This window comes from Medicago truncatula, chromosome 4 (assembly GCF_003473485.1).
Source record: "Medicago truncatula cultivar Jemalong A17 chromosome 4, MtrunA17r5.0-ANR, whole genome shotgun sequence".
NCBI classification, from domain to species: domain Eukaryota; kingdom Viridiplantae; phylum Streptophyta; class Magnoliopsida; order Fabales; family Fabaceae; genus Medicago; species Medicago truncatula.
This window is the reverse complement of record NC_053045.1, coordinates 6,560,318-6,704,496: the sequence shown is the minus strand read 5'-3', so window position 1 is coordinate 6,704,496 and position 144,179 is coordinate 6,560,318. Positions and strand designations below refer to the sequence as shown.

At 31.2% G+C, this 144,179-nt stretch overlaps 13 protein-coding genes and 2 long non-coding RNA genes across 18 annotated transcripts; 5 read left to right on the top strand and 10 right to left on the bottom strand.

Annotated features, from left to right (window-relative positions):
- Nucleotides 1-9,437: 9,437 nt before the first annotated feature.
- On the bottom strand, nt 9,438-13,856 carry LOC25491530 (uncharacterized). Of its 3 annotated transcripts, XR_005645690.1 has the most exons (8): nt 13,647-13,856; nt 13,374-13,449; nt 13,116-13,237; nt 12,823-12,902; nt 12,683-12,741; nt 11,573-12,408; nt 9,968-10,067; nt 9,438-9,748 (listed from the first exon to the last, which is right to left on the bottom strand). It is a non-coding gene; the product is annotated as an uncharacterized lncRNA (long non-coding RNA). The 3 variants fall into 3 exon arrangements; XR_003011379.2 differs by having other exon boundaries at nt 11,573-12,741; XR_005645689.1 differs by having other exon boundaries at nt 11,573-12,902.
- A 5,538-nt stretch (nt 13,857-19,394) lies between these two features.
- On the bottom strand, nt 19,395-22,270 carry LOC25491528 (uncharacterized). Its single transcript, XM_013599471.3, has 6 exons — nt 22,031-22,270; nt 21,506-21,587; nt 20,902-21,077; nt 20,237-20,297; nt 20,066-20,119; nt 19,395-19,764 (listed from the first exon to the last, which is right to left on the bottom strand). The coding sequence occupies exons 1-5, from the start codon at nt 22,163-22,165 to the stop codon at nt 20,103-20,105; spliced, it is 471 nt and encodes a 156-aa protein (XP_013454925.1). The 5' UTR covers nt 22,166-22,270; the 3' UTR covers nt 19,395-19,764; nt 20,066-20,102.
- Nucleotides 22,271-28,823: 6,553 nt separating this feature from the next.
- LOC25491527 (uncharacterized) lies at nt 28,824-31,727 on the bottom strand. Its single transcript, XM_013599470.3, has 6 exons — nt 31,427-31,727; nt 30,973-31,060; nt 30,431-30,594; nt 30,111-30,171; nt 29,953-30,006; nt 28,824-29,085 (listed from the first exon to the last, which is right to left on the bottom strand). Exons 1-5 carry the CDS (start codon nt 31,550-31,552, stop codon nt 29,990-29,992), a joined length of 456 nt encoding a protein of 151 aa, XP_013454924.1. The 5' UTR covers nt 31,553-31,727; the 3' UTR covers nt 28,824-29,085; nt 29,953-29,989.
- Nucleotides 31,728-35,604: 3,877 nt separating this feature from the next.
- On the top strand, nt 35,605-36,196 carry LOC25491526 (uncharacterized). The gene is made up of 2 exons (XM_013599469.3): nt 35,605-35,767; nt 35,869-36,196. The coding sequence occupies exons 1-2, from the start codon at nt 35,618-35,620 to the stop codon at nt 36,160-36,162; spliced, it is 444 nt and encodes a 147-aa protein (XP_013454923.1). The 5' UTR covers nt 35,605-35,617; the 3' UTR covers nt 36,163-36,196.
- Nucleotides 36,197-38,080: 1,884 nt separating this feature from the next.
- On the bottom strand, nt 38,081-39,640 carry LOC25491525 (uncharacterized). The gene has a single exon (XM_013599468.1). It carries the CDS (start codon nt 39,638-39,640, stop codon nt 38,081-38,083), a length of 1,560 nt encoding a protein of 519 aa, XP_013454922.1.
- An 11,006-nt stretch (nt 39,641-50,646) lies between these two features.
- On the bottom strand, nt 50,647-51,254 carry LOC25491522 (uncharacterized). The gene is made up of 2 exons (XM_013599465.3): nt 51,000-51,254; nt 50,647-50,883 (listed from the first exon to the last, which is right to left on the bottom strand). The coding sequence occupies exons 1-2, from the start codon at nt 51,112-51,114 to the stop codon at nt 50,753-50,755; spliced, it is 246 nt and encodes an 81-aa protein (XP_013454919.1). The 5' UTR covers nt 51,115-51,254; the 3' UTR covers nt 50,647-50,752.
- An 8,966-nt stretch (nt 51,255-60,220) lies between these two features.
- Nucleotides 60,221-60,581, bottom strand: LOC120580274 (uncharacterized). The gene is made up of 2 exons (XR_005645973.1): nt 60,524-60,581; nt 60,221-60,319 (listed from the first exon to the last, which is right to left on the bottom strand). It is a non-coding gene; the product is annotated as an uncharacterized lncRNA (long non-coding RNA).
- Nucleotides 60,582-60,846: 265 nt separating this feature from the next.
- Nucleotides 60,847-63,181, top strand: LOC25491521 (elongation factor 1-delta). The gene is made up of 7 exons (XM_024783123.2): nt 60,847-61,001; nt 61,406-61,506; nt 61,595-61,711; nt 61,851-62,065; nt 62,155-62,268; nt 62,708-62,869; nt 62,962-63,181. Coding segments are annotated over exons 2-7 (696 nt in total). The 5' UTR covers nt 60,847-61,001; nt 61,406-61,420; the 3' UTR covers nt 62,964-63,181.
- A 1,358-nt stretch (nt 63,182-64,539) lies between these two features.
- Nucleotides 64,540-65,322, bottom strand: LOC25491520 (uncharacterized). The gene has a single exon (XM_013599462.3). It carries the CDS (start codon nt 65,271-65,273, stop codon nt 64,815-64,817), a length of 459 nt encoding a protein of 152 aa, XP_013454916.1. The 5' UTR covers nt 65,274-65,322; the 3' UTR covers nt 64,540-64,814.
- A 20,866-nt stretch (nt 65,323-86,188) lies between these two features.
- On the top strand, nt 86,189-91,279 carry LOC25491519 (protein NRT1/ PTR FAMILY 5.6). The gene is made up of 4 exons (XM_013599461.3): nt 86,189-86,471; nt 88,469-88,686; nt 89,321-89,868; nt 90,140-91,279. Exons 1-4 carry the CDS (start codon nt 86,330-86,332, stop codon nt 91,011-91,013), a joined length of 1,782 nt encoding a protein of 593 aa, XP_013454915.1. The 5' UTR covers nt 86,189-86,329; the 3' UTR covers nt 91,014-91,279.
- Nucleotides 91,280-101,704: 10,425 nt separating this feature from the next.
- LOC25491518 (putative F-box protein At1g23770) lies at nt 101,705-102,969 on the bottom strand. Its single transcript, XM_013599460.3, has one exon. It carries the CDS (start codon nt 102,778-102,780, stop codon nt 101,965-101,967), a length of 816 nt encoding a protein of 271 aa, XP_013454914.1. The 5' UTR covers nt 102,781-102,969; the 3' UTR covers nt 101,705-101,964.
- Nucleotides 102,970-103,977: 1,008 nt separating this feature from the next.
- On the bottom strand, nt 103,978-108,339 carry LOC25491517 ((-)-germacrene D synthase). The gene is made up of 7 exons (XM_039832580.1): nt 108,211-108,339; nt 107,593-107,878; nt 106,684-107,059; nt 105,850-106,068; nt 105,377-105,502; nt 105,021-105,267; nt 103,978-104,271 (listed from the first exon to the last, which is right to left on the bottom strand). Exons 1-7 carry the CDS (start codon nt 108,337-108,339, stop codon nt 103,978-103,980), a joined length of 1,677 nt encoding a protein of 558 aa, XP_039688514.1.
- A 2,996-nt stretch (nt 108,340-111,335) lies between these two features.
- LOC112420744 (uncharacterized) lies at nt 111,336-113,512 on the bottom strand. The gene is made up of 3 exons (XM_024780380.2): nt 113,257-113,512; nt 113,078-113,167; nt 111,336-112,654 (listed from the first exon to the last, which is right to left on the bottom strand). Exons 1-3 carry the CDS (start codon nt 113,510-113,512, stop codon nt 111,336-111,338), a joined length of 1,665 nt encoding a protein of 554 aa, XP_024636148.2.
- Nucleotides 113,513-116,494: 2,982 nt separating this feature from the next.
- On the top strand, nt 116,495-118,412 carry LOC25491515 (aldehyde oxidase GLOX). Its single transcript, XM_013599457.3, has one exon. The coding sequence runs from the start codon at nt 116,612-116,614 to the stop codon at nt 118,208-118,210; it is 1,599 nt and encodes a 532-aa protein (XP_013454911.1). The 5' UTR covers nt 116,495-116,611; the 3' UTR covers nt 118,211-118,412.
- An 8,382-nt stretch (nt 118,413-126,794) lies between these two features.
- LOC25491513 (uncharacterized) lies at nt 126,795-132,792 on the top strand. Of its 2 annotated transcripts, XM_024782511.2 has the most exons (8): nt 126,795-126,941; nt 127,979-128,020; nt 128,160-128,244; nt 128,314-130,625; nt 130,700-130,775; nt 131,288-131,664; nt 132,098-132,196; nt 132,433-132,792. In XM_024782511.2, exons 3-8 carry the CDS (start codon nt 128,175-128,177, stop codon nt 132,595-132,597), a joined length of 3,099 nt encoding a protein of 1,032 aa, XP_024638279.1. In that variant the 5' UTR covers nt 126,795-126,941; nt 127,979-128,020; nt 128,160-128,174; the 3' UTR covers nt 132,598-132,792. The 2 variants fall into 2 exon arrangements, with proteins under 2 accessions (XP_024638279.1, XP_013454909.1); XM_013599455.3 differs by having other exon boundaries at nt 128,160-130,625.
- Nucleotides 132,793-144,179: the final 11,387 nt, after the last annotated feature.

The following is a 144,179-nucleotide window of genomic DNA, read 5'->3' as shown; positions in this document are numbered from 1 at the left end:
GGTAAATTCCCGGGATTAACGATTACAAGACTAAATTTTAAATGACGTCTAATTGCAAGGACTAAAGACATCAATAAACCTAATAGAAAGGACATGTCGATTATCGTGTATATATAGAGCCAAAGAAAGGATAAATAGAGCCAAAGAATTTGACCAAAAAATAAAGCGAAATGCTTAATAGCACAACATAAACCGTCGTGTGCCAAACAAAGGATTTGTCTTACCTGACAAAGCTAAAAGTAAGGACAAAAAGACTTCGTCCATCTTCCGGGCACAAAATTAATCGTAAATTCATATGTGACATAATATATAAACAGTCATAAATCGAAATATTTTTTATTTTTATTTTTTTTCCTAAAAAAATCGAAATAAAAGAGGTTTATCATTTTATCAACAAAAATACAATTTAAAATACGGTTATTAATTGAATAACATGTACTTTGACTATGTAATTCGAGATTTTTATTATTTATAACCTGTAATATACGCGAAGTTTAAAAAAGCAACCGAGAGATTGAATTTTTTCATGATTTCCTAGAGGCGAGTTAAGAATGTTAAAATATGGCTTTAACAAAAAAATTATAAATTTTCGACAAACGAAAAATTAATTGTGAATTTTTAAAGTGTTAAAAGCTCAAAAAACTAAACAACGGAAATCTCGATCTATAAATCGAATTTTGAGCTCATTATTTGCAGAGATATCTATAAAAATACATAAAAAGGATCTGTAAAGTTTCATAGCATTTCGAAGTGGTTTAAATTTATTTTGATTTTTCAACTGAAACGTGCAAAATTGAAATTTTGTTCCGCGTAAGCGTATACTCACAAGTCAAATTTAGTTCCCTAATTTTGTAGGCATGACTAGAACATGATAAGAACCTTCACAATGAAATTTTGTAATTTTTAAACGAGATACAAATTAATTATAAATTGTTTAAGAAATTCATAATTATGAAGGAATAAAAATTCATAATTAATTTATCCCTGGTCGAAGAAATTTAATTTTGTGTAAAGCTATTTTTTAATGTGCTAAACATGTATGAAAAAATTCAACATGTAGGTCACATTTTTAGACCACACGTATATTATAGGATGATCAAAATTAAATAAGAAGAAATTCAAGTTACAATGCTAGAATATATGTTTTATATTTTATTGGGTCATTTTTCAAACATAAAGTATATTACAGGGTCAATTTGAACAATTAACCCGTTAAAATAAGAGAGATGAACCCGTCAATAGTGTGCTAAATAAAATTCCAAGACCTATTTGCGTGTGACAATTTTCAAATTGCCCAAATTTTTCTTTTTGTAAATGTGTTAATGGACTTTTGGGTGCAAAAATTATCGGTCGAGCCCGAGCGACCGCCCAGAATCGCCATACGGTAGAACCGCCCTTGGCTAAAATTGTCGGACCAAACTATTTAGTTTCTCTCTCCCCTGTTTCTTTCATGTACCAAACACGATGGTTTTAGAATTTTCAACTTATTTATTTCTTTTTTTGAGCAAATAGGTGCATGCATGGTACACAGGAGAAATCAAATCAGTGTTGAATTAGTGCTTTTATTAGGCAAAGAAAACGATAAACATCCGTTATTGCTTCATGCGCGAAATTTCGTATGCGCGTTACGGTTATCCATCCCCATTCAGTATTATTCCTTTTAGAATCTTCAACCCGAGTTGACTGAAACACAAAGACACGCATGAGAGAAGTAGACAAACTTATTCATTTTCTTGATATTATAGTTGTGGTGTGGGTTGACATAGGCATATACAATGGCGTTGCCAGGACCCCGAGTCAGCGTTCAAACTTTAATTATCAATTGAAATAATCATAAAAATTATTTATTGAAAATTATATTGTAATGATTGTAAAAGAAAAAAAATATAGCAGACTCAAATTGTATATTAAAAAAATTATACCAATGCATATTTTTTATCTTTAATATCTTAAATTATCTATTAAAAGAATTATGAAAATTTTACATTTTGAAAATATTCATCTAGACAAATACAACAACAACTTATATGATATTATTTATCTTTGTATATTAAAATGATCAAAATATGTAAGGTCAATAATGCACAATGTCAAACATGTCATCTAATACAGGATAATGGGAGTATGACTTTTAGTTTCGACCAATTTTTTAAAAGATCGCTTATTTGTTTTTTATGAACAAGTATCACCAATTTAGTTGGACAAAATTCATTTGGATAAAATTTTACAAATATAATCGATAAAGAGAGTTGAACCTACACAATTATGTTGTATGAATAGAAATTTTATCGATTGAATCAACACATACTGACTTGTCAATTTTAATATTTACCGTTAAAAGTTTAGAAGAGTAATATATAAAAAGAAAAGAAAAAACTTTATCAAAACAAAAGGAAAAAAAGAAGAGATTGAATAAAATATAAAAGAAGAGAAATCAAAGATCTTTTGACACAGTATTACTCTAAGAAAAAAGTTATGAATTACTGTACACTTTTCTTTCAGAAGGGTAATTAATGAATGAATTACTAGAAAGTAATATGTATATGGCATTTGCCGTTAATTGATTTAATTAATTAATAATAAGCAAAGTCAACATATGTTACTGCACCGCTTGATCCTTTATGGTTTTATCTTTGAGTCAGGTGGTGCAGATCTCAAATATGAGGGGTTTCATAATCACATGAGATAGAAAATTTGATGCAAATCTCACAATTTCAGGGGATGCAGCTGCATCCTCTCGGCTGTACGTGGCTCCGTCACTGGGCATATACTACAAGGTTAAATTATTTTTCATTAACCAGCTGCTACTTCAATTTTCTTTTTACCCTTTTTATAGCATTTTATATTTGTTTTAAATAAAACCAATATCTTCTTGAAAGTTAACTAAATCTCAAATGGTGGTTGTAGAGTAGTACTATTCCAGCATACACATTTTACGCATTTACACATTTATTAATTACTAGTAGCATGTTGACGTGTGCCTGTTTGTCTGTCTGCATTTTTTTTCTTTCGTTATTGCGCTAACTTGTGAATAATAATACTTTGAATAAATTACACTCTCCTCCCCTCAAAGATGTTTGAATTACACTCCCATTCCTTTCTATGTTAAAATATACACTCCCCTCCCCTCTTATTCAAAATTTATTTGAATTTTTTCACTCCCCTTCCCTAAGAGAAGCTTGAATTACATTCTCTTCCCCTCTTATGTTAAAATCTACACTTTACTCCATCAATATTAATTTTTATTTTATTTTTAATAATCTAGCAAAACAATAATAATCTAACACACTTCGAAAAAAAATAGTATTGTGGATCTATTTTAATATAATAAAAATTGAATACATATTTTTTGCTATTTTTTATTTACAATTTCATTAACATGTAGTTTTAAACCCTATTATAAAATATAAACAACCAAAACTAAAATTAAAATATGTGAAAAATTACTAAAGACAGTTTAAAAGTTAATTTTATACACTAAATTTTAAAATCAGTAGCAAAATGTTTAAATTTAATTATCATTGACATTTAAATTATAAAGAAATGAATTAATTTTTCTTAAATGGTGGTTTAAAATTGAAATATATCATAAAAATATTTATTTATGTTTAAATAGATTAAAGTGTATTACATAGTTAATTATTAAGGGAGAGTGTTGTAATTCAAGCATCTTATAAGGGAAGGGATTATAAATTTTATTTTTCAAGGGAGGGGAGTGTATATTTTAGAGTAAATTACACTCCCCTCCCCTCAAAGATACTTGAATTACACTCCCCTCCCCTCTTAAGTTAAAATATACACTCCCCTCCCCTCTTATTCAAAACATATTAGAAAAAATTTCACTCCCCTCCCCTAAGAGAAGCTTGAATTACATCTCCATCCCCTCTTATGTTAAAATCTACACTTTACTCCCTCAATATTCTTTTTTATTATTTCTAATAATCTAGCAAAAAATAATAATTTAACACACTTAAAAAAAAATAGTATTGCGGGTCTATTTTAATATAATAAAAAATTGAATACATATTTTTCGCTATTTTTTATTCACAATTTCATTAACATGTAGTTTTAAACTCTATTATAAAATATGAAACAACCCAAAACAAAATTAAAATATGTGAAAAATTACTAAAATCATTAAAGCATGATTATTTAAAAGTTAATTTTATACTCTAATTTATAAAATCAATAGCGATATATTTAAATTTAATTATCATTGACATTTAAACTTTAAATAAATGAATTAATTTTTCTTAAATGGTGATTCAAAATTAATATATATTATAAGAATATTTATTTATGTTCAAATAGATTAAAGTGTAGTGCATATTTAATTATTAAGGGAGAGGTTTGTAATTCAAGTATCTTATAAGGGAGGGGAGTATAATTTTAACATAAAAAAAAAATATTGAGGGAGTAAAGTGTATATTTTAACTTAAGAGGAGAGGGGAGTGTAATTCAAGCATCTTTGAGGGGAGGAGAGTGTAATTTACTCTATATTTTAACATAAGAGGGGAGGGGAGTGTAATTCAAGCATCTTTGAAGGGAGGGGAGTGTAATTCAAGCATCTTTGAAGGGAGGGGAGTGTAATTTACTCTAATACTTTCTTTAAAAAAAAAACTTTGGTCAAGCGTGTGAATAAATTTTTCTATGTTCTTTCTATAAATTTACAAATTGCTCCCTCCGTTTCATAACGAGTGTCATTTAGTAAAAAAAAATTTGTTTCAAAATAAATGTCAATTTACATTTTCAATACAACTTTAATTTTTTTTCTCCTAACTTTAGCCTCAATAAAATCTTGAAACAATCACCATTTGATTTTATTGAGGCTAAAGTTAGGAGAAAAAATGTCTACCATAATAACTGGAAACTGAAAGATATAACACCCCTAATGAACCTAAAAGAGTGAAAGAAGCCCAGAAGAAATTGATTGGTTTTCGGGACACCGGTACAATGTCAAGCCATGCGTCTTGTAAACGACAACCATGTTTTTCTGATCCCCAACTAATTAATTTTGGAACATTAAGTAATAAAGCAGGCATTACAATTAAGGCAAGGCCCACTAAAAACACATAAACGTTTATCATAAAATGGGTACCTCAATTTCATATTTGTACCTGTTTTTTTTTTTTTTAGTGTTATATTAATATTTTTGTAGTACTTTTGCCCGTATCTAATAAATCTTGTTTTTTTAAACATGAAGAAAAAAAATTAAAGTTGTACTATAAATATAAAGTGACATTCATTTTGAAACAATTTTTTTTAACTAAAGCGACACTCATTTCCAAATGGATGAAGTATTATACAGTAGCTTATACGAAAGTTCATTTCTACAATAATATAAAATAATAAAATGGTAAACGGAAGCAAAACGGCATTCATGCTACAATAACTCTTGTTTACCTTTGGAATTTTGTTTACATTGAATTACGTATTTTATAAAAAATTGTTCTAAAAGGAAAAATTTATATTCCAAAAAAAAAAATTGTGATATATTTTACGGTCTACAAATATTTCCCTAATGCAAAATATTTTTGAGGTTCTCATAATCAAACAATATTAAATTCCGTATGGAGTCGCTTACATATAATTAAGAAACAAATGTTATTGATTTAGATATTGCATCATACGAACATAGGAACAATAGGAATTAGGAGTATCATGGGGCTAAGGCTACGGTACATGACCTCAATGGGTCTTCTACCGTAGGTGACCTGACTTTTTTTTTTTTTTTTTTTTTTTTATTTACAAAATTGATGTCAACCATTGGATGTGCTTGAAAACTTTTGAAGACCATAGTATTATCATACTCTTTAAACATTAGATTATTTTCACACTATGTTCCATCATCTTTCTCTTTCCCTCTCCATATCTCTTACTCGCCCAACAACGTGATGCACCGCCGCCGGGAAATCACAACGACAATGCGCCGGAAAATCACAACAACAACGACGAAATTTTGGAAATCTTAATTCAATCCATTCAACCCAAAGTTGCAGACAACAACATTCATTAAACTCAAATTTCCTTTAATCTAATTCACCTGAAAACAAAATTGCAGAAAATATTGATTTCTCAATTATTCAATTCATTCTACCCAAAGTTCACATATTCATCACTAAACTCAGATGAAAGTGATTAAATCTGTCGCCAGACCAAATGTTACACAACAAAACAATCAAAATCGGAATGGAAAATCTCACAGGACTCAGATCTGGAGAGGGATGGTGTTTAAGTTCAGATGTGAACACAAACTGGTCAATGGAAAATTACGAATGAAAATAGAATAAAAAGAACAAAAAAAGATGTGTTGGTGTTGAAAAAAAAACGACGATTTGTGTTGGAGGTATAGCAATCAACCAAATGGAGTTGCTACAGTACACGTCTCTCTCTTATATCTACCAAATGAAAAAAAAAAAAAGTGTAGAAAGATTATGGTAAGATCAGTGTTCTTCGTAAATCTAACCGACACATGTAATTTTTGTTATAAAAAAAAATAAAAAATCAGTCTTTTTTAATGTCTCCTCCCGTGGGAGACTTATTCAAGTTTCCTACCATAAACGACGCCGAGATTATATCTCTAAGTCTAACCATGATGATGTTATGGACGACGATGATAATGATGGAGACATGACTGTTTTTTTTTTTTTTTTTTTTTTTTTTAGAATAAAAGAGAAGAGTAATTTAGAATAAAAGAAAGTAATTCGGTGTGGGAGGTATATAGTAAGCATTTTGATCCAAATTTAATTTACTTTTATCCAATGGTTCATATTTATTTTGCCAAAAAAAAAAAAATAGCCATGTCTTCTACGGTAGGTGACCTATTCAGATCTCCTACCGGAAACGGAGCCGTATCATGGTAGCAAAACTCAAAACACAATGCCATGAGTTTCCCTAAAAAAAAAAATCCTTCCAAAAACGCCACAATAACTCAAAAGACAAAACCATGACTATCAAATATGGCTCTTGAACGTAAATTTGCTTTTAAATCATCATGTTGCATGGATAGATTTGGTGATATAGTGATAGCATCACCTAGAGTTAAATTCAAATAACGTTTAGCGAAAAATGCTCAAAAGAGGCTTATTTAATTCATTTGGTTCAAAACAAACCTAAATTTTCAATTCAAGCATGTAGTTGACCTTCCAGCCCCTTGTTAATTTGATTTGACAGCTCTATGCAATTGTATAGGTAAACTGACGTCAATGGTTGCACATTTGAATGATTCACAAGCCTCTTTTTTAAGAGATTGCTGTCGTTTATAAATGTGAAAATCAAGTAAGCATATTGTACAAACATTAGAAATTCATATCTTTCTAAAATATTTATCAAAGTATTACAAAATCTTAGATTCATGAAAAGAACATGTATTTTGTTCATGAGAAATGTGCAAATTACATAAAATTGATGTCCTTTCTATATGTGGAAATCAAAACCACATTTCAAACACATTGTCATTGAAATATACAAAATATACAATAACCAATAAAAGTAAAAAAATTATGTTTTGTTGAAATTCGAGAAATTTGTCTGAACTTTTCCGTCAGATGATCAAAGTTTCAGGACAAAACTTTTTGTAAGGTTCAATCCCTTCAGAATTTGGTAACATCAGAGAGCTTAATTTGCTTCTGTTTCAAGAGAGAAAGCTGAATTCTTCTATTCATGGTTCACTTTCGTATTTTGAGCCACTCAACCTTTATGATATTTCCAATAATCCCTTCATTATTCCTCCTGGTTTGTGTGATGCTAGTATATGTCAATTCATATGATCAAGTGATAAGTGAAAGTCCACATGGAATAAAATTAGATTATTACTTTTCCCATTCTATAGGATTCTCGCGCGCCCTGTGTTTTTTTTCAAAAATGTCCTTGAGGTTTCAGGATTTCATAATCCGGAATGGTGTTTTCCTTTGTTATAGGGTGAAAAATGGAGCTACGGATTTTTCCGGATTTTGTAACCCGGAAACTTCAAAAAATAGGGCGCGTTACATGATGTTTCCGGATTAAATTCGGAAACCCCTAAACACCCCTTTTTTTAAGGTAAAATAGTTCGGATTATATAATCCGAACTGTATCAACTCAAATCCTAAAGATATTAGTAACATGTATAGCCATTTTAGGGACAATATTAATCTTCCTAACTCTTATCCTTTTGTTTTGGGTCATTGTTACCTGTTCTTAGTCAAAAATTGGGTTTTCGGGCTATTTGATCGGATTGCTCTAAAACTTCCCAAAAAAATCAGAAAAAATTCAAGAACCATGACTCCCGTAGAAGGAACTTCTTACAGGACTCCTCCCCTCAAAATCCAAAATTCCATTGTTTAGACCCATTTATCTTTTTTTTAATTATTCATATTCTCAGAAAAATCAGAAAATTTTTGCACTAGTTTTATTTGATTTTTAGAATTTTTTGGTGGTATTTTTATGATTTTATCTGACAGGTTTTTAACATTTTTTAGTTAATTTTTTTGTTGTTTTTAAAAGCAAAACTCAAAACTGCTGAAATGTGAGAGATTATGATGGCTGATTATACATAAGAATTGTCCGGATTATAAAATCCGAGATAGTAAACATGATTATGGATTATGAAATCCGGAAACCTCAAGGGCATTTTTGGAAGAAAAAAAACGCAGGGCGCGCGAGAATCCTATAGGAGGGAAAGTAATACTCATAAAATTATTTAAACTTTGTGGTAAGAAAAACCAAAAAACAAATGCAAAACTTCATTTCCAACTTTTATTACTAAATTACATAATACTGCTGAAATTAATTTTCAGTTCATAGCAATTTTACTGCAAATTTTCATGAACCATTGTGTACTTCAAAAAAGGGTTCATATAGTTATACAGAAGAGTCATATTTTATATTTTCAAGTGAGCCAATGAGTAAAAAAAAAAAAGGAGCCTAAGAAGGAATATAAATATAAGCAACATTAAAAGATTCTTAAAATTACATAGACATGCTTATAATTTCTATTGAAAGTACCTCTCATTGAATGAGATATGTGTTTATACGTAGTGGTCATCCATCGCCTTACATGCTAATTTTATAGAAATAAGATTCAATCTAAATTTTAAGCTGTGTTAGATCCTCAAATTATTAGAACTTTCAAAATTAAAATGACCTGTTTAGAATCTCGAGATTTAAGAAATTACAAATAAATCTAATAGACTTTAAAAGTTAAATGAGAAGTTTTTAAAAATAAAAAGTAGAGAAAGAATGAGATTGTATATTGAATAAAAAATATTGCCACTCGAGCTTTAAATTCAATATATTATTCAAGGAGTTGAGATTGTCACTTGATTGAAACGACCCTGGTTCTTAATTAAAATCTAAGAAACATGTAATGGTGTAACATGATTCAAAGAACTGCACCATAAATTGTCTATGACTAATTTCAAAACAAAAGAATTTTAATTATATTGATAAATGATCGTGTTTACAATTTTGGCGATGCCATTAGGCCGCACACAAGTCTCAGTCTTACTTCTACAATTGCAACAGCCTATCAAACCAAGAACCCTAGAGGAATTTGCAGCTCATAATAGATTGCACCAAGCACATGTGACCTAATGTAGTAATGTGTTCAGATTGTTTCCTGAATCGAAACATGTCTATTTATCTTTTGACAGTGGTAAATTTAAGCCAGCAATGCTCAGGTCTTTGCAGAAGATACGGTAATCTTCTGGCTAGCAGAATTTAAAATTCTTCTAATAAGAATCTTCAAATATCCAGACTTTAATGCAATCTGCAAAATGTTTTGAAAGATCGTGAAAATAGGCGGATTATAGGCTAATCAACAAGCAACATGCTAGATGAATAATTCCAAGTCTTTAGGGGTAAAACAATGAATGGTAACTTTATATAAATTGTAATGCACAGAAAAGCATAGGATTATATTTAGCACATTCTTGTCGTTTATTATTATCATCGCTGTAAATATTGCAGTATAGCACCGGGAACTGACCTGTTTATCATGGCTCATGTGTGCATGTGATGATCCAGTGTGTAGGCATGACTATCAGAAGGACTTGTACCAGGTCTAACAACAAATGCCAATACAAAACCTAACAAAATGAGCAAGAACATAAGTCTAGGTAGCGAAGTACCAGAAATATTCATCGAAACTACTAAAAACTATCTTTGGGAGTCAAATAGCATTTCTAAATACATGATTATACTCACAAGATAACACATTGATTTTATCATTCTGCATTTGTGAAAAAGTTGTGAAAGCTGCTAGCCCAAACACACCAAAACAGTATTTTTTTGCCTAACTAACTTATATAGTATGCGCATTTTGCTAACATTTATACCAGGACAAATTAGCTCTCAAACAGTCATGACTCGAGAATAAGCTACCTACACGAAAATTATTGAATCCTTCTTTGAAAGTTCATTCACTTAGTGTAAAAGCACATTTTTTTACTATATGAATGAATGAAAGAAAGCTTAACATAATGTCAGAAATGTGTGAACCAAATTCAGAGAAAGTTGGTGAAATTAGTGCTGAGCCAATCCAAAAATTCCCAACCCCAAACATGAAATTCCTCCTAAACATAAACAGATTTTCAATACCATTACTAAAATTCATCTTTGTTCATGGTAAGTTGAAAACAATTACCAACAAACCTTTTAAACCAAAAAGTGCACTTGCTGCCTCTCAAGTGTTGCAAGAACAAAATTCCGAAGGTGCAACATTCTAATATAGAGTAGAATTTAGTAGTATAGAAGTAGTAATAGAATAACGGTGAGAATCATTTAATTAGACATTATACCTATCCAATGAGATATGCAACACCGGTTAAAAGAGCAGTCGCTACTACTTGCAGCAAAAATTAACACAGGATTCAATAATGCAACAACGGTCTTATATGCCAGACCACAATAGCCAAAATCTAAACCAAAACCACAAAGTCCGTATTGACTCTCAACTTTTAAACTCTACCATTGTTACTTAAGGAGTATATGTATATGTATATGTAATCTGTTTAAATTGACTAATTTGAGTTTCTAGACAATCAATTTAAAAGTACTTGAAACTGATTTTCAATCCTAAAAATCTACAAAACCTATCTGGCTGATGGTTGAGTGAACGGTCGGCTACTGAATATCAAGTAAGTCAGGTCCTGGCATGGCGGTGGAAGCAGTGGAGAGATGAGGTCTGCCGCAAGAAAAGTGAGCAGTGAACACTACATTTTGAGAACCGTATTTTGAAATAGAAATCCTAAATTTTATTGAATATAAAAAAAACCTTTTACAAATCCAACCACAATCACACTCTTACAGACACAGTAAAATACGGCCATAGATTGAAAGAAACAACCAAAATGTTCCATCTCAAATACTTAAAAATCTCTCTTGGATAGGCAAAAAATAAAATAAAATAGAAAACACAGAAATTGCCACCTTAAAGGATAAACCAATTCAATGCCATGTAATTTGATAGGGATTCTATAAATTAACTTAAAATTGAAATTAACTTGATAGTTGAAGAGTTTCTTCAATCAAACATATGACCAAAAATGATACACACTAATGACCAAACACATACAGACAGAGAGAGACATACCAGGTTCTCTAGGAAGTGGCGATCTCTGGAAAACGTTCGCATTTCATATTGCTCAACGCCAAACTTTTTCGCTTGCACACGTCCTTCAGTTTTTATTGAATGAATACCAATCTGAAATAAATTAACAAATTAAAACATGAAAGATAAATGACATATCTTATAAACCATGGGTGAAAACTGACATTGATAACCAGAGGAAAAAACTTGCAGCAATTTATGTAACAAAACAAATTAAAAACAAAATTCATCTGATTAAGAAAAAAGTCAAAAAGAAACTAAAGAAACATTACATCTATCTAAACAAAAAGCGGTTTAATTCAACACTAAATTTATCAACTACAGTTCTCTACTCCCATAACTTAATGACATAATATTAAGAATAAAGATAAACCTGGTTGCTGCAAACATATCATGTCCCCTGCATCAAGCAACATTTATCTTATATTTAACTGAAGAATAAACACAACTTTCATTTTCCTTGGTAAATGAAAAAGAAATTTTAGATACAAAAAAAAGTGTTGAGAAAAAGAGTACTATATTGTAAAGTGTCCAAATAGACATTCTCTCAAACATGTTATTTTTTCTTACCTTACTTTCCCAGGAAGATTCTCTGGCAAAACCTCGGCGTGATTTCCAGCTTTGGCAAGTTTCCTTATCAAAGTCTCAAGAGCAACAATTCACAATTTCCGGCAAAACACTTATATTTGAACTGTGGCATAATTACTTATCATAGATAAAGAATCACAGATGTGCAAAAACAACAAACATGTGTGTATGCAACAGATTAATGATTGATGTAGTCTTTCCCCTGGCTCTCATAGGATATCTCGTGACCTCTGCAAACCAGACTCACGTGCACAACAAAACATCAATTAACACAACCCTTAAAACCAACAAAAATACAGGGGAACAAACTATAAATTGTGCATTAACATGCAGAAGCATAAGAGAAAGTGCACGACAGACACTTTTAACAAACATTCAATATAACAAATCTACACGAATTTGACACATAAGTTTCCAAAGATGAATTCAAAGATTTCATAAGTAGCACGGATTTTACAAAATTTGTTCAAATAAAATGATATGAGAAGGTAATTTTTATCAAACCTTGAACAAACATTGTCAAATAATCACTTCCCCTCCGCAAAGGAATGACAAAATATTGGCTGTCAAGGAGAAATAGAAGTAAGAACATGAAATCTAAAAGAGCACAAATTCATAGTATAAGTATTGATCAAATCAATTACCATTCCTTAGCTCTATGCTCTAGCAAGTGATAAAATTTTGCTTACATAGTCACTCCAATATGACCGCTACCTATGTGTTACTGAAATAAAACCAGCCAAATCATATATCAAAAACCAAAATAACATAGAAAGTAGAAATCATAAATTAACATATAATTGCTACACTAAAACATAGAGAAATAACAATGTGGCAAGTTGGCAACAAGGGAAAAAGCTCTTCTAAAACATGCATGTTGATTGCACAATTAAGGATGGACTTCGAATTTTAAAAAATAAATAAACAGTACACATACCCTCATCTGCCCTCTGATCAAAGGTTGGCTTTCCAATCCAAAGTAGCGACGATTCTCACCACCATCCAGCAAATGGCGTCCCGTCCAAGCGGGCATATCTTTGATCAGTTCAATCACCACATCTGTAAATTCAAAACATAAAGGGAATGGAATTAAAGAAAAACCCTTTTGATCTTGCCTTTCACAAAACCAACCTCTAAATCTGTTGTTTAAAAATTAAGAAACTATAGAGCAAGACAAAAGTTATTGAAAACTTACTCCTTTTCTTTTTCTTAATGGTCCCAGCAACGTGTGTACTCTTCATTTTTAGAAAAGGGAAGATAATAAAGAGAGCCTAGAAAGTGACCATGAATTTACTTGGATCAAAAGACATTGTATGCAAGGTATATTGTAAAAAATAACAGGTTGTTTAAATTTTAAATTAGAAAATAAAGGGTATGTATGTAACGTATGTATGAAATGATAAGAAAAAAGTAGATGTTACTGAATGAATGAATGAAATAGAATGATGCTAGTGTAATAGAATTATACCTGCACAAGACTTGATTATATACCAGTACTAAGAAATGACCAAAATCATTAGATTGACAAAAATGATCCCAATCAAGTCCTATAAGAGTTGTATATTTATCATTGTTCCGAATAAGAACTTTAAAGTCTTTGTAGCATTCATTATCACTGCAACATGACAACTTCTCATAGAAATTATGCTTCAAAAAGCCACCAAATTTAGATGGCAACACCTGAAAATAGAATAATTGAAAAGTATAGTTCATTATCACTGTCACAATGTTCTGGACTAAAGAATTTTAAGAATAAATCATGATTGTTTATTTTAAATTCTTCAATGAATTCTTTTATTTTCTTTGTGATTTAGGCATTGAAGTAATATACAGATTGCAACAGAAACTGTCATAGAGTGATTGTCTGTTACAAGGATGTTCTTCTTTTGCGGCAGAAATTCACGTTCCAGTTTATTCTTCTTTTGTTCCATTTTTAGCAGCAGTAGTGGAAAAGAAACTGGCAGAGGAGGGATACATAACATAGTAGTAAATTGCTTTTGCCATTAATTTCTCTAACACATGTAGCATGTAGCTGTATTGAAATTTGACAACTTTGAACCAGGTCTTTCAAAATATTTCAAGTTACATGTGATTATATTTCACACAAAATAGTATAGTTTAACAACTCGGAGATAGTCCTTAGAAAGCAGGAGATATTTATTGTTGTTAGACACTTTAATGGCAAAATAAAATAGTTTCTCTCAATAATTAATTTTATTCCCACTGTTGAGATGCTTTTCTTAATTTTTTCTCTCTTTATCAACATAAAGAATTCAAAGCTACTCATCAAGTTAGTTTTGTATTTTCCTCTCCTTATTCTTTCAATCTTTGTGTGGAATAGATTATGAAATTCAATTACTTACTCTTGCAGGATTCAATTGCAAGAACTAAAGAGTGAAGCAAAACAGCCATTGTAAAGAATACTTCTCATATGCCATCAATTACTAAATGACGCGGTCTATACAAAGAAGAGGACAACTCACATTCTTAAACACAAATTCTGAAGGTAAAGTAAAAATGAAGATTTTTGTGGGTAGTTATTATTGACATTTTTATTATTCAGATTTTTGTGTTTGTGACATTGCTCGCTGAGGTGCCATTTAGAAAGTAGCTAAGAGCACATGTACATACCAATGAAAATGCATTTTTTTTTGTCTCAATTTGACTTTAGGATAAGTTTGATAGATTTCATGGGAATTGGCTATGTGAGCTTGATGACAGCAAGAGGGAATTTGATACAAACATTAACTTTTGTAATTACTAAAACATTAACCAACTATATTTTTAGATGATTGACATTCCCTTAAAAATAGCAGGCTTCGTATTGTTCCGTATGGCGTATGGCATAAGTTGTTTGATTGTTGAAACATTGGAACTGTTTTGGTTTGTTGTATGTTGAAGGCTTGGATTTCTTCTTTATTGATTGTAAGGGATGTTGATGGTCATTTAGTTAGTTGTACAACATAAGTGGAAAGGAATTTCGAGAACCTTAGATATTTGAGTTCTGTTGTAAAACTTAATGGAATAGAAGTTGAACTAACTCAAGCATTGAGCCAAATGAATTGTCCTTTGATGATATCTGAATATGATTTTTTTTTTTTTTGAACAAACCAAGATAATATCTGTGTATGATGGTTATTTTCAGACAAAAAATGATCACTAAAGACTTTATACAATCTCTTCATGTGAATTTTCAATAGACTATGAAGTATATGTTTCTATTTAAACATGTGAATTTGAGTAGTTAGGTAAGTTGTCAATCTACTAATAATTGTGTTGCTTAACAAATAGACGCCTCTGCAATGTAAAATAAAAATAAAATTCTGAAAAATTATTTTTTAAAATTTATAAAATCTTGAAATAAATTTAAAAATCATAAAATATTTCCGAAAAAAATTTGAAAATTAAAATTTTCGAAAACTTTTTGACATAAAAGCTGTTAAAATTAAAATTTTTTAAAAAAAAGTGTGAAAATTAAATTTTAGAAAAATAGATTTTTTTTTTAATTTGAAAATTATATATTAAATTTTTTTCGAAAATATTGACAATTATATTTTCAAAAGTTCTAAATTTAAAATTTTCGAAAATAAATTATAATTTAAAAAAAAATCTAATCTAATTTCTTGTTCTTTTACGAAAATTTTAATTTAAAAAAAATCAGAAATTTTTGAATATATAATATTAAAAAAAAATAATTTTATTTTGAAAATTATACAAAAAAAATAAATCAGAAAATTATTTTAAAATTTATTTTTGATTTTTTAAACTGTTTTTAAATTTATTTTCATATTTTTTTAATTTTAAAAACAATTTTCAGAATTTTAATTTTTTTAAAAAATTTAATATTATGTGGCACGCCACGTCATCGTCATGTGGTAAAAGTTGTACAGTCAGAAACTGTCACGTGGCCAAAACCATGTCAAATCAGCTGAATAGTGGAGCCAGTGACCCTTTTCAAACAATTTTTGTTTACAGGGATATATTTTAAAGTTTTTTTACGGGGACGAAATTAAAACTGGCCCAAATTACATTATCATATTTAAGCTCAAATATATAAATATAAATTGAATAAAAAGATAAAAAAATCATGAACAACGACCAAACAGAAAAAGGAAAGACAAAAACCAGAAACAACTGCCTATAGGACCAGCAGCTTTTGTTTTGTTCCAATTGATGGATAAGGATAAGGATGGGTGACGGTTGGGTTTTGGATTGAGGAATAAAGACTCAATCTTTTTTGAACTTGGATAAGCAACTGAAAAGACTTGTTAGTTACTGGGTGTTGGACAGGTTATCATTTTATATCATTCTTTTTGAGCCACATGAAACACACCCATCTTTGAAAGGTCTTTTAAGAGTATGACATTTCTTCATTTTCATGGTTTCATATTGGATTTGAATCTCTTCGAATGTTTCAGAGTGTGGTAGATATACAGTTGTTGGGTCAAAGTAAATAGCTGTTGCACTGCACTGTGTGTATATATACACACATAAGAATCTTAATTATCAAGTCCTTAGTGTCTTGACTAAGTCGGCGGTGTCATAGACATTATAGTTGTTGGGTCATTTGTCTTACTTATTTCATTCCATGAACAAGTATACATAAGAGTCTTGACTATCAAGTCATTACTGTTAACTTGATTATCAAGATATTATGAAATATAAAAAATATTTACCTCCATAGTTGCAAACAATTGTAACGATGTTAGTGACTACCCCTAATTAGTGACGTGTAAATACATATTCAACCACAATACATTTTCAACAAAAGTTAACCACACAAAATCAAATTCATAAAATTAAAGAATATTAATACATAATCAATTACAATACATGAAACAATTTTTTTATTTGTTGTTCTAAAAAGATGTTTGCATATAAATTGTGTCTAGAAAGGTTGATGTTAATTACCAATGTTTGATGAAAAGGACAATTTGGATCCTCTCCTTTGGTGGTAGATACTACAATAAAGGTGACCAGAGAAAGAAGATATCGATAAAAAAAAAGGTAGATGACAAATAAAGAGAGAAATATTGAGAAAATGCAAAAATGATAAAAAAATATTTTATCCTTATTCCACTTTGGTTTAGCTATTAACTACCGATTAAACTTATTATAAACATATTTTGAAATAGCTACTTTTAACTATAAATTGGTTCATCTTAATCCCTTTCAACCATAAATCACTTGAGATCAAACTCATAAAAAGTCATGGATTATAAATATTTATTCGTACACATTAGTAAATGGTTCACTTAAGTTTTATACATATGCAAATTTTGTATATGTCAGTGTTATTAGTATTTGCACATCTTTGATGAATAATATAAGTGAAATGTTAACGAGTGCTTTCAGAACACTCTTTAAGAATTTTTAACGAGTGATCCCATTACATAATATTAGATTACCTTCTACCCTCAACTCAAAGTATGGAGAGAGAAGGCAGTGAGAAATAATAATTTGCCTAACAAGATTTGTATAATTGTTTTCCTAACGTGATGACTTACAAGCAATATAAATATACTTTAGTGTAAAAGTTAATGCTCCGAAGATTGCAAACAATATCTAAATTATAATTATCACTTTGTTGACAAGAATCTTAATGAAACATTTAGGTCATTGGCATTTAGATGAGTGTTATAAACACTCTAAAAATCACTCTCTTATTGTATAATACTAATGTAGGTTTTACACTTTAAAAATAAAATATATATAAAGCGGTGAGACTCACATAAATTTTAGTCAATAAAGAAAAGAGTGTTAGAAACGGTGTTAAAAAGATAGTGTTTATATCATTTCTCTAACATGTATATATGTTGATTAAATAGGGTGGATCTCAACTGTAATATGAGTGGGAAAAACGAGATAGGCCGTAGCGATTTTTGGTTGATGTTAATTAGTTCATCAGGTTTCTTTTTTCTAGAACAAATGCTTATCGTCGCAATAATGTATTCATCAATATGCAACACCATTAAAGTTAACATCATCTTCACTTCTCAAATAAATAGAATTCTCCATTATCAAGAATATGTATGAGTATGAAGACAATTATCATATCATCACTTTTATAATGTGAGCTTTTATGCACATTTATAAACTCAAAATGTTTATAATGAAACTGTGTAAAAAAATGAGAAATTGAGAGGATCCAATTCTATAACGTTTTTCTAAGTTATAGTTTTAGAGAGAGAGAAAAAAACTCTAAAAGTGTTATGTGAGTGTCTTAGAAATCGTGGTTGAGCCTAACACAATTCCATAAAACCGGCTTGTGAGGTGATGATTGCCCCCACTTATAAACACATTGTTAGGTCATCTCCTATCTGATGTGAGACTCTTAACACACCCCCTCACGACCAGCACTATTGGGCTTGGTTCTTGTACATAAATGATGGGTGACCTGATAGCGGAAACCTGATAGTAGGTGATCCAATGGATCTTGGAGAGGCTCTGATACCATCTTAGAAATCGTGGTTGTGTCTAACACAACTCCACAAAACCGTCTTGTGAGGTGAAGATTGCCCCCACTTATAAACATATTGTGAAGCCATCTCCTATCCGATGTGAGACTCTTCACCAGTAACCCATTTTTACCCTTGTTGTTTGTCAGAAACTTGAACAAAAGATGTGTATTATGTTGCTAAACAAGACCTACTTGTTGTGAGTGACTCATTTCTCACTATCTCAGCAAGTACATACACTTCTTGTTGTTATGTTGCTAAGATAAATACAAAGGTGCAAATGAGGCTTCTATTTATAAGAATGAAAATCCATTGCCTCAACAACTTTAAGGCACAATAGAAATAGAAAATAAACACGATTGCCAACAACTTTGTTTAACCACATGCACCAAAAATCTTCATCATTTACTACACAAAAAGTCAACAAAATTGGCTCTACACATTTCTTGTGTTCACACTACTATCTTACCTAAGGTTTTTGTAATTTGTCTAAAAAATAAGATATTATAATGACCTCTTTGGTTTGGCGGTGGAAAAGCCAAACTATCGTCTTAAAGAGCAACTTTCGTGAAAATGAAGAAGCTTAGTTTCCTAGCTTTCACGGTAACGTGGTTTCTTGCCGCAGTTTTGAAAAATACAATGCTATTCCAAACACACGCTAAGAGAAAATCTTGATGTGGCAAATTAAATAGAGTAAAACAATTTATTCTTTTAAATTTTCAACATGAATAAAAATGCTCAAATCACACAAATCTATATGAGAGAAAGAACACTAAGATGCATTTTTTCAGGGGAAAAGGTACAAGCTTAGGAAACTAGTGAAGATGATTTCCCCAATCTCCAATTATGGTGAATGAATTTGATTTGGCCACATAAGAGCAATTAATGTAGAAATTTATATGAGTAATCATTGTTGAAACACAAAGTAAAGGGAAAACTAGTACTACATCAAATTCTTATTGGATCACCAAATTATTAATTGTAAATGAAAAAGTTGCAAATGAAGAATATAAATTCATATTATAGATGATTCATATGTTTGGCTTGCAAACACATCTAACCGTCCATAATGTTCTAACCCCTCTTTAGGTTCATCCATATAACTAGATTGACTATAATGCCATGTACCTGCAACAACCATTAAGGTAATGACTACTATATACCATAATCAAAATATGAAGATGTAGAAGATCCAATGTAACTAGAATTCCATTAACATGGTAAAAATTATACTTAATTATAAAAGATAAAATCTCAAAAAAAAAAAAGCTTAGTATGATACATCATGCGAAGACATTTTACTTTTCAAACTATGTTAAATTTAGAGATTAAAAAAGAGAAAATTATGTGACTATAATTGCACTCTTAAAATAATTATGCATGAAATATATGTGTCACTTGGATATAGGTTTCATAATATGATATATACCTGATGAAGCATATGCCTAGAGTTGACAAGGATGATTTCAATAATAGAGACTTCCTGTGAATCAAAAGATAACAAGATAGTAAAAGAATGAGAATATTATCACATATAGGCAAACATTTTTATACCACAAAAATCTAATTAGACAAGTATTTGTCATAACTCATAACATACCCTGCCACCAGTCCCCTCTTGTAGCCATATGAGAATCATCTTCTCCTCCAGGATTCTTGTGCTATAAGTTAAATATAATATTAAGCATATACTTGATGTAAACAATAATTATAATCCATGTAAGTATAATACTCCTTTTGGTCTCAAATATAAACAAAAAAAAAAGGTTTAACTGCAATTTTGGTCCTCCTATTTTTATCATTTTGCAAAATTGTTCCCCTATTTTAAAATTTGACAACTTTGGTCCCTCTATCAAATATTTTGTCTATATGATATGTTTTTAAATGAAGTTTTTAAAGAAATTTTGTTGCAACAATTTCATCGATGTTGATCTTTTTCCATCTTCAGATCATATTCCACGACATTGAAAATTTATCACATCACCTTTTTATAGTTCAAAAATATGATGGAGGGACCAAAACTATCGAATTTTAAAATAGGGGGACCAATTCTGCAAAGTGGTGAAAATAGGGGACCAAAATTGCAATTAAGAAAAAAAAAATCAAACAAAGTAGATGAGGTATTTGGTTCAATATTTTTTTAACCATATTCATCAACTTTATTTAATTTTTTTTCTTCTTATATTTGAGACCAAAGTAGTATATAAAAAAATAATGATTTAATGATTACAATTAATTGAGAATGTAATATTTTTTTACACTGACTTTGGAGTTGAATGCAGCATTTTGAGTACTTTGAGGAATAGGATATATGTCTTGGCCACCATAATAGATTGATGAACTAAGGTGACATGGGTGAGCTCTTTGACCCTTATAGAGCCAACTCATATCAGTCTTTTTTGTTTTGTGAGCTTCACCACCATTGTCTTTAAAGATGCTTTCTGTATTTACAGGAGAAAAAGGAAATTTAAAAGAAATATTATATCTAATATTAAGGAATTAATTTTTAAGCAAATTAAAGAATTTTTTCTTTAGGTCACAGATACAGTACTGTACATTGCACCTAGAAATTTAGGAAAAACAATACACTGTACATTTTTCTGAAAGCTAGATACATTGTGCATATTGTTCCATATATGGAAAAGCTTAACCAATTATATTTAATGGGTCAAAAGTCAAAACAAAAAAATAAACAACTTTTTTACAAACATAAAAGTTATTAATTATTATTTGGAAAAATTGACCAAAATAAAATATGCTATTAGATAATTTTGACCATATTATATTTTAATATATTGCCAAAAAAACACATATAGCATAATTTAACAAAAAAAAAAAAAAAAACAGAGGCTAAAACAGAACATAGTACCTTGAGTAACAGTTTTGGTGTTCAATGTATCATTTGTTGTTTTGCTACTCACTTCAGATCGCACAGATTGTCTCCCTAAAATCTGAATCAACACAAAAAAATGTAGAAAATGAACTCAGCTATATCCATGTTCAATGAATTTGTTACATGATACAAAATGGATTCAAACAAGAACTTCAACATTTAGATAAATTCAATAACCAGAAGCATGAAATAAGTTTGAAATATAAAGCATTAACAAAGCCACTTACACGAGACTAACACGTTGAAACTCATAATAATTTGAGAAAATGAATTAACTAAATATCGTGTCAGACACCAACACATGTTAAAGAGCAAACTCACTTTTGGACATGAATGTTGGTGCTAATATTAGTATTAGTGTATTAACTTTGAAGATGAAATATATTGATCAACAAAACATAAAGAGATCTTATAAAAACAAAATCATGAAATGGAGTTGAATAAAATTAAACAAAAGCATAAAAAAATGAAGATATGATATGCAAGAAAAAGCATTATTACCTTAGGTGATTGAGTAGAAAAAATGGAACCATAAATTCCAGGAGAAGAAGAAGACGATGAGTGACATTGTTTAGACCCAAAGAGCTCAGAACAAGGTGAAGAAGAAATACCCTTTTGCTTATTTTTTCCTTCCATTCTTTCTCCTTTGAAAATATTTCAACAAAACTGAGAAGTTTTTTTTAAAATATTTATAGACAATAAAACAACCCCAAAAAGTGCATTAACCACCGTCTAAAAAGACCATAAAATGAGAAAAAAACAAAAAACCCAATTACGTTTTAATTTTGAAAAGAAACAATATGAGAAGGAAAGTAGAGAAACGTAAAAGCTTGCGTCAGTGAGTGTATTTTTCAAACTATTTTAAGGCAGAAAATAGGGTAAGTAAGTGATGTATGAAATAATTTTTTCCTTTTTCTTTTTTCCTTTTTTTCTTACTTGGAATTTGAATTTTTTTTCCTCTATCTTTAAATATTAATAGAGAGAAAAATTATAAACTTCATCTAGTCTTATTTATAAAAGAATTTTAAGTCAACAAAAGTTTAATATATCTAATCCAAAATTTGAATCAGATATATCAACTTTTGTTGATTTAGATATTTCTAATAAATATAACCGAAGTATGTATATATATATAGATTTGCTAGAACACACCCACTAGTTTTTAGTTTTTATGTGAGAGTGTTTTAGCAAGTTATAACTAAAAAGTTAATAAATACACCTTAAGGTGTATGTTGCTATAACACACCCTCTAACAAAAACAAGTGGGTGTGTTCTAGCAAATCCTATAGGCATTTGCTAGGATACACCCACTTAGTTTTTAGAAGAAGTATTTTAGCAAGTGAATAACTAAAAAGTGGTTAAATACACCTTAAAGTGTAGCTTTGCTAAAACACTCTCACATAAAAACTAGTGGATGTGTTCTAGCAAACTCCATATATATATATATATATATATATATATATATTAAATATTAAAATAAAAGGCAGTATTTTTCCTTTCTTTTCTCTTTTTCATTTTCACTTCTTTTGTTTTGTCTTCTTGTGTTGTAAATAGATAAACTCAACTTTGAATGAATTTGTGTCACATGTGCTATTTTGTTTTAGTCCTTTGGGTGGGGCCTAAAAGAAGGATTACAATTGCATGCGGTCAAGTTGACGCAATTACATACAGTAGTAAAATCCTAATCATTGATTTGAGATTAGCGGTCTAAACTATAAAGTCAGTTTTATTACTTTAAATTATGCCAATCGTCAATTTGAATCACATGACATAGAGTTATAACTATGTCACGCAGTTACATTAAGGAGTCTCATTTCTTAGAAGCAAGTACAATACTTCACTTTTTAAGTTAGAAGTATCTCGCTGGATCAACCCACTCGATCCAACCAACCCACGCTATTTGGGATCAAGTTTGGATGCAACCACAAATCAGTGACTGCATGTGGTCAAGAACCTCGTGGTCGTCCGATCTTGATCAAACAATCTTGATCTTAACATCATAATTTTATATTAAATAAAAATTAAAGGGTTAAATATGTTTTTAGTCCCCATAAATATGTCAACTTTTCGTTTTAGCTCCTCTAAAATTTTCCTTCAACTTTTAGTTCCTATAAAATTTTCAATTTTCACTTTTGGTCCCTCTTTTAAAGTAAACTCATATGTAGAATTCATATTTTTTAATAAAATTTTCCAGAAAAATTCAAAATATTATAAGAATCACTGCAAAAAAAAAAATTAGAATTTTTTAACAAAACATGAATTTAATATGAATTTTTATATTTTTTACGGTTAAAAATTCATATTTAATTTGTACTTTGTTAAAAAATTCTAATTTTTTTTTAGGAATTTTTTTTAGAATATTTTACACATCTCTGCACAATTTTATTAAAAAATACAAAAATTAAATTAAAAATAGGGACCAAAAGTAGTGATTGAAAATTTTATAGGGACTAAAAATTGAAGGAAAATTTTAGAGGGACTAAAATGAAAAGCTGACATATTTATAGGGACCAAAAACACATTTTAATAAATTTTAAACCATCTCATTAAGGTCTTATGGTGTGTTGACTGCACTTGATTGCATGCAAATAGAATCATTTGTAAGTGGTGGACATACATTAATTTCATCGAATAAAATAGTAAGTGATAAAAACAGTGTTGAAAAATGATCATTGCTAGTATTCTTTTATATGATACTCCAATAAAACTAGTAAGAAAACATGTTTTTATTAGAGTAAATAGTAAGATCACATAGTATATTTTTGTAATAGCTTTATTTTTTTGCAAATAAAAGAGATCACATGTTTTTATCGGAAAAGAAATATAATTTGAACAAAAAGAATAGGTTTAATAGGTTTTTACCCCCTGTCATTTGGGGGTCTTTTGGTTTATCCTCTATTAATTTTTTTTTTTGAGATTCCCCCTATAAAATAAAGATTCTTTGGTTTACCCCCCACATCCAATAGTCAGCATCTGACTGGATAAATTTGATGATTTGACATGCGGTAACGATGGGTGACATGACACTGACACGTCATATTTTTTTATTTTTTAAAAAATGTTAAAAAAATAAAATAAAATACCAAAAATACCCTGAATGATTTTTAAATTTTTTTATTTACAATTAAAAAAAACTTCAAAAAAAATAAAATAATAAACCCTTCTTCTTCTCTCTTCTCTCCACCGTATCCTTCTTTTCCTTTTCTTCTTCTTGCTGTTCTTCTTCTTCAACAACTTCCCTTTACCTTCATCTTCTCATCAATTTCTATCATCTCTCATCATCAACACAACACAACACAACACAGCATACAGGGGCGGTTTCACCGTCCGGCGACCTCGGGCGGTCGCCCGAGCTCGATCGATAATCAATGGCGGATCTTCCTTGGGACCCACGGTACCACAATGTTTCTATATATATTATATCAGACATATTATTTCCATATTTTCTAGGTAGCACAGTGGAAAGAAGTTGTTTTTACTCCCAGATGTCGTGAGTTCGATTCTTCCTTCTTCTCCCTTTTTTATATTTTTGTCAAAAAATATCCATGGAGGGATTCGAACACACACCTCTGCGCCATATTCAAGTAAATTAATCATTACAACAGTTAACATTTATGATAAATCTTTCAAACAGCTTAATATATATTTCAAAGAAGTTTTGTACCCCCGAGAAAATAACTCAAGATCCGCCACTGTCGATAAATCCTTCAAACAACTTAACATGACGATCCTTTTTTATTTTTATAAATGACTATTTATATATATATATATATTGTGAAGGAATGAATTTATATATATTATGTCACATGTGAATTTGCGATAAATTTTTCGCTCAGGCTCTATGTAATTCCTGACTCCGCCACTAACAGCACATCAGCAGCAGCAACAACAACAAATCACAACAATAACAACAAGAACACAACAACACATCTAGGATTAAACAGATCCAATGAAGATTTCAAACTCAAAAAACTCATTATTTCTCTTCCCCTTCATCACCAAATTCGATTTTGAGAAATTTGAGAAAGGGAAAATTTGATTTCTCTCCCTCAGATTCGATTTCTTGTTTTTAAATCCATCAGCAATCCAACAACAATTACAAAACCAAGAAACATAGCAACCTTTGTCATTGATTTTCTTGTTTCTAAATCCAGCAACAATATATATTTTTTCAAACCCATAATTCTTTCAAACCCTCCAACAGCAACAACAATTTTCAACAGTTTCTCTCTTCCCCTTCATCACCAATGAACAAATCACAACCGCCGCAGCACCACGGTCACAATCACAACCGCCGCCGTCACAGAACCATCACATGAAATCAAAACCTAATCTCTCCCCTAAACCACCGCAAAACAAATGAAAAAGGGCCAGGTTTGAGTTTGGGTTTGAAGGTGATATCAGTGAAAACATAAGCAAACTTGAGAGTTTTGTAGATAAGATAATGGTGGAAGAATTCATGATGAGAAGGGAAAGCGGTGGACAAGAGGAAGGAAGGATCCCATGAAGAAGATGAAGTTTATGCTCTTTTATTTTTTGTCAAGTTTATGTTTTTTTTAACGCTAAAAAAAAGTTTATGCTCTTTTTATTCCTTTTAATAAAAGAATTCCACATGTAATAAAAAAAATTTAACTGAGCGTGCCAAATCATCCAAAATACACAATCAGATGTCTTTGGGGTCCAAAATCAAAGAATCTTCTAATGGCAAGGGGGAATCTCCAAGTTTTTTTTTGTTAGGGGGGTAAACCAAAAGACGCTCATATGGTAGGGGGTAAAAGTAACCCAAAAGAATAAAAAGTGTAATTGGAGGAGGAGAAAAAAATAGAGAGCATGTGAGTAAGTGAGTGTTGCATAACCGTGGCCGCTTGTACAGGTGTCCCCTCCCCGTTCCACGGGCAACATGACTCCTTCCATGGATTTCGGCGAGTTCTTTGCGAAGAAGACACTTTCTTCAACCCTCATTAATGTGAGATTCTCTATCTTTTTCAAGATAATCTCTTTACCGAACAAATCAATATCAAATTTAATTAGATCCAATAAAGTTGATAAAAGTGACCATAAAACCATCAGGCCAAGGTGCACCATCACCATTAAGATAAAAAATTGCATTTTTGACATCACTTTCATATGGAAGTTTGGTCAGAATAATGTTATCCTCCAAAGTCACACAAGCCGATATGCTATTGTAAATCATATTATTTGGACAAGCAAAAATAAGCATGAAGTAGTCTAAAATATTATTTTCAATAGCCAATGGTTCACTATTATAATATCCTCACCATTTGGTAAAATAGCAATTTGTTTGGTAACTGTTTTGATTCTTGTGATCACGTGGAAGAAATAAGTATTCCTATCGCCATCAATGAACTTTTGAGTTTTAGTATTTTCTCTCGAAAAGATTTCTTGATGAAGAAATGCTTAGTTGGGAACAATATGAGCTTTGCAAACTCTTTGCACTCCCCATTCACATCGATCTCTTGTTGAACTTTGTTGATCTCGTCAATTGCTACATTAATACTATTGTTGATGTTTCCAAACATGTGCTTGTTTCAAAGTTTTAGAGTCGGTTTAAGAAGTGTGAATTTTTGCTGAAGACAATACATACTGCTTCCTCCCAATTTTAGAGACCATCCTAAAACAATCATCATGTAACGATCAAACTTTTTTTTTTTTTGAAAGGAATGGTGTGTGATAAACAATTCATCTCTTGAGTTACAAAAATGGAATGGTGATTAGAGTAATGATGAATTAAAAAAACAACAATTAACATAAAGTTTATTTCAAAGCACGCGACATTCTCCTCACTTAAATTGTAATGATGCGTTGATAGATACCACACATAATATTAAGGTTAAATTGCACTTTTAGACCCCTAAGTTTTAAAATGTTGCGATTTTGGTCCCCTATTAAAAAAAATTACAAAAGTGACCCCACATGTTTAGGGAATTATGCATTTTTGACCCCTAACATAAGGGAAAAATGATCTTATGACCCCTTATCTTCTCAAAAAGTTGCAACTATGGCCACCTTTTTTTGGGACACGTGGTGTCTTCTCAGCAATTTTGGAACGAAAGGGGCCAAAATTGTAAAAAAAAAATTAAAACTATGGGGTGAAAATAAGTATTCGCAACTTTTTAAAACTTATGGGATGAAAAATACACTTTAGCCTAATATTAAATGTGTGATTTGATATTATTGTCAACGTTAAGAAATCTTATGATATAACACCTCAAATTACTAAATACACTTTCTTCTTCATCCTCTTCATCTTCTTCTTCACATGCCCAGAGGTCACTAGTGCTCCGGATGTGTTTTAGACACAGCTCAATGTCTAGTGTTCTGTTGTTTTCATCGAGTTCAAGTCATACAATTGAAATTGTATCATCTAAGTTTATATGATTTCACTATTTTGAAAATAACTCGCAATAATAATAATAATTAAAATTAAGCAAATATTTTTTTTGATTCAAACAATCATGATTGAATCACGAAAAAAAGTTTATTATTATTATTTTAGACTAGATTAAACCATTATTAAATCACTATATTTTTACTTTTCAATATTTAGACCCAAACTATCGTAATAAAAAAAAACCGAACCAAACCAATTTCATCGACAATGTTAAAAAATAGTATATATCAAATAAATTCATAAATTAATTCAATCAAATTCTTTCAATACAGTGACCAATTATTCCTCTAAAATTCTTGTTCATTGAAAGAATTAACATATGGTAAAAAGGAATAAACAGCTCATTTAGAATAAAAGAAAATAGGATGAAAACAAGAGACAATAGTAAAAGAAAATTAAAAAGGCCAAGCAATGACAAATATAGCATGCAGAGACAGTTCCAACTTGGTACGTTACGGCATCCATATATTAACATTACATATAAGGAAAGCCAATTCAAATTCAGCTACAACGATACGATATAAACCATCACTTTCATGTCTAATTTTCTGTTCCTTTTATACATAATTTACAGTTAAAACTCTAATCAAAACTGAAAATGCATCGAACTTGAACAATGAACATGCAATTGTCGAGTCTCTATTAAAGGACCGTAGTATTCTGCGACATACAAGTAAATGTTCTTAGTCGTAATTTTTGTATGGGACATGCTAACTTGCGTTTAAAGATATATGTTCTTCGTCGGCATTTTGAGATCTAACTTGTACTTGTAGGACCAGACATATATAGAGGTCTAATATTAGAGAGACCAAAAACATTTTTTTTGGTCAAGTACCAAAAACATGTTTTATTAGCATACACAAACAAAATAATCTTATACCATGTACAAATATCTTTTCTATCATTGGATAAAAAATCACGATATATTTTTATTTGTGCTCCATAGAATTGGTCCCAAAAACATACTTGAAATTATATTGTGACTAATAAATAGAGTTTTCACCATAAAATATAAATAATCTTAATATTTTGATTACTCAATTGACGACAATGTATATAAAGACACGAATGATAAATTTTCTGATTGCTGCATATTCTTCCACATAACTTGATTGATAATATTGATGCACTATCCAGCTATGTCCTGCAGTATTAATTCAAGTAATGAATATCATACTCAAATCAAACTTTGAACATATATAACAAAAAATGTAACTAGAATTAAATAAAGATGATAAGATATTGTAGACATTCCCTAAAAAAAAAAAGATATAGACATAATCATACGTATGAATTCAAAGAATATAAGTTCCTCAACTCATGCTTGTGATCAATTTACTTGAAATTTTTCGTTTTGTTGTGAAATAAAGTATAGGAAAAGGTGTTAATGTGAACGTCATCATTTTCTTTATTTTACTTCTTGGACAAAATTTATGTATAATTTCATAGACACCGTTATTACAAACTTACAGTTCTCTACTAAAATAAAATAGGCTTAATAGCAGTTTTAGCCCCCTAATTTTCCTAAAGTTGTGATTTTGGCCCCTAAGAAGAAAAAAAACTACAAAACCGCCCCCTAAGTTTTGCATTTGTGGCAATTTTGGCCCCCAAGGTCAATTTTGACTTGGTCTACGCTAATGTGGCACTCTAAGTGAGATGTCACATCTTTTTTTCTTCCAAAAATTGGTCTTGGGGAGCCAAAACTGCTACAGTTGTAAAACTTATGGGGCAGTTTTGTAGTTTTTTTTCTTAGGAGTCCAAAATCACAACTTCGCTAAAGTTAGGGAGCGAAAACTGCTATTAAGCCAATAAAATAAAACTAAACTGTCACCAATGATTTTGAACCCTTGACACCGTTGTCACCAAAGATTTTTAACTTTTAGTTTTAAAGATTAAAATTGTGAAGACCTCAAAATCTCTATCCACAATTGTGGTGAGATGTCATTTTCTAAAACTATAAGAATTAATTAACTATACAATCTGACTATAGGTTTCAGAAGATTATATATACCTTGTAAAGCATGCATATAATGCTGACAAGGATGATTTTAATAATGGAGACCTCCTGTCCAATGAAAAGTACATTAAAATAATGAAAACATTAGGTCAGATAATACAAGCCCTTTAAATAAAAAATATATTGGAAAAGTATATGTCATAATAACATACCTTTCCACCAATCTCCTCTTGTAGCAATCCCTAAATCATCTTCTTCTCCATCCTTCTTGGACTGTAAGACAATAAAGTTAGATATTGATAATACTAGAAAATGATTATATGCCTAATACAATAGAAACCCTAAATTCTTGACAATTGAGTAAAATTGAATTGGATTGTCCTAAAGATTTTACGGCATCATTTCACTTTAATAAACAAAGGAGCATTATAATTTAGAAAAATTAATAAATATATTATATTAAAAAAATTAGATAATTTATTACAATTAATTTTTTTGTAAAAGCAAAGTTAATAAATATATTGACACTCACCAATGACTTTTTCTTCCTTTCATTCTGTGAACTCTGAGCAGGATAAATTATGTCTTGGCCACCATAAAATATTGATGAGCTGAGATTACATGGTCCAATTCTTTGATCCTGGTAGTAGATTGAACTCTTCTGAGATTCACCACCATAGACCTTGGAGAAGTCATCTTTATTCATATGAAGCAAATAAAAGTTAAAAAGGAATACTATATCAAAGAAATTACAATAGATATTATTTCATATATGCAAAATTTTGACAAGTTGAATTGAATGATTTCAAATTCATTGTTAAAGGCTACAAAATGAATTATGATTTTTTAAAAATGTAAAAATAATAATGATTAGCAGTCAAAAAGGAATAAAATACTATCAAAAGTGCAAGTAAAGAAAAGTTGAAATATGAAAAGTGTGATTAAAAATATGCTATAGTTATTACGTCAACATCATATCTTAAAATATTATAAACAATTAAGCATACATAGATCTATACATATATGGATCATATAAACAGACCAAGTCTAAAGTGTGTATATATATATACTAACCATGTGTTCGAACTCCAAGTATAGAGTCCCATTGCTCCTTGATAGATTTTTCACTCACTTCAGTGCGGATAGAATCTTTTCCTAACACCTATAAGTCAACACAACCCAAAAAATTTCAAAGTCATATCAACAGCCTTCCATGTTCAATGAACTTGTCACATGATATATTCCAAGAACTTAATGATTAAAAAAAAAAAAACTTCCATTGCTATATATATATATATTCAATATAATTCAACATTTAGAGAGTTAGAGAGATGACATCTCTAATACTTGGACAGAGTTAGAGAGAGATTTCACATTTTTCTATCTCAAAATTTTCGTCGTTAATTCAACATTTTCTAGTCGTTGTAAGGGAAATTATTTATCACCGTACAAAACCATAAAATGGGGTTACATAAATTAAGCATAAAATTAAAAACATGAAGATATAGAGAGAAAAAAAAAACATTACATTAGGGGATTGAGAAGAAACCAAAGAGCCAAAAACTCCAGAAGAAGAAGATGGGTGTGTCTTTTTGGAGCCAAAGAGCTCAGAAACAAATGAAGAAGAATCATTTTGGTTATTTTTTCCTTCCATTTCCTCACTAATCTTGTATTCCTAAACACCACTCTAATATCAAAATGACTACCTCAACTCTTGAAATAACTAAAGTGAGAGAGTGTTTCTTATATATAGACAATTCTCTCAACCAATGCTTTAGAAAAGGCCTTAAGATGAGAAAAGGACAATTGTGTTTTTATTGGCAAAGAAACATAACTTGAAGAAAAGAAGAGAAAAGAGAAGAGTATATAATGCTAGAACTAGAAATGTCTAGTCAACAATAAAAGATTTTTTTTTAAAGATAGTCAACAATAATTTTATTTTTTTAAAGATAGTCAACAATTACAAATGTCTTTGTCATTTAGTTTTTATTTTATTTTAAAGAGTCTTTGTCTTTTAGTTATATATGCACATATTATTGATAAAAGAAATTAAATATAAATATATTATCACTAAAGATAATTACAAAAGATACTTATGAATAATTTAATTAATAGACTTTGAATTACTTTTTTTTTTTAGGGGAGACTTTGAATAACTTAATTATAAATACTTTTATATTTGCATCTTTATATTATTAGTCACTAAAGATAATTGTTAAAAAAACAACTAAAATTAATTATAAATAATTTAATTAATTGAATTTAATTATATATTATAACATTTTATTTTAATTGTAATTTAAAATAATATAAAATTAATAAGTTATTAAATATAAATAGCGTTTTTATTTTATTTTATAGTATACGAAGGAAAGAAAAAACATATTTTTCAGAGAACATGAGTGAATATGATGACAAATGGTTTAAAATCAAAGAATAAAATCTTACTTTATCGTTACCATTAGTGGAGTGTAACATTCATCTCATATTATAAGTCATTTTCCGACTTCATACAAATTATAAAATATAATTAATTATATTTGAGAATGAGAAATTAAGAGTTACTTATCTAGAAAAGTCATCCCTCATTTGTACAAAAAAAATCCCTCGTTAATGGTATGAAAAATACAAATAAATACAATTGCAAGAAGAGTGTGTAATAAAAAGAAATGAAATGTCTGACCAAAAAAAAATTGATGAAATGATTTAATAATAATAATAATAATAATAACAACAACAACAACAACAATAATAATAATAATGAAAAACCCATTTGGGGTTGGCCTAATGCTCTGGCTTTAAACCTCCTCGGATTAGTCGATTCTTGAATCGGATACTGAGTTTTAAAAAAAAATTAATGATAATGAAAAAAAGGAACAAACAACTCATTTAGGATAAAAGAAACTCATTTAAAGGAGAAAATTAGTTTAAAAAAAAAAAAAAACTCATTTAGAATAAAAGAAAAGGTGGAAAAAAAAAACGTGACAGTGGGGTAATAGGAAAGAAGAGCAAGCAATGACCAATATGGAATGAACAAGACAGTAGACGCCACGGCATCTATATATCTACACTACATATAAGGCAAGCCAATTTAAACTATACAACAACACCATCACTTTCATGTCAAATTTGTTAAAAAAATATGGAATTGATATTATATTTGATTAATTAAATAAAGGGTTAATTAAGTTTTTGATCCCTATAAATATCTGCAGTTTTGTTTTTAGTCCCTATTAAAATAAATCACACTTTTTAGTCCCTACAAAATTTTTTGTTAGTGTTTTTAGTCCCTGTTAAATTAAAATTTGTTTAATTATGCTTAAAATTCTAAATTTTTGAAAGATTTTTTAGATACATGTTCATAACATCGTAAGACACTCTTTTATAAAAAATTTTAGTTTTTTAACATGTAATGAATTAAATATGAATTTTTCTAAAAGCCAAATTTTGAAGATTATATTAATGAAAATTTGGATCTAATAATAAAATTTTAAGTTACTTTTTTGCGGAAGAACTTTGTATAATAATCTAAGTAAGTATGTGAAAAATATGTTACAAATTTAAAAGTTTAAGCACAATTAAGAAAATTTTAATTTTACAAGGACTAAAAGTATGTGTTGGTCCCTATTAAATTGAAATTTGTTTTTGACCAAAAAAAAAATTGAAATTTGTTTAATTATACTTAAAATTTTATATTTTTAAATAATTTTTAACAGACATGTTAAGAACATTATAATAATCTCTTTTATAAAAAATTAGAATTTTTTAACATGTAATGAATTAAATATAATTTTTTTAAAACGCCAAAATTTCAAGATAAAACTAACGAAAATTTGGACCTAAAAATAAAATTTTGAGCTAATTTATTGTGGCGGAACATTTTATAATGTTTTAAACAAGTATGTAAAAAATCATTAAAAAATTTAAATTTTAAGCATAATTAAACAAAATTTTATTTAACAGGGACTAAAAACACTAACGGAAAATTTTGCAAGGACTAAAAAGTGTGATTTATTTTTATAGGGATTAAAAACAAAACTGTAGATATTTATAAGGACCAAAAACTTAATTAACAAATATGTTAGACCCTCTTATATTTAGTCCAAATTTTGTATATCAAATTTCAAGACACATTTAATATGTGATTTTTATTATGTTAAACAAAATAATTTCTGCTTTTTTACAAAATCTCTATAAAATAATCCCTAATTTTTGCAAAAGCTCTATAAAATAATCCCTAAATTATCAAATATAAAAATTAATTATTTTTTAATTAGTAATAATTGGGCTCCTTTTTTTTTTTGTCAAGTAGCTTAGTGACTAGAATTCACCTTTTTCAAGATGAATAAGTAGGGTGTCCGGGGTTCGAACCCTAGCCCCTACATAAAACAAAGCATGTCGCTGCCAACTGAGTTAAGCTCACGAGAACATTAATTGGACTCTTAATTTATCGGATACAACTATGTAAAAATGATTTTTTATTAAAAGATACCATGAAGGACATTGAAAAAGGATAAGATTGAAATTTTAGTTTATTTTGAAGATAACTTTATCTCAAAATATATCTATCTTATTATCTCACCTCTAAAAAAAAAACTCATTTGAAGTTGTTTTCTGGGATTTTTCCTCACCAAATTACATACGATACCTTTCGACTAGAAATCATCAATTAATCAAACAATAGTATATCAATAGTATATATATAAAGTAAGGTTTTTTTTATGTCACGTGTCACTTCCACGTTTATTCGCAATATTTTTTATTATTTTTCTAATTTTTCAAAACCAATATTTAATTTGACATAAATATCTCAATAATATTTTGATCTTATCTATTAAATATTTTACTTGACTTTTTTATTGAATTCCTAATATTTTATGTAACAGAAATAGCTCAAAAAATTACATACGATATCCTTCAACTATAAATCATCAATCAATCAATCAATAGAATCAATATAAATTAAGGTTTTTTATGTCACGTGTCACTTTCACTTTTATTTGCAATATTTTTCTTATTTTTCTATTTTTTAAAACCAATATTTAATTTGACATAAATATCTCAACAAACTTTTGATCTTATCTATTAAATATTTTAATTAACTTTTTCTTTAAATTCCTAATAGTTTATGTAACAGAAATATCTTAACAGAAATAACACAAATTTCTAAAAGTTAATTTTATTCTATATGTGTAAATATTTTTACTAAATCCAATTAATTTTATCTGAATGTGCATCTATAAATTTACGAGTATTTATAATATGGTATATTTTATTATATTTGTGTGTATTTATTAAGATATTCATCTTATACCAATCCGTGATAAATTTTATTTGCGGATATCATACATATAATTTTTTTATCTTATTGAATATGTCTAACCCGAGCAACGCTGGGTAAATACACTAGTTATTTTATAAAAAAAATGAATGAAAGATAACAAACATGCCCTAAATTCCCTTAAAAAACAAACAGCCCTAAATTGAAGTATTGAATTGGTTTTGAGTAAATTTTAAAACGAATTTATTGGAAGATATAAAAGAACAAAATTTAAGAAAAGATTGTAACAATAAATAATTTAAGAAAAGATTGCATAATTTTCCACTTAAATCGATCCAATCCAACAAACACTTCAACACTATAAATAGTGTAGAAACATATGGGAGTGGATACAAATTTATTTGCACGGTAGAGTAATTAGAAACACAGAGGCACACAATGATGCAAGATCAAAGCATGAAGTCTCTCTTGTTACGTATTGCATCATTAGAACCCAGCTCCACGATCCACTGTCCATTCCTCTCTTCCCTCCTTAACAAATGTCTTCTACGAGTTTTCAAATTCCCTACCCACCCTCCTTATGACTCGGTTAGAAATAACTCTTTCTTTATTTACTTTTGTTTATGTCAATATATTTGAATCTATTAATAAAACCTAACAAGTTTTTATTATTTTAATTTTGTATGTAGATGATAAAGAGAGCAGTGAAGGAATTGAATGAGAAAAGTGGCTCAACCGAGGAAGATATCTCCAAGTTCATCAGAAGGGAATATGATAATGATTTGCCATTTGATCACGCGTTTATTCTTCATAGTCGTCTTAAGAAGTTTTGCATGAGTGGAGAACTTTTGTGTACCGAGAATGGCAAATATGTGTTTGTTGATTGTGAAAGTGAAGTGGAAGAAGAAGAAGACGACGATGAAGAAGATGAAGAGGAGGAGGATACTAACAATGTAAATTATTTTCACACTATCATCAAATAAAAAGCCATGTATCCGTTGTGTCATTTTAAATCAATTTAAGTTAATTAAAATAACAAATAACTGTCTAATATCACTCACAATTTGTTTGTTTTCTTCCTCACATTTATATATGCATCTATCCTCCACATTGTGTGTGGATTCTACGGAATTTTCTCTCTGCCATCATGCAATAACGGTTCCTTCATGTGTTACGTTGAAATGATCAATAATAACGGTTCCTTCATGTGTTACGTTGAAAAAACATGACACGGTTTTGGATCAGGTTGAGTATTGTACTGGTGTACGAGTGCAAATCATGGCATGATCCAAGGAATTATGGCACATATTTCTTGGAACTGAAATATTATAAAATTACTATTTGACCCATTTGTTGAGGTAGCTTGAGAATTTCATGCAAACCAAAGGAAACGTTTATGGAACTTAGAGGCTAATAGTTGAGTTGAGTTTCTTTGGGTGCAATTCAAATGTTGAAGATGTGTATCTTGGAGAACTAAAAGATGGAGCTCTTGGGACAGAGTTGGGTTCCTTTTGGGGAGAGATATGTGGGGTTGAGAAACACATGAGATGAGAGTCCTTATGAGCAATTTGGATGAATCTTGAGATACCAAAAGAGAAGATCCTTATAAAGTCAAATGATAAGGGTTGATTTTTTTTTTGGGCATTAGATTCTAGAATTGGAAAACATCTTGGGTAGAGAATCATTGAGTCTCTTGGTCACTTGAAGAGATTCAGGAAAATGGCAGAAATTAGGTTTGTTCTTAGACACTTTGTTGAAACTAATTTATTGTAACTCTTTTGTATCTATATTTGTAAATAACTCATTGATAGTGAAGTGGAGAGACCCCTCTCCTCCATATGTGTTGGTCATTGTTGGGTCAAACTAGGTGAACAAATTCTTGGTGAGTTGTTCTCTATCCTTTACTCTCTTTATCTTGTTTGTTCTTTGGTTCGATTGTGGTTTGTGCTTTGCAATTAGTTGTTAGATTAGATCTAGATTTGTTGTTGTTGTTGCTGCTTGTAGTCATTTTAGTTATGAGTTGTGCTATTTACAACGAATTGCTTTTCCACGGGATTCACAAACCTTTGCAATTTAATCATAATAAACCTATTTTAATATTAAAAAAAACATAGAAAGATGTTTTTGGCGGAAAAAACGGCAGTTGGTAGTACTATTCTTGTTTTTCGTTGTTAAAGTATTCGTGGTAAAAGGCATTCTCCTTTAGTTATTGGTTGTCATTGATGCTTGCCCCACACATCTAAATTTATTGATGTGATTTTGAGTTGCCGAATTCACAAAAATATTTAATATAATTTATAATATTACATATAAGTACGTCAGTTATTGATTTATATCAAAATGTTAAAGCATAGAAAATTTTAGAAAGTATATTATTTTTTTTAAGGAAGGAAGAAAGTATATTATTTAACAATCAATACAAAATAAAATTTAAAATTAATAAAAAATTAATTTATATTTACTCAAGTGTGTAGACATGTAGTTCTAAACAATTTTTTTAAAATAAAGTATGATATTGGTTGGGTCATATGTTTTTATCGGTCGGTTTGAAATATTTTTGTCCCTACTTAAAGGATTTTTGCCTTGGTAAAGAACAAAATATTAAAACAAAAATAATACTTATATCAATATTTGTTTTTATCAAAATGATGCATGCATCGGAGATAGTCGCTCTTCCAAAAACGAGTTGCATATATTGTTGAAATAGGAAGTCATTGTAAAAAGAAAAAGATGAAACATGTCACAAATTTCTAACAAACAAGAAAGAAATAACTGTTAAAAACAATAAGCAATTCAAGGTAACAACACTTTAGATAATTCATAAATATCTAACTCTGGAAAAATTTCTAGTAAATGATAAGACACTTCAACATCAATCCTAATACAGTTTACAACAAAATTTTATTCGGAAGGAAATCCAGGGTTGAAGTTGCTCCCGTAATTATTGTCAACAATGTTTGCATTGAAACTCCACATCCCATCTCCATTAATATTGCCACCAAAGTTGTTTTGATGAAGAGTCATCATATCAACACCACTGTTGCTTGGATTTTCATGTGGAGGTTTCCACATGTTGCTACATGTATTATCATCAAAACCTCCAAAGTTTTCTTGAACTCCGAAATTTCCTCGATGAGACAACACATCAACATCACCAACATCAGGATTTGTATGTGGTGGTATCAACATGTTGCTACATGTGTTGTTATCAAAATCTTCAAAGTTAAATTGACCTCCAAAATTTTCTTGAGGAAGCAATGCATCACCACCACTCGAATTTGAATGTGGTATCCACATGCCGCTACCTGTGTTGTCAAAACCTCCAAAGTTTTCTTCCCCTTCAAAATTTTCTTGAGGAGGCAACGAATCAACATTCCCATTCAGATTTGCATGTGGTAGTATCCCTGAAGTGCTACCTGTAATGTCATCAAAACCTTGAAAGTTGCTTTGACCTCCAAAATATCCTTGAGGAGGCAACATACCTACACCACCACTAGGATTTTCATGTGATTGTTTCCCAATGTTGGTACCTATATTGTTAATAAAATGCCCCAAATTTCCTCGAGGAAGAAACATATCATGAACATTACCACTATGATTTTCATGTGATGGTATCTTCATGATACTATCGAAATCTTCAAAATCGTCTTGAAAAAATGTTGTATCAAAACCACTACTAGAATATTCAGGTGATGATATCCCCATTCCGTTATCAAAACCAACAAAATCAGCTTGATTAGCCAATTTATCACAAGCACCACCACTAAGATCTGCAAGTGGAGGTATCCCCATGCTACTTCCAGGGTTGTTATTGAAACCACTACTCATTTGATCAACTTTCTCGACCAAATCTGACAAGGGTTGTTGGTTCAAAACATGTCCATACATGTTAACCCCATAATCCACCCCATCACCATTGTCTAAAGTAAAAGATATTGGTGCCAACGGTGGAGGAGGATTATTAAGAGGCAAGATCTCCTTTTCTAAATGCCTAGTTATCTTTCTAGTGATCTTAATTTTTTCAAGAGTAAAAGCAATCAAGCGATTCTGCACATCATGATCAAAATCATCTAAAGACTTACCTTCGTTTTCAATTTGATGCATATAAGCTCCCATTAAAGTCTCTTCATTTTCTTTGTTGATCTTTTCAAGGCTTGCTTCAAGTTTTTTGCCCTTATCCTTCAAAAAAGTCAATTGATCAGTCTTATTTTTCGATTGTACATCCAATGACAGTGACTCAAACTTGGTTATTAGCTCTTCAGCCACCGTAGGAGATGGCCATATTGATGGTTTTGTATCACTTGGACCAAACACAATCGCACATGCCTCAATGCCACATAAGATTGTCATATGCTCTATTTTGGTGAACAACCCTTTCAATCTTCTCTTATAGCACGCCTTTCTTCGAGTCTTATTCTCAATCAATTTGGATATGATCTTCTTTTTTCTGATTCTAGTCATGACTTCTCTCAAGAGAGTATTTTCTTTTCTCTTTTTTTTTTCTTCTTCCTCTCACTCTATATCACAATATTCTCAACATAAAATAAGACATGTATATATAAATAAGATTTGTAACCAAAGTAAATGAAATAAATTGAAGAAAAAATATTATAAAAAAGAAATTAATGGTCTGTAAATGGAATGATTTAATCATTCTCTGTGCATTTAATACATATTTTGCTTGCTTTGAACTAAACATTAAAAAGAATTGAATAAAAAAATAAAAGTAAACTATTATTAATTTCCTTGGTCAACTTATATATAATAAAAAAAACATAAAAATAAAGTAATATTAGTTTTTCAAATATTTTGACATATTTTAATATAACTTCCTTTATTATTACTAGCGAAAAGACGGACACGTGAATGCCCGTCTTTCTGCTCTTTTTCTTGCATTAACATTTGAAAATTATGAACGGATTTTTTTTTTTTTGTGAAATGTTGATTAAAACCAAAAATATAAATATTTGTTGTTTTCAAATTGTAACAAATCTATTTCAATGACACCAACAATATAACAAAAACATATATAATTTAAATTCTTACTTTTTTAATGACACCAACAACAATCTTTATTATACAAAAAGTTGTTTAAGGGTATAATTGGAATAATAAAAAAGTAAGTATAAATACATTCATCTAGTTTGTTATACTTTTTAAAGGATAAAGGAAAAAAATTGGACATATATATATCATGTTTGTTACACTTTCATTTTAATATTTGAATTTATTATTATTTATTTGCTATTTGTATTGAAATTTGAGGGCATTTTTGAAAAGAGAAAAAGTCAACCCAAGAGTTGAAAGGGGTTGTTTTCTTTATATATAGTGTATATATTAAATATTAACCCCAACATTAAATTTTTTAAATAAAATATTTAATAAGAGTTGAATAAAATATATTTTCTTTTAACTTTAATAATGTATCATATTAAATGTAAAAAAGATATCCCTTTTTGTAATTATTAATAATTATTTTATTTTTAAATATTTTAAGTTGGGTTAATTAATTAAATAGTCTCGATAAATATTCAAAATTTTGTTTTTAGCCCCTTCAAAATAAAATCACACTTTCAGCTCCTGTGACATTTTGCTTTAGCATTTTAGGGACCAAAAATATTGACAGAATTTTTTATAGAGATTAAAAATGGCGGTGGAAAATTTTACAGGGATGAAAAACACTGATGGAAAATTATACATGAACTAAAATGTGCAATTTTATTTTGTAAGGACCGAAAATGAAATTCTAAATTTTTAATAGGGACCATTTACTTAATTAACCCTTTTAAGTTTAATAAGATTTTGATTTTTCTTTTGGCCTTTGGCCCTCTTTTGTACCAAATTTTTTTATTTTTTTTATTTTTTAAGTTATTTAGAAATCATACATATCTTTTAAAAATTAACTATTAATATTTTATATTTTTTTAAAACTCTATGCTAGAGTTTAATCGGAGGTAAGCAAATAGGTTCGTTCATGCCTTAGCGCATGATGCCCCATTGTACTTTAGCTCCCACTTGTTCATTGATGTTCTACCATGTATCTGTGAATTGTTATCGAATGAAATCTAATGACTTTATTCACCTAAACAAATATATTATATCCTTTTCAATTTAATATCAAACTATTTAAATTTTTATTTTATATGAGTAATTTATTATCTTATACTATCCCGCTGGTTTCTGATTCAACTCACATTCAAGATAATCATTTTAATTAGGGATGTTGAATATAATAAGTTTCAGAATTAACTTAACATTTCTTGTTGTTTCATCAAACACTAGATTGAGGCATGGTACAATACAATTATCCTATCATAACCATCGAATGATCATTTGTATTTTATGTCAGTCTTAAAACTTAGCATTTCTTTTACCAAACAAAGATAAAATTAATGATTTTTTCCTTTTGTATCCGTCAAAAAAAAAAAAACATGCATTGAATGAATTAAATATATTAAACTACTACCTCTGTTCCTTTTTAATTGTCACTTTTTGACATTTTTCACAAACCAAGACAATCCATAATTGCTACTACTTTTGATGCAATAAGTTATACTTTTACTATGATGACCTTGTTTATTTAACATCTCATTTCATATATTTATCTCTCCGCAATAAATAACTAAGGATAATATTGGTAAAACAACATTTAATGTTGCATTGAACTTTGAATGTGACAGTTAAATAGGAACAAAAAATTTCTCCAAAAGAGACACTTAATATTGGTAAAACAACATTTAGTAAATTTAGGGTAAATAGGCAATTACCCCCCTGAAATTGTAAGTTTCGTCAATTACCCCCCTGAAATTAACAAAACTTCAATTACCCCCTGAAATTTCACAACGTTGATCAATTTACCCTCTCTGTCAAATTTTTCTGTTAGTGAACATGACGTTTTGCAAATAGCCCCTAAAGTTTTTCACTTATGTGCAAAATGCCCCACAAACTTAAAAATTTATATTATTTTTTTCTTAAAAACAAACAATTAATAGTTAAATATTAAAACTAACTATTAATTTTGGAATTTGGGAAAACTATATGCATATATACATCAAAATAGGCTTCAAAATGGGGGAAAATGTGTATTTTTTAAAGTGACAATAATGGGATGATTTGTGGATTAATTTCAAAGGTAAAGAAATATATGTCTAAGTGTTTGACATTTCTCAAAGTTGGAGGAGTTAAAAGACTAAGATGGTGAAGGAGAAAATATAAATTTAAAACTGATTGTTAATTTGTTTATAAACCCCTAAAAATAATAATTTATCTATTAGAAATAACCATTATTGTCACTTTAAAATACACATTTTCTCCTATTTTGATGTATATATGCATGTAGTTTTTCCAAACTCCAAAATTAATAGTTAGCTTTAATATTTAATCGTTAATTGTTTGTCTTTAAGAAAAAAATAATATAAATTTTTAAGTTTGGGGGGCATTTTGCACATAAGTGCAAAACTTCGGGGGGTATTTGCAAAATGTCATGTTCACTAACAGAAAAATTTGACGGAGGGGGTAAATTGATTAACGTTGTGAAATTTCAGGGGGGTAATTGAAGTTTTGTTAATTTCAGGGTGGTAATTGATGAAACTTACAATTTCAGAGGGTAATTGCCTATTTACTCGTAAATTTATTATGGTTGCTGCCAACCGATATCCCCGGTACGGGTTAAGAAACAATAAATTCATAGATCCCACTTATTTTATCTTAATTAAAGTCAACAATAAGGCAACTAATTAATTAAAATAAAAAAACATCATTCAATACTATTTAAAATACACAGCTAAATGCAGCACGCGTCCTTTCCTTTCTTTTTTCTTGTGAACATTTTTTTAATCCACTTGTATCTTTCATTCTTAACAAAAAAAAATTCTTGCTGTGAATTTCACTCAAACCAAATTTTTTCCTGTAATTTTTTTTTAGTTTTTTTTTTTTTTTTTCTTTCAACCCAATTCACGGGAAAGCATGTACTCAAGACAAACTTTTTTTCGTGAATTTTTTCTTCCGATGAAAAAGCCTACTATTTTCTTTCAATTTTTTTATCAAAAGCTGTAGAATTTTTTTCGATTAAAAGCCTAGTGAAAAACTAGAATGAGAAGAAGATTAAACGGCAGAGTAAACATGTGCATATTGATGTGGATAGCCATATATGTTGTGTGTTTTAAAGAGCATTGAATACAACCTTTTTTATTTTAATTAGTTGACTAATTTATATATTTGACTATGATAAAACAAATGGAATCCATTAATTCATTATTCCTTAACCAGTGTATCCGGGACACTGAATAGCATTACCCGTTTATTATATATATATTTCTTCCTTGCATCTCTTATCCTGACCATTAAATAATCTTTAATGTTTTATTCTTATCTTAAAACTTAGCATTTTCTTACCAAACAAAGATACAATTAATGCAAATTTTTATCATTCAGAAATAATAAACATGTATTAAATGAATTAAAGATAAAATAACCCTTTCGGTAACTTTATTATTATTATTATTATTATTATTATTATTATTATATATGTATATATGAGATTTGCTAGAACACACATACTAGTTTTTATGTTGGAGTGTTTTAGCAAGCTACACCTTAGGGTGTATTTAACTACTTTTTTGTTATAACTTGCTAAAACACACCTTCTAAAAAATAAGTGAGTGTATTCTAGCAAATGCTTATAGGTGTTGCTAACATACACCCACTCATTTTTTTAAAATGAGTGTTTTAGCAACATTCACATTAAGGTGTATTTAACAACTTTTTAGTTATATCTTTGCTAAAACACACCTAAATAAAAACTAGTATGTGTGTCCTAGCAAACCCCTATATTATATATATACAGGCATATCAGTGAGAATAATTAACATTTGTATGTGAGAATGATAGGAATAAATGATACCCATCAGATTAAAAAGGAAGGGTTGAGATTCTCTTCCCATTCATGCGTTAGTTCTCACTCTTCCCTGTAATCTTCAAATCCTTCCCGGGACACTCACCTTCATCCTCTTGCCCTTCCTTTTTAATATGATGGTTATCATTAAAGGACCAATGATTTTTTTTATAAGCAGGGAGAGATGACAAGCATCAGCAAACATCATCGACATCCCAACTAGGTTGGCACCTCGAGATACCTCCATCTTATGCCGCCAAACTCGAAAATTTATTAAAAAAGGGGAAAAGATATTTACAAAGGGAGGGGGGACTAAGCCAAAACCCTCAAAAAACAGCTAAAAAACAGAAAAAGGAAACAGAAGAAACAACAAAACAGCCCAAAAATAGATTAAGGGAACCTATAGTTAGGTAACCCATATATGTCCCTAAAAAAATCAATCTTCACCTCATTTGGGAGAGTGTCAAGCCAAATCTCTCCAACTATGAATGACCCAAAGCAGCTAACTTGTCTGCGCAACAGTTTCCTTCACGGAAGATATGAGAAGAAATAATTTGAATTCCAAGATTGCGAGCATTATGCCATCTATTACGTAACATAATTGGAACCAAAGAAGAGTTCGAGAAGATCATTAGAGCACTGGTAGAATCGCTCTCAAGCCAAATGTTTCTCCAACCATTTCGAGCAGCAAATTCAATAGCAAAAATAATACCAAGGACTTCCGCATAAAAAATAGATTATGCACCAACGTTACAATAAAAAGCACCACGGAAAGAGCCTGAATTATCACGAAACAGCCCCCCGCAAGCTGCATAGCCACCAATCACCGAGCCATCTGTTTATAACATATCATCGGCAGTTAACTGTCGAGGTTTTCTGTAACGCCCTCTTTAATTATTTGATTATTTTAATGAGTTTAGAATATACTTATATGATTTGTATGATTTATATGATTTATTTTGATGAGTGGTATTTTGTTATGTTATATGTTGGTATTTATTAGTGTAATATATATATATATATATATATATATATATATATATATAATTTGTTGTAGAAATATATATGATTTGTTATAGAAATATATATAATTTGTTATAGAAATATATATGATTTGTTGTAGAAATATATATGATTTGTTGTAGAAATATATGTTATTTAGTGTGGAAATATATATATGTTATAGAGATATATTTGTTATTTGTTATAGAAATATTATATATATTAGAATGGAATATTAAGATTTGGATATAAGAGAAAAATAAGTAGGTTAAGGATTTTTATAAATAGGAGAGACCTAGTTTAGAAAAAATAACGTACGGTCAATTTTGGAGAAAAGAGAGAAAAAACCAAGAGAAGGGAGAAGCACCTAGAGAGCTGCGATTTTCATTGTTAAGGTAAGGGTGAGACTAACTTTGCAATTCTGTTAAGTATGTGAATCAATGGTTAGGTTTAACATGAAGTAGAATGAGTTTAGAGAAATTGAAAAGTAGGTTAAAATTGATGGAATTGATGATTAAATGGTGAAAAGTTGTTAGAATGATGTAGAGATTGTCCCTAGACCTTAGATAATGTTTATGATGAATTTTGGAATCAAGATTAGGCTTTCAATCATGAGAATTGATGATGTTTAGGTGAAATTGCACTTCTGCCCGTAGCGACATTCATCGCTCGCCTCCCGAGCCATGATCCTCGCCACGGCGAGTGATGAACTTCATCGCTCGCCACGCGAGCAACCTTACCCGCCTCGCGAGTTGCACGTCGCAGCTCGTCATAGCGAGCTGATGAACTCACCATAGCGAGCATGACCAGAGAGCTATCCAAATTTCATGATTTTGACTTTTGAGTTGATCCTTAGATGCTTTTGAGTGCCTGAACATGTTTAATAATGATTAGGAGAGAATGTAGGATGAGATTGAACCTGGAAAGATTGTAGAATGAAACTTGTGGGATTTTGACCTGATCGCGAGTGACCCAAAAATAGAGTGACTTGTTAGATTTTGCGACCTTTGTTGCACGAGCTGTCGAGAGTTGAACCTTGGCGTAGCATTAAGACTTGAATATGATATTAATTACAATTCGTGAAGCTGTTATGAGATGTTAATGTTGATGTATGATGTGATCTAATGTATACGCATTACTTGAAGTTTAAATGAATAATTGAGATGATTGTTCGCTTACATTGATATTGTTATGTCATGCTATTTTTGAATGCTGCCTATGTTGCTGTTTGATGTTTAACTAAGCTGCATGAGTCGGTCTAAGATAAAAGATGATGTTCCAATTTATTGGATTTGTATTAAGAAGTCGATGTTCTAAAATGTTAAGGAGTTGAGTCCATTGCATACGCATAATACGAGATGGTAGAGAGCTTGATGCTCTGTAATGTATATTTATACATAATACACGATGGTAGAGGGCTTGATGCTCTGAGAGCCTATTTACGCTCAATACGATGGGGGCTTGATGTCCTAAATGGTACCACATGCATGATTAAGAGGTCGTAGTCGCATTTTGTCTAGATGGTTCAAGAGGTATAAGATGTCTAAGTTGCATTGTCGAGTTGAAGTCGTGTCGTTGTTGTTTAAGTTATTATGAGATGATAAATATGTGTTGTTATATTATGATGAGATGATGAATGTGTTGTGGTTATATTATTATAAGATGATGAATATGTATTGTTGTTTTTATTATAAGATTGATGAATATGTGTTGTTTATATCATTATAAGATGATGATTATGTTATGTTGTATATGATTATTATTATTAAGTGATTATTATGTTGTATTGTATATGATTATTATCATTAAGTGATGATTAAGTTGTGTTGTTATGTAATTATGAAATGATGATTATGTTGTGTGTTAAAGATGATATTTATGATGTGATGATCTATGTTGGTTATGATTTGATTATTATGTGCTGAATGATGATGTTTATAACGTGCTGAACATGAAGTTAATGCTGATTAGGAGTTGGTTGAATTATTAAGAATTACTTCATGAGAAATTATTAATACTAATAGATGAAGTTATTTATGTTGTTAAATATAATTAATGAATTATATGCTTGATATTATTGTTTTGTGAAATCTCACCCCTTCTGCTTGGAAATGTTGCTCTTCGTATGAGTAACTTGCATGTTTTAGGTGCTCTGATACGTAACGGGATGGGAACTTTGTTATTGCTTTTCTATTCCTTACGTATTGTTTTTGAAGATTTATGACTATGTTTTAGATTGGATTTTTATAAGACATTTATGAAGAGGCCTTCGTGCCAAAGACTGTTTTAGTTATTGAATAAATTCCGCTTCGAAGTATTAAAGATTTTGTTATTGAATTTTAAAGGATAAATAGTTATTTATTCAGTTTATGATTTTAAGAAAAGAATGTGACTTTCCGTTTATACGAATACTCTGATTATTTTTATGAAATTTTTATGTTGGGAAAACGGGGTGTTACATTTTCCTCGGTAGTTAATTGCTGCCGATTTCTTCATAATTCGGCAGTTAACTGCCGAGGGGGCTTTTCGTCTTTTACATGTGTGAATAACAATTTTCAAATAATTATCATCCCTAAATAATTACTCCAACTCACTAGTAACTTAGTAAAAATAACTATTATTAATAAAACACAAAAAATAACCTTCTTAATAAAATGGCTAATTTACCTTTACTCGTCAAATGACCAAAGTACCCCTTTGTTTAAAAATGATTAAAATACTCTTCTAGGCCAAAAATTCACTAATCCCAAATCAAATACACACAAAAGCAAATATTCACACAAAAATACATATAAACACAAACAATAAATAATTAAAATAATTCTAACTAAAAACAGGTTGTTACATAATACAAGAGCGTTTAGATGAGATTGCATGAGTCTTTTCTATAGTTTAACCAAAGCCCTGAGTTTGAATCTAGTCTTTGGCATTCAACAATGTTAAAACTCTTAGAGAAAGAAGTTATCATACATTTGAATCACATAATGCTCGAACGATTAGTCTCCGCAATTATGCATGGAGGATACTTAATTTACGCAAAAAAAAAAAATGTAATATAACAATGTGTGTGTATGTTGTGTTATTAAATTAATTAGTTCATAAGAAAATATAATTTATTGATATCAACAAAAATTATTTAAACTAACTACATGAAAACAATCACATTATGTGATAATCACAAAATCTATATCAATATGAACATTATTATAATTAACGATATGCTTTTTTGTCCTAATGTGTATAAACTACAAACAATAGTTTTTTTTATAAAAATTTGATTAAAATTATTTTGATTTTGATTAAAATTATAGATATGGATAAAATATATTTTGCACTTTCATATTGTAAAAGTTCATGGTTCCATTTATTGAAAAAGTAGCGGATGTTATAGGCGATGAACATTGTGGATTTCAGACTATAGCTGAGTTCATGGGATTTACCGAAGAAAGTCATATCATGATTCATAGACATCTTATTCAAGAGTTGAAAGATCATAGAGATGATTATGTGGAAGTATATGCGGGTGAGGATTGTTATACTACATTTTAAATGGCTTACATCCCACGCAAATATGAGTGGTATTGCACATGTTGATAAGTGGTTGACGTTTTCGGACATGGGACATATTGTTGCTAATTATTACAAGAGGTGTGTGGTCTTTTTGACAACTCATGAAATTGGAATATCGAAATCTTTTTTCCCATTAAGAGGGCCACCATCGGCCAAGCAAAAAAGTTCCATCATGTGCCTTGACTTAATTCCGAATCATTTCGTGCTTATTTTTTTGAAGGATGGTTGTCCACTACCTCCATCATCTACAAAGTGGCACAATCACAATAATGAAGATGCAATGACTTGGGAAGATGAGTATTTGGATCAACATGATTTGTTCCGAGATCTCATGATTTTTGAAAAGGGAGAGAAACCGCCCCAACCAAAAAAGGAGTCAAACAAAGCGGAACCTATTTTATGCGACACTCCCGAAAAAGCAATGCAACAATTTGAAGTTATTGGGGGAAGATGAAGAAGATTATATTTCACTTGATCTTCCCCAATCACTTGGGAATTAATGAGTGATTTTTTCGGTGTTAATCCGTTTTTTTTTTTTTTTTGTATAAATTACACCGATATTTTTTTGGGCTCGATATTGTAACGCCAATTTTTTGTGGTCAATATATAACTAACGTTATGTAATTTATATAAATATATGAAAATATACTTTTTATGTGGTGAAACTAGTGCAATACTTATTTATTTGTTATTAATGTTTACGCATTTGATTTATTCGTTATTCTTTATTGGTTATTACGTTTCATTTAATTTCATTATAATGAATGATTTTATTTCATAAAGCTTTTGTGAAATGAAATATGTCTGAGGTTGCAAAAATTAAAGACCGTGTTAGGTACTCCGCTTTTAAAAAGACAATTAAGGTTATGATAACGCCGACCGACTCTCTTGATGATTTAAAGGCACACATTAACGCTTATTTTGAGCATCTTGGTGAAACTCAATATACACGTCCCTTATTTGCTCAGATGCCTTGCATTGACCACCTAGGAGTAGATAAACATAAAGACGAAGACATGTTCAAAACAACGTGCTATGTGTCTTGGCTTATTCACGACGATAGCGACATTGGATTTATGTTTAGCAATATGGTGGAAGATAATATATTATATATGTATGTTCGTTCCATATGCAAATGCGTAGAATGTCAGTAGAGATTTAATTTAATGATATGTAATATGTTGTAATGTGTTGTTTAATTATGGACACCCTTTAATGTTTTGATGAATTTCAAACATACGTGTAATTTTAACGAAATGTCGGATTGATTTAATTATTGACTACTATAAAAGATAATGTATTTTTCTTGTTTATATGACTGAGTATAAATGTTGTACGACTAGTATTGCCTTCGGAAATGCTTTGGTTGAATTACAGGTAAAAACTGATTGAAAAATGGTTTGGTTCAATTATGTAGAACCCATTGTCTGCATAATTACTTTCCTCGGCAGTTAACTGCCAATGGAACCGGTGACAGTTTACTGTCGAAAAATCGTCGGCATTTAACTGCCGAGGAATAGTGAATCCGGCGGCAGTTAACTACCGAGAGGTATTACGGTCTTTTATATGCGTGTTTCAGCCTTCTTATGAACATCAATTTTCGTATTATTTTATCACTCTCTTCCGCTTTTCGACCCACTTATGTTTGAAAATGACACAGTTTATTGAACTCAAATTTGTTTTATTTTTTTTTCTGATTATTTTAATTTATAGTATGAGACATCTCTCTCACACACACACTCTCACTCACGTCTCTTTGAAATATTCATATGTCCGAATCTACAACATTGATGACGTCAAAGTTATTGATTGAATCTGTAAGACACCAAATTCATATCATATGCTTTAAATGGGCTCTTAATCTTAAAACCGAAAGTCGCTTAGCCTTTTTTTTTAAAAAAAAAGTAAGGCTATGGAAGTACCCTACTCTTGACTTCTCTCACCAAGGTGCGCCCCAGCCCAAAATTTACCATAATATTCAAAGAAGTTACACTACAGAGAATAAGCAATTCGAATCATATAATTAAGTTCCATACCATTTCTCAAAATTCATGTACATCTCAAATAAGTCATAAAAAAATGCTACACGAGATTAACTTTGTCCATAACTAGTGTGTTTTCCAAGGCAAACACTGTATGTTAGAGCAAGAATCTGTCCATGTTTCTTTGCAGGCACCTTCGATTCCATCATCACAACACTTGCAAACAACCCCAAGCGTCGCAAAAATCTTTGAGTACCCTGCAATTGAATCACACACAACAATCAACAACCATATATATATATACTATATAGTATAACATCAAAAGGTACAAGAACGAAATATCTAGTATAATAAAGAAATTAATGCTACAAACCTTGATGAGATATTAAGGAAAGAACTCTTCCTTCTATAACTAAAGGCTTCTCCCCAATTGAAATGATCAAAACTATTAACACAACTAGCATGGGATGAACTTTATTGAAAACCATATTATATACCTAGGTTTTTTTTGTGGCAAGCTACGAAAACACGAGTGGTTTAGCAGTGAAGGAAGTATTGAAAGAATTTTAATATATAGTTGGAAAATTACAAGGTTCCCTAGTGATATATAATGTTGAAATTGTACATAAATTTTCTGAAACGAGAAAAACTAACAAAAGTGAAAGTGACATGTTTGGTTTTGTGAAATTTCTAATTATTAATTAATGTATTTTCTAGAAGAAATGAGGTGGTTAGTAATATTATATGGTCATGGTTGTTTGTTTGTTTTTTTCCCATTAGGAATATGCGGTAGCTTGAGATGATGGGTTGTGTCTTGTCTTTGTGTGGGCTTCTGGAAGAGAGGCAGATATGTTGCCACACGTTTCCTACTCCATTACGTATCCATTGGTATGACTTTGGGACGTTTTTATCTAGAAAGTGGAGGTCCATTTCTTTTTTAACTATATATTTCCACGTATAATTACGGAGATTAATTTTTTGAGTTTTATATAATTTAAATGAAGAGTAAATTTACTTTAAGAGTTTTAATGTTATTGTATCTTTAAGACTGAAAGCGGTTCAGAATCTTAGTTAAATTAGAAGAGACGATAATATCTCATTTAAGCTTTTTTGGATGGAAGGCTTGTTTCTTTAAAGAAAATTATTTTAATGATTATTTAATTTTTAGATTTCATGTTTGCTTTTTATGTTAATTTTTAAGTTTGGAAGTTTGTTGAAATTTTAACATGATAGGCAATAATGATAAAATTACATAATATTTGTAGATTAAAAGATAATCAAGACTTTGGGAGAACTCGGATTTGATTTCTAAGAAAACCATTCTTAACTATATTTTATTTATATCTTTAGGGTTTATCAGAGATTCATATGACCATCTTTCCCTAAGAATCGAAGAGTTGACACGATAAAAAAAAAAAGATAGATCAAAACTTATGCACCTTCTTAATATGATCCGCAATAATCAATGAGAGATAATGATTAATTATGATGGATAGTGTTTGAGAAGAGATTTATGGTGTCTAGATTTTAGGGTTTAGATTTTTAGAGTATGTTAACCGTCTAATAAAACGATAACTCAATAGTCTAGAGGAAAGTGTGAAAAGAATCTTGAGTTTGGTTCGATGTTTCCACACTAGTATAAACTTTCAATTACACGAAAAATTGACAATAATAACCTTCGTATCATTTCCTTTTTGAGTAACTCATCCACGTAGTCTATGTCATTGTTAGCTTGCATCAACCATTTTTTGAACAAATCCGACGGTTTATTTGGATTGCTTCTCGGCATCATCAATGAGCTCTTGAACGCTATTGCTTGTTTCAACAAATCTATCTTTTTTATTTTGGAGGTCTTTAACTAGATTGTTGGATATGAGATTGATTAAATTAAATGAGTTAGACTCCTACCTACTCTAAAGAAATAATCTAAGGGATTATCTCAAGTGGCATTAGGGTCTAGGGTGTTGAAATTCAAAACGATTTAAAATAAAATTGTAAATTGATCTAAAAAAAACTGTAAAAAATATATGAATATTTTTGGATGTTGTTTTGTAAAAATCGTTAGGATCGGATCGGATTTCGGATCACTTTTTCAAAACTAAACCGCAAAAATAAATATTAATACTTATTTTATTAGTATTATATATTGCATTATAATGTTAATTGTTGATCTTAAATATTGCACTAATTTAATTTATATTATTATTACTTCATATGTTTCAAATATAATCGACAATTTTCATTCTGTAATTTTCAACATATTAGGAGAAAGGGGAGCATGTCTTTTTTTATAAATTGATACAGATTTTTAACAATGTGTTTGAATATAAATTGATACAAATTTTAAGTATTATGAATTAAGAATGTCTTTTTATTTAATTTTACATTTATCAGTTAGTTGAACCACTAATTTTATTAAATACTTCAATTAGTTTGTTAGTTATCAGTCATCAATATATCATGTATTTTCTCCCAACAAGCATCCAAATCACCAGCACTATTGCTCAAATATTTCTTCACTATACCATGAGCCTTTCAACTCTGTTAGTGGTTCTGTAACCAAGATGCAAGACACAGTTTGTTCATGCCGTCACTATTTTCTCCTCAACAACATCTAATACAGTGCTCTCGACATAGCTAAGAAACTTTGGAAAATCTTTACAAACATTTTGGAACTTCATTAATGCACTTGCATATAATGCTTGTGTTGGTGATTCAACAATAACATCTCATGCTCTCATTATCTTCTTCACTACGTCACTTTGCTTCACCTCTTTACCATCCTTTTTTATATCATTCTATTTCACTCTACATTCAGTGATGCACTTGGCTCTAACATTTTTACCAACATGAAAATAACAAAGTATTACACTACTTTTAGAAAGAACAGTTATTGTCGCATTCATCAAAGTTGCATCCCTGTCAGTCACAACCACCTTAGACATATTACTCTTTGAGTTAAGAAGTTTAAGCATTGTTTCTAAAACCCAAACAAAATTATCCTCTTTCCCAGCTGTCAAAAATCCAAAACCAACTAAATTTGTCAAATCGGTCGAGATGACCCCAACTATCTCAAACATTGGCATCATGTACATGTTGGTTTTGTAGATGGAGTTCATAATCAAAACTGTTGGAAAATTGTTAAACAACTTAACAGATGTTGGATGAGCCCAAAATATGTCTTGAATAGTAGTACTTTCAATTTGTGTTATGGTGAAATAAACATAGTTGTGTTCCTCCAATTTTGAGATTAGATATTGCATCACCGTCTTGTCACCTCTGTTTGACTTGAATATTTTTTGATGTTCATTGTATATTTGTTTTTGATGTTTGTCATGCACTCTTGTCTTTTTCTCTTAAAATTTAACAAAATATTTTTTGAAAGCACCAAACTCTTGGTCAAGTCATGTACAATTTTCTTGTCACCATCCCTTAATATACTTGCAAGCATATGTCCTTCTAAACTTGGCTTCATCTCATGGTTGTGAACTCCATCAAGAATATTCAATCTCCAATCGTTTGTTTCCCTACTAAGACACCCGCAAAACTTGAATATACACCCACATTTTCTTGAGCTTGTTGCTTAATGCTTCAATATTTTTTCGGCACTTTGTGATCACCACTCCTTTCACACAATAGTTGCAACATTGGATTGATCAAATTGGATCTACTTATAACAATTTTAAATCCCGCAATATTTGCTTGACGACGTACCCCATTAAGCAAGTCATCCCTATCTTTCCATTTAACTTGTTCAGAAAAAATTGTGCCGTGTCAACTTCGTTGGTATCAAGTGGGACGGCATCGGAGTTAACATATAATGAAGCTTCTACATGGACGGAAACTCCATCAATATTTGACTTGACTTCAACCTTAGGCGGTGTGACATCTCCGAAATTATCAACAAAAATAGGTTTTGTCTCAACCATCATCCGCGTTTTCAATCATAACTATAAATAAACAACTAACTAATGCAATAACATCAATTGCATAATGAATTAAAAAAACCAAAAAATTAGGTAATAGCTGGGTTTTTTACACTACCGAAATCTCATTGGCAGTTAACTGCTGATGCTCCCATGCTTTGACACCTAACTGTCGATACGTGCATGTCATTCAAAACTACGATAGTTAATTACCGGCGACAATTAACTGGCGTAGATCATTTCATGATGTGTTTTAACTCTCTTTCAAGTGTGAACATCAACTTTCTATAGATCGTAGCACTGAGAGGATTATCAAACCCGTTTCTTTAAATGAGAATTGTTGTTCCCACATATAGTATGGCTGTGCCACACGAGTAAAATACCAAAATGCCCTTCGGCAGTTAACTGCCGAAGTTTTGAGTGAACCGGCGGCAGCAAACTACCGAGGATTTCCTCGGCAGTTAACTGCCGAGGAAAACTGAACATAACCAGAACGCAGAAACTCAGTTTTCCAGTATTGCTTGCTTCTTCAAAACTTCTTCCAAACCATCCAACTTCTCCAAATTCGATTTTTCAGCAAAATCAAGTGCATCATCTCCATTTAATCACAAGTAAGTATCTTGACTCATTTTTAATCATAATGTTAGTTTGGGTAGGTTTTTTTAAAAAAAAAATGGTAGTTTTCATGTGGTTAGGGTTAATGTATGAATTGAATTTTTTATGAGTGCATGTAGTTTATAATTGAATGTAGTTGGTTTAATTGATGATTGAATGATGTTAGGGTATAATGTGGTTTTGATTGGTGGCAAAATAACACATTTTGAGTATGTTTGATACTTTGCACACAAAGTGTTTGATAAAATGTGTCAATGACAATTTTATTGATTATTTAGTTAGTTTAGGTATTGGATACGATCTTGATTGTAATTCGAAAACGTGTATGTTGAATTAAGTTGAATGCATATTGAAAAAGTGTATATTGAATTAGGTTGAATGTGTATATTGAATTATGTTTAGTGTAGGTTGAATGTGTATGATAATGCATTTGATTTTTTGCGTTTGAATGTTAATGATAATGTGTATGATAATGTTTAGGTTCAATCAATGTCTTTATTTTGGTAAAGTGGTTTAATGTGAAAGCGGTTATGTTTAGGTTATGTTTAGGTTGAATGTGAAAGTGTAGGTTTTGTTTAGGTTTACTGTTTGTTGATAAAGTGGTTGAATGATATTAATTTTTATTTTTTATTTTTTGTAGATATGGCCGATCAGGACCCCATTGATCCATCGAGGATGATTGGTGGTAGGCGTGCCATGACTCAGAGCCACCGCAGGGAGAGACAGAGTGCCCACATCCCAAAGAGGGGTAGAGGTCGGAGGGGAGATGGCTCAGGAAGCTCTCAGGCTACACAGCCTGAGGAGTCACAGGTTGTTGACCCGTCACAGCCTGTTGACCAGACTGGGGTGGAGTACCTGAACTATCAGGATCAGGTACATCATGATGTGACGGACGGTGGATATGACCAGGATCATATACCACATGAGCAGGATGCAGGAGACGAGGATGACATTGCAGCAGCTGCTGCACCGGAGGTGTTACCTACGGACCCTCCCTTTCCTGGTGGACCGGCTGACTTGTCCTTGCTCCACTCTTATGCCGGTCATGTGGCGTTGCCACTCTGGTATAATTCAAATAATGTAAGTGTATTTTTTTTAATTTTTTTTTCTTTATGTTAAAATATTTTCTTTAATTTAAATGTGTGTTTGTTTAATTATTATATCCACTTTTATATGTGTTTTTTTTAATTGGTTTTTCTTTATGTTAAAATATTTTCTTTAAATGTGTGTTTGTTTTTATTATTATATCCACCTCTATATTTGTTTTTTTTAATTCTTTTTCTTTATGTTTAATTATTTTCTTTAAATGTGTGTTTGTTTTAATTATTATATACACTGTTATATGTTTATTTTTTTTAATTCTATTTTTTATGTTTAATTGTTTTGTTTATATGTGTTTTTGTTTAAACCAAATTTATTTTTCTATTATTTCAGGTTCGTAAGACCCGCGTGCTTAAACCGATTAATCATGGGGCGAAGATTCTCACTCTCGGACGCCCTAACGGGAATGAGAATTGGTTTTGGGATGCGCTTCAGCAGAGCGGGCTACATGACTTGGTCTACTTGGGGTACTCCACCGTGCCTCATGCCCTGCTGCTTACTTTATGCGAGAGGTGGCATCCGGAGACCAGCACCTTCCACATGCCGATGGGGGAGATGACTGTGACATTGGATGATGTCGCATGTCTCATGCATCTTCCTATTGAGGGGCGGATGTTGGCCCATGGGAAGAAGATGCCCAAGCATGAGGGAGCGGCACTGCTGATGACGTATCTTGGTGTGGCCCAGCATGAGGCTGAGAAGATCTGCAACCAGGAGTACGGTGGGTACATTAGCTACCCCAGGCTGAGGGACTTCTATACCTCGTACCTTGGTAGGGCCAACGTATTGGCGGGTACGGAGGATCCTGAGGAGGTTGAGGAGCTGGAGAGGGTCAGGACATACTGCGTCCGGTGTTACCTTCTGTACTTGGTCGGATGCTTGTTGTTTGGCGATAGAAGCAACAAGCGCATCGAGCTGATATATTTGACGACCATGGCGGACGGCTACGCAGGGATGCGTAATTATTCCTGGGGAGCTATAACCCTCGCTTACCTATAAGGCGAGTTGGCGGATGCATGTAGGCCTGGACACAGAGCGCTTGGGGGGAGCGTGACACTGCTCACTGTAAGAAAACTGAAATTTTATATTTATGTTAACTTTATTTTTTTGTGAACTTTTAATTTTTTGTTATATTTTTCCATGCGTAATAATTTATAAATGTTATTTGTTTGGTTTGTGCAGGCATGGTTTTTGGCGCATTTTCCAGGGTTTTTCAGTGTTGATCTCAACACTGACTACCTGGAAAACTATCCGGTTGCAGCGAGGTGGAAGCTCCAGAAGGGTCATGGGGAGGGGATCACGTATCGGTCACTGCTCGATCGTATACAGTTAGATGATGTATGCTGGAGGCCGTACGAGGAGCACAGAGAGATCCAAGACTTCGAGGAGGTTTTCTGGTATTCTGGATGGATTATGTGTGGCGTCCGTAGGGTGTACCGTCACTTGCCCGAGAGGGTTTTGAGGCAGTACGGATACGTGCAGACCATCCCCAGACATCCGACTGATGTTAGGGACCTCCCCCCGCCTTCCATTGTGCAGATGTTCATTGACTTCCGCACTCACACGCTTAAGGCGGACGCTCGGGGTGAGCAGGCAGGAGAGGATACATGGCGGGTGGCGGATGGCTATGTCCTGTGGTACACTAGGGTGTCTCACCCTCAGATCTTGCCACCTATTCCAGGAGATCTTCCGAGGCCTGCAAATGAAGAGCAGATCATTGCAGAGCAGTGGCAGCGGTATGAGGCGAGAAGCTCGCCTGACACCTATGACATGGTTAGTGGCGCTGTTGCCTACACTGATGCGCAGTTAGGCCAGGAGGAGGTCATGAGCATGACCCCTCAGCAGTGGTATGAGGCCATGACCCATATGAGGGAGCAGATCGCACCGATTTTGACCAGGAGGAGAGCCCAGAGGCCGAGGAGGAGGCACCATCATCAGGATCAGGACCAGTAGTACTATTTTCCTTTTTTATGACTTATTTTTTAGTTTTAGTCTTTTGATGACATTGAATTATGTATATTTGTATATTTCTACTTTTATGACATTATTTTTAATTTCATGGGTTTTTTTTACTTTGTTTAATGTGCAAAAATAGGTTGCTTTAATGTGCAAATATAGGTTGCTTTATGAACATAAAACATAAAAATAAGTTGAGAGTAGGAAAAATAGGGACGAGAGAGAACTTGAGAGAACTTGACAGAATATAATATAAGTGTCCCGTTGATTTGCTCGCAATTCGTGAAAGAAGAATTGGCGAAGATTTGAGAGAACTTGAGAACTTTGTGAAGGTTTTCCTCGGCAGTTAACTACCGACGTTTTCTACGACAGTTTTCTTCGGCAGTTAACTGCCGAAATTTTCTCAAATCCGGCTGCAGTTAACTGCCGAGGAAAACCTCGGTAGTTAACTGCCGAGGAACTTCTGCACTACAAAATCTGGAGAATCTCCTCTCATCCATTATTGATCTTATCTTCCAAAATTTCTTCAAATGTCTCTCAAATTCTCTCTAACAAACACAACCAAATCCAACAAACTTTATTCAACAAAATCACAAGTAAGTAATTATAATGCTATTAACTTACATTTTAGTTGTTATAAATGTTATTATTTTTTAGTTTTTGAGTACATTTATTATTTTTTAGTAGATTTACATGTTATAATTAAATTTTAGGGTATATGTTAGTTGATTAATGTTGTTAAAATATTTGCATGATGTTTATGTTATATGATATAAATTTTTTTATTTTAGTAAGAGTATATGATTTATAATTTTAGGGTTATTTTTATGAATTTTAGAGTGTATGTATAATGTGTTTTTGATTGATTGTTTTTAGTTTCTTATTGTGTAGATTTAAAACAATGGCGGGGTGGATCGACGTTCATGTGCAATTCAACGAAAACGTGACGACCATGTTTTGGGAGCACAACATGTTCCAGTGGATCGATATGCGGGTGAAGTTGCTTAGATCAACTGAAGATATCATCAAAAGTTTGATTCCGCCACAAGATCGTCATTAGTTAGGGTAAGGTGCATTCCAACTACAACAATTGTATTCCTTTGAATGAGGTAATTCAAACTTGTCAAACAACAGGACTCAAGCATTTCGCAAGCACCTCATGTTTCTCCTTTGAAAATATTAAATTTTTGTTATGCTGGTTTAGATGAAGGTATTAAGTGTCAAGGATTGAACCTCAATTCGGTGGCACTTGAATACCATCATCTAAAGCAAGCCTCACAAAAATTTATTATTTTCAAAGGGAAAACATGAGGTGTTTGGCGAAATGCTTGAGTCCTGTTGTTTTGCAGGTTTGAATTTATCCCATTCAAAGGTAACACAATTGTTGTGGTTGGAATGCACATTCCAACTGCAACAATTGTCTTACCCTGGATGGGGCAATTCAAACTTGTTAATCGGCAGGACTCCAGTATTCGATGAGCATCTTGGACAATGGTATTCAAGTGTCAAGGAATGCACCTCATTCTTTTGACACTTGAATACCATCGTTCAAGATGCTTATCGAATACTGGAGTCCTGCTGCTTAGCAAGTTTGAATTTGCCCCATTCAGTGGTAAGATGATTGTTGCAGCTGGAAGGTAAATTTCGGAATGTAATGTAAAATGCAATGTAATGTGATAACATATATTTTGTTTTGAATGGAACAATAATTATCTTATTTTGTTTTCAAATTTATTTATTCCAAATGCAATTTTATTCTAAATACCATAATGTCAAACAAAATGTGCGCGACACAAAAATAAAACATAAAAAAATCCAAAACAATTAGGCATTAAAAGCCATTACATTCATTCTTCCTCGTCACACAAATCAATCGGCTTGTCCGCTACAGTCCTTGCGGTACCTTGTTTTGGTTGAGGACCGAAATAGCATGTCCTCCCGCTCCTCCTCAACCTCGAGTGATTGTACACCGGCACCTTCGAACCCTTCTTTTTTTCGGAACCATCGCAAACAATTCCATGCCATGTCATAGGTGACTTTTCTTTTTTCGTCTCATCATCGTGAACGTTACCCTGATTCTGATTCTGAGACATATCTACATTTAAAAAAATATGGCGATCAATTCAACCTACACTAACCTAAACTATCCTAACAATTCTAACCATTCTAACCTAAACTATCCTAACATATCATAAAATCAACAAATCAATATAATCGAACCTATATAATCGAAATTTAACAAAAAATAACATACAATTCGACCACAAAGCAACTATTGCATAGGATTCAAAAAACTTACTTGTTTTTGTGATTAAAATTGGCTTCTAATGGCTTCAAATGACTCAAAATCGCACCTTCAAAAATTAAAAACGCAACAATGGAGTTTTGGAAACTCCTATGAAGTTCTGATCTTATAACATTCTCCTCGGCAGTTAACTACCGAGGTTTTCCTTGGCACTTAACTGCCGCCGGTGTCCTAAAAACTTCGGCAGTTAACTGCCGGTTCCCAAAAACCTCGGTAGCAAACTGCCGAGGGGCATTTTGGTATTTTACTCGTGTGGCACAGCCAAACTATATGTGGGAACAACAATACTCTCTTTAAATTAAGAAAAACATGGGCCAAGTAATTAACGTGTTTGATCCAATTGGGCCACCAAAACACCCAATTTCAAAACCGGGTTAGGGTTCCTATACAATCAAAACCCGTCTCATCAATTCACTCTCACTGTCGTTACATCTCGTTGCTCTTGCCTTCAATCTCGCCTCTCTCAACACAGGTAAACCTTCTTCCTCTATCCAAATTCTCAAAACCCTAATTTCGATCTTAACCTAAATCAGTAATCTACCTTCCTGAATTTGTGTTTATGTTTATAGTAATTGATCTCAATGTAAAAAACTGATATTTTTGGTGATTTATCTTGTTGGGTTTTTCATTATTTATTTTATAGTAATTGATTTCAATTGAAAAGGTTGAATTTTTTGTTGATTCATGTTAATGGGTTGTTGCTATTGTAGTCATTGTTATAGTTTATTTCCCTGAATTGAGTGTATTTTTTATGGGTTTTTTCATTTTTTGTTTTTGGTAATTGATTTTAATTAACAAAATTGAATTTTGTAGTGATTTATATTGTTGGGTTGTTGATAATTGTAATAATTTGTTATTGTTATGAATGTTTTGTAGAACTTGAAGAAAAAAATGGCAGTCACATTCTATAACCTTAAAGCTGAATCTGGCTTGAAGAAGCTTGACGAGTACCTTCTCTCACGCAGTTACATCACTGGGTAGGTTATGTTTTTTGGTTCTTCATAGGTTGTTTATTTGTTTGATATTTTGTTTCTTATGAATTGTGTTTTTATTTGATCTGTTTAGGTACCAAGCTTCAAAGGATGACATCACTGTCTATTCAGCTTTGCCATCAGTTCCATCATATGAATATGGGAATGTTGCTAGGTGGTACAAGCACATTGATGCTTTGTTGAGAATTTCGTGAGTTCCCCTTCCAATCTTTGTCAATTACACGGAAACATTGAAAATTAATTGTATTATGCATTATTTGTGTAGCTTTTTCAAATTTTATTCTACATTTGTGTAGTTTTTTCAAATTAATCGGGTATATTGTCTGTAGTGGTGTTTCTGGTGAGGGATCTGGTGTCACCGTGGAATCTTCTCTTGTGGCTGAAGATGCTGTTGCCACTCCTCCAGTTTCTGACACAAAGGCTGCTGAAGCCGAGGACGATGATGATGACGATGTTGATTTGTTTGGCGAAGAGACTGAGGAAGAGAAGAAGGCAGCTGAGGAACGGGCAGCAGCTGTGAAGGCATCTGGCAAAAAGAAAGAAAGTAAGTTTATCGTATCATGTACTCATAATTTGTTGAAATCCGGCTGGACATCAATTTATTGTGTTGGTTTTCTGCTGATTCCATTCCAGGTGGAAAATCATCTGTACTGTTGGATGTGAAGCCATGGGATGATGAAACCGACATGAAGAAGCTCGAAGAAGCAGTGAGATCTGTTCAGATGGAAGGGTTGTTCTGGGGTGCATGTATGTTATTTTTCTCTTTACAGTTCTTATTTTTTTGTCTATCTATATTTGCACATTTCAAATTTGTTGATTGTTTTTATTCTGATTGTATAATATATGATATGATTCTGGATAACAAGTTTCAGTTACGATGCACAAGTTTGTTTTCCACTATTGGGTCAATAAGTCCCATCATATCTCACTCGATCCAATAGTCTAATTATTTATCCAAAATAGTGAAAACAAACTTGTCCGGGCTACAACACTCATCTCACTTGTGCACCATCAAACTTACTGTTTTTCAATTGTAAAAGAGAAACTATTTTCAGATGTGTAAAAGTATACCTTAGTCTTCGTTTTGCAGAGAAGTTGTAGTCATTTTACTATTAATTTTATTTGTTTGTTTTATTTATCTAGACTAGCTATCTCTGATTCTGATATTAGTTTATTACTATCACAGCCAAACTTGTTCCTGTTGGGTACGGTATCAAGAAACTTCAAATTATGCTTACTATTGTGGATGATCTTGTTTCCGTCGACGATATGGTTGAGGATCGTCTTACTGCTGAGCCAATCAATGAGTATGTCCAGAGCTGTGACATTGTTGCCTTCAATAAAATCTGTAAGTAATTTTCAGATGTTATTTGTCTGTTGGTTTTATATTTTTTCTCATAAGCTGCATATCTTAATGCTATATCAAATTCTTTGGTGCAGAATCTGCCATTCGTATGGCATGGAGATCATGGTAGTGGGCAGACATTGCAATTATTAGAAATGAGAATCAAGTGATAATATTATCCTGAGATGAGATTTTTGTTTTTGGGAACTTACTTGTTGTTGCTGTCATTTGATGATATTTTTGTCTCTGTGATTTGATCACCATTATCTGGATTGTGTTATAATTATTTAAGGTGCCGTGTTTTTTAAGCTATGATTCTTGGTTTGCACTCTTTGGATCATTTGACATCAAAATTTCATGGGGTATCGTCTAATCAAACCCCTGGCAATGCAAACTTTGCTAGAAAATTTAAAAATAGCTGAACATAAAAATTAATGGTTAATGTTGCAAAAAACGTTTAATACTGTCTGGTCTATAGGTTTAAGGGAAAAGATGCATCTTGTGTCCGTTTCGATTAGCTTATTACTAATCTATGAGCACAAGTTTTGTGAATTTGATTGGGTGAACTTATCAAAACTGCTTGTGACATTGATCATAAGCTGTTTTCAACTTGTTTTCTGAAGTTTCCCAAGATAAAATAGTTTATAAGTTCTACCAAAACATTTTAACTATCTTTTGTCGTAGGTACAGCTTATACATGAGCGTTTATTATAAACATTTGTTTTATAACTTGTAAATAAGTTGGTTATCCAAATAGTACACTAGTCCAAATTTGTATCATACCTGTTATTTTCTTTGTAAATTGATTTCAACTTTACCATAACAAAACATATTCATTTCCCTCAGCTTTTGGCCAGTTACTAATTATGGAAAACACTCATCCCCTCAGCTCAAAAACCCCTAAATCACCCAAAATCAATTCTCAGAAGATATAACTAATTTGTAAGTTCCAAAAAAACTATGATGTAGAGTTCTTTGCAGCCGCTGACACATAGTGGCTGCAATTCTGCGATTGTCAAACAATGAACAAATGTTACTTAATGCATGTTTAAAATCACTGAGGATTGTGTAAAATTAGGATGGCACTGAGATTTTGTTACACACTTTTTGCAAAAAGAGAAATATTTCAAGGGCATATAATATCTATTCTACATTTTGAGAGAAAATGGAATAAAGAGAGTATCATGATAGATGTGATTTGTCAATGATGTGATTGCGAGTTCATTGTAATATTGCTAAATTCATTGCAATACCAAACAAACATTAAGTTGAATACCAAGTGCACTTGGGTAAGAGATATCTTTCACCTTAATCAGAGGTCATTCGTTCGAATCTCTTTCAGCATAATCATGATTGTAAATGTGGAGGAACTTAAGAACTTCAATGTTAAATTTTAGGTCGAATATATGCTATACTCTCCATTGAAAAAATAGTATGAAATTTCAAAAAAGTTATTAATTTTCCGCAGGTTGAGATCCTCCTTATCTTATAAAAAAATAGAAAGCTCGATTTAAAGAGAAAAACAAGATTTAGATCCATAATCGCAAGTCCTTCCTTATTCTTGAGGGAGTTTTGTAACACTCATAAAGATTTTGTTTTCATTATGTTGTATTAAGTTCAAAATACTACCAAATCAGTCATAATAAAGATAGATTTCTTTATACAATGTTTCTATACATTACAGGAAAGTAAGGTGACATAGAGTATGATGCAAATGAATTTTGATTCAAAATGCATCAACTTTCAATATTCGTTGATATATTATAAAATAGGCAACACTTAATATTTTATAATATATCAACGGCAATGAATAGGTGATATCCATAGTGAACCAAAAATCATTTAGACCCTCATATACATACATATACATATATAAAATCATTTGGACTATATTGTACATATTATAAGAAAATAAGGTAAAAGAAAAGAAGCAAAAGGCTTTAGAACCCTAAGTACTAGTAGTAGTATTATCTAACTTATTGTGCTTTGAAGTGGCTTTAATATAACAATAAACAGCCACCAAAAATGTTGTGGCAAGTCCTCCAAGAATAACTCCTCCACCAGCCATAGACTTATCAAATGGATGATGATGATGATGATTCACCAAATGAATATGACCTTGAGAATCCAAAATAGAGGTTTTTTGATGACTAAGAATACTTCCTTCTAAAGGGCTAGGACTTGGTGCTGTAATAATATGATCATGTTGGTGCTTACCAAATTTCCTTCCAATAGAGGATTCTTTTTCATTTGTTCTTTGGCTACTAATGGGACTTTGAGAAGGAGCATTTGAAGATGGTGATGAAATAGATTGGACACTAATTTGAGGTTTGTTTGTAGTTGTAGCCATGACATGACATAGAATAGTATTTGCTAATAAAAAGCACAAGAAAATAAGCTTAGCCATTTTTTTTTGGAGTTTAGAATTTTTTTGAAGATGTGTGCTTTTTAGAGCTTTGGAGGAAGATGGTTTTGAGTTTTGTTATGTAAGCTAGTTCATTATATATAGAGATCCTACAATCGTGTGGTTTGAATCTTTGGATGAAATTTTCTGATGTTTTATCATTTGATATAATCACTCCAGTCATTATTATAAATAAAAAATAATTTTTTAGTTTCATTGAATAATTAATATATCTGATTCATAATACATGTCTGATAAATTATTTTTTCAATAAATTTGAAAGATTGGTTCCCGCGAGCTTAACTCAATTGGTAGGGACATTGCATAATTTATGTAGGGGCTGGGGTTCGAACCTCAGACACTCTACTTCTCCACATTTAATTGTGTGAGTTTCAGCCATTAAACTATTAGATAAAAAAATCCAAAAAATTAATTTTTACTTATAATAGTGATCAGAGGGGAGTATATTTATTTTTATTTTTAATACTAACTTGTCTTAGAGACAGGGGAAATTATGTTAGATGTGTAGACATTAGAATATGTAGAAATACAACTAAGAGAATCAAGGGAACAAGATGTCACTGATGTTTATATATAAATATGTAGAGTTGTGATACGATTGGATTCAATTACTATAAAATTAGTGTCTAATTACTAGCTACTCAATTTTTCTAAGGAAGATGTTTAGAAGTTGCTTAATTTTCAATGGATGGGTATGATTAATTAAACCATTTGCACGTGAGGAAGACAGCCACATTCCAACATTGGTAGCATAGAAAATGAATTTCATGCATGCATGAATTCTGACAATTTTCTTTCTTTTCGTACTGTCAATAGAGATTAGATCCGGTTTAAAAGCTAGCAATTTATGATAGCTTCTGAAAATAATTTACAGCATGTCCATAAATTATTTTTAACTTATTTCTATATGCTTTCTAGAATAACTTATGAAAACAACTTATAATTTTTATATAAAAACAACTCCCCTAAAAAAACTTATAATTTTTTATATAGAAATATTTTGATTTTTTTTTTTTTTATAGAAATAACTTATGATGAATTTAAAAGTTGTCTCTAACAAATGATGAATTTCCATGTACATCAACCTATGGATCGAACCCCCAACCAAAAGTTTAAGTGATTCGAAATGCTTATCACACCATTTAAATAAACCTAAACAAAAGGAAAAAAGATACTAATTTTGTTACTAAAAGTTAAAACAAAAGAGTACAAGCATACATATCTTGAATAATTGGTGATTTTTGAAATAGCCATAACCATGTAATATAAAATGTTTGCTGTTGCATAAATATATATAACTTTCCCTTTGATTTTGGAGAATGTAATTGCAAATGGTAGGCAGAGAAACATGAGTATCCATGTTTAGATCATTGACAATAACATGTCATGTTTGTAGTTAAATTTGAAAGACAATAAAACACTTCTTGGAGTTAATAATCTTGCAGTACATGTTCATGTTATTTATGAGAGAATCAGTTATTGTTTTAATATTCTTCACCTTTGAATTTAATTCTCCGGTGAATAAATTATACTTGGTGAAGAATGAGAGCATACATGCACAATGCAGTTGCTGCATTGCCTTATATCACGTCGCAAAAACTAAAAAAAGAATTAAAAGCCAAGTTTTATATTGAAAAGATAAAATTTAAACTTTTAAGACATTGAAAGCCACTCTACAAGTGCATTGTTGGTTTTTTAAGAACGCCTCTCTGGTGCCGATCTGTTTGAGAAATAGGTGGCACAACTGCTTTCTGACAGGTTTTCAGATGATTTCTTCGCATATATTCCGGTAGAGGAATAGCTGTGCGGACGGTCTCATGGTCAGAGTATTCAGGGTGTTTGGTGGTCCACTGCTCTTCCTGATGTTATTCGGGAACCGTTCTTTTCGGACCGTTTCGGTTAGCCTAAATACCGTTTTCCTTCATTTTGTTTATGTTTTCTTCTTTTTTTTGTTCTCTGCTTTGTTTTTTAGGGTTAGGTATAGCCCCCCCTCTTTTGTACAGATTTTGCTCTTTTTTAATAATATTATTTTATGTGGTCGCCGGCAGAGGATGAGGTTTACGTGGGGGTGCCAACCTAGTTGGAATGTCTGCGAGTCTCATTGATTCAGCTAAAAAAATTGTTTAGTTTCTAAACTTTGGTCTCAAAGGTTCCTCTAAAGATAATTCTAATTCCACGTTGACAAACTTAGGATTTGTTTATCAAAAGTTTCTTCATAATTATTTATCACAAACTAATACGATTTTAGAGGTGTCCTTGCATAATCTTCTTTTCTTTAGGTTTGTTTGATCTTATTTCTTATTATTGCCTTTGGTCCCTTATTTTGGTCTTACTTTTTATGTTTGTTTGATCTTATTATAGACCCGCTTAAATCCAGTCTGATCATTTTATTTTGGTAAAATTGCAATTTCGGTCTCTTTGTTTCTAATTGCGCAATTTATGTCCCCCATTTTTGAAATTTTGACCAATTTATAATTTTAACCATCCAATTTAATGACGTGACAATAAATTATGTAATCCGACATGAAAACGAATGGCCTAATTGCTAATAGCCTTAAAAAATGGGGTGTTAGTATACAAAGTCAAAAGAAGATCAACTCAGTAATACAAGAGGTGTGGGTGGGCTTTTTATTGCAACATCATCAAATTGATTGGTTAATTGTTTGAAATGAGGGACCGGAATTGAGTAATTAGAAATGAAGAGACCAAAATTATGGTTTGGTAAAAATAGAAGAACCAAAGTTGCATTCAAGCCTTACTTTTGTTAGTAAAATTTTCTTGATTTGTTGCATATGATAGTTAAATTCTTTGGTGCCAACATAGTTGAGATAAAAAAATTCTGCTTGATATTTTGCAAATCAATTATGTTAAAAAAATGAGAGACCCTGAGTTTTTTTGCGTCCATTCATCTTCAACATTATTAAACTTCGTGCATGAATGTTTGGTGGGTGATCAAATGTAGACTTTTTTTGGACTAAAAATGTGTACAATTTGAAACATATTTTCATATTGTATTTAACTCATTCTCACAAAATTGATTGTTACAAGGTGATGAGAATCACTATTTATAAAATCAAAATCTTTTCAGCTTGACACTTAGGTTTTTCCAGATAAAACGCAGAAATTGAACAATTTAAAGGAATGACTAGCTAGCATCATACATGTAAAATTGATTTTCAGCTTGAGACTTAGGTTTAAAATTAAGGTTGTGGTGGCTGCAATCGAAAGACTTCTAAAACTTTTATGTTGCATCCATAATTGTGATAGACGACCAAGATTTAAAACAAGGGTCTTGTTAACCGGCGCTCCTGGAGCACTAGTTAACAAACTAAAGGTAAAAAGAAAAGTTAAGTTTTGCATTAAACAAGTGTCCTCAGAGCACTTGTTAAGAATACACAAATAAAAATAATTGATGAATTTTAAGTAAAAAAAGTTACATTTTAAAGTTTCAATGCATTGAATGCACAATTTTCAGTACATCATTTCTTCTTTAATCTTCTTATCAAGTGCCTTGAGAGCACTTGTTAACATTTCCCTTAAACATAATACTTTTTCAACATTCAAAAAGTAAAATGCACAATTTCCAAGAAAATGTTTCCTTTTATAGCTCCTTAACAAGTGCTCCGACACTTGTTAACATTTCCCTTAAAACAAGTAAAGATGATAGTCCAGTTTGTAAAATCATATTTCAATTTCTTTTTTATTTATTTTTAAAATGGGTTCTAATTAAAATTTAAAAGATATAAGATGTATTATTTGGACAGCTGAAAATAATTGTAGACCAAAACCTTGCACATAATTGAATATCACATCTCCAAAACCTTGCACATAATTGAATATCACATTTTTTTTCTTTTTTTTTTGTATGAATATCACATCTTTTCAATTTTTGAATATCACTTATACAATATCATCACTAATAATGTAAATGTAATCACTCCTTAAATTCAAATAGTTGTCTACCTAATGCCTTCTGATTGAAGGCCATAATGCAAACCTATATGCTAATTTATCAATGGAATAAAAGGCCTAGCTAATTTACTTATATATAAGATCATCCTAATATGATTTAGGAATATATGCATGTCTACAAATACACACCTCAATTCATAACAATATCTACATGCACATGATATCAATTGAACCAAGAGAGAACATTAATGACAATCTGGAATTTGTAGCCTTATAGCCTGTATTATCAATTTGTGTCATGATAACAAGAGACATAGTGTGGGGTTTCAATTTTTTTAATACAATTTATGTTACTTTATTTAAGTTTATTATTAACAAAACATAACATCGATGATCATGAAATAACAAGTGTTTTGCATATACCTCGGTACCCGGAGCCCACCATATGTTACTATTAGATTTATACGGTATATAGATAGCTTATTGGTTTTTAATTAAATTTGATTAAATATAAATGTTAGTAATTAAGAATCAAATGGTACTCTCTCAAAAGAAAAAGAAAAAGAAAAAAAAGAATCAAATGGTACACAATTAGCCAGCTCATATATCCTCGTGAAGTCAAAGCAAGTGGAAAGTTGCATATCCATGAAGCTGTGGTAAGAATTTTACACTGTGATCTTAAAGAACGAAATATGCAAGTTGCATGTCCTCGTGAATTTTACTCAGCTGGTTTGGATAAATACATAAAATATATAAGGTCAGAGGTTCAATCTCCGATCATTATAAAAATAAAAGAATGAAATTCAAATCTCATCGAAGACAAACGATTTTAAAATTGTGATTAATGCATCGCCGTCCTTATGAAATTGGAGGCTTGGTTCTTATAGTAAAAATAGGCTTCTAATAAAAAAACACTCAATGTTTTTAAAAGATTAATCTTCTATTTAAATTTAAAATAACACTCGTATAATGATTATTAGCCACCGAAATCAAAATTAAAAATTATTTTTTAACTTAGAAATAGAAATATGAAACATGATTTTTTACATAGAAATTGAAACATGTTTATTTTTCTTTATTGAGTGGGGGTAAGGATATTGAACAATTTTTTTTTTTTTTGAGGTCCATCACTTTAGAAAGTCTAGCTCGGTTGAGCTTTTTGCACTTCCCAAAGAACGGTCCTCGATTAATGTCATTTTCATTAATAATAATTTCTTTGTTCCCCAAATTTTATTTATTTATTGGAATTTTGAAGGCTGTATAGAACGATTACCACATGCTGTCAGGTAGAGCAGCCCAGGGTACTGAGGTTCCTAGAAATTAGCTGATGCAAGATTGAGATTTTTATTTGTTGAGGATAGAATAGCAATATAATTAATTGATCTTAATTAATTAATAGACATTTTCCTAAGTCATCGGCGTAGAAAGTGTTGGAATGTGCTTTTTTAGATAATTGATTAAAAAAAAAGATAGTTGATCATATTTTAGGTTAAAAATAACTAAACGATAAAAAAAAGTGTTGGAATGTGCTTTTTGAGTTGGGTACAGTGAATTTTGTGTTAGTTTTCTTTCTATCAGCTTGGTTTCTAAGCCTTCATGGCTTTGGTGATTTTTTTTGGTCTGTTGTCAATTGTCTAGCTCTGGTCAAGTTTCGTCCTCGGTCGTATGATGTTTTCTGTTATGCACCTTAGGTTAGTATTTGTTGTTCCTGTTTAATCTGTTTCGGACTAGTTTTCTTTTGGTCTTGTTACGGTGTTGGTAGTAACAATAAGATTATAGGTGTGGTTTTGGGGACAAAGTGTTAAACACTTGTGTTTCTTCTTGAGCTATTGGGAGATGTTTTATAGATTCTCTTGTAAATCATGTCATCAACCATGCGAGGAGAAGAGATAGCCAAGTGAATTTGTCATCCCCCCTAGTGATTCGGATAATGATGAAGTTGCTCATCTATGCCTTATGGGACTTAAGAACAAGCGTCAAGAGGTAATCTATTTTGATTTCGACTTCGATTTTAATCCTTCACGTAAGGAATGACAAAATGCTCTTGTAGAAATGCATGGTGATGCAATGAATGCTTTTGAAAGAATATGCGCCCAAAAGAGAGTAATTCTCTAACGGGAAGCCAAACTTTTAAAACTAATGGGTGATTTTTAAAAGTTGAAAAATGACCATCCATCTCTTGTGAATGAGCATATTGCTATCCAAGTATTCAAATCGGATGAATTTTGCTAGTTGTGAAGTTTGTCCTACTCTACATGAAGAGATCAAATCTCTAAAATTTAAACTAGAACACGACTCCAAAGATCCTATGATATTTGCTATGAACTCAAAATATGAAAGAACTCGTTTTAGAAGACCTTACCGAAAAACACTCGTATGTTCAAAAATAAACATGACAATAGCAAATTTCATGGACACAACCTTAGCTGTCACAAAAATCACAATATGGTCCAAAAAATGAGCATCTGAGGACTAGTTGCTGCAATGTGGTTTCTAGATGCAGTCTATATGGTTTGACAAATGAAACCTCTATTTATAATTTTGTTCAATGTTCATTTGCTGTTAGACTTTAGAATTGGTTATCTTCTATGTAACATCACATGTTTTATCTTAACTTCTTTCAAGACTTATTGCAATATGTGAATTGGTCTAGTAGTAGCCAAGTCACAAATATTACTCTTGCTTTCTATCATATTTACACCTATAGAAGTTCTTGATCATGCTTCAACAAGAGGTTAAAGGAGATTTTAGTTCTTATGTTGGCATCAAAGCTGTTGTTTATGCTGAATTACTAGCTGCTATGAAAGGCATTGAAATAGGTTAGGAGAGAAATTAGAATTTCATTTGTCTTGAATGTGACTTATTATGGACGCTTTTAAGAATCATCATATTGCTCCATGGAAGTTGTTCCCTAGATAGTGTATAGAAGCCTACAAGATTTAGTGTTGTTAACTTAGGGGATCATTGGTGGCATCATGTTCATTCTTTTATTGACGAGGATTTCTTTAGAAATAGGATGACTTTGCAATTCTATAGATTTGATTAATTGTTTTTCTTGGATTTTGGTCTAGTCTCTCATTGTTATCTTTACTTTTTAATTATCAATAAACTTTGTATGGGTCCTGCTAACCGGTGTCCTCGGGGTACTGGTTAAGCATACCATAAAAGAGAATTATTACCATAAAAGGAAACTGTTTTTTGCTTTATTATAAATTAATTACACAATTTCAATGCATTAACTACTATATAATTTTCTTTTGATATCCTTAACCAGTGCCCCAAGAGCACCGGTTATCATTTCCCTTTTTGTATTAGGTGTTGCAGTGGATTGGTGTTTCCTCAAGTGTCGACTTAATTAAGATGTCATATATTCACGTATATGCTTTTGCACCTTACTAGTCTTTCTATAAAACAAAAAAACATATCGTTACTTATTAAATCATTTTCAACTTGACACATTATCAACAAAAACAAGTCCAAAATTCATTGGTGGAGAAAAAAATTGAAGTTTTAAAATTGAGAGAAAATAAATTTCAAATTTCAATAAAAATGAGAGAGCTAAAGTTGTGAATGGAGAAAAACTTTGAATGTTTTAAGTTTTAAATAATATAACCACGATATTTGAATATTATATTTTTTTAGGTTCATTCAACGCCCCTTTTAATTTTTATCTATATTCCTATCACATGATCAAACCTATTACATTATCACATCAATCTATTTATCTCTTATAGTGTATATATTCATTTCGGATGTACATCAAACATTTTTTTAATTTGATACATAAATGAGTCTCAAATGCATTTATTAGTTATTTATAATTTTTTTTAATAATAGCACTTAATATAAACTCAATCACTTCAAGTCATCATCTATAAAAAAAAAAATTTAAATAGATCTCACCGATAATTTCACATGATATATCAATATCTATATGATTATATTTTAATATTAAAAAGTTATAGGACCCAAAAGAGATTAGTTAATTGAACTCTTGAACTCCATAAGTATCATTCATATTTTCTCCCCAAATGAGATATATATTAGACACCAATGCTTAATAAGCTAAGCCTCACCCATTAAAGATGGTTTAAGAAGGAATGAATTATCTCAATTGAAATCCAGTCAATTTTTTGCATGATGTTACATCTCAACTCTCAAATTAAACCCCTCATTTTCTATATTTTTATTTCTCTCTTTTACATTTTATTCTTAAATGTATAAATTACACTTCATTCCCCTTTTAAATTATACACACGTGGGTGTAAAAGAATAATCTAGAAACTTGATGGTCCCCCAGAATATATACTGTAGGCAATGTAAACACCAAATTAAATTAATCACGTGAAGCATATGCTTCATTATGGAAATGTGATGGAATCATAATTATTCCTGTGCAAAACCAAGTAAAGTTAATTCTAGTTTAAAGTTGGGAGATTCTGAAGAGATATCACTTGTTGATTTTGTTACTTTTATTGACTTGTTATACACAGTATGTTGTTACTTGTATATAACACATGATTGATTGGATTTATGGGGTTATATCCAACATCGCATTATTGTGTGAGTGTGAACTATAAGATAATGGGTAATTTCATGTCATCATTGATTTTGACACCAGTGATTGACTTTGATGTATAAACTATAAAGATGATGGTTCAGTGATTCTCTCAATTGAATTCCTCTTAAATTCCTTTAATTGTTGTATTTTGACCATCAAACATAAAAGAGACTATTCATCAAGAGGGAGAAATATACAAGAACTTTTGATAAACGAGTTAGAGGGAGAAATACACCGAAACTTTAGATAAGTTAGAATGATGATAAATCATGTTTTACTCTTTTATCTGTAAATTACATATGAGAGAATTTGTTTTCCTTTAAAAGAGAAAAAGATAGGAGAAAATGATATGTGTTATGAAACTATTAGAATAAGAAGAACGAACAATATTAAAGAGAAGAAGAGAGAATAGAGAGAGAAGAAAGATGATTATATTATTCTCTTGTGATGTATAATTAGGTTACATATGAGCTCTATTTATAGAGAAATACAATGACTTGGGGAGCAAGCACAATATGACCCAATAAACTAACAATATGATCCAATAACCCAATTTCTATATGGATATCCACTTGTAATATTCATAACACTCCCCCTTGGATGTCCATCTCGGATATGCCTCATTAACACCTTACTAGAGAAAAACCCAGTGGAAAAAATTCCAGTGAAGGAAAAAGAGTACAACATCCTTTTGTGTTATAATCTGTCTCGTTAAAAACCTTACCAGGAAAACCCAATGGGATAAAACCATGGTTAAGGGAAAAAGAGTGCAGAACACATCTTTGTCTCCCCCTCATAAAGACAATTATATATGAGACGAAGAAGTTTAAACAATCTTTTATGCTAGTTACTCAAAATCTTTACTTGACGGTGACTCTGTAGAAAGATATGATATATCTCTATACTCTTCTCCAAATTAGCAGCTCTTGTGATATCTTCATATTGAGTTGTTGAAAGAACCTCCTTTTAAAATTAGAAAACCACAAGTTTCTTGTATGTGTGAAATCATAATCCTTAATAAAGAGCATTCTCCACTTCCTTGACGTAGTGCTAACATTTTCAAATGATCGGATGATATCGTTGTTTCTCTAAGATACAAATTGTATGTTTGACTTTGCTGCAATATCTGTATTTACTAATATTGACAACAAAAAAATACCACGATATATATATATAATAAGCAAAATGCGATCGTGTCCTCACCTGACCAATTCAAATTTTTCATGATTTTCTTGAGGACATGATCTTTACTCACATCAAGTGACATCACAATCATTCTAGTACATAATCAATTAGATTTGTCCATAAAAACATTTATATAACAAAATTTAGAATCTCTTCAGGAGTTCTAATATATATAATATTATAACAAATTCATTTCAAATCCTTAAAATGGAAAAATGATGTCATCTTTCCAATATATTTGATAGTACATTTCACTCAAATGAAATCCTTCAAGTAGTTTCATATAATACAAATAAATTGTAGCACATTTTCATATAATTTGAGCCTTTCATGTGCTACTGAACTTAATCAAGTATGAAAAAGTTCTTGGATTCACTTCTGGTGAATATGTCTTTTAAAATAAATGGTAGACATTTACCAATTCACTTCAGGTGAACATATCAAACTCTGTATATATGTAATTTACCATACTAGTTTCTTTTTCGCGCGAAAAATCATATATAGTCATTTACCTTCACACCTTCAAATGTGCAAACTACAAGTCCAAACAAAGTCTGCCTCATGAAACGAGTTTGATTTCAGTAGAATTGTCTCTTTCCATTCTGTAGATATTTTCTTTATCTATAATCTTTAGTCGACTTTAACACATGATCCTCATTATTACTTATCACATAGCGCTATATTATATGCAAAAACACATCAACGTTGACTTCATTTCGGTTCCATCTCATTCCATTGAGATCTTGTATTCATGACATAATTTACCAATATTTTATAAGTTTCAGGTACCTGATTAGTTCTTCTTGAACTGAAAAATCAATTATGTCAGAAAACTCTTTTAGAGTTTCTATATCCTCGTTTGGGTTATCTTTCCTTTAAGCTCCTTTTCTTATTCAAAGCTTTTTATATTTGGAACCGATTGATCTATCATGCTTCAGGCACGATGAAGACTCATTTGCAATATTAGATTATCCGATATGGACATCTATTTCGTTTGGAGCATTAGCAGCTAATAAGATTTGTTTACCTTTGCAAATGAGTTATATCTTAAGGATCAAGAAGAGACAATAATATTTTCTTTCAAATAATTTATTTGAACTTCAGGTTCACAATTTTTAGCTGCTTACCATCTCCCCCTAATATTGGGAAAACCAAATAATCAATTGATAATCAGCCTACTAGGCTGTAAACAAGTTGGCTCAATACAATTAAAGATAGATGGAGATTTATATCAAATACATTTTCCCAATATTCTTTCAAGATTTATCAAAATGCATTATATTGGAGCAATTGTGACATACATAACACATCCAAAAATTCACTTGGATGAAAAATATCAGGTTTGTAACCTTAAACCAATGATAAATTAAGGGGAGAACTTACATATAGTAATGTGTTGGCTTGATGCATATCAATATCTCAATATACAAAATTATTGATTCCCAAAATTGAGTCTATAAGGCATGATCTCATAACCAAAACAGAGTATATAAGGTATGTTCCGATAAATATCAATCATACAATTAACTTTAGACGTCTAAAGAATGGATCTTCCAGTCCATTTTATTAGCATATGCTTGTTCAATATCAATTTCAATTGAAAAATGATACTTATCAAATGATTTCTGAAAATTTCAGAAAATAAACTCTTAGTCAAATTTGTTGAGAAAATAATCTCACAAACTTCTAGTTGTGAATATACATGTGATCATTTAGTTGATGCATCGATTCAAATCATATAATATCCAAGTGATTCACATGATCAGTGTATTAATTTAAATAACACCTTATATAGGTGAGACACTCATTCCTTTAAATTGTCAACTTCCCTTAGGAACTAGTAACACAAAAGTCACTAGATTGAAGAATCTTCTGGCTCTTCAATATATATCCATAATAATTTTATTTTTTTCAACTAGTTTATGCATCATAATAGATCTGGGACAACCCAACCAGTCTTGCCAACAATAAATTTAATATAATTTGTAAACTTCTGGTTTACGATATTATGTGATTCCATTGCACAAATAATATAATATGTAAACTTCAGGTTTACAATAATATGTGCTTCCATTGCACTAATATAAGTGTATTATAAATAAGAGACAAAATAAAATTTCCACTACACTTATTTTCTCCAGAGTATATCTCGTAATATAGAGATTTTTAACATTAAAATTTTATGAGAATGCAATCTCAATGTTTAACTTTGTTCCTCCATGTAACAATAAATTAGTTATTCAGGAGCCTTCAATAATTTATTTATTTTGAAATGCAATGCTAACATTGATTCCTTGCATCATAATTTATGAAAAATATTCCTGGTTCTTCCAAAATGCATGATTGAAACCATATTATTGTAAAAAATAATTAATAACAATAAATTTCAAATATCATAATCATGCTATAACCCAAATATTCAATTTCAAATGAAATAAACTTGAATCTTATATATACGAGAGAAAAAAATCATGTCAATATTGATTCACTACATGTGAATATAAATATTTACCCATATATTGTAGAATCAATATTTCTCAAAATTAAAGAATCAAACCTTTGTATAATGTACTACCAAATTGAATCACAAAAGTTGAGATTCATTATTAAAATACAACAACTCTTCCACAAATATATATCATAACCAAATATATAGCATTTATTTATTTATTTATTTATTTTATAACTAAATACAAAGTTTATACACATAAAATATGTGAATCAATTTTAATTTCAAATAGAAATTAAACAGTAGGATATAAAACATTATTATTTTTTTTTAAATAAAAATAAATTTCAGAATAAATCAATTCACCTTAATTAAATTAAATCTAAATCTTTATTTGCTAACAACATATTTCCGTTTGATGTTACAATGATCAAATACCCATACTTAATAATTCAAAACAAATATTTGTATACATGACATTTATGTGCATATCGATAATGGATCATAAATAAGTTTAAATCAAAATCAACAAAGAATTGCCCAAATTACATGAAAGCACAACCATAAAAATAAAATAAAACAGACATATTGACAAGACCAACTTGATGTATATATCTCCTTTATATTGAACTTCAGTTTTTCAAAAGTATAGAAAATTTTCTACACCGAAAAAAATTTGGCCTACTATAATTTAGAAAAGAGTCTATATAGTCTATATGAGCCGAAATTCAAGAACTTAAAACATGATAATTTAGGTGTCAAACACGATTTTGGTGGTTGAGAAATTGAAATTGCCAAAATCGCATGGGATCAATTTTTTTTTTTTTTTTTATTTTTATCGTGAAGTCAATTTGCTTCTAAAAATAATGATTTTATCCAATTTTTATTTCAAAACAAAAAATTGTGACAATCAACTAAAACAAAATACATGATGCTAATTGGTGTCTATCAATCAAATTGACAATGAATCCATAACAAACAAGAGCCATAAAATCAGACAAAAAAAACGGAATTAGTTACATTATCTTTTATTTTTATTTTTAAAATATATAGAATTTAGAAAATAATTTTAGATCAAATCTTAAAAAAAAATTGATACAATTTGAATCCTTAATTTTAAAAAGAAAAATTAGATATTTAATTTAATATTATATTTGAAACAAATTGAAACGTAAAGATATGTTTCAAATCAATTATAATATATATATTTTTTAACTTAGATCCAAATAAAAATTAGTTGGTTTATTTTAAACCCAACAAAACTGGTTTCAGCAAAAAATTTGGAAATAATCCACAATTAAGGGAAACAATCTCAATCAAATAGAGATTTGTTTTAAAATCAAACCAAAAAGATAAAATAATAATTAAATTTTTCAACTGAATCTTAAATAAATAAAACATAAAAATTTGGTGAAAAAAAATACACACCAATTCACAAAAGAAAAATGAGTTTTTTTTTCAAGAACTTTTTCACGAACTATTCACAATCAAATCGATTATTTGTGCAATCCATGCATCACTATTGAATTCTTCAGGAATTCATGGAGAATAAAATTGGTTGATTTTTAAGTTTTTTTAAGCTTTTCAAGAACTATATAACATATCTAATTTGTTATTTGTATGATCCTTCATGGATGTATCACTACTGAATTCTTCAGGAATTCATGGAGGATAAAGATTTGATTTTTAAGTTCTTCAAGAACTATGCAATAAATTTAAACCATAAAATAATTCTCCAAGCAATCCTTCCTTTATAGATTAACGCTTTTGAATTCTTCAGGAATTCAAAGAGAAAAATATTAAGTTCTTTAGGAACTACGTTGTTGAATTCTTCAGGAATTCAAAGAGAATAATATTTAGTTCTTCAGGAACTACGGTTTTGAATTATTCAGAAATTCACAAAGAATAATAGTGAGTTCTTCATGAACCACACTTTTGAATTCTTCCAAAATTCACATAGAGTAGTATTGAGTTCTTCAGGAACCATATAATGGATCTCTTTGATTTTATAATATGAGATCAATTCTTATGCAATACTTCATGATTACATATGGAATAAATAAACACAATAATATAATACAATTCACATAATAGTGGTTCAATGTATCTCTAAGAAACTGATTCCAATTGATTGAATTATAATAGTATAGTCTATAATCATCGATATGAAAATTAAAACTTATTTTCATATAAATAGATTAAAAAGAATTACATACCTCAGTTGGTTAGAGTCTCGTGCTGATAACGTGTTATGAAACTATTAGAATAAGAAGAACAAGAACAAGATTAAAGAGAAGAAGAGAGAATAGAGAGAGAAGAAAGAGGATTATATTATTCTCTTGTGATGTATAATTAGGTTACATATGAGCTCTATTTATAGAGAAATACAATGACTTGGGGAGCAAGCACAATATGGCCCAATAAACTAACAATATGATCCAATAACCCAATTTCTATATGAACATTCACTTGTAATATTCATAACAATATGATAGATATGGTATATAGCTAAAAAAAATTATATGAAATAAAGGTAGAAAAATTTGATGTATTTATTAGGAATAAAAACATATTTAACTCAAAATATATGAAGATTTTTCTTGATAGAATAAAATATGAAGAATTTGAACAATGGTGCAATATGTTCGAGTTTATCATTATAGGCATAGCGTAGAAAGGAAGGGTCAGTCATATATCAAACATGTGACTTTCTCTTCAAATTAATCTAAATTAGGATTAAATTTATATTTGGTCGTTAAAAACAAATGATTTTAATCCTTGCAAAATTATGAGCGTTTAAGTTTAATCTTTAAAAGTAACACATTCACTCTTAGTTCTTATCTCTATAACTATTTTGAGGATTAAAAGTACAATTTGTTTTAAAAAAAGTTATCAAAATATGAACTATTTTTATAAACTACAATATTATGGAAGACTAAAAAAACCATTAAAATTTTATAGAGTCTAAATTAAAAACACATGATTTTGTAGAGATCGAAAACATATTAAATCCTCTAAACTATATAGACTTATTTTAAGTTGAAGGTTTAACATAATTATGAAAATAAAAATCTATTTTGCATAAAAATGGTCAATTTAAACCAAAGATTAAACATGTAACTTTCTCTCTCTCTGTTTTTTTTTTCTTTGAGAGGATGTAACTTTACTCTTCAAATTGGATTTAAATTCTGGTTAACAGGGTATTTTGAATGGTTTGTTATGTTTATTGTGCTTACCAATGGTCCAACCATATTTCAGTTTCTGATGAACCAACTACAGAAGTTTGTTTTGTTCGATTGTATCATTTTATATGGCCCTCCTTCTCCATTGTGCGTTGTTATCCTCCCAATATTAAGTGTTTATTGCATGGTTCTTAACTAAAATTACTTTAGTTAGTTAACTAGTATGGTTCTTAACTAATATAAAGGGTTTAAGAATCATACGAAAAACATCTAAGTTTTATCTTTTACTAAATTGTCCTAAGATTCATTTGGGTTGACAAATATTTCAATATACAAAGTCAAAATTGAAGAGTATATGTACTCAGTCTACCATGAGTGGTCTATTGCTCTTTTTCTTTTTGAGCCGCTATCTATTGTCCCTCTGTATTTTTTCCCCTTTTTTTCGATTTAAATAAATGATTTTTACAAATTTCAAATTTTTTACTTTTGTGTTTTTCGTGATTTCGTCGTCTGAGTGCGGTGTTGTGTTGTCGTCATCTTGTGCGTCGTTGTTTGATTTCGTGTTTTGTCGCAGTGTTCGTTTGATTCATATTGAAAGATCAGTTTCAGTCAATCACATGTTCAATCGATGATTTAGACGTAAACGTTGCAGATCCGGAAGCAACATAGATATTCTGGTGATTTAGATTCTATCATATTATTTGTAGGCATTTTGTCGTTGTATGCTATTAACTTGGGTGCTACTGTGAGTTTGTTCGCAGATTCACCCTTTATGTTTTTAGCGATGTTGATCATTTTATTGTATCTAATGTATTCTATCAATTTGAATGAATGAATATCATTTTGTTTTTGTCAAAAAAAAATGATAATTAATGTTATTTTTGTTTGTACTTAGTTTTCCTTCAAAAAGTTTTACAAAAAAAATTTGTTTCAAGTGCTTTTAAGTATACTTTTTTAAAAATTAACCTTTTTTTTAGTAAAAAAAAAAAAACCTATTTAAATCCGTCTTTTTGAGGATAACATTATGAACTCGTCTTTTTTGTTTTTGTTTTTGAAGGTGTGTATTTCTCTTTTTTGTTTTTGGCTCTTTGATGTATTGAGTTTAAATACCTTGTACTCCACATTTTATAATGTATGACTTTTTTGAAGTTAAAAAGAAGCTTAAATGTAATTTTATCTTATCAAACCCACTTGAATTGATAGTTTTAACTTGGGATGTGAGAGGGTGTTCTTCTTGAAGTTTTAGGTTCAATTTTCTTTTAAGTTAATTTAGATGGATTGATTTAGTTTCTTCAATTTTACTTTTTATCTTGTCAAAACTAATCTCCTTTTATGATTTAAACTATTATATTTTTAAATTAAATGATTGTAAAATAGTATTGACCTAATTTACACTTTCTCTGGTCAATATTATAAGTAAAAATTCATTTTTTTTTTTAGATTTATTGAATAGTTGGTGCATCTAGTATGATATTATGAATTTGAAAAACGAATATTTGCTTATGATAGTGATCAGAATGAGTATTTAACAATTAGATGTCAATCAGGTCCAACCCTAAAAATGAATACCATCCGATCAAAATCCGACCAATTTCAACTCCAATTTCCAAATTATGTTGTTTTGGGAAAAAAAATACGTCTAATATTACGAGTTGCTTTACAATATCAATGAAACATTAATGTTAATTTTCCTATTATACCATTAACTATTTACGTTACTCTTTCTTCTTTCAATTTTTTAATTTATTTTTCGCATACCATTTATTAAGGACAATTTTGTGAACACAACTCATAATATATGATTCATACATAAAATTAATTACATTTTTTTAATACGTGTGAAATGTATAAAACGTGATATAATTTGGGATAGAAGGAGTAGTTGTTAGTTTTAAATGCAAAAAACGAGTAGATGATCACGAAGGACCGTGCATTCACGTTTTTTTACTTGATATATAATTCACGTTAAGCACATGAATTAATAATAACTTTGTGGGATAACTTGAATTTCATTTTGGTGTGATCATAATAATCCACCATCTATTGCCCTAAAAATATTATATTTATTGTTGACCTGAGTATAAAATATTGCTAGTTAAGGCTGTAATGGTTGCGTAACACCATGATGAAGGTGGGAGTGCTTTGGCCACAATGAGTTTTGCTCAAATTTTGGCCACAAAATGTTTGACTTAAGCCATGATTAATTATACTCTTTGCGATATTAGGCAAGGTTGATTAAATAATTATCAAGTGGAATTTGTTTGGTGTTAGTAATTCTTTTATTAAATATAAGTTTTTTTTCTTCCAAAAATTTGGTATCCAGGCCAAGGACATTAAATATAAGATATTAATTCATTCAAATAGGAAGATAATCGAAAACAAACAAATTTTGTTTCACAGAAATTAAAGATGGATCTGCGAACAAACTTACAACATTCAAGTGAATAATATAAAACAATATAATGCCTACAAATGTTACTATTTTAAAGCATTTGCATGTTTGGGGTTGTCCAGATGAAGCATGACCTTATAGAACAAGTGAAAAGAAACTAGACTCAAGGACCGTGAGTTGCTATTTTATTGGATATTCTAAAATATCTAGGGGTATAAATTTTATGATCCCATAAATAAGTCGATTTTCAAATTAGGAAATGCCCGATTTTTTGAGGATATTGAGTTTGCAAGAGGTTAAAGACTTTGATATTGAAGAGGAATATCATGATATTTCCACAAGTGTCATTGTCATTGCTTGTATAAAAAGGGTTTATACAAAAGAAAGGCATTAATTGTAACGAGACACTTTATGGGCAAATAGAAAATTTTGTTTCAAAAGATTTAAAGAATATGGTTTGCAAACTTAAGAAATCCATGTATTGGCTCAAGCAAGATTCTCGACAATGGTATTTCAAATTTTATCAAGTGATCATCTCGTTTGGTTTTGAGGTGAATTTGGTTGATGATTAGATATATCATAAGTTTTGTGGGAGTCAGTATATTTTCTAGTTTTTTATGTTAATGATATTTTGCTTGCCATTAAAAACATAGACTTGTTGCATCAAACCAAGATATTTCTAGAAATAATTTTGACATGAAAGATCTTGGTCATGCATTCAGATATACCGAGATCATTCTCGGGGTATTCTTGGATGATTGTCACAAAAAATTGCTTTGATCCTATGTTAGCATGATTGATCTACTAGATTGGTTATAAATACATTTAGTAACGACATTCATTTGTGCTCATATGGATAATTCTTGCAATGTATAATTAATTATTCACATATTAATCCAACGTTGGACTAATATGTGAATAATTATGAAAAATTGCTGTTTACACTAAATTATTTGCAATCACACACATGGAAATGTCCAAAATACAATAACGGTAGTCAACTATTGTTCGCTTTAAAAGGGAAAATTAAGCAGTAAACTGAAGTTAACTATAGTTTGGGGTATTGAATGTCATTTCCATGTGTGTGATAACAAATCATTTAGTCTAAAAAGAAATTTCCATAATTATGCATTATGGACTGTCATTTAAGTTATACCTATAATTAAAGTGATCTAATTAAGTTTGGTTAAAGTGGGTTTATAAGTATCTAATATGTGTGTCTTTAATGTGTAGTGACTCATGAGTAATTCTATTTTTATGATGGACTAAAATAAAAATACTAATAGTTAAACCTAGTTTGGGTGCTATAAATAAAGAGGTCACGATCCCCAGGTGACACACCAAGCCGTCGTTCTTGTTGACATCCCATCATCATCACACGGAGATAAAGGGAATAAGAAGCGTTCTCATAGTGAGTGTGTGTTGATTTAGAAGGTCATTACGAAATCAACTATATCCAAATATAAATTCAGGTACGCTCTCGTATATTATAATGTATTGTTTCTTATAATTAACATGATTGACTTTAAGGTTTAAAATTAAGTTTGGTTCTAACACTTACTTTACTTATTCAAAGAAACAAATAAACTTCATTTTTATCTTATAATATGGGACGAGAAAAATGAAAAAATCTTACTATTAATCCTAATTCAACCTGCTTGTAAACAATATGCAACTCTAGTTGTGGCTTCTCTCCAATGTTCTTCTTAGTGTGTTGATGAATCTTGAGAGACAATATTTTCACGTGTTTTTTTTTTCCCTTATGGATTCTTCATTATATCCATTGATAAAAAGGAAAGGTAAGAGGAACTAAAATTCTAATTAATACGTTGTGAAGATTGTATGACCTTTTATGAGGGTCTTTTCAACGCAACCCTCTCTTGCCAATCGACTTTGGCTGACACGTAACGTTAATTTGGAGTCCAAATTGGAACAGTAATGTGGTCCCAATTCCCAAATGAAAATAATGTGGGCACATATACTATGCCATTACAACAATGATGATGCTTGTGTGCAAGTTAGGAGCATCTCACTAATTCCATTCAAGTTTTGTGACTAATTCAACACATAATTCTTTTCAAGTTTTGAGCTTTCTTGAGTTAAACCTTTCTCAGATGTCAAGAATAAAGAGCCCCAAATTCATTAAAAAAAACATATTAAAATAGATATATAAGTAAAGACCACATTTAATATAGGTGGAAAATACAGTAAGTGCAAGATGATATGTAGAAAAAAAAATTGAAATACCTCAATATGTACTTATTATGTAGAAAGAAAAAAAAAGTGAAATACTTCAATATATACTTATTAAGTAAAATATTTTCTTTTTGAAGGAAGGAATTTCTCTCTTTTTAAATAGATATATTAGTAAAGATCGCATTCAATATTGGTGGAGAGTATTGATCCATGAGTAAAATATTAAAAAATTATTAAAAAATACCTTATTCAGGTGATAGTTGGTCTATTATGAAGTATTGATTTTGTGATAATAGTTTGACCTTATAATATATTTCTTCCGTTCCTTTTTAATTATCACTTTTGAATTTTTTATACAAACTAAGACAACAAATACTTTTTACTACTTTTGATGCAACAATTCATCTTTTTCCTATAATAACCTTCATCATTTAATATCTCACTTCATTTACTTCTCTCTCTACAATAAATAATCAAGGGTAATAAAGGCAAAACAACATTTAATGTTGTATTGAACTTTGAAAGTGACAGTTAATTAGAAACAAAAAAATTATGCAAAAGTGACAATTAAAAAGGAATGGAGGGAGTAAAAAAGCATAGTTTAAATCTCTTCGCGAGGTTAATAATAAAATGATTATTAGTATCACTTTAAGAATAAAGGCGCACCATCAATCTAGTTCTAAAAAAAAAATCATTTTTTTTCTTATGTTTAGTCAACTGACTTTAAGACATATATAATAATTGTATTTTATAAATTATTATTATTAATCGATCAATTTTGTCTCTGAATTATCATTCATCTCAGCTATTTTATTTTATAGGAATTGGTGAGAAAATTTGATGAATTAATGATATTTAAATAACTTATTATATTTCTAGTGTTTAGGGATCAAATTGAAAAGATTGTTATAGCTTAACCACTCAATGATGGTTTATTGTCCATTTTATTTAATAATAGTTTACCCTACTCCAATTTAAATAAAAAATAGTGATAACTAGTGGGTCAAAAAGGCAAATCCCATTCTCTATATAAGGTGGTTATGACAAGGTATATTTGTCAATTCAATATCCACATCTAGCCCCCAATATCTCTTAATTTTAGAATACTTCATCTAGTTACAGCTAGTATTCTTGCTAGCACTACTTAGCTTGAAGTTGAAGATGGAGAAGAACAAACTCAATGGGAAAAGAGGTGAGGTTGATGATGACATGAAATGGGTTCATGATTCTTCATTTGATCATAATGGAAGAGTTCCTCTCCGAGCTTCAACTGGTGCTTGGAAAGCCTCTTTCTTCATCATCGGTATGGCTTTGACTTCTTGCATATATTTTACCCTAAAGTTCATCCATAATCATAATACTAGTATCACTATAAGAACATATATGACAATTTTGATCTTTTGTTTTGAATTTAGATACATAATATTTCTCACATTTTTTTTATAAATCAATATTTCTCACATATTAAATTATCTAAAACTATAAAAAAATATATGCCTATCATATCCCATATATAAATTTCTATTTAATTTCTGTAGCTCGTGATATGTGGTGGCTTATTTCATATTGCAGTATGGATAATATCATATCATATTCATATAAAATATAAGTTTGAGGTTATTGCTGCCATTAAAGACCAAAAAATCATTGCCGCCATTATAGAATTTAAGTCAAGCTAAGTTGCTAAAGTATATATTCTATTGTGTTTATTTTTTATTTACTATATAACATAATAAGATTTAATTTGCAAGTACATAAATGCTGAACGTTAGTGAGTGATGGAAGAGTTTCGTCAAAAACAAGCTGCTGGGTTTAATTCATTAGCTTTTCCCATCTGTGCATACATAGTGAATGAATATTCCCGGCCAAATATTCTATATTAAGTAAAAAAAACCTCCTTTGAAAAAAGTGAAAAAAACTATAATTTAATGAGTTTTAAAGTTTGTTAGTTAATACTTAAAAATAAAAACATACTCAAAATTTAAAAGAAAAATAATTTTCATAAGAATTTATTAAATATTTATAATTTTTAATTATTAAATGTCTAAAAAGAACAAGTTTTTTTTATTTTTTAAACTAGCTAGTTTGTCTTAATCAAATTCATCAAAAAGGAGTCTTGAGAAATATTTTTAAATGAAGTCATCTTCTTTCATTGAATACATTTACCACCGTTATGCGTTTCTTAAATCAAAGTTTACCATTTTTATGATTAGGAAAAGATAAACTTATTTAATTTTTCTAATATCGTTCAATAGGTCATCTAGACTAGGTTTAGATTATAGAATATCTTTAAAAAAAACTAGGTTTAGTTGATACTTAAATACCTTTGCTTTTGATTTACGAAAGGGAATAATTCAAACTCACTCAGCACTATATATATTATAGATATTAAGTGTAAACTAAGATATTATATGATCATAAACAAACAAAAAACCATAACTTGAAATGATTAAGAACTTACAGTTCGATTTGGACTAGGGGTGGTCCACACTACCTACAAATAGTTATGTTCCTTTTTTATTCCTGTTGATATATCTAGACAAAATCTTCTACTAGTAACATCAGTGATCACAAATGAGATATGCTACATAATAAAGCATATATACTATTATTAGGTTAATTTCATTTTAAAAAAATCCCACTCTAATTAACTAGTGCGAGTAATAATGGGAGTGTGCTAAGCACTAGCAACCTCAATAATCTATTGGCACCCCCATCCGGTAATATAATGGGTGCATCCTATAGGAAGCTACCATTTTATCAGGGAAAAAATATTCCTCAATTTTATTATGAAGGACATGCTTGAACCAATGTTTTAAAATCTGGACTAGTGATCGACTCGGTCGAGGTATTAGGTCATTGGTTCATTGGTCGGATCAGTGAGTCAATAATCGGACTGCAGGATTGTTAACCCGATCTATATATAAAACATTTAAAATATTTGACTTAAATTTCATAACTATAAAATTTAACAAAAAAGTTCTATGAAAATATTGATAAAATTTCACCGGTTCACGACCGAGTCCCAGTTCAATTAAACATCCGATCGAATATGCTTATCAAACCGGTAATGGGTCCGGTTTTTGGTTCAATTGGTCAAACCGATCGGCTATGTCCGAATTTTAAACCTATGATTGTGAGGTCTTCCGGGGGGATCCAGGAAAATAACTTTTTAAATTGAGAGATCATCCAAATTATAGTAGCTTTGTATTCACTTATTACTCATATTACAATAAGTTTCTAACAAAATTATAAGCTAATATTTTTCAAAAACCTATTTTTTTTAACTTTTCTTTACAGCTATTGAGTTTAGTGAAAGGCTTAGCTACTTTGGAATAGCAACTAGCTTGGTGATTTACCTCACAAAGGTTATGCATCAAGACCTTAAGACAGCAGTTAGGAATGTTAACTATTGGTCTGGAGTCACCACTTTGATGCCACTTTTTGGAGGATTCTTAGCTGATTCATACTTGGGCCGTTACACCACTGTGATTGCTTCATGCATCATTTATCTCATGGTAATCTCAATCTTACTTCATCAGAACATTAAGTAACATTAATTGAGTTTAATATACTAACTGTTTAATAATTGTGAGCTAATTGTACCGACTACTTTGTATCGGTTGATTTTGAACGAAATGAACTAGTTTTGCATTTGCTCAAAAATAGAAAGAAAAAAAAAATGATATATTAAAGCATTGTATATATGTAGAGGTGGGCATGGTTTGGTTCGGGATGAAAACGGAACCAAACTGAATTGAACTATTTGATAAATTTAAATAACTGAACCAAACCGAACTATTTGCATTTTGAACTGAACCGAACTGTTTTGAACTAAACTGTTTGAATTGAATCAAACTGTTTCAGTTCAGTTGCAGAACTGTTGGTAATAGTTCAATTTTTGTTGGTTTGGTTCAATTCAGTTGTTTGGTTCGGTTCGATTTTTTGATTTTTTTCCCCCACCCCTATATATAATTATATATGTATTTTCCTTTCACTATAGTGTTATGTGACATATGGTGTGATATGATTTAATGTTTGTGTAAATATTTTTTACTAGCATAGTAATTAAATTCTTATTGATTTGAATTTTTTATATAGTCTATTAAAAAATGGTAACACTTGTTTTGTGGTGACAAAACAACAAAACAGGGTTTGGTCTTGCTTACTCTATCATGGTTCTTACCAAGTTTAAAGCCATGTGCTCATTCTAGTACATGCATTGAACCAAGGAAGATTCATGAAGTGTTCTTCTTCCTAGCCATATATTTAATATCAATAGGAACAGGAGGACACAAACCTTCTTTAGAGAGTTTTGGAGCTGATCAATTTGATGATAATCATATTGAAGAAAGAAGGCAAAAAATGTCATTTTTCAATTGGTGGAATTGTGGACTTTGTAGTGGACTCATTCTTGGTGTGACATTAATTGTTTATGTACAAGATCATGTGAATTGGGGTGTTGCTGATATTATTCTCACATGTGTTATGACTTTCTCTTTGCTTATTTTTGTGATTGGAAGCAAATTTTATCGTTATAGGATACCAAATGGAAGCCCTTTGACTCCAATGTTGCAAGTTATTGTTGCAGCAATTTCTAAGAGAAAGCTTCCTTATCCTTCTAATCCAACTCAATTGTATGAAGTTTCTAAGGCTGAGGGGAATAATGGAAGACTTTTGGCTCATACCAAGAAACTCAAGTAAGTATTTCATTAATGATTTTAGATTACTATTATTCAAATTGAAAAAAAAAATATATATGTAGGAAAAGACGAGTCTTTACAATCAAAGTTTCAATTACGGACATGATCACTGGTATTTTTAAAACTAGAGCGTCTTGTTTTCACGGTAGTCCCATTTGTTTTGATCAAGTTCCATTCTAAAATGTAGTGAGGATCTCATCTTAAATGAAATGCAATAACTTGGTAAACAAGTAATCATAAATTATTTGATGGTACATTTCTTTTTCAGATTTTTTGACAAGGCAGCAATAGTTGAAAGTGAAGGAAATTTAGCAAAGGAACAAAGTCCATGGAAACTAGCAACAGTCACTAGAGTTGAAGAAATGAAGCTTATGATCAACATGATCCCAATTTGGATATTTACTTTACCATTTGGAATGTGTGCTGCACAAACATCAACTTTCTTTATCAAGCAAGGTAATATAATGAATAGAAAAATAGGACATGGTTTCGAGATTCCACCCGCTTCAATTTTCACTATTTCCGCTATTGGTATGATAATTTCTGTCGCAATTTACGACAAAATCCTCGTGCCAGTTTTAAGAAAAATAAGTGGCAATGAAAGAGGGATGAACATTCTTCAAAGGATTGGTATTGGAATGGTTTTTTCGGTTTTAACAATGATAGTAGCAGCTTTGGTCGAGAAAAAAAGGCTTAAAGTTGTTGAGATGAATCCATCACATGGTTCACTTTCAATGAGTGTTTTTTGGTTAGCGCCGCAGTTTCTAATTATCGGTTTTGGCGACGGTTTGGCGCTTGTTGGTTTACAAGAATATTTCTATGATCAAGTTCCTGATTCAATGAGAAGCTTGGGAATTGGACTTTACCTTAGTGTGATTGGAGCTGCAAATTTTCTAAGTAGTTTGTTGATAACAATTGTTGATCATGTGACAAGTAAAAGTGGTAAAAGTTGGTTTGGTGAAGATTTGAATAGTAGTCGTTTGGATAAATTCTATTGGCTATTGGCAGCTATAACTACATTGAGTGTGTTTGTGTTTGTGCTCTTTGCTCAAAGGTATACTTATAAGAATGTGCAAAATAATGTTGTGGCTGATTGTTATGATGGAAAGTGTGATGATGGTGGAGCAGGGAGAATGGTGTGAATTAGTTCTTAATTTTACATTGATTAAATTCTAAAATTTCATCTAATGATGGCTGGAATACTATATATGTTTGCATGTAGTAAAGTTGTATAATATGTAAATTTGGTTTTTAATTGTGTGTTAGTTACTTTGCTTTGAACTGATTTGAAGAATAATCATAGAATATTGTGGTTGCTTATGATTCAAGTCAAGAGTTTTCTATTTATCTCTATAAAGATTATATGTAATATTTCACAAGAAAATTATGAGTATTTTCAATGCAAAAAGTACCACATTCTCTTAATTTACATACCAATCTTGTACTGCGGTGCCCATGAAAATAGTATATGTTGACAAAACGTAACATTCGGGGAAGTCCTTGTTCTCCTTTCTCGACGACAGTTCGCCAAGGTAGATCGAAAGTCCTATATAAGGAGGTACATCGCATTATTACATCGTCAAAAGAACAACAATGAAAGACGAATTTCAATACATCATCGATCTCATAAGTATCAAAAAGCTCATGCTATTTGAACGCGCTTTACTAAAATGCTCCCAGCACCTTTATGAGCTCTAAGATATAGTATTACCGGCGCCCGCGCTAATGGGATGTGATCCAAGGTTTTTCCATTGGGATTAACGATCCTTAGAAACCTCCACAAGGCCATACGCTTTAGTTTTAGTCGCCGCGAAAGTGGTATTCTCTAAAAAAAAAAGAAAATTAGGATGATTGTAAATCCATCATTGGCTAAAGGCACGATGATTGACTAGTGCCAGTACCGCTTTTTGAAAGTAAGTGAAATAAGTGAACAAATGATAAGAATAGAAGATGGGGCTTGCTTTCTGACGGAACGTAGTGCGGATTTTTTTTCGTTTCGAAGTGCATGCCCTAATTTAACAATGTTATCTCGATTTCGTCATGTTGAAACGAGTTATATAGATACAGGCTTCATTTTTAGGCTGGCGACTTATTACTCTCGAGATTATTCGAAAACGATTCAAGATGAAAGAACAAATAAAAAAGCAAAACAGCTATTTATATTGTGTATATAAAGGAAACATCTATATTAGAGTCGCGAAACCGCTAACGAAAGGTAAGTGATTGATCTGCCGCTTTTTTTACTAACATAGAAATGCCGTCAAATGGAAAGGCGGATATCCGTGATCGGTCTAAATCGAATCGAGAAGGAACATGATGCACGTCAGAATCGATATAAGGAAAACACCGCTTCATTCACCTTTCCCTTACTTTCTTTTTAAAGTAAACTACTTTTCTCGTTGTTGCGCCTTCGAAATCGATGCTTAACTTAAGTCGATCCACTTGCATTGGTGGTCTCTCTCTTCCCTCGAGGGAAGTACCGGGGAAGTAGTCACAAAAGTACAGCAGGAAAGCCATAAACTATTGGGACATACGGTAATTTTTATTTAGAAGACTAATCGAATAAGTACAGGTACCCCTAAAATTCATTAGTGAGAGTCAAGGGTTTAGATGATAGAATACCTTTAAAAAAATCAAGACTAGGTTTAGATGATACACTTAAAATACCTTTTGCTTTTGATTCACGAAAGGGAAGAATTCAAACTCACTCAGGACTATATTATTTATAGATAATAAGTGTAAGTGTAAACTATGTAATTATGAGATCATAAAAATAACCCATAACTTGAAATGATTAAGAACTTACAGTTCGATTTGGACTAGGGGTGGTTCCCACTACCTACAAATAGTTATGTTCCTTTTTTTTTTCTTACATATATCTAGACATAATCTTCTACTAGGAATGATAAACAGACACAAAACAACAAACACAAATACGACACCATATTCGTATTGCATTGTTCTGTTCACTAATGTTTTTTTTTCTTTCTTTCTTTTTTTCTTCCTTTCTCACTCACCCTCTTCCTCTGTTACTCTATCATCTTCCTCTTCTCTGTCACTCGCCGGCGACCTCTCTTTCACCGTCGTCGTTCTCCGGCGGTGTGAAAGAAATAACCCTTGTATTGTTATTGAACGAATCACTATGGGAGAAGATCAGGAGAGTCCGATCCAAATAAAGGAGAACCAATAAACTTCGATTCCAATTGCACCGGCGGTGTGAAAGTGGTTCAAGAGCACAGATCTGAAGGGTAGGGAGTATTTGGCCGAAAAGCGGTCGACATAGATGTGGATCAGTATAGTGAAAACGGAAAGAAGAAGTTCTAGGTAGTAGTCGGAGTCAACACAGGAAGAAGTTGGAGTAAACTCTGAAAAAGAAGGAGAAGAAGGGTGAGGAAGAAGTTCCGGTGGTGGTGGAAGAAGAAGAGAAGGTCGCAGAAAATAGGGAAGAAGAGGAGGATGGGAATAGAATGACAAAATTGTCCTTGTATTTTAAATCCGAAATTACTTAACTGCCCATGGTGTCTAGTATTTGTCCAAAAAGTTGTGTTTATTTATCATTTCTGATCTTCTACTAGTAACATCAGTGATGACAAATGAGATATGCTACATAATAAAGCATATATACTATTATTAGGTTAATTTCATTTTTAAGAAATCCCACTCTAATTAACTAGTGCGAGTAATAATGGGAGTGTGCTAAGCACTAGCTACCTCAATAATCTATTGGCACCCCCATCTGGTAATACAAGGGGTGCGTCTTATTGGAAACTACCATCCTTCAATTGATACCACTTCGTTTTCACCATGAACTAGATTGAAATTAAAACCGTACAATTTTGATCCAACTATCACAGTTAATTTGAATGCATCAAAAATATTGTCTACTAGACATTTGCATCCATTTTTTACGTCATTGTTTTAAAGTTGAGTATAACTTGAGTTTTTAAATAATTAAAAATATTGCTCCCCTAAATAAATTTGACATTTTGTACCATAATTATACAAACATAAATTAGACAAGTATTTAATTAATTATTTAATCAATATATAGATAAATGTTATGTTTGACATTTTTTATTTGAATTGTAACAAAAGGATTAATTTATTTTGTATAACAAAATATACATAATTTACCATTTACATTGTACCATCAACCAAACAACCTCACAAACTGTTTCATATTTTGTGTTGTGCGAGATTGACACATATTTCATATTTTCTAACTAATTCACATACTTCGATTTTACAATATTCACATACTTTGTGATTTTAACCAAATTTCTCGTGATATTATTTTGTTTTTGTGTATAAATTTGGTTATAAATTAATCCATTAAACTTGATATTTGATATCTTATTAGAGTTATACTAATTGGATGGTATGAAACTTTTGGAAAATCCCTGGTATTATTTACATTATACTTGTTTTATTTTTATGCTTGATTTTATAATCTAAGAGCCAATTATGTGCTTTAATACGTATATTGACTCCTCTCTTTGAATATAATATTATTTGCAACCAATTTTAGTGAAGTTGAAACAATAAATAAAAGTTGTAATTTGGAGGTACTAAACCATTAAAATATTATTTTTTATCTTATGGTATTGATTAAATTTTAGAGATTAAATTTTTTTAGAGAATGCATATGAGTATGAAGTTGTTTAAATTTGAGGTTGAAATAAACTGATCAATTAAACCAAACTAAAATAAAATAAGAGAAATGATATTTGAATATTCATTTATTGACAACTTTTGCAACAACTTTCTCTCTCATACTCACATTACTCTTTACTTTATCTCTTTATTGCTATGATTTCCGTGCCAATACCACTTTTTTCTTTGTAAAATATAATTGTCAAATAAATAGTCACTAAATTGGTTGTTCAAATAACACTCCTCCTAAAATAAACATGTTAGTTTAATTCAGCTTCATTATTAAAAAAAGTGAAAACCAAATCAAACTAATGTGGATTTCATTAGTTATGGCTTTCTTTTTTTTGTCTGAAAATTGATTCAAACTGAACAGCTACACGCCACTTAGTTAGTTTTTTTTTTTTAATAAAAGTTTGCTTATAAAAAAATAGCTTACACTAATCTTTCTTGGACAATGAAATTTAGTATTTTTTTTTACATGTACATATTAACCGATGTTGGAGACGAGGAAAATATGTCTCTTAAACTAGGTGGATAGTCCACTTCTTATCTAAGCAAAAATAAACACTGACCTTCTAAATTATAGTAACTTCATGTTCCCGTTTATTTTTTGTTAGGAATTCATGTTCAACTTTTATATGTGTGTCTAACAATATTATGAGTTAATTAATACTTTAAAAAAAATGTAATCTTTTTATCAAGGAACTTTTTTTTACCTTTGTTTACAACAATTGAGTTTAGTGAGATTTTGAGCTACTTTGTACAGAAACTAGCTTGATCCTTTACTTCACAAAGTTTATGCTTCAAAATGTTTAAAAAATCAGTTACGAATGTAGGCTATATTAGCCTGGAGTTATCACATTTTGATGCGAATATTTGGTGGATTCCTAGCTGCGTTGTTCAGATCTTTACTTTTCAACTTTTACGTTTCACATGATTAACAACGGCCATCGATAAAAAAAAATAAAAACTTTACAGCTTCGATCACATTGAGGTAAAGTTCAATTTGCAAGCTACTGATTTAATCAAGAACTTGAACACTGAGAGTCTGGTGCTAACCAAAAGCAGTTGTTTGAATTTGAATAATGTAATATGTGTTTGGCAACATGTTTTCAGTGTGCAAACTTGCGTGTACTTTTTAAAACGCAGTTTCCAGATTTTTGTTGTTTGGGTGAATGAAAAGCGCATCTAGGAAACTCAGTTTTTGAGACCAAAACGCCGGTTGTACTGAAACTGATATTCCTAGCTTTTGCGTCTCACATAATCGATTCTGAAACAAATAAACTTTATTTTCCAACTTTGCCCCTTTGATTGCCATTTGCAGTTATGTATGTCCTTGTTTCACGTTTCTTTCATGTTTCAAGTTGCAACTGTATTTCATTCTTTAGATTAGAGATGAAGCACTAATGGGCCTGTTGTATTTTCTTACAACCTGGACCATTAGCTTAAGTAACCAGCTAAATAGTTTTTTTTTATTAAAAGAAGGCTTATTTTATTTTCTCAATTTGGTTCCATAACTCTTCTGTCGTTTACTATTTTGGTCATTTCCGTTAGTTTTTAACCTTAAATATCTAAGGTGAACCAACTTTATAGGTAGTCCACCATAGACCTTATTAAATCTTTTATTTTTAACAGTTTGATCTTTTTTTTAAATGGAGACCGTTGGATCATGGAGGGATCTATTGTAGCTTATAATAAACCACAAACACCTAATTTTTTTTCTTATTTCTTCTTCTTCCTTCATCTCCTTCATCATCACATTCATACTCCTTAATCAATCTTCATATAACTTAGAAAAAAAATCAAAAAATTAAATAAAATTCTCTTCATCAAAATCAAATCATTTTCATCAACAACACATAATATTATCATCAAAATCAAACTCAGAAAATCAAACAACAACAACAACCTTTCAAACCCATAAATTAAACTTTTTCAAAGTCATTAAAAATCAACCCTTTTAATCTTCATCTTCAAAATAAATTCAAAGAAAACCAAATAAATAAATAAATCGAAGAACACAATATAATAAACTGCTAATTATTTTTTTTAATTTCTTTCCACCATCTTCATCATATTCATCCCCAAATATAAATCCAAACCTAAGTATTTTTCCTTTTCGTTCTCTTGCTATCAAATTCCCACATAGAGACAATGAAGCTTTTCTAAGTAGGCTCCTTTTGTTAGTGACAATCGTCACATTAGGATCATTTAATTTTATTAGTTCTTTCTATGTTTTGACAATGTGACAGAGACCCATCCTTTTCACTTCAGTGGAAGCATCAAAGCATTTGAAATCATCAAAAGAAAACTCAGATTTCTCTCTCTTTCTCTTTCCGGTGGCGTCTCTCTCTCATCGGCGGTGGCCTTCCGATCGATTTTATTCGTATCTGGGTTTTGGATTTTTGGATCAAGATGTTGTTTTTTAACTTCTGATTTGTTTTGATTTTTATGGATTTGTAATTTTATGGATTTTGTGATTTTGGATTTTTTATTTTGATTTTATGGATTCTGATTTGTTTGATTGGATTGCGAGGAAGATGAAGGAGAAAGAGTGTTCTTGGGAACACGGTAGAGAAGAAGAAGAAGAAGAAGAAGAAGAAGGGGTATGGGTTTTACACCTTGTTTTCTTTTTCTGAATACTTTTTTAAAATTTTTGTATGACCGTTGATGAAGAAAGATAAAGAAGATGAAGAAAATAAATAGATTAGAGGTAAATAGATTAGAGGTTGGTGTACATAGTAGACCTGCAATCAAACGGTTGAAATTATATAAAAAATATTAGACATTAAAATACTAACAGAGATGACCAAAATAATAAACAACATAAGAGTTATGAGACCAAATTGAGACATTTAATAATTAAGGGACCAAACTGAGAAAATAAAATAAGTTAAGGGATCGGAGGATGTATTAAGCCTTAAAAGAATAACATTTTTCTTTAAACAGACTATTAAGCGACCAACTAACGTTTTTCTTTAAAATAACTCTTGTAAATAAATATTATTTTAAAATGAATTTGAACAAAAAAAAAAAATTATTATGATTTTACATAAATTGAAATCATTATAATTTTTTACATGAATTGAAATAATTATCAAAAATAAGAATGAGATATTGTTTTAAATATTATTAAAATGATAGTTTGGTCATTACACATTCAAATCAATTTTCATTCAAACTATCCAAACAACATCAACTCATATGAATCATTTTTAAATAAGTGTATCCAAACATAAATCAATTCACATCCAACTCACTTTTAACCAAAATCAATTATTTCAAACTCAATTCTATCAAAATCAATTCTCCCCACCGCCAAACCAAACACACACGTAATGGATTCATCAATAAGTCCGAGTCTTTTACCAAAGTTGCTCTTGTCAAAATTGGCACAAGAAGTTTGTCGTAAGTTTCAATATAAATTATCATACCAATATTAGTGATAAAATGAAGCTAATGAAATCTCAAAAGCAATTCCTATTTTTTCTGTTCATTATATTACCTTGTGTTGGAACGTTGGTGTGAAATTGGAAGGAAATTTGAATGTTGAAAGATTAAACATTAAGTCATGATAATAATAAAAATATTAGTATTATTACTATTATTATTTTTTCGTGCATATCACTTCATATAACTTTAGCTTATCTTAGTTGTGATTAAGTTGAGAATTCAACTAAATTTTCTATCTTTCCTTAATTCATATCTAATTAGTTTGTTTTCTCCAAACTTTTGTGGGATTGTTTCTTTTTTATCTTATCAAACGAGAGTTGTTGAACTAGCTAGTGGATTGTGTCTTTGAACTTATTGGATCCCGTAATTGTAGCTAAATACAGTTACAAAATATCTATATAAATAAAACATTCTACCCAATTTACAAATCACACCAAAAAGTTTTATTAAGTTGTCGATAACTCTTTCTCTTTTCTCCCTTTTTCTACTCGATGCACTTTCGAACCACTTCTCCCCTTTCTTTATTGTCCTTATAAATTAAGAGTGGTCTTAATATCATAGTCTCTTTCTAAATATAATGTCCCTTCGGAATTAAGAATGATTTTAAGAGCATAGTTCATTCGATATATATGCCCATTTGGAATAAATAGTGTTGCATAAGATTCATTTCTAATCAAAGTTCTCTAAATATATATTTTCAATATATATATGGGATTTGCTAGAACACACCCACTAGTTTTTATGTGGGAGTGTTTTAGCAAGCTATACCTTAAGGTGCATTTAACTACTTTTTAGTTATAACTTACTAAAACACACCTTCTAAAAAATAAGTGGGTGTATTCTAGCAAATGCCTATAGGAGTTGCTAACATACACCCACTTATTTTTTAGAAGGTGTGTTTTAGCAAGGTATAACTAAAAAGTAGTTAAATGCACCTTAAGGTATATCTTTGCTAAAACACGCCTTAATAAAAACTAGTGGGTGTATCCTAGCAAACCCCTATATATATATATGAGTTATGCTAGAAGCCACTCATGAAGGTGTCTTTTAGCAACTCACACCTCAATGTGTGATTTCCACTTTTTAGTTATAACTTTGCTAAAAGACACCTTCATAAAAATTAGTTGGTGTCTTTTAACAAATGCTAATAGAATAACTTGCTAAAAGACACATTCATAAAAGGTGTCTTCTAGCAAAACCCTATATATATATATATATATATATTACTAACTACTAAATAAAAATAATAATTTTAATGCTCCTAAAAAAATGGTGTCCTGGACTGCCGCCCCTCTCGTCCACCTTTGGGGCCACCCTTACTCGCAACATTAAGTAAGTATTTCCGATTGAAAAATGTACCTAAAACTATGTAAACTATGTACGAACAAATGTAATGGTACGAGGGAACTTAAGATTTCAAATTGTGTAAGCAATATAATATTTTGTTTACCAATACAATTATAAAAACGTCCAGCATCAAAAAAACATAGATGTATGAAAATGCAAAATAAACCACTTATTATAACTGATTTTTCTTCTCCTTCTCGCTTTTCTCGATGCATAGGTTCTAGAATTATTGCAACAATGTAGTCTTTCAAAAGTATTTTCTTCATTTATGTATTTATCCTCAAAGCAGGGGTGGCCCTGAGCACGGGTCGAGGGAGCGGCAGCCCAGGGCACCATACTTTTAGGGACACCATACCTTGTGTTGGAACTTTTATATGTATGTATATATACTCCCATAAAAAGTGTAAAATGCTAGTTGCTCACCAAATTATAGGGTACTACAAAGTTAAAACTAATAAATGATGTGACTAAACGAAATATAAAATAAAATCAGGTAACTGCATGTACAAAAAAATATTAATTATATCTATAATTTTAGTAACTAAACCGACGCGTCATAAGCTAAAAACAAGTGAATAATCTAATTGAGGCACTAAAATTAAAATAATGATATGGAGTGTTATGAATAATAAATAGTCATATATTTTGCTTTTGCATATTAAAAGTTACAATATTTTACCTTAGTTTATGAGTCTCCTTTCTTTCTAATTCTTATTCTCTATGAATAATTTCTCCATCTCAATTTGTAAACAAAAACCATCTCTTCATCTCAATTATGCAACTATTAACACAAATAAAATCAATTGCCAAAAGCACAAGTGTCATATATCATTGATCATAACTTCATAAGATATGAGTAGGTGCCAATTGCAATTGCCAAACAATTGCATAAGCCTAGACTCTGGCACATGGATCCTAGCTTAGAGCTAATTGATTCACATTTCAAAGATTCATACATGTGTTCTTCTTGCACAATATCAAATGAAATGTTTAATAGTCTTTCCATTCATTTCTCTTGATCTTATCATTTTTTGAGGATTTTTTTTTTTATAAAGGACCGGCCCTGCCTCAAAGTTTTTATATGTGAACTCAGTTACTCGTGCCACATTAGTAATACTTTCAAGTTTCAAGCACTGGTCTTGGTATGCAATCTAACTTGAGGCACTCTTCATTCATAATTATCCAATTATCGTCAATCTCTTTCAAAATGAGTCTATAAGCCTATTCACATGTCATATTGCTTCATGCAACATTCAACTGTAGAAGCAACTAGAGCTCTTTTTGCAGCTCAAACTAAAAATAACGCAAAAACTTTGTTAGATACTCTTCTATTCCATAATGAATGTAAAAAGATTTGTTTCACACTCTTAGATTTTGAAATGAGTGGCGTTTTAACAAAGAGTAAATGTCTTAAAATAAGTATCATTTCAGTTTTAAAATTAAATTAAATTTCATGTTATTTCAAGTTTACCCTCAAATTTATTAACTTTGTGTGCATCATTCTCAAGTCATTATACTTTAAAGTGTAATTTTGACAACGGTTAACTAATAAGAACAACTTTATAAAGAATACGGTGTCCAAGTTTCGCAAAAACTACTCGGATTTAGGAGCTATCCTTTTAGATTGTCATAGAATCTATATTCGACATTTTGTAAACTACGGATTGAGTTTACTAGGATACATCCAATGAGACTGCCCACACTTTAGCTAAGGCAGCTACATCTCTTACTAATTTCCGCTCATTAACTGATGTACCAAATTGTATTACTACTCCTATTATAAATAAAATGAACTAAGTCTGTTGCATTAAAAAAAAAAAAACTTTATAAAATTATTATATTCCATTGGAGCCTTAAAAGAACTTCTTGGTTTGGAACTCCCAAAGTTTTGGGCTGCTTACTTGTTCTATGTTCCAGTTGGTCAAAACATTTCTTGGGCAAAAAGAATTTGGAGTATAAAAATAAGTCCTAGCAAGTTCATGTCATTAGATTAATGATTATTCAAAAAAAAAAAATGTCATTAGATTAATGATGAGTTTAAAAAAATTGAGATTTAAATATGTTTGTGCTCATTTTAAATATAGGGATTTTTGTTTTCAATTAGTATCTACAATTAGTTTTATTAGCGACCGAACATGCTATTTTTATAAGGTGGCAATAATTTGCAATATTTTTTCCTTCAAAAAAAAAATCATTTGCAATATTTTTATGGAATGACCTACTTTTTTTTTTTGGAAATAATATTAACTCCTTTTAGATAACGATATTTATTTGACATTTATATCGATAATAAAATACATATCACTATAGGTTTCGGTTCTCTTTTGTACCAAATATGCAGAGTTAGTAAAATACTTTTTTTTAGGGAGAGCTAGTTAAATACTTGTAAGGAACCAAATATAATGAATAGAATTTTGGACAGGAAATGAAATTCTTACTATTTTCATTGTGTGCCTAAATGAATATTAGACCTATGACAAAGTAAATATATCTCACCAAAAGGACCTAATACATTCACAGCCATTTATTTATCATGTATTCATTCACTCAAGCAAGGTCTTTTCAAAACAAAGGTTAACAAGGATTCATTCCCAACACTTGGAATCATCGGATTATTCATTCAAATCCTCCAAGATGACACTAACCACCACCTCTTCTCCTTTGAAAGTATCTCAAAATACGAGTCCGAGGAATTCGAAAAGAAAACGATTGATCTGAATTCTTCTTTGTTGCGCGGTAACGAGCATACAAGCTCTTATAAAACCTCATACCATTCACACTTTGTCCAAACTCCTCCTCAAACTTCTTCTTCCATAACTCATCATTAGAAGCAAGGTATTGCAATTTTGAACAAGTACAACACACTTTGGCCAAATCATCACCAGGAAGATACTCAAATATTAAGAGCTTAAGTTCCATTGGGAGGCTCATAAAACATGGTGGAAGATTCAATCCAGCTTTATCACAAAGATCCATTAAAAGTGGCAATGCAAGCCTATCATTCACTATCTTCCACAATTCAAAAACCTCATTTTCATCATCATTAACATTAAAACTAGCAATAGATTCAAAATTTGATAGCATAAACTTTAAAGGCTTGGAAAATCTATATTTATCTAAATAAACCCTATGTACATTTGACCCAACATCATCATACAATGAACCATAAACGTTCACAAAATGCCCTAATGTCTGAATTTTCAAATTCAATGAATGAGGTGAACCATTAGTAAGAATCTCAGGAAGAGTATACCTCAAACATATCATTGAAGAAGAAGACATGTCATCTATAAGATGAGAGGAACTAATCTTCACACCCGAAACGCGATCCACACGAATAAACCCTGATTCAAGAATAAAAGCATGAACTGCAAATACCAGTAGTTTGAAATCGCTAACGTCATCACCAAGCGCTTCTCTAAGCACCCTTTTCACAAAATCAGGTGTTGATTCCATTCTAATATGATGATCAGTTCATGAAGGTAAGAGTCAAAGAGAAGCAATATAAGAAGAAGGAGAATAGATGGTATGAGATATGGTTAATTTGAGTTCCTGAAGGGAACATGGTGTTGATTCTGAGTGTGAGTTGGTGTTTGTAAGAGTTTAAAGACTAGTGTTTTTGTGGGGAGAAGCTATTGTTGGTTAGCAATATATAATTATATATTTCTATGATGCGTGCTTCATAAGGTATTAATTAATCACGCACGAGTACAGCGAGGAAGTGGCTCAATTCGTGACAAAGTAGCCTTGGTGTCAATTCATATGCAAATAAATGTAACATTACAGTTGTGAATTCGATGGAAAAAATTACACCAATAACAAACTTGATGTGTGGAGCAAGGAATAATCAAGCAACCGAAACAAAGTGTATGAAACAATTATAAACACAAGTCAAAAGTAGAAAACAACGAGAGAGAAAAGAAGAGAGAACACAAAAGAATTTGTTGACCCAATTCGATCCAAATTGACCTAGTCTGGGTGAGAGAGCAGTCATCCGTTCCACTATAATGATGAATTTGTTTCCCGCCTAATTCTACCCAAAGTCTCAATCTCTTCCCGTAACCAAGAGACTCAATCCTAATAGTGTTTCCCAGGGTGACTCAACCCTCAAACCCTAGTGTTTGTTGCCAATAGACAAACTCTATACAAGCCCTAGTTTTGTTGTTGCCTTTCTGAACCCTTGTTCAGCCTCCTCTATCTCAATGTTTACACCGATACAATGTCTATATTTATAGTAAAAGAATCCTCAATAAAACTAGAACAAATCTAGGCATGAAAATACGTTTATGTTTTATTTTATGCTGTCAAAATCGGCCACCAAATGCTCCAAATCGGCCACCGATTTTTGCCGAACCTAAAGCTCAAATAAAACATGTCAAAATCGGTCACCGTACCCTGAAAATCAGCCACCGATTTTCAGCTTCCAGAATTCCAATTTCTTCAATTTTGAGGCACTTTCACAACAATTATAAAGAAAGCCTTCCTTAAAAAAAAGTACAAAGAAAACTTGCATTTCAAACCGTGGCATTAATTGTACCATTGTCAATTACAAATACAATGACAAAGCGAAACAGTTAAGAAAAAATGATATGCATAAAACTGTAAAAAAAGAGCCACTTATTATAACTAATTTTGCTTCACCTATTCACATTTCTAAATGCTTATAGGTTTTAGAATCAGTTTAACAATGTAGTCTTTCAGCAATTCCCCATTTGTGTATTTATCCTCAAAGTTTTCGTATGTGAACTCGGCTACTCGCGCCACATTAACAATACTTTCGACCACTGGGCTTGGGATGCAGTCTAATTTGAGACACTCTTCATTCATAACTATCCAATAATCTTCGATCTCTTTCAGAATGAGTTTGTAAGCTTCCTCTTGTGACATATCATATTGCTTCATGCAACATTCAACTGCAGAAGCAACATGCACTCTTTGCTGCTCAAACTGTAAACAAAGGAAAAAAAATTAGATACTCTTTGAAGTCAGGGCCGTCCCTATAAAACTGGAGGTTCGACTCTCGTAGTAAAAATAGGTATCTAATAAAAAAAAGCACGATTTTTTAAAAAGATTAATCTTCTATTTAAATTGAAAATAACACTCGTATAATGATTATTAGCCACCGAAATTAAAATTAGTAATTATTTTTACTAAAGGCGTGCTTGTTAATGGAAATAGATGACAAAAAATTCAAGATATATAGTAGTTTTCTATATATTTTAAATTCAAGATATATAGTAGTTTTCTCTTAAATGCATTTTAAATTGTAATGGCCTAGTAGTTGTGTATGTAACTGAGACTTTTATATTTGGTTCAAATTCACACAAATGCTCGGGATTGAACCTCAAGACCGATTACTCAAATGCATTCTATTTTACTACTAAACTATTCGAAGATATCTATTGATTTTTTATATTTTATTTTATATACCTAACACTTTTGAATGCTATATTAATAAATTTTTTTGAAGCTCCTAAGATTGCGAGGCCCGACACCGTAGCTGATCTTGCCCATGCCAAGGGCCGGGCCTGTCCATAATAAGTGTAAAAAGATTTTATTTGAGACTCTTCAATTCTATAGTAAGTGTCGTATATTTTAAAATAATTGTCGATTATAGACTAAATACGTTAATTATTTAATGTATTTAAAAAGTAAAGTTTTGATTATAATAGTGATCGGGAATGAGTGCTTAATACCTTATGTGAGGATTTGTCATCGGTGAGTCTAGCAATAGCTGCTGCAGCATTGATGATTGTTGGGTCGCTGAAAATCCAATCAAGTAACTCTTTGTTTGAAAATTCTCCAAGACCAAGAAAAGATAGTAAGTTGAAGTGAGAGTGTAGAAGATATAATTCCATTAGCTTTGTATTCATTGTAAGTTGGAATAAATCCTTCATTGCACCATTTTGCTTCAACCAAGTAGGATTTTGCCAATTTATAAAACTGTAAATCAAATTGAAAATATTTACATATCAATTCATTAATTCAAAGATGAAAAGAGGAAGATTGGTAAGTTATGGAATATTGGAAGCTTACATCTTCTTTAACATACTGCAACAATAAACTTGATTTTCCATTCTCTACAATTGTTGTCTCATATTCATCCCACAATTCTAAAATTGTATTAAATACAACTTTCATGCACTCTGGAAGGGATTGAATGAGACTTATATCCCACCTGAAACTCACACAAAAAATAAGTATAAAGGAAAGTTTATATAGTAGAAAATAAATTTAACTCATATAAAATAATAAATAGTTCTAAAGTCACTTGTATGTGCTCTATTTGGATAAGTGCTTAAATATAAATTACTTCTAAAACAAAAATAAAATAAAGTTAAATTAGTTTTGTATAATCTATCATTTATTTTCATAAACTATCTTGACGAGCTTATAAAAATAAGTTAAAAATAACTAAAAAAATATATCTCATATAATTGTTTTCATAAGTTCTCTCAAATTATCAATATTAAACTTTTTTTATCGACATTAAACTAGAGAGTATCCTTTTGGAATGAAATCAACCTTTGGATTGCCTGTGTGAAGAGTTCAAGTTCTTCAACTGTACCAAATGCATCATAAGTATCATCTAAAAGAGATAGGCATAATGCCAATTTTGTCCCTAACTTTCTTGCAAGGGTATATCTAGGTTCATAGGACATGGTTAATAGCCAAAAGTAACCCTGCACAACTCTATCCCTTGCATAAGGAACTTTTGTTCCAAAGTCTGATTCTTTCCACCACCTGCAACAATATCAATAATATTATCATATTAAAATCTATAAATAAATATGGATATATATAAAAACTGACAAAAATTTGAATATTTAAAGAAATATCCAGATTTGAATACGCAAATATCAAGAGTTTTGATTTTACTTTATTTTAAATTTTATTTTTATTTCTTGCAAATATATCATGTTTAGCTTTTGATCTTATTGTTTTATTTTAGCCCGGTAAAATTTATTCTTAGTGGTATTGGTCCTTGAATATGTGAAAAATTTAATTAAATCCTCCAAAAATTAAGACTAAAACGAAGACTGCTGTGACAAATTTTAATATGAAAAGATTGTGCAGGGATCAAAACAAAATTATTTATGTGGGACTAAAAGCGGTAGATTTGCAAAGACTCAAAACGTAATTTAGTATGTGTTTGGTGTGACTCTTGAGTTAACGCATCCATGCGCTAGAACAAAAGCTAGGAAATCCAGTTTTAAAAAATCACGGTAAAAATTGTATTGGGACGCGATACTTTACCTTCTGACGGAGAACCAAACAGAGCTTTAATCAAATATGAAATTTACTAAATATGAAATTATTTACATATGGAGAATATTCTTGAGTCTTTGTGATACTTACTTGGTGATACCCCCGAGTTCTTTTTGGTACATCTTCTGCATCATATTGAAATCTAATTTTGCAAAATTCAAAATAACTTTATCATGGGAAGGTTCTTCATTGTATGAAGAAATGTGATACCATGTTTCCAACCTAGGAACTCCCTTGTGAAAAGGTGTATTTAAGCAGCGACGTATTTGTGTACATAGAAAAGGACTCAATTGAGTGTTGATGTAGGAATTGAGGTGAGAGTATGTGAAATCAAGTGCTTCATCTAGTATATCTTCATTATGAACCCTTAATTGTGTAGCTTCATACAAGCTCCACATTCCTTGTACATCTTTGGAAAGCTTTTCATTGAAGTTTTCTTCATTATTTTTGAATTTTTCAAATATCTCTGTCGAAATTCACCAACAATATTAATATTAGCTAGCCTTATGAGATATTATTGTGATTATTTAGATTCTATGTTCCAAATATGATTAATTATATAAATGACATTTAAATTATATGGAGGGTTTCTTATAGTAAAATGTTGCAGAGATATATACTCCCTCCGTTTCATAATACTTATCGCCTTTGATGAAATTACACATATCAAGAAATCAAATAAATTTTGTTATTTTTGATAAAATTCTTTGTATTTTTTCTACAATACCCTTAATCATTTATTATTTCATTCCATTATTTCTCTCTCTACAATAAATAGATAAGGGTATTATTGATAAACCAATAATTAATGTTGCATTGAAACTTGAAAGTGACAAGTAAAATGAAACAAAATTATTCTTCAAAAGCGACATGTATTGTGAAACGGAAGAAGTACATTAAAGCGTATTCAAATCAAGAATTTCCTAATTCTCTGTATTTAGAAATTTTTCCAACTAACTCTTTAAAACAAAAATAAATGCTAGGAAAATTTCAATATACCTGATGAAATTTGATATCCTTTTTGCCAGAGCAAACGAAATGCTAACGCAAGAAAGTGAAGGCCACCTTCATTAGTGGTTATTTCCTTATTGTTAGTAAATTTTGTGTAGATTTGTTTTAATGCTTCATCAATTTCACTTTCAAAATGATAAGATATTCCCAAACGATGCAATGAGTCAATCAAGTTTAGTTGTTGGGAAACATCATTCTTGCAAGATAGAAAAATCTTCTTTACTTCTTCTTTTGGCATTTGTACTTGTTGCTTCATGTTGTCATTAATGATTCCCTGCAATTAATTAATAGTAGTCATATAATGAAACATTTATAGAGCATTTAAATTTCTAGCAAGAAAAGAGTATTTGCACTTGTTCATTGATTTGCTTTGATTAATTTGACACTTTGTGGGCTCTGTAAGAAATGCAAAATAGGTGTTAAAGGGGGTTAAAGGAGATTTGCTTTCATGTTATGTTCTTGTTCTCATAAAAATCAAGTTCTCCAGACATGGGAAGTCTTACACACACATATTGATGTGAACGTTATTTAACAACAACAAAAAATATACTATTGATATGATTCATATGAACGTTAAAATCTTGCATGTAAAATTAGATATAGTACCATGGATTCAGAATCATATTGAAGGAAAATATGCCCCCAAACACTAGGACTAAAATTTATATTTGGCCGCCTAATGTCAGGGACCGTATGTTGGGTTGAATCAACTGGTGAGGGAGCTGCAAGAGACATGGTCCACTGAGATTTTTCACTATGATCAGTTAATGATGTTAACAAGTGTTGTAATAGTGATTTGTGGGGAGATGCAATTGTTCGTAAGCAATATAAATAGTACTATGTTGCATGATTTATGTGTTAAGCAAGTGGGTGGGAGAACAACGATTAGGGACAAAAATCGACTAGTCTTCTTAACCAGTCTTTGTATAAAATTATAAATCTAAGTTTGGTCTCTAAAATATTATAGGTTTAAGCCCAGCACGTTATATTTTTGACAAAAAATATATGTTTTTACTAAAAGTTGTGTTTTGGTACCTTGATAAATAATTGATCTTTGAGTATAAAATGAACCCATAAGAAAGTTGGTTCATAATGGATCCATTTATTTCAACGTTAGATTAGAGCATTCCACATAAACTTATCATGGTCCATTTATATTATATCTAACACACATCAACTTTAAATAAACTTTCTGAACCACCAGTTCCTTCCAAAGCATTGGTAACTTTCTTCCCCTAATGAGATCAATTTATGCTTACAAAGTGACATCAAAGTTGCATTGTGAGATCAATTTAAACATCAAAGTTACACTGTGAGAAAAATAATCCATGAGAAAGAAGTTCCTTTATTTAAGCTTGGGATCAATTTCAACTTTAAATCCATCACCATAATAATTTTTTGATTTAGTTATATATTGCTACGGCTAATCTTGAACCTACATCATTTCAATGGAACCAGAGGGAGTTCTTGAATAATATTGATATAAAAATTGCCGTTTCATTAATTTGGAATTTGAAATAATAACAAGCAAATGAAAAAATACTAAAGAGTGAAACGACGGGGAATTGAAGGAGTGGAATAGAATTAGAGAGATTTGATCCCGTAACTAGTGAGAGAGAGAACAATGAAAGAGATAGAGTTGATGATGGCTAAGATTTAGTGTGGATAGAATATGATAAGATTTGATGGATAGTCTAATCTAAACATTAAAAAAATTGGTCCATCATGGACCAATTCTTCAATTGATCTAAGCTAAATGACACCTACTTTTTATTTAAGGATTGTTTTATTAGAAGAGTAATGATATTTGAACAACCTTTTAATGACAACTTTTGTGACAACCTACCTTTTCTCTTTTCTTATTGGTCAAGAACAATAGAGAGAGAAAAATGAAGAGAGAGAATAAGAAGATAATGTGAGTATGAGAGAGAATGTTGTACAAAAATTGTCATAAAATAGATGTACAAATATGATTTCTCTTATTAGAAAGTGGCTTCTTCGTACAGAAATGAGGTAGGTGTCAATTCAAAATAATACACCCTCCGGTCACTATTATAAGCAAAAAAATACATCAATCTTTGGTCACAAATATAAGCAAAAAAAACCACCTGCACACTTTTTAATACTACTATTCCTAATATACCCCTCTTAAAGTCAAGTGTGATTTTCAACACAAGTTAAAATCACACCTTTTTCCATCACACGTTTTCATTATGCTTTTACGTCTTCCACTTGCAATCACTGAACGATACATTTTCCCATAACACCTAGTATTATAAAAACACATTTTCCTTTGAAGCAATTTACGTCTTCTTTTGGCTTCTTTTGGCTGTACACACATCTTCTTCTTTTCAACTCAAAAAAAAAAAAAAAAATGGCATCACCACAAAATTGGTTTAATGAAGTACCCTCATTTGATTTGGGCATTGATAGCAACCCGGAAGATCTTTTCCTTCTTGTTGTTGAAGATTCACTCGATGGGGACAGCGATACCAACCTAATTCAAGATACTTTGTTTGAAGGTGAAGTGATGTCTAAAAGTAATGACAAGGTCACAACAGAGCAAACATTGGTGTTTGAAGATGTAGCATTTGGAGAGCAGTACAAGAACAATTTCGACTTGAACAAAGCCCCTAATGAAGATGGATCTTATGTGAGTGATTGTGGTGAAGCTCAAGAGGTCATGCAATCTGGTAGAGTGAAGAATCTGCGCAAAAAAATTGTCCAACCATGTGAGAGAGCTTTTTTGGACTTAAACATGGAAAACTTTGATCTGAATGAAGTTCCAGTTGAAACAATGGACTTTGGAGCTGAGATTGAGGAGTTGAAGGATGAAGAGTTGGAGAATGGACTTGAGATTGATGAGTTGGATGATGAAGAGTTGAAGAATGGACTTGAGATTGAGAAGTTGGATGATGAAGAGTTGGAGAATGGACTTGAGATTGAGGCATTGGATGATGAAGAGTTGGAGAATGGAGTTGAGTTTGAGGAGTTGAATGATGAAGAGTTGGAGAATGGACTTGAGATTGAGGAATTGAAGAATGAAGAGTTGCAGAAAGGGATTGAAGATGTGCTGAAAATATACATAGATTCAATGAACTAGGCGTGGCATAGAAAGAGTTGATGTTTTTGTGTACTGGAATAAACTTGTTGCTGTAACATGTTCTCTTTAGTTAATCCTTTTTCATAATGAAGCTACACCTCTTTATCAAAATTTTATTTGTCCTTATTATTATTTTTTTTTCTTTCATTTACTTATAACTCCTCACCTTTCCAAGTGACAAATCAAGATAATGTTGTTCTCACTATTATTCTAACAATCGTACTTTTGGATTATATATCATGCTTACTAGTCTTTGTTGTTCTTATCTAGCATGGCAACAGTAGACTCAAAAACCATGCATCTTCTCCATTTTTAATTTTTTTAATCTTGCAAATTTTGCATGCAAGGTGTCACACCTAGTAAGCATACACGCCTTTGTTGAGACACTTGTGTCACGCCTTGACAACTCTGTGTAAGTTAGAAAGTGTTACTTGAAAGCCTTGTACAAATTTATCTTCACTCTAAAGTTGGCATAATATTTTATATTTATGCAAATGAAGAAACAATAATTACACCAAAAGACACGATAAAAATACTCAATAATTTCTTGAAATAAAAAAGTCTCCACAACATTATACTAGTACACCAAAAAATATCATGAAATACAAGTACTCAAAAGTTTCTGCCCTCACATTTCATCAACATTATACAAGTACTCAAAAGTTTCTTGAAATAGTTCTGGGTCACATGTTAATTGAGTGGGTAACATGCCTCTCCTAAGCAACTTCTCTTTCTCCATGTGAGGAATTTTGTAGTTGTTGGATCCTTTCACCTTCATGATCTCAGTCATACAAGATTGAAGTGTGAGAAAAATGTTGTTCGAACTTTGGGCGGAAAAAGCATCAAAAATTTTTTGCACAGCTTCAATAAGTGCATCAACCGAATTAGTTACTTCCTGTTGCTGCAATGATTGAATAGCAGAAAAAAAGCCCAAATCCAATACATTTAAATCGGGAGAGTTAGGAGGTTGAAAAGTTAAACGAATGTCAAAACCCCCATCGGCAGCCGCTCTACAAAACTCTTCATCATCTAAAGGCACGTGACAAGGTGCATTATCTTGTTGGATGTAAATTGTTTCATGTGCATGTTCTTGTGGCCATTTTTCTTTGAGGGCCGGTAAAACTTCGTTGATATACATCATTCTAGTGACTTCTCTGTTTATAGAAATGATTGGTTTTGTTTCAAGTGTCCCGGCAGGCCTATTGATGCTAGACCTTTGTGCTGCTACCTTGTGAACTATAGGAAAGCAACCAATTTTTCCTGAGAATGTCTCGTTACCATCATCATCAAATCTTGGCCTAGCCACGACAACTAAAAACATTACCTTACCAATGTAATTTTTGTTCCTACACATACGATGTGGCTCATCCTCATCTCCAAGAAGGTAATAGCTGGATGACTTTTTGGTTATGTAGAACCATTTTTCATCTATGTGAACAACATTATACATAGGTTTAAACACTGGATCATGTGGTATGCTACTCTCCTCAAGCATATCCAAGCAGAATTCAATACGAGCTTTCTTATTACTATCATTCAAATATGGTTTCAACACATTCGAATGTCGGCGTAAGACCCCTTCTTTTATGCATTTCAGCAAAGTTGTCTTGGTTTTGAGACCCAAGACAGTTTGTAAAGATCGAAGAGTGCTACGCTTAGCTAACGAAACATTGCGCATTTTGTCAAAATCTATTTGGATCCTTTTTCGACCACAATTTTTTGTTTTCTTATGACACGGATCAGCTGTTTTTTTTATTTGCCTCCAAATCCGATAAATAACATCTTTGGAGACTGAAAAATAAGATGCCAATGTTTTGACAATCCCTTTACAAAGTTTTCCATTATAACTTGTATTTAACAACAAATGAGAAACAAGCTTCCGTTGATTGTTGTCCAAAAAAGAACGCTTGTTATTAGATCGTTGAATTTCCTCAACGATAATTGCCTCTGCATGATTAATAAAAGAAGTTTTTGTTGTTACTAAATAGAAGAAAGAATAAAAAACAGAACCGTAACACTCCTGATAGTAAGAGAAAAACTCAGCTTGCAAAAGAACAAAGACATGATTACAAAGGCCAAATACAGAAGCGCTATAATAGACCAGCAACACAACAAACACTGAAAAAACACCAAATACATGAAACTCCCCTTTTTGAATCTAATGTTTTAATTTTAATACATGAAACTAATTTTAATACATGACCAGCAGCACTATAACACATCAGAAACTAATATTTTAACTTTAATACTACTACACCACTTTATTTGAATCTTCTTCAATACAACCAGCAATATTAATATCTCAAGTTTAACTTTAGCAACGTTATATCTCAAACAATGGTGTATAATAGTTTGAATCAATTGTCTCACCTTCATTTAATGCATCACCCATATCTTCATCTTCTTCACCAAATAAGTCATGCATGTCTTCATCTCCACCATTTATATCATCTTGGGTCCCTGGAACAAAAAGTTTATAAAAATTCAAGAAAGAAAGAAAGAAAAAGAAAACTCATTTGAATTAATTTCAATGAAACTAACTAACTTACCTATATCATCAGCTTCACTTCCAAAGATATCATGAATGTTGTTGTCTAAACCATGGCCACCAGTGACATTTTCAACATCATTTCCGCATTCATCTTCAAGTGACGGAGCAACGTTCAAGTCGAAAATGTATTCTTCATCGGAAGGCTGCACATTTAAGTCGATGGGTAACATAGCTCTGTTTTCATTTACCGGTGACCTATCGGCAACTCCGTCGGAATCATTATAAGGTTCGTTCAAGTCAATATCAAAAGCCATATTGAAGAACACTCATAGATGGTGATAGTGAACATGTTCATAAACTATTTATAGGAATATGATATGGAATGAAAATTAAAGTGTCATTCAAATGAAAATTTTGGCGCCTACACCAAAAATTTGGTGTTTAAAAATCTGATTTGAAAATGGGTGAAGTTTGAAATAATTGTGAGGTTAATTGATTAATTGATGTTTCCAACAGAAAAGTAACTTACGGCTCTGCATATTCTCACGTGTGGTGGGAAACTGGAAGGTGTAATGACAAGCTCCTGCAAAGTGTTAATTTTAAGAAAAGGGCAATATAGTCCATTTGACTTATGTTTTACACAAATTCTAGAAAATTAATTACACTTAACAGTATTTCTTAATCACCGTGAAAGATGTTTTTTTTGCTTATATATCTGACCGGAGGGTGTATGCAACAACATCAAATTGGAGATGGTGTTTGTTGTTGTTCTCTAGTTAATTGTGCTAGTTAAAGGAATCAAGTCTTGCAATGCCAGTAGACCTTAATTATGAAATGATTTTTCTTTTGGGGGGCAGAGGCGACGGGGAAGATTTGATATTGGAAAGTGTGTGACAGTGTTAAGGTAACATGCATGAAAATATGATGTTTTTTTTCCATGGTCAAATTACTTTATTGTTATAACATGACTTGCATGGTACGGTTTTGGCTAATATACACGAATAAAACTGTCTTGTATCATGTAAATGATTCTCTTATCATAAAAAAGTTTTATCATATTTCATTTAATTTAATGGTAAAATTTATTGATTTAATGACGGAAATTGATGCATAATATAAGACTTATGTCACTATACATCATAGATTTGTTTGGAGTCGTATTATTAAAATAACACTCGTATATATTTGTGTATTATAGATGTAACCATATGAATTACTACCTCCGGTCCTATTTATAAGAGAAATTTAGATCAACAAAAGTGAATGTATTTGGACTGAATTTTTAACTAGATACATCAACTTTTGTTGACCCAAAATTCTCTTATAAATAGGACCGGAGGGAGTACTAACTATCTCGTTCCAACCTGCTTTTTGCTATTTCGATTCATGAAAAAATAATGCACGTTTGTTTGCGTTAGTGATTGATTAATAGAGTGAATAACAAAAAAAATCAAAGACATTGAGGTAGACAAAGCTAATGTGAAAGCATTATTTTTTTTATCCTGCTCCCTAACAATTATACATTTATCCCTACAAATATTTGAGGATCCCATAAATTGGAGGCCTAATTCCATAGAGCTTTTTGCTCTTGCCAAGGAACGGCCCTGCTCATAACATATTTTTCTTCTTATTCTACTATGTGCAAGGTGGTTCAGAGCTTAATGGTTTGATGGAGAGAGTTTCCCTATATGTACGGACTTTGGGTATGGATCCTCTTTATTTGGGAGTTTGTAGGGGAGGGGAAGGAAAGACTTTGGAGGAAGAGAAATATAAGGGAAAATTGAGAAATCTTTCACATATTTTGAAAGGTTAAAGTTTTTAGTCCCTATAAATTATATTCATAGTTTTGGTTTTTAGTCCCTACAAAATAAAATCACACTTTTTAATCCCTATAAAATTCTCCATCAACATTTTTAGTCCCTATAAATTTAAATATTGGTTTGATAAAACACTCGATGGTTGTCCAACCTTTAACTTATTTAACTATGTGTGCTACATTTAACGAGTGGTTGAGGAATGTCTCAAGACATTGTGTTCATATCATTTGAAATGCTATATGTTTCAATCAATGAAAATAATTGTGTTGATGAAAGTGAGTCCCACATAAATTTATTAGAAGTCGTACGAACTTCAATTGAAATAGATTGTTGAAATAAATGAATTGTCATTAAAAAATTTAGTTGGCATGAATATGAGAGGCTACACATGTAGCTACAACCTCACAAACCAAAATGAAAGAAATGATGGCGCTCACCTCTCCCTTCAAATTTATGATTGATCCCATCTGCCCAGGGATCCCTGGGAGCCATGGTACCCTCCATCAGAGGTCGCGAGTTCGACCCTTCCAACTGCTTTCTCTTATATTTCTGTTCAATTTTTACTATTTTGTTCAAAAAAATAGCACTGGACCAGTTAATAATTATAACCTTCTCTTCAAGCAACTTAATATATATTTCATACAATTCTGACACCCCCAAAAAAATATTTTAAGATCCGCCACTGCATCTGCCTATCCCCCTCCATTTTGCAAGTCTCCCACCTATGCCCATATTCCCCTCTACTCCACCCCATGCCATGCATGCATGTCTTCAAATAATTTGTTGATACGTTCTATAAAAACAAGTATGTGTTTAGTTCCAGTTTAATATGTTAGAAGGGTGTTTGGGTTCTCATTATAAAATTCATTCTACCTGCAAAAATCAACTCTAATAGAAGCAAAAAATTTTAGTTTTTCAAGTAAAACCCTAGAAGTTCAAACATAGAGAAGAGGACAAATTCATTATAAGTTAAACTTGAATTTCCTTTTTTACACTAGACTTGAATTTTCTTCTGAATCTTGCTATTTCTCTTCCATGCAAAAAAAAAAACTATTATCATAAATTTTCGTGGTTGAGTGGGACCTAAATTACTAGCATCCTCATTCATACATTGAATAGCAATGCTTTCTTTAAAGGGTTGGAGAGATACATTATTGACAACACTAGTAACCCACAACCCTTTCAAAACAAAAACAAAACACTAGTAGCCCACAACATACATACAACTCCACATAATTACACATAATTTCCTATTACTCTAATTTTTCCATTATATAGATCAATTATCACTTATCACCAAACCCATTAGAAATTAGCGACGCCAACTATTCACAATTTTTTTTAACAATAGAAAAAACATGCCAAAATCCATTAAGACTTGGGACAGAAGCATCATAAACTCATTTAAATCATTATACACAAAAGAAACATTATAGCAAAGCAATGGTCCACAACAAGTGTATTGATGTTTGTTGTCCACAACATTATACTTACACTTTTCATTACAATTTCCACTTTAATTAATTCTCATTCTTTATAGAACCTTCTCCAACACCACACTTCACTTCCACTCACTACTCTTATCTCTAATCTTCAATGGAAACCATTCCTCTCTTTGTGATATGCTTTCTCATACAACTCTTCACATTCCAAACTCCCACACGTGCCACCCTCCCCGGCACGTGGGAGCTTCTAGTCCAAAACGCAGGTATAGCCTCAATGCACACAACAGTAACACGCTTCAACACCGTTATCCTCTTAGACCGAACCAACATCGGTCCAACCCGTAAACTCCTCCCAAAAAACCATTGCCGGTTCACCAAAACCAAACCGGATTGTTACGCCCATTCAGTCCTCTTCGACCCCATAAAAAACCAACTCCGTCCCTTAAAAATCCTCACCGACACATGGTGCTCGTCCGGTTCATTTCTCCCAAACGGTTCACTCTTACAAACCGGTGGTGATTTAGACGGGTTTAAAAAGATCCGAATATTCAACCCGTGTGATTCAACCGGGTCTTGCGATTGGGAAGAGTTAAACGACGTCGAATTAAGCGAAGGTCGTTGGTATGCGACGAATCAAATTCTTCCAGATGGTTCCATCATCATCATCGGTGGAAGAGGTTCAAACACAGTTGAATTTTACCCGAAACGCGAAAACGGTGTCGTTTTGTTTCCGTTTCTACAAGAAACTGAAGATACACAAATGGATAATTTATACCCGTATGTTCATCTCCTTCCTAACGGTAAACTTTTCGTGTTCGCGAACACGAAATCGGTTATGTATGATTTTAACGAAAATCGTGTGGTTCGGGTTTACCCGGAGTTAACGGGTGGACCGAGAAATTATCCGTCGGCGGGGAGTTCGGTGATGCTGGCTTTAGAAGGTGAATTTTCAGAGGCGGTGGTTGTTGTTTGTGGCGGTGCTCAATACGGTGCGTTTCTTGAACGGAATACGGATATTCCGGCGCATGGGAGTTGTGGGCGGATAATGGCAACGGGATCCGACCCGGTTTGGGAAATGGAGGATATGCCGTTTGCGAGAATTATGGGTGATATGGTAATTTTACCAACCGGTGATGTTTTGATTATAAATGGAGCTATGAAAGGTACACAAGGTTTTGAAATGGGTTCGGATCCGTGTTTGAATCCGGTTTTATATCGACCTGGTGAACCGGTTGGGTTACGGTTTATGGTTTTGAATCCGGGTACTGTGCCGAGACTTTATCATTCAACGGCGAATTTGTTACCGGATGGACGGGTTTTACTAGCGGGTAGTAACCCGCATGTGTTTTATCGTTTTGTGGATGTTGAGTTTGCGACAGAGTTAAAAATTGAAGCATTTTCACCGGAGTATTTGGATTCGGATAAGGCGAATATTCGACCCAAGATATTGGAAGTGCCTGAGACAGTGTTGTATGGTGTAGGATTTGATGTTGTTGTGAGCGTGCCTTTGCCTGTTGTGGGAATTATTGAAGTGAATTTAGGTAGTGCTCCTTTTGCTACACATAGTTTTTCTCAAGGTCAACGATTGATCAAACTTGGGGTTGCCTCTGCGATGGTCGATGGTGATCAGAGGTGGAGGATCCGATGTACAGCCCCACCAAGTGGGATGGTTGCGCCGCCAGGATATTATATGTTGTTTGCTGTTAACCAAGGTGTGCCAAGTGTGGCACGTTGGATACACATGTCATAGCATGGATAATTTTTATGTCGACCAAGAGACGAAGTGGCAAAATTCACAAACACAATTGTAAGATTTTGAATTCGTGTGAATAATGTTCATTTGTCAATTGTGATATGTCTTACGAACATTTTATTTTTTAATTTAAGCAAATGTAATTGTATTTAGATTATTTTAAGCAAATGTAATTGTATTTAGTTTTTTTTTTTTCCAAGACTTTATGGTTGCATTAAAAGTGTGAATAGTTGGTATCGCTGAATTTCTAGTGGGTTTGGTGATGATAAATGATGATTGATTAATATAATGGGAAAAAATAGTAAAAGAAAATTATGTGGATGGTGTTGCCAATAATGTATCTTCTATCTTTAAAGAGAAGCAAGACATGCAATTCAATGGCTGTACGAGGACTCTAGTAATTTAGGTCCCACATGATACTAGTACTATTATTGTTGCAATTGTAGGCCAGTATTATTAATTTTGGTTTTGACCATGGATATGAATTTAAAAGATGATGGATTTTTTGGATAGGCCATATCAAACCTATAACCTTCTACTCTACAAGGACGATTATCACTACTAACAATAATAATGTTGGTAAAGATATATATATTTTGAATGCATATGTTTATAAGTTTCTTGTATAGTCCTTTAATGGCACTTTAGTCAACTGCAAATTTTTCTATGTATACAATCGTCTACATATTGTAAAGGTTTTTTTAACTGATATTTATTCTAGCTATATATAAATGAACAACCATAAATTATAAGTTTTTTAAATACTCAGTTTATCATATGAAAAATATTTAGGGTGAGAAGATGGTTTTGAATCCAACGGAATACTTCATGGTTTAAAGGGTATAAATTTACATTGATCTTAATCTTAGAATATTAACGGAGTTCGAACTTAAAATGTTTGAATCTAAGACGTATTTTTTAACCACTATTATAAACTTTTATAGTTATATTCCTTTGTTTTGGAATATGAGGAGTGTGAGATGAGCAAGCATATTAGAAAGAGAAGGATTGTGTCCATTAAAGATTATAGTGGAAGTGAAGTGTGGTGTTAAGCTGGGGAAGCTTCTATAAAGAATGAGAATTGATGTGGAAATTGTAATGAAAAGTGAACTTATAATGTTGTGGTCAACAACAGCTTTGTTGGGGACCATTGTTTTGATGTCCAAATTCTTTTTCTTTCTTTCTTTTGTATGGAATGATTAAAATAAGGTTATGAACAAAATTGAAAGGCTTAAGTTTTGATATAATTATTCATGATAAAAGGAATAAAAATGAAGTTTAATTGGGAATACAAATAATTGATATATAGTGTAAAAAATTAATATCTCAATAACTTATAATCAATCATATGGATATAATGACTTCAAGAACAACACTAAAGAGTTACTCCAAATCATAGCTTTTGATTTTAATTAATTTTCTATTCTAGCTGTCTTTTTGGCTTATTCAAGATTTTGCATATTATGAAATAAATGGAAATCTCAATACAATGTTGAATATGATAGAAAACAGGAACTAGCCATGCATGAATAATGTTGCTCTAGCCACACAAAAAAAAAAAAAAAAAAAAAAAAAAAAAAAAAACCACTATATTATCTTGTCTCTTAACAAAATTCACATTAAAGTTTGTTGAGTTGTTTAAATGTTTGAACACATGAAGTGATTTTCCCTCAACAATTGGGAGATAGAACAAATTCACTTCACATATGCCCTCCTCCATATGCAGGCTCAGATTAATTGTTTTTATTTTTGTTTTATTTGATACTTTCTGATTTCAAAGTCAATTTTTTGGTTATAGTACATCATGCTATGAACTCAAAGAAAAGCATTTTGGTACTAAAAAAAGTTAAAAAGACTTTTGAAGACTTAGACGATGGTCTGAAGAAAGGTCAACAAAAAGTAAAAGCTATGATCCAAAGTTGTATTCAACATTGAAGAAGACTCTGATGAAAGCCAGTTCTGAAGGAAACTTGTTCTGATGGGCATGTTAGCAGTCAACACTCTGAAGAGACTTTGACCAATTTTGTTTTCTTCTCAAGGAACGCCACTTTCAATGTTTTGATCGTATTGTTTGTCAATTTCTGACCATGTGCATAAACAAACAAAGAACTTCAATAGCAAAGAGAATGTAACATGAGAGGTAAAGTTTTCAAAACTGATCCAAAGCTTTCCAAGGAAAAAAATGATGCGCTGGCACTCTTCAACCAACGGCTCTCTCATTTCTCTCTTATATAATGACTTGAGTAGTTTGAAGAACTTTATAAACTATACATATTTTACAAGCGTCAAAACTCTGTCAAATTCAAAAGCGCACAAACACTTAGAAAATTCTTACCAACTTTAGATCTTAGAATTTCTTAGTGTCAATTAAATTTCGTTTACCACTCTCTGGGTATAAAAAGTAAACACATAAAAATCTATTGGTAAACTCTGATTGTATAAGTCCTCTTTTGTGAGGCATGAAGTCTCAAAATTGTGTGTTTGAGCAGTTTTAATCTTGTGTGATTATACTGAAAAATTCTTTGGAAATGCAATGTGACTGGACTAACCTCGGATTGTGGGGTGAAAAAATATAATTGCTTATGCTCTCTCTCTCTCTCTCTCCCCCTCTCCCTCTCCCTCCCCTCCCCCCTCCCTCCCTTTCTTTCTATCCACATCCTCACCAATTTTACTTTGTCTCTTTCTACTTCTCTCATCTTTGTGTGTTGGGTTGAAATTGAAGCAAAAGGAACAAATTATTATTGTAAATAGAATGATAAAAGATGAGGCCAAAATAAATTTCCAGATTTATTAATTTGTTTCTTTTCAAAAAAATAACTAAATACTCTTTCTTCCATAAAAAAAAAAAAAATTAAATACAAACATTATAGAAAAAGTCTATGAAATTAAGGGAATGAATGAATTTGTATTTTAATTTGAGTTTATGGGATGTTCCGAAAGTGTGGAAGGTATGAGGGCTACAGGAAGAAGATGAGTAATTATGGGGAAGAATTTGGGGATTCGGAGGGGAGTGTGAACTAACACGTGAAAGTGAAGAAAATTTGGAGATTGGGTACATCAACTCACTTAAACCCATCTTTAATCTTAGCTCTTCCTTTCTAATCTGATGGCTATTATTTATTCCTACCATTCTTACATATAAATGTTATTCTCACTTGATATGCCCCATATATATGGGGCATATCAAGTGAGAATAACATTTATATGTGAGAATGGTAGGAATAAATAGTAGGCATCAGATTAAAAAGGAAGAGCTGATATTAAAGATGGGTTTAAGTGAGTGCCTCAATTCTCACATTTTCATTCAACGCGTGTTAACGCTTCTTATTATGCCTTCATGCTTGCGACTCTTCTTCCCCTCACCTTCCAACTCCAACCTTCCACCACCAAGGAGGTCGCCGTCACCGCCTTTCCCCATCAGTTCTGCCGCTGTTTCTTTTCATCTTCTCACCAATTTCACTTTGCCTCTTTCTACTTCTCCCATCTCCGTGTCCCTTATCTCTGTGTGTTGTGTTGAAATTGAAGCAAAAGGAACAAATTATGATTGTAAATGAAATGATACAAGATGAGGCCAAAATAAATTTCCAGATTTATTAATTTGTTTCTTTTCAAAAAAAAACTAAATACTCTTTCTTTCAAAAAAAAAAAAAAACTAAATACAAACATTATAGAACCTTAAAAAAAACATTATAGAAAAAGTCTATGAAATAAAAGAAATGAATGGATTTATGTTTTAGTTAGAGTTTCAAATGGATTTGTGTTTTAATTCGAGTTTTTAGGCTGTTCCGGAAGTGTGGAAGGTATGAGGGCTAGAGGAAGAAGATGAGTGATTATGGGGAAGAATTTGGGGAGAGTGTGAACTAATGCGTGAAAGAGAAGAAAATTTGGAGATTGGGTACATCATCTCACTTCAACCCATCTTTAATCTCAACTCTTCCTTTCTAATCTGATAGCTACTATTTATTTCTACCATTTTTACATATAAATATTATTCTCATTTGATATGATATGCTCCTTTTATATATATATATATATATATATATATATATATATATATATATATATATATATATATATATATTAGCATCCATAATTTAATCAACTTTGACATAAGAATCTAGAGCCTAACTAGAATGTTATCGTGACTTTTTTTATAAATTTGTCTAATTTTAAGATCACTATACAGTTTATACTTGTGTAGTATCGAAACAAGTATGAAAAATAGAAATTGTAACATAATTGGATGCGGTCTATTAGATTTAAGGCATCAACATTGTGAAGCTTATGTAACTAGTACGTATCATATTCATAAAGACATATGGTAATCAAGTTTCAAAGCGCAAATATACCTAATATGAAAGCATATAAGTTAATAAAAAAAACTATAATAATCAATTTGAGATAAGAAAAGATCTATTGTAGCTATCATGTAGTTAATTGAATTCGCATAGGATTAACTACTGATATTATTGGCCACCAAAATTTGTAGCGAAACTTAGAAATTATTTAAACCATGTTACAAAAGCACAACTAGTAATGTTACAAAATGTTGCTCCAACAAGCCAATTTATTGTTGCCATCCTGCCATCTACCACGTCCACGAATTTGGATCTATAATTTATAAAGGTCTACAGTCAGGTAGGTGAGTGAAACAACAAATCAACAAATAAGAACAAGAACTATGTGGACAATTAATTCAATCTATGCATGATGTCAAGAATACAAGTTTGCACTATAGGTAACACAAGGGTTGTATTATTAGAAATTAGATTATGTAATAATTTCATTCTACCTTCAGAAAGAAGAACATACATATTACATTAATGAAAGAAGAACTTACTATCAACAAGTCGAAACCAAACTTTCAATATACTCCTTAACAGAGAACCAACTTATTTTATTGGTAATTGTAGTTAACTCTACACTATTATATATATGTTCTACTGTAGATAAGTGCTTGGTCGTCTAAGCTGTTGGCCAATATCAATCTATCACCATTATCTGAAAGATACAATGGCACCAATGGCACCATATAAAGTCTTCGGTTATATCCATAGTCAAAAACACTTTGTAGATGTTGATAACTAATTCGAAGGAACTGAGTCCAAGACTCTTTAACTCCAAATTCCATCATTCGCCATGTTGCAATATGAGTTTGATTAAAATTTTGAGAAAAGCATAGATAGCCCATTAACACACTTATAGTTGGTGAAACATATACAGGATGGTGATAGATTCATTTTCACATCTACGTACTGTTGTTAGGGACTTGTGTGTTGAAGGTTGAATACTAATGCAATTGTTCTCAACGCAGTGCCACCTTCGTCATTAAGTTAACTCTACAAATTATGAATGACTGAAATCAACCAAAATGAATTATCTATATTCATTTCACAAAATAAATAATAGGAAAAAGATAGGTAGACACTCTTTTTCATACACTTCTTATGTACACTCCATGTATTAGGGGTATTTGAGTAATTTTACATCATATCATCATCCTTTTTCATCTCTTCTTTCAATGTTTTTGCCACGTGTCACAAATATGTGTGGGTGTAAAATGGTGTATGCCATCTAAGGTGGTTCATGTATAAGAGCTCTAAATAAAACTCGTTTTTAAAAGACTTTTGTTTTTTTGTCAACCGTTGATTTTTTTGTTATGGTAAAATTTGATGATAGTGTAAATACATTGTTAATTATATTTACTAAAGGTTAATATATAGATATATATAGACACACATATAGACATATAATTTGTATGGTCATATTTAGGATTAACTAATATTTTATTTGAGTCAATTTTTCTTAAAATATATTCCATTTTTAAAAAATAAAAATGAAAATGGATCTTGACCACTAATTAATTTTATTTTTAAGGAAGGCCACTAATTAACTTTTTGACTGCTTTATAATAAAATAAAGGTTGTAGTCAACACCAAAATATAAATCAAATGAACTATTACTATAGTGTATATATATATATATATATATATATATAAACCTTTACTAAATCTTGTCAACAAAAAAAAAAAAACCTTTACTAAATATAATTAAGGCCAAATACCTCCCCGGGTCCTTTAAGTTTCGAGTTTGTTTTCAAATGGATCCTTTAAGTTTCTAAGCTTTTAGATAGGTCTTTTAAGTTTGGAGTTTGTTTTGGATAGGTCTTTTAAGTTTCTAAGGTTTCAGATAGGTCGTTTAAGTTTCGAGTTTGTTTCAAATAGGTCCTTTCTATCAACCTTCGTTAAGCCAAAGTTGATTTGATAGAAAGGACCTGTCTTAAACAAACTCAAAACTTAAAGGACCTATCTGAAATCTTAGAAACTTAAACGACCTATCCGAAACAAACTCAAAACTTAAAGGATATATTAGAAACTTAAATGACCTATCTCAAACAAACGTTAAATTTAAAGGATCCAGAAAAATATTTGGCCTATAATTAAATAAATAATTTTCGATCACTGTAATAAAAGAAAACTATTAAATTTTTTGACTCAATACTTAATATAATACCTAGTGCGAACAATATATATATTTGGTTGGTATAAATATTTTTACATTGTTGTTCTATAAGTACAACTCAATGATAAAATAAACCAAGTAAAAAATTCAATATATTATGATATGGGTTTGATGAATATACAATTCTTCACTTTTCAGCACTTATGTGTTTGAGTTTCACATTCGTCCCTAAGTTTTTTAGAACAATAAAAGAATTTGCATTGACATTCATTCACAATCATCAATTTTTTAATTTAAACTTGATTACTACTAAATTCATATAAATAATTGAAATTCTTGACAAAAAATAATAATAATTATTTATTGACAAGTTTTAAAAGGACTCTAATTATCAAAGTCAACTCAAATTATTATTTTCATTTTTTTTAAAAGGACTCTTAATTATTATTGTTATACACACGCGTGCACGCGCATATGAGACATGATCCGTGGACACCAAATCTCAACCGTTCATATCTATTTAATCTAAAGGCTTCAATTTATTCATTTAACACTCTCACTCGACACTTTCTTCATTCTTTTTACGCTTTCTTTCTCCTTTTCTTCTTGAAATCCACCACCGTTTTTACACTTTCTTTTCCCTTTTTCTTATGGAATCCCACCACCGTCAAAAGGAAAATCCACCCGACCATAACATCGTTTTGATAGAGCGTTTCGCATCACCATCTTCGACTTTCAACCACCGTCATCTTGTCGCCGCCTTCATCGATCATCATGTTGCCATCGTCATCGACCCACTTTCATTATTTTGATAAAGCATTGTTCTGAGGTTGGAAAACTCAATTTCAATCAATTGTTAATTACACTTTTGGATGTTCATATATTATTTTACGCTACAAGCCGCTAGAAAATTACAGTTTTAGCCGTTGGTTTACTATTTTAGGTGTTTCCATGAATTTGTAACCGTCAAACCCTTTTTCTTTGTGAAGGGAACAATGTGTTTGTATCCGTGATGGTAAATGGGATAAATGGAGCAAAGATTGACTCGTGTTTTGAAGGGACTAATAGTTGACGACTCCTACATGGTCAGCTATTAGTCCCTTCAAAACACGAGTCCATCTTTGCTCCGTCTAGGTTTGCTCCATTTACCATCACGGATACAAACACATTGTTCCCTTCAGAAAACCCTTTCATTCCTTATATGCGAGAATTTCCCATTTACCATCATCTTTTTAAGTTTTTTTTTATATATTTTTTTTTTTAAATTTTGGTTTCTTTCTTATTTGACCTTTTTAATTTTCATGCTTTTGCACGAGTCACAATTACACATATACGAGAGTAAAAGAATCATTTCACTATTCAAAACGCATATTATGGATAAATCTAAACAACTTTTCAAAAATTAAGATTCAAATTATAATTTTTCGAGTTATAACAAATAAACATCTTTTTTAATACTAAAATAAAAAATACTATACTACTCATGCGAAAACAAATTGACGTCTTTGCCATTCCTCATATATCAATGTTTCTCTCTCACATATTTTAGATAAATGTTGAATTAATGGATGTAATTGTCACCCTTGTCGCTAAATGTGAACTCTCCAAACACTATGATTCAAATCATGATTTACCGCGTTATAACAAGTAATCGTAAAACTAGGCTCACTACACTCCCACCAAAATAAATTGACGCCTCGCCATTCATTGTTACTATATCTCAACATGTCTCTCTCACATATCTCATCTCGTATATAAGATAAGATGAATTACTAATAAATGAAAATGCCACCCTTAAAAGACTAGCACTAAAAGTTAACACCTCTCCGACAACCAAGATGTGAATCATGATTTGCCACGTTATAACAAGTAGCCGTTAATCTGAGCACATTACATTCTCCCCAAAACAAATTGACTATATCATTCATCATTACTATATCTAAGCATTTCTTTCGCATATATCTCATCTCGTATATAAGTTATGATTAATTAATGGATGTGATCGGCACCCTTAAAGACTAGCGCTAAACGTTAACACTTCTCCGACAACCAAGATTCAAATCATGATTTGCCGTGTTATAACGGGTCCGCCGTCTTTTTCTTACATAAAAAGCAAAAAAACCTCCCGCCAAAACATATTGCCGCGCCATTGCCATTCATCACTCCTATATCTTCAGCGTTTTCACTCTTACATTTGTCGAGTTAACCCTAGATCCAATTCTCTCTTCTCTCCACCGCGGCACCACCGAATCCAACCTTATCCAAGGTGAGAAATCCTTCATTTCTTTTCAATTTCACATTCTTCTATCGTAGATCTGAAAAACCCTAAAAAAAATCCAACATTTTTCACCCGTCTTGTTTTTGCTCATGTATGTTTCAATTCGATTGTGCCTTTTATTCATCTTTGAGGTTAATTTGTTAGAATTCAAAAATTTAGGTCAACATTTGAGTTATTTGTTTCTACTGGCAATGCTGAATCGTTTTTTTTTTTTTTTTTTTTTTTTGCTGTTATTTGAAATATTGTTTCTTTAGAATTTAGATTTAGGTTAACCTGCTTTGATGAGACAAACCATAGTTTTTTATAGCTTCAGTAGAGAGGTTTTGAAAGAAATAAAAAGGATTGTGTTTTGTGGAAAATTGATGATTTCATACCAATTAGGTTTTTGAAGTTGGATCTGATATACCCATAATGTTTGTTTTGTTCAGATTTTGTCTTAACTTTGATGTTAGTGTTAAATTGGCACTATACTTGCACGTTTGGTGTTTTACTTGGTTTGTTTGAGTTTTGATGTTCTGTCTGTACTTGCATCATTTTGATTTTGCTTCATTTTTTCTGAATTGTTTGCTTTTTAGAGTAATTGTTTGTTTTATAGCTTCAGATGAGAGGTTTTGAAAAATCAAAGGATTGTTTAACTGGAAATTTGATAGTTTGAGTTTGACCAATTAGGTTTTCATATTGGATCACATACCCTTGATGTTTTTTTTTTGTTGTTGCTGTTGTTGTTCAGATTGTCTGAATTTTGATGGTAGTATTACATTGGTAATTTAATTGCTTGTTTGGTGTCTTGCTTGCATTGTTTGAGTTTTTGATGTTCTGTCTGTATTTACATTGATTTGAGGTTGCTTCATTTTGCATTTGCCTGGTGATTGCTTAGTGGTGCTTAATGTGATAGATTTAGTACTAGGTTTCTTGTTTGTTCACAATGGTTCTGTTTATGTTTATATAGAGACGTAGAATCTTGCTTTGGTGATAACATTTTTGTTAATGTTAATTATTTTGATTGATTGTTGGAATTAATGCAGGTTGCAAAGTGCTTTGTACATTTGCTGGGCCGGACAATTAAGGTATTTGTATTTAACAGTTTTTTAAATCATGTGAGCTTTGTAGCATGTTTAGTTCTAGAACAGGAGGTGTTGCTTTAATCAAAGAAAGATGAGTTGCCATAGGTTCTTCTAACTATGTATTTTTTTTTACTGATTCCAGTGGTTTGAAATTCTCATGTCAAACCTAGGAAGAGAAAACCGAATGAAGCGGTGTAGTCATCTTCATTATATCAAAACTTTCAAAGGTGGGTTTGTTACAGAAGTCCTTAATGTAACTCGTGGGAGACCAAAACTTAAATTCAAAAATCTTTCAGATATACATGAACGCGAGAGTTTGTTGTCTGATGATGATGATGATGAGGCAAAGGCTGTAAGGTTGTGCATTGATGTAATGGAGGAAGGAATAGTGAAAACTGAATCTGATGTTTGGGCATGTGATGATGATGGTGATGTTCAGACAATCCATAACATGGATGATGAGGTTGGTGGAGATGATGATATTTCCATTTTAACACTCAAGCAAATTAAAGATGTCTGCAAAACAAGGAAGAGAAAACGCTCACAAGGTCTCGACTCTTTGAACATAAAAATAAAAATTGATGATCCATCATCCCCGGAAGACCACATGGAAAAGCAGCAAACAGAAGATGATCCTGATTTCATGGAGACTCTCAGTATCTTGAAAACTAAATTATCAAAGAATATGAAGACCAAGAAGAAGAAGTGCGTGAAGGACCACCCAATGTCGTCCCCAAAGATTGTGCCAGTTGACCAATCAGAAGAGATACTAGACGGTCAAGAGTTCTCACCCTCTAGTGGAGATTCAACTGGTCTTGCTGAAGTTAAATTTGATTGTCCTGAAAGTGATTGTTTCAATGGGCAAGATGACTGTTCCGGTAGAGAAAGTAAAGAAGACCACTCAATGTCTTCCCAAGAGGCTGTGCTAGTTGACCAATCAGAAGAGATACTAGATGGTCAAGAGTTCTCACCCTCTAGTGGTGATTCAGCTGCGCCTGTTGAAGTTAAATATGATTGTCCTGAAAATGATAGTTTCGATGGGCCAGATGACTGTTCCGGTATAGAAAGTAAAGAAGACCACTCAATGTCTTCCCAAGAGGCTGTGCTAGTTGACCGATCAGAGGAGATACTAGATGGTCAAGAGTTTTCACCCTCTAGTGGTGATTCAGCTGCCCCTGTTGAAGTTAAATTTGATTGTCCTGAAAATGATTGTTTCGACGGGCCAGATGGCTGTTCCGGTCGAGAAAGTAAAGAAGACCACCCAATGTCTCCCCAAGAGATTGTGCTAGTTGACCAATCAGAAGAGATACTAGATGGTCAAGAGTTCTCTCCCTCTAGTGGAGATTCAGCTGCTCCTGTTGAAGTTAAATTTGATTGTCCTGAAAATGATTGTTCCGACGGGCCAAATGACTATTCCGGTAGAGAAAGTAAAGAAGACCACCCAATGTCTTCCCAAGAGATTGTGCTAGTTGACCAATCAGAAGAGGTACTAGACGGTCAAGAGTTCTCGCCCTCTAGTGGAGATTCAGGTGCTCCTGTTGAAATTAAATTTGATTGTCCTGAAAATGACTGTTCCGATGGGCCAGATGACTGTTCCGGTGGAGAAAGTAAAGAAGACCACCCAATGTCCTCCCAAGAGATTGTGCTAGTTGACGAATCTGAAGAGATACTAGACGGTCATGAGTTCCCACCGTCTAGCAGGGATTCAGCTGCTGTTGTTGAAGTGAATTTTGAGCGTCTTGAGAATGATTGTTTCAATGAGCCAGATGACTGTTCTGGTAAAGAAAGTAAAGAAGACACAGAAATAACTCCAGAGTGGAATTTGCAGAATGAATTTTTAAATAACAAATGGATTGACTTTTTTCATGTTCCACTACGGATGGTGAAGCCATCTGATAAGGATATTGTTATAAGTAATTCTGATGAACTAAGCAGCAACCAGTTTGCAAGCTTTCCTGCAATTGAATTTGAAGACCACAATAACTCTGATATTTTTGACAATCAACTTGATGATGACGCTGATGTACCAGTCTCACCACCTGAAGTGGCTAGTGATAAAGATCTTGACTTTGTAGGTCTGGAGGTTAGAGATGATAATACTTTACTCACTGATTGCAGTGAAGATGAATATACAGCTGTTGCTGAGATTCTATATAACTCCTGCTCCACTAATGAACATGGACTCAATCCTGATGGGTATCTGGTTTGTCGCTCAGATGATTCACCTGAATACGAGAAGCAATCATTTGCTTCCGAAGGTGATGATGACATTGGTACACTAGTCTCACCACCTAAAGTGGCTAGTCATGATTTGGAGCTTAGAGATGATAATACTTTACTTGATGACTGCAGTAAAGATGAATCTACAGATGGGGCTGAGGTTCAGGATAAACTCTGCTCCACTACTGAACAAGGCCTCAATCCAGATGGATGTCCGGTTCGTCTCTCTGACGATTCACCTGAATACGACGCGAAGCAATCTTTTGTTTCCTTATATGATGGTGAGAGGATACATGTTAAAGAGGCTACTGATGAATTGACTTCTTGTGATGAACATGAAGGTAGTTCAAAGCTGCATGGTCCTGAAAGGTTATTGTCAACCAGAAAGGTGAAGATATTATCTCAATTTTTTTTTGACTTAATTTTGTTATTTCTTTTTCTCATTAGTTCGTTTTTCTTCAGGCCATTTCACCATCTTCTCAGGAAAAGCTCTGCAAGGCCATGGAGACCATTGATATCAGTCATAGAAACAATCTAAGTAAGTGCTTTAAGTATTTTGATTTGATCTAGATCAATAAATGATAACCACATTATAGAATCCTCCCACATTTTTTTGAACTATAAACCCAACAATCTTTTTTTTTTCTGACAAATAAACCCAACAATCCGGATAGACGAAAAATTTATTGAGCAAAAATATGGTTGTATAGCTATGGCCTACATGAAAACTATCATGATATGAAAAAGTGAAACCTTGCTGCTGTTGTAGTCATAGTAATGCTTGAAATTGCCATGGACTTTATTGAGTGAGAATTGTTTTATTTGTACTCTAATGATTTCATTTCTCCGTCATATATTATCTGGGTTTTCTGTAAGTGGCTATGGATTTTCTACTCCTGCATACCTCAATCTATGGATTTTTTTTCTTATGTATGCCTTGATGTTCTAGGTAATTCATTAGTAAGTAGGTGAATTAGGTTTTTGTTCTCTTTGAATACCTCAACGTTTAACCTATATTATTTTCCTTACATTTGTTTATAATAATTTCAGAATGCAAAGGAAAACTACAGTTTACAGAGCCGACTGATAAGAATGGTGATGCAGAAAGGCCTAGTGTTGTCTCGAGAACTGCAGTTACTAATAACCCTAACAAAAATAGAGTTATTCCAAAGACTTCTAGAAGTGGTTCCAATCTTCAGGGCGCTTCCAAGATTCGTAATTCTTCTCGTTCAGCAACTCATCTGGGGTGCAGCACTCTACAGAATTGCTCGAAAAGTGCTATTGCATTTTCAAAGCAGCAGATGCATGATGCAGAGAGTCTCACTATGAAACTCACAAAAGAGTTGAATTCAATGAAGGAAATTATGGATGACATGTTAAGATCTGAGTTCTGTCTAAATACATCTTTGAGATATAAAGTAAACGAGGTAAGATACCACAAACTTGTTCTTAGTGAATGTTATTTTCTACAGTAGAAATCATTATGATTTGGTTCAAGTCCATTTTAGAGTAATAGTGCAGTTTCTTTAGTAGTTAGTAGTATATATAGTTTCTGCATTTGTGATATATGCAATCTATATAGTTTGCGGAGTAGTATAGCTTGTAAATTTGTCTTTTATTAAAGAAGGAGGTTATGTCTATAAATAGTTTAATGTACTCAGTTATAGTAGATTTGTCCTCTGTTTACATTTTAATGCCCTCCCTTCAGGTTTTTGGTTCATTATTTGCCCTTCCTATGTTCCTATTTAAAAATTTGAATTGTACAACTTTCTTGTAATTTTGATTTTTCAAGGATGTAAGAATACATTTAATTTGACATATTTTAGTACCTGTTAATAGTTCTTGATTACTGATTTTCAGGCAAGAATGGCAGTCAAGAATGCTACAAAAGCTGAAGAAGGTGCAAAACGGTGGCTGTCTTTCATGTCAAGGGATTGCAACCGTTTCTGTAAAATAATGGTTAGTTCATTCTCTACCATACTCTTGAATTGAAGCACATTGACACTTCATGTTGAATGTGTTCAGTCTCCAACACTAACACAACACCAACAAATGTGGTTGCATTTAATCAAGTTACTACCAGTGTCAATGTTATTTCTGCCGTTTGTGCTTCTTAACTCTTGAATACTATCAGCTTTGTGTGGTTTAGTTGTCTATTTCTTGTTTGGCTAATTACTGATATTGATCAACTGCAGAAATTAGCCGACAGTAGTTCTTCAACTCCACAAAATGTAGTCTCACCTCCACAAGATGTAGTGCGTAAAGGGAAAAAAATAGCATTCGCTGATGAAGCAGGTGGAAAGCTGTGCCAGGTTAGGTTCTATGAGGATGATGAGGGACATTTGCCAGAATCTAAGTGAAAGGGAGGGAATGTTGCTTTTATAACGGGTTGTTTTCTGTATATTAACCTTCTTAATACTTGTATTACTAATAAGATTGATTGGTTAGAAATGTTTTATACTTGATAGACAAAGGGAATTATTGCAGCAAGTTCATTCACTTGATACTTTATATCCGGCCGAGTTGAATCAAATTTTCAATGACTTAATTCTTTATGCTTGTATTTTAAGGAATTTTATTAACATTGAAGAGTTGTAGTTGACGGTTGAGTTGATGCTATTCCGAACCCCTTTCAAGCTCTGGATGGTGCAGTGTTTGTGGTTACTATTAGATTTCGAGAGAAAATTTCTTTCACTAGGTCCAAAAGTCACAATAGTTGCTGCACTGGAAAAGATCTATCAATTTTTCAAATTTATGGTTAAATTTAGTGCTGCACCTTTCATTGGATGCTGCTATAAGAATTATTTTTTAAACGTCTCTGAGCCAAAGAGTTTATGAAAGATTCCTACGCTTTTTCTTAATAATTTGTAATTAGGCGATTGAATTAAATCATTTTTGCTTGGCTTTTACACTAATAAACGTTTTTGAACTAAAACATTCGCAATTGGGTCTTTAAATATAAGGACTTATTACCTAAAAAAGATGGACTTTTCCTCTCAATATCGGATCGTAATTGAGTGTTTTTTTTTTTGGTAGAATGAATAAAAGGAAGAAAAAAAAAAAGGAAAAAGTAAATAATCAACAAAAGGGGGCATCAAGCCTCAACACCGATTCCAACTATAAAGGAGGAGTCCATCGAAAGGTCTCACTTGAAGAGCAGTGAGTTTGGTAAAAAAAACAGCACAACATTTTCCCTCTCTAAGCACAGGAAAGAAATGTTAGAAATATGCTCCTTCGAACCAAAGATTTTCACCAACAAAGAAGTGTATGCATGCATATGCGAGTGATCTGGATGTTGAATAAGGTGAAGACTTCTAAATAATCTATCTTGCAAATAACCTGTTGAATAGCGTTTTTGATTACCAACATCCAACCATAATAAACACCAAAGTGCTCGGCAAAAAGTGTATTCCCCTTCCCGTTATTTGAAGAGAAGTCAGGTATCCAATCTCCCTTGTTATCACGAAGTAAACTGCCAGAATCAATATCCCCAGAGGCACCACAACTTCCATCAATATAATGCATCGATCTTAAGATAGGGTCCACTTAACATTGTGACGATTAATGTGGTGCTCAGAGGAGTGGATTGTAATTGAGTGTATAACAAAAAGGGGGAGTATAACTAAAAAGGAAAATTGAATAACAATTCCCTTAAAAGCAATCTTGTGGCTAACTAGATGTAGGGGTGTTCAAAACCGAACAAATCTAATAGAAAAATCGCAAAACGAACCAACACAAATTGAAATCGCCAAAAACTGCATTTGCTTTAGATGTATTCAGATCATTTTTTTTATTCAATCGTGTGTATTTGTTCGGTTTGTGGCTTTTACCTTATCAACAAACCAAATCAAACAACAGAATAAAAAAACACTAATTAAACATGTCACCTAGATCAATACTCATAAAAATTCAATGAAAACTTTTATAAAATGACATTTTTTTCTCGTGTTAAGTTTCTTCTTCGCTTTTTATATTAAAAAAGTATTTATTTGCTACTGGAACTTTTAAAGAATGTTAAAATCTTAGTTTTTTGCATTTCATACAAAATAGGATTACTTATTGTCCACATTTTTTATTTAGTCTATGTGGTTGGGAATATTGTTGGATATTAATGAAATTGTAATGTTGGATGAAATTTAAAACATCGTTGAAAATATGTTGTGTTTTATCCTTTTAACTTGATTTTACTGTTGGAAACAAAAAATTGTATTGTCTCGAAAAAAACCGTACCAACCAGTCAAACTCAAACCGCATTGGATTGCTTTGGTTCATATTATATTTTAAAAGTCAACTAAACTAAATCAAATCGTATGATTTTTCATCTTACAATTCAAATAACTTTTAGTTTCAAAACAGAACCAAATCACACCGCAAATATCTCTAACTAAAAGTGCACAACATGTCAACTTCTATCCAAAAGCACTCAGATAATATGGTAAATGTTTCTTTTAAGTTAACCAAAGATCATGAGTTCAAATCTAGCTATGAGAATATAGCAATGTTAAATCTCTTTATTGAAAGTTTTGCAATTCATTGCGGTTCTATCCAATTTAAGAAATTAATTTCTGCAGTTAGAATACGTAATTCTCAAAATTAAAAATAAAAATGCACAACATCAAAAGATTTAACATGGTCATAATTCGTTTTTAGTGAGTTATGTGTTGATTTTTAAATGCAACAAAGTTAATTATTTTTTTCCTTTGCTCCCAAGTACAGGTTGATTTTATATAATAAGAATATACATGATGAGATAAGAATGCATCAAAGTTAACGGGGAGGGACGAAAGTTGTGGGGGTCGTGAATATACTATAGAAATAGCAATAGCAATAGCAATAGCATATGAATGAATAATGTTAGAGGCAGTTAAAGCAGTATATACGTACAATATATGACTGGTCTTAGTAATTTGTAAGTTTGTGTTTGACCCATAACTCAACTACAATAAAAGCTTCACAAACTGATCAGACTCAAAGACAGAGATTCACCTTCTCTCTCTCTCTCTCTTTCATCTGATTCTGTTCATTCATATGTCTCAACAGTGAACAATCACGATCTCCGTTTTGTTCGAAAACGACGCTATATCTTGTCCTCATCCTCCATAAAACAATCCTATATTTTATTCACATGCACATTCAAGTTCAGAATTTCATTTTGTATCAAAGTTTAATCCGATTTTACTATTTAATTATATAAAGAGAGAATAATACTCCCTTATGTACTTTTTATAAGAAACATTAAATTAACATAGTATATATGACAAAATTATTTAGTCTAGATTAAAAAAATCTTAAAAGTCTTTGTCAAAGAATATATCTTAAAAGTAGTTAATGCTTAGTAGATTATATATCCTAGTGGTTAATAAGCTCAGCTAAGGGTGAAATCATTTAAAAGAACTTGAGTTTGATTTTTAAATTAAATAATTTTTTGTTAGACTTTACTTACCTTCCAACCAAACTCCAAATTATTAGGGTAATTTTCTCTTAAGACTCACCACAAAAAACCTATACATAATAGGTTTAAATATGTAAATGATCCATGCAAATATCAAACATTTCAGTTTTAATCATGTAAAATTGTTTTCTTTATAGTTTTAGTCTTTGCAAATATAGAAAATTTCATTTTGGTCCTTGGTATTTTGTTTTAGTCTTTATAAAATCTATTCATATTTAAATTAGTCTATGCAAAGGGTCATATTACACAGACCAAATTTGATATGAATCAATTTTACAAAGACTAAAATAAAACAAGGATAAAAAAAAACAAAAATTTATATATCTGCAAGGACTATTCTCAAAAAATATTTCTATTTAAGCCTATAAAGTATAGAGTAATACATACTTGTGCAGAAGCCCAAAAAAATTATTCTGGGCACACACTAAATACTAGAAAAATTTAAAAGAGAGTAAAACTAATTGATGTCAATGTAACTATTTTTTTTTAACTTTATTTTCCAAATAATATTGATTTTGAGTTGTTTTTCCAAATAATATTGATTTTGAGTTGTGTCTATGAAAGACTAGTTTCTCTAAAGTATGACCAACATGTAGTGACTCTTTGGTCATTGTTCAAATGCAATTTTGATCTTATTTTTATTATAGACTTCATTATTTGAGATAATCAAATTTAAGACGTATCAAATATAAAAAATAAATACTTATTACTATTGAGAATTGTAGGGGTTGTTTGCCAATGCATATGTGATTTTTTTTTATATCATTTTATTATTTGCCTCATTAAACTATTGCTTAAGAAAAAATCTTAAATTTAGGATATGTTTGGTTTAAATTTAAAGGATTAAAAGTGATTTTAAAGGTTGTAAAATTGATTTTATCTTTTTTGAATGATTTAAAAGTGAAATAATTTTGTTTGCATAATTCATTATACTTGAAACTATTAATGTATAGTTTTTACTTTATACAATTAATAATTTTAACGTTAAATTTATTGCTAAATCCATTTTTATGATAGAAATGACTTTATATTTAACTTACTTGTGTTCAAAATCAATTCATTTATAATTAATTTTTGTCATCATATAACCATCATGATACACTTAAACCTAATTAGGTATCGACACTATAGTCATGTGAAAAAATGTTATTGACACTATAGTGTTCATTTATAGCATTATTGATAATTACATCATCTTCTGAACTCAGTTCTGCATGCACATAATCTTAGATTCTGCGTTACTGTGTCACCCACTTCACACTTGATCGATCAACCTGACCTGAGTTTTTCTTTACCCATGCCGATCACATTAACACTGTCCAAGGACATTGTAGAATTACTGTTCACTCAGAAATTTTTTCTGTAAAAAGAAACAACTAACCACGTGCACTTATTTTCTTTCATTAACTAGTTTCAATTTTAATTCAAGTTATATATGAAGCTCATCCAAAGGACCAAATGTAGGCCGAAGATATTAACTTTTAGTCATGCTAACTTTATAGCACATATTAAACAACCCATAAATCTTTAATATACTATGACAAGTAATACTGTGAGATGTAAGCATTTTCCCTTTTTTTTTTTTAATAGGTAGACATGACAACAATCCTCATATCCACGAATCTCGGTCCAAATTTATCTCAACAATTTGATGGGGAAAGCTTAAGTTAACTGAGTTTGAGTTTGGAATTGAATTTTTCTTAATTTCAAAACACGAAGGTGGATATTAAAGACATTGATATCCACATGAACCCACCTGCTTGCCTTAGACTTCCATTTTAACCTCTCTTAAATTAGAAAACCCTTCAATTACATTTATATGTTTATGTTTATTTTTATTTTCAAGATGAGCCATTATAGAAATCATTTCCTCTAAAAATAATAATAATAAAAAATAAATTGTTGAAACAATATAGTCTTGAGCTTTTACTATTGTTAATAAAAAAATTACAAAAATACAGTTGAAATTCATGTGAGGATGAGGCGAGGTAGAGATACCAAATCCCATCGAATTTGGCAATGGGGTTCTACTCTCCTGCCCCATTGAAACCGGCGACAGGGAAAGTAAAATTAACCCCACCTCATTGTCATACCTGGATATATCTTAACAAAATGCTATATGTGCAGTAGTAAAGAAACATTTAGTTAAAAACAATTATGTAATTCTTCTTAAATTTTAGGTTTTAGAATAATTAATTTTAAAAACATATGTTCGTAAAATGTACTTTTGATAATACAAGAGGTATTGATTAAATCTTAAGAGTTAACATTCTGGGGCGACGTTCAAATTTCATATAAAATTATAATAAAGGCGACATTCAAATTCCATATAAAATTATAATAAAATACTCCAATGTTGGACTCAATGTCTGGGACATCTTTTGGAGAATCAGGTTGTTGGAAGGATGTTCCAACATCGTGTTCGACATCAATAGCCTTTTCAACTGTGGAATCATCAACATTTATGGACTCCATCTTAGTATTGGTTATGGAATTGAACACTATGTAAGCTCTATTGTTAGTGGAGTAGCCAAAGAATATTCCTTCATCACTTTTGGGATCCATCTTTCTTCTTTGTTCAGGGCCTGCCAAGATGTAACACTTGCTCCCAAAGACATGAAAATATTTCACAGTTGGCTTTCTACCTTTCCACAGTTCATAGAGAGTAGAAGAGGTATAAGATCTTAGAGTAACACAATTGTGGATGTAACAAGCAGTGTTTATGGCTTTAGCCCATAAATGTTAGGGAAGCTTTTTGGCATGTAACATAACCCTTGCAATTCTTGTGAAGGTTTATTCTTGCATTCAACAACTCCATTTTGCTGAGGTGTAATGGGAGATGAGAACTCGTGAGCAATTCTCTCAGAAGAACAAAATTTAAAGAACTTAGCATTCTAACATTCCTTGCCATGATCACTTCTAATTTTGACAATAACACTTTCTTTTTCCCTTTGAAGACGTTGACACAAGTCCTTGAAGACTTCGAAGGTTTCTGATTGTTCTCTAATGAAATTCACCCAAGTAAACCTCGAGAAGTCATCAACACATACAAAATCATACTTCTTTCCATCCAAACTTTCAACTTGCATAGGCTTCATGAGATCCATGTGCAATAATTCAAGAACCTTGGAAGTGACATGATGTTGGAGCTTCTTGTGGGACATCTTGGTTTGCTTTCTAATTTGACACTCACCACAAATCTTACCTTCTTCAATTTTTAGTTTAGGTAAACCTCTGATGGCTTCTTCAGATATAAATTTCTTTATACCTTTGAGGTTAAGATGCCCAAGCTTTTGATGTCATAGCTTGACTTCATCTTTTAGACATTAAACAAGTGGAAGAATAAACTTTATCTTGAGAAACCCACAAGTAAAAATTGTCTTTGGATCTCACACCTCTTACGAGGAAATCATCTTTGTCATTTGTAACCAAGCATTATGACTTAGTGAAGTTGACTTTTAGACCTTTATCACATAATTGACTAATACTTATCAAATTAGCAGTTAATCCTTTCACTAGTAGCACATCATTAAGTCTAAGAACCCTATTGTAAGCAAGCTTTCCTACTCCTTTAATTCCACATTTAGTTCCATCACCAAAAGTGATAAAACTAGTGGAATAAGATTTAATGTCAACTAAGTACTTCTTGACCCCTCTCATATGTCTAGAACATCCACTGTCAAAGTACCAGTCTTCCTTTGAGGAGGCTTTAATAGATGTATGAGCTATAAGACTAGTAACAACCTTAGGTTTCAATTCTTTTCTAGTTTGAATCTTCACATGGTTAGCTTTAGGTTGTGTTGGATGTTTAGGATAGTCATACAATCTACAACAATAAAGTTGTATATGACCATATCTACCATAATAATGACATTTCCAAGAAACAAAATTGGCTTTAGTTTGGATTTTTTGAAGTTGGACAGGATGTTGAGACATTTGGTTCGACATTACAAATTCAGTCTTACTTTTAGGAGACACAAATTTAGACATGGAGACTCCACCTTGTTTATTTAAGGACCAATAATTAAAACCTACCCCTTTTAAAGTTCCAGAACCCCTCCCAACTTGAATAACCTCCTCTAACATATCAGAAACATTGTTCAACATTCTAACATATTTTGTCATGTTATCAAGTTTGGAAGTTAACAAGGTTACATCAACTTGTAAGCCAGAGATAAATCTGCAATTTTGCTATGATTTTCTTATGTTTCTTTTCCTTCCTTACAAATCTCCTCGCTTTTAGCATAAAGCTTTTTGTATGAATCAACAAGTTCTTCACAGGAAACGTCATCATCACAAGTATCATTCATCAGATTCGCACCTACTAGTAAAAGCAGTGACATGTTTAGTTGTTTCATCATCAGGCTCTCCTTCTGAATCATCATATGACCAAGAGACAAACAACTCATTTTTCTCTTTCTTGAGAAACGTAGGACATTCTGATTTGATGCGACCAAAACCCTCACATTCATGACATTGAATTTGTTTCCCTTGGTTTGGTTGTTTTTGACATTTGGTCTTGACTTCCTGTCCATCATCTTCAACACCTTATTGAATCGCATTCCAAGAAGCACAATTGCATGTGAATAAATTTCATTAGTATCCATATCTAATTATACATCTTCCTCATCAGTGTTGGATATGAAATCAATGCTTTTGTCCTTCTTTTCAGTTATATCATTGATAGCTAATTCAAAGGTTTGAAGTGACCCAATAAGTTCATCCACCTTCATGTTGCTTATGTCTTGGGCTTCTTCAATGGTTGTGACTTTCATATCAAACTTCTTGGGTAGAGATCTGAAAAAAAATTTAATCAGCTTCTTTCCAGACATCCTTTCTCCCAAGGCACTTGATGTATTAGCAATATCAAGAATTCTCATGTGAAATTCATGAATGGATTCATCATTTTTTATTCTGAGATTCTCAAATTTTATAGTGAGAAGCTGAAGTCTTGACATTCACACTTTAGAGGTGCCTTCATGAGAGATTCACAAATACAACTCAACTAATCAGTCCAGCTCAGTGCATCAAGGTGATACAAAGAGAGGCCCAGAAATAACAAAAACAAACACAAAACCTTAAGACTCTTTTCTCAATACGACGAATTCGTTCAAAATACAACTCAACTAAAACAAACAATCTTTGTGGTTTGATAATCAGTGGCAGCACACATTGAGGTATACAAAATAAAACACAAAGCTTAACAATGAAACCCTAAAAGACTCAATTCAATAATATTGATTTCTTCAATGGAACCAGGGTCTGAGTCTTCCTTATATAATCTTTCAGCAGCTTGGCTTTTTCTTCACATCCTAAACAATCAACAGACCAAAACGTATATATGATCTTCATAATTTTCTAGGAGCAAATATATTATTTTCTTAAATGTCCAGGACATTTAACTTAGAAAATACCGCATAACAAACCGACAATGAACAACTTCTAGAAACACATGCCTCTTGGACAACAAGTCACGTGAATAAAATCTTCTTCAACGATCTCACGCTAAAAACCAATCTTCCAAAATTGCAAAACAAAATACTTCACCTGATAGAAGATGTCGTACTTACATATTAAGACATCGGATCCAACATCTTACTAAAATAAGTTTTAGCAAAATGCAATCAACACAGTATAGAAACCCAACAATAATATAGACATATAAGATGTTGGTATTCATCTAATCTAAAGACACCATTATTGTTTCAATCTTTACTTTACTTTAGCCGCAAAACCTTAGTGCTTCATCCAATTATAGGTAGAAACATCGACAACTTGGTCGGAAATATTCTTTTCCACAAAGGTTTTGATATCTCTCCATTTTATATCGTTTAAAAAATTTCAAAATTTCAAACATAATATTTTAAGGATTAAATGTCTTTGTGTGTTATGAAAGTTAGCTCACTTAGATAATGAATTGACTCGCCTATAAATTTGCGAGTTTAATTTTTTTTTATCAATGTGATAAACTTTTTTTTTTTTGGTACAAATGTGATAAACTTTTTATTGAGAGAGTCGTATTTTATAAGAAAAAACATATTTAATCGTTTTTAATGCAACACTGTTTTTTTTTTGTTTTCAACGAAAAATTCACCCTTCAATGAATATTGTCTGTATAATTTTCGAGTCCATGTTTTTTATTACATATTTATAAAAAAAATGTTAATAATTTAATCAATAATACTATATAAATGGGATATATCTTTTTGGATTGAATTTTTCCTTTCAAATTTTATCATTTTATTTAAACTGTTATCTCATTTTTATCATCATTTTTATAATATCATCTAAATGATCAATTAACAAATTAATTAAATCTTATTAAAATATGATCAACATTATATAAAGACGAATATGCTATATCTTGAAATTATGAACTCACAAACTTCTTTATCTGAATACATGTAATCAGGATAAAGATTCTGAATCCAAGTATTTTGCACATTGTCTTGCACATAAATGTCATACAATATAAAACCTTACGCTCCTCTAACAACTCAACTTCTTGTAGTCTTCGTAAGCTTAACTCGGTTGATAGAAACAATACATAATATATGTAATGTCTGAGGTTCAAACCTCTACCACCACAAAAAACTCAACCTCTCGTAAAATTAAATTTCTTCTTCAACTCTAACAACTAGGCTCGACAAGAATACCTAACACCATATTCCTCACCTATTGTTAGATTAACCAACTTCTAAACACCCACTTAATGCCCATCCACAACTCAGATCGAAACGACATCTTACTAGCATTTCCTATTCTTTAGTAGCATTTTCTACCAATCATCTCTCACCATTTACCCGCTCGCCTTTCTCAATACTAAAAATATTCTTCAACCAAATTGAATCTAATATAAATCAATCAATCTATGCTTCTCACCCAACCAAAATAGTAGAGTTCTTAATTAATCAAATGTGCTAACTAACTTACAAACTCAATTTTTAATTAAGAAAATAGAAAGAAAAAAAATGTATGTGTGAACACAAGGGGCTGATACAACAAAAAATACTTGAATAGCAAGTTAATTAAACAAAAAGTTATAAGAATCTTGTTAAGTCACCTATTATAAGTTAGAGAAATGATATTTGTAGAACCATTTTAATACAATTTTTGTACAACTTTCTCTCTCATACTTACATTATGTTTTTATTCTCTCTCTACTTTTTTCTCTCTTTCTATTGTTTTTGACCGATAAAAAGAGAGAACAACAAAATTGTCTCAAAGATTATACCAAAATAGTTGTTAAAATATCACTACCTATAAGTTACAACCTTATCATCAATTGCAAATCAATCAACAACAAAACGTGATTATGGTAGTAGGTTAATTAATTAATCAATTTGGTGATCCTACAACTAAACAAGGCCCCTCAATCAGACAAATTCACTTGACCACAGTTGTTGTTAACTTTGGAGCCCTAATAAATGTTTTGGATACTATTCCACCAATTTTCAAAGGAAAAGGACATTTTGATCAATTAGACACACTCCCCAACAGTATACTTAATGATTGATAATTTAATATGGGACCTGAAAAAGTTTACATTTATTTTAACTACAGTTAATGATTAGTAACCTTACTTTTTTGAAATTGTTTATTTCACTTCTTGTTGGATAAAAATAATAAAAAATGAAAAAGGTGGAACATGTCATGTAAACCTCGTAAAGAGAGATTGATGAGGCTCCCAAAAGAGGTTTTGGGGTTTGGAGGGATGAGTGTTGAGAAGGGTAAAATCAGCCTTTCTTTCTTCTTTGGTTAGTCTGTTACTTTCTTCTCACGTGCGTCATCCATCATCAGTGTTATGTTACCGTCACTATCATACCTTTCAATTTCATCTCTTTACCCTAATCTCTTTGAGTATTGCTGGACACACATTTGGTTGAGAAATACGAGTAATTTATTCAAATATCATTAAGTAGTTAACTGTTGAAATTTAAAAAAATCGACTACAGTTAAAGTTGAAAATGCCGAAGAAAACTTCGGCAGTTAACTGTCGAAGAATTTTAAACTTGAAATTAAATAAGGAAATACATCTAAATTTTCCCTTAATTAAATTTAATTCTTTACTACATGATTCTTTTTATAACGTTGTTGATTTCATTCATATAATTTTGTTGCCATAAATGAAGAAATATGAGATCCTAGAATTACATATTCGATCGCGTTTCTTACTGGTAATAGAAAAGAGGTTTTATTTCTACACAAAAAAAAAGGTTTTATTAATAGAATAATTACAAATATAATTATTTGAAAGAGAGATGAATAATATCTAAAATATTATAAAGTAATAATAGGTTAGTCAAATCTATAAATAATGACGTCAATGAAATTAATTACAAATATAATTATTCTATCATTTATAATGTTTTTTGTTGTTACATTTTTTTTATTGAATCACCATTTTAGGTCAGATCCATTAATTACCGATGACAAACATTTTTTTTGTTGCGTTTTTCATGTTAATTAAAGTAATAATATCTGCCGAGG

Bases quoted from the DNA above. Each gene is read 5' to 3' on its own strand.
- LOC25491528 (XM_013599471.3), bottom strand. From the start codon at position 22,165: ATGGAAGGAAAAAATAAGCAAAAGGGTATTTCTTCTTCACCTTGTTCT. The intron at 21,588-22,030 runs GTAATAATGCTT...GTGTTGATTCAG, and splicing joins TTTCTACTCAATCACCTAAG to ATTTTAGGGAGACAATCTGT. The intron at 20,298-20,901 runs GTCAGTGTAAAA...TTTAACTTATAG, and splicing joins ATGCTGCATTCAACTCCAAA to CACAAGAATCCTGGAGGAGA.
- LOC25491527 (XM_013599470.3), bottom strand. From the start codon at position 31,552: ATGGAAGGAAAAAATAACCAAAATGATTCTTCTTCATTTGTTTCTGAG. The intron at 30,595-30,972 runs GTTAGTATATAT...ATATGAATAAAG, and splicing joins ACTTGGAGTTCGAACACATG to ATGACTTCTCCAAGGTCTAT. The intron at 30,172-30,430 runs GTGAGTGTCAAT...ATTGTCTTACAG, and splicing joins AAAGGAAGAAAAAGTCATTG to TCCAAGAAGGATGGAGAAGA.
- LOC25491526 (XM_013599469.3), top strand. From the start codon at position 35,618: ATGATGCAAGATCAAAGCATGAAGTCTCTCTTGTTACGTATTGCATCA. The intron at 35,768-35,868 runs GTTAGAAATAAC...TTTTGTATGTAG, and splicing joins CCCACCCTCCTTATGACTCG to ATGATAAAGAGAGCAGTGAA.
- LOC25491525 (XM_013599468.1), bottom strand. From the start codon at position 39,640: ATGACTAGAATCAGAAAAAAGAAGATCATATCCAAATTGATTGAGAAT.
- LOC25491522 (XM_013599465.3), bottom strand. From the start codon at position 51,114: ATGGTTTTCAATAAAGTTCATCCCATGCTAGTTGTGTTAATAGTTTTG. The intron at 50,884-50,999 runs GTTTGTAGCATT...ATTCAATTGCAG, and splicing joins TTCCTTAATATCTCATCAAG to GGTACTCAAAGATTTTTGCG.
- LOC25491521 (XM_024783123.2), top strand. From the start codon at position 61,421: ATGGCAGTCACATTCTATAACCTTAAAGCTGAATCTGGCTTGAAGAAG. The intron at 61,507-61,594 runs GTAGGTTATGTT...TGATCTGTTTAG, and splicing joins TCACGCAGTTACATCACTGG to GTACCAAGCTTCAAAGGATG. The intron at 62,269-62,707 runs GTATGTTATTTT...TTACTATCACAG, and splicing joins AGGGTTGTTCTGGGGTGCAT to CCAAACTTGTTCCTGTTGGG.
- LOC25491520 (XM_013599462.3), bottom strand. From the start codon at position 65,273: ATGGCTAAGCTTATTTTCTTGTGCTTTTTATTAGCAAATACTATTCTA.
- LOC25491519 (XM_013599461.3), top strand. From the start codon at position 86,330: ATGGAGAAGAACAAACTCAATGGGAAAAGAGGTGAGGTTGATGATGAC. The intron at 86,472-88,468 runs GTATGGCTTTGA...TTTTCTTTACAG, and splicing joins AGCCTCTTTCTTCATCATCG to CTATTGAGTTTAGTGAAAGG. The intron at 89,869-90,139 runs GTAAGTATTTCA...TTTCTTTTTCAG, and splicing joins GCTCATACCAAGAAACTCAA to ATTTTTTGACAAGGCAGCAA.
- LOC25491518 (XM_013599460.3), bottom strand. From the start codon at position 102,780: ATGGAATCAACACCTGATTTTGTGAAAAGGGTGCTTAGAGAAGCGCTT.
- LOC25491517 (XM_039832580.1), bottom strand. From the start codon at position 108,339: ATGTCTCTTGCAGCTCCCTCACCAGTTGATTCAACCCAACATACGGTC. The intron at 107,060-107,592 runs GTATATTGAAAT...GAATTTCGACAG, and splicing joins AGGATATCAAATTTCATCAG to AGATATTTGAAAAATTCAAA. The intron at 106,069-106,683 runs GTAAGTATCACA...ATATTGTTGCAG, and splicing joins GAACTCGGGGGTATCACCAA to GTGGTGGAAAGAATCAGACT.
- LOC112420744 (XM_024780380.2), bottom strand. From the start codon at position 113,512: ATGGCTTTTGATATTGACTTGAACGAACCTTATAATGATTCCGACGGA. The intron at 113,168-113,256 runs GTAAGTTAGTTA...TTTTTGTTCCAG, and splicing joins AAGTGAAGCTGATGATATAG to GGACCCAAGATGATATAAAT. The intron at 112,655-113,077 runs GTGAGACAATTG...TTAATCATGCAG, and splicing joins GGGTGATGCATTAAATGAAG to AGGCAATTATCGTTGAGGAA.
- LOC25491515 (XM_013599457.3), top strand. From the start codon at position 116,612: ATGGAAACCATTCCTCTCTTTGTGATATGCTTTCTCATACAACTCTTC.
- LOC25491513 (XM_013599455.3), top strand. From the start codon at position 128,175: ATGTCAAACCTAGGAAGAGAAAACCGAATGAAGCGGTGTAGTCATCTT. The intron at 130,626-130,699 runs GTGAAGATATTA...GTTTTTCTTCAG, and splicing joins GGTTATTGTCAACCAGAAAG to GCCATTTCACCATCTTCTCA. The intron at 131,665-132,097 runs GTAAGATACCAC...ACTGATTTTCAG, and splicing joins TGAGATATAAAGTAAACGAG to GCAAGAATGGCAGTCAAGAA.